The sequence below is a fragment of the Heteronotia binoei genome, chromosome 16 (assembly GCF_032191835.1).
Source record: "Heteronotia binoei isolate CCM8104 ecotype False Entrance Well chromosome 16, APGP_CSIRO_Hbin_v1, whole genome shotgun sequence".
Lineage (NCBI taxonomy): Eukaryota > Metazoa > Chordata > Lepidosauria > Squamata > Gekkonidae > Heteronotia > Heteronotia binoei.
The window spans coordinates 54,373,992-54,517,291 of record NC_083238.1 but is presented as its reverse complement, the minus strand read 5'-3'; the positions used below and the strand labels follow the sequence as shown (position 1 = coordinate 54,517,291).

At 49.2% G+C, this 143,300-nt stretch overlaps 1 protein-coding gene across 1 annotated transcript; it reads left to right on the top strand.

Annotated features, from left to right (window-relative positions):
- The first annotated feature begins 26,014 nt into the window (after positions 1 to 26,014).
- Positions 26,015 to 125,615, top strand: HIBCH (3-hydroxyisobutyryl-CoA hydrolase). The gene is made up of 14 exons (XM_060257286.1): positions 26,015 to 26,127; positions 30,283 to 30,325; positions 31,314 to 31,454; positions 36,487 to 36,571; positions 37,455 to 37,535; positions 39,191 to 39,243; positions 91,689 to 91,767; positions 97,389 to 97,534; positions 98,159 to 98,245; positions 107,311 to 107,369; positions 107,762 to 107,843; positions 113,046 to 113,165; positions 114,353 to 114,386; positions 124,956 to 125,615. The coding sequence occupies exons 1-14, from the start codon at positions 26,084 to 26,086 to the stop codon at positions 125,072 to 125,074; spliced, it is 1,173 nt and encodes a 390-aa protein (XP_060113269.1). The 5' UTR covers positions 26,015 to 26,083; the 3' UTR covers positions 125,075 to 125,615.
- The last annotated feature ends 17,685 nt before the right edge of the window (positions 125,616 to 143,300 follow it).

Sequence of the window (143,300 nt, the reverse complement as noted above, 5' to 3'; positions counted from 1 at the left end):
CAGCAGAGCTACTTGAGCCAAGCCTCTCTTCCTTCTATTGGCTGAGGCTCCTCCCCCACCAGTCCCCTGCGGAAGGCAGGAAACAGCCAGAGCTTCCTTTGCCCAGTTCCCTGGATCCCACAGGAGAAATACAAAGAAAGCACCTTTAAGAGCGAGTGCTAATGTTTTAATTTATATATATATGTTTATCTGTGTCCTTTATTAAGTTTCTATCTCTGCTACGTAATCTTAAATAGGCACACGCATGGCCTGGCCTGATATAGCCTGAACCAACCCGACCTGGCCCCGCCCAACAAGGTCTCCTTTATTCCAAATCCATCCCCCATAACAAATGATTTCTGCACCCCTGCGATAGATGGAGGGCAGGGAGGAGGGAGAGGCAGCTGGAAAGAAAGCAACTTTAACTTTAAATGTGTTCTCTAAGCCACCGGCTGGCTTGGCTTGGAGAAACGATTTAAAGAGAGAAGTGCCTTCTCCAAGCTGGCCAATGGGGGCCTTGAGAGCCACGTAATATGGATGAAATGCAAAATGGTGCAAATTTAAGATCCAGTGACAGAATAATAAAATTAATGAATGGAGCAAACTTTTGATCAGGGTAGCATGAGCGTGAGAAACCTATAAAACAGCAGCATGTCAAAATGTGAGAATGTCTGTTAATCACTTTATTGGCCCAGGTTTGCTTATAACAAAGTGATTAACAAGACATTCTCACATTTTGACATGCTACTGTTTTACTGGTTTCTCACGCTCATGTTACCCAGATCGAAGGTTTCCTCCATTTGTTAATTTTACTATGCTGTCATTGGATCTTAAATCTGTACCATTTTGCATTCCAAACCACTGCCTACCAGCTCTGTGTAGCTCTGCACACTGTACCTCATTCCTCGTCTGATGAAGTGTGCTTGGAGCACACGAAAGCCGACATTCTGAATAAAACTTCGCTGGCCTTAAAGGTGCTGCCTCCCTTCTAGCGATGTCAGGGGTGCGTGGCTTAGGCAAATGAGTAGTGCTAATGCACCTGGGCACCTCTTTTCCTACAAAACGACCCTGGGTCTCCACCATCATAACAGATAGGTCCATAATTTCCCTTTCGAGTGAGGCTGCTGGCTGAAGCGCACAAAGCGGGTCTCATTGAACGCCGACTCCGGCATAAACAAGCTAATTGTCCTTCCGGTTCCCGCGAGACCTCCCCTGAAATTGGTCTGCCTAATTGGGTCAAGAAAAGCACACAGCTCAGCTGTAAATATCAGCGACGCCGCACTCCTGCCGGCTCCATTAGGAGGGCGAATTGCAAACGATGCAGGCTGCCTTTTTATTATTCGTATTTTATTAAGCATATAACCGTGTGGGGTTGATAAGGATGCGTTCTGATTTGTTTGCTTTGTGGGTTGGTGGCGGCTGGAAGTCGAAGCAGCTGGTGGACTTGGGGTTAGATGTGTTTGTCAAGAAGATCCGTTTGTGGGGACTGGTGTCCCTGGGCGTACAGGGGCTTTCTGCTTGGCTTCTAAATTTCTGGGCCTGTGTTTCAGAAGAGTTGGAATTGGTTTGGGCACAGCTGCCACTCCTCTGAATTTTCAGTCGTGGGTCAGTTTATTTTCTTCCACATGTGCCTTAAATAATCAGGATTTTTTTGGGGGGGGGCTGTCATAAGAGAGAGACCAAGAGAGAGATCTTGGGGTCGTGGTAGATAACTCGCTGAAAATGTCCAGACGGTGTGTGACTGCAATAGAAAAAGGCCAACACCATGCTGGGAATGATTAGGAAGGGAAGTGAAAACAAATCGGCCAGTATCATAATGCCTCTGTATAAATCGATGGTGCAGCCTCATTTGGATAACTGTGTGTACGATTCTGGTCACCGCACCTCGAAAAGGATATAGGATTGGGAAAAGTGCAGAAAAGGGCAACTAGAATGATTCAAGGGTTGGAACACTTTCGCTATGAAGAAAGGTTAAAATGCTTGGAGCTCTTTAGCTTGCAGAAACGCCAACTGAGGGGCGTGACATGATAGAGGTTTACAAGATTATGCATGGGATAGAGAAGGTAGAGAAAGAAGTACTTCTCTTATGTTCTTAGAAGCCATGTTGGATCAGGCCAATGGCCCATCTAGATCAACACTCTGTGTCACACAGTGGCCAAAAAACCCAGGTGCCATCAGTGGGGCCAGGACACCAGAAGCCCTCCCACTGTGCCCCCTCAAAGCACCAAGAATACAGAGCATCACTACCCCAGATGGAGAGTTCCAGCAATACGGTGTGGCTAATAGCCCCTGGGATAAAGAGTCTGGGACTTTTCAGTTTGGAAAAGAGAACACTGAGGGAGGGACGTGACAGAGGATTACAAAATTACGCCCCGGGGTAGAGAGAGCGGACAGAGAGAACTTCTTCTCCCTCCTTCTCCAAAATACTAGAACTTTAGGGAATCCGATGAAGATGATGGGCACTAGGTTCAGGACGGACAAAAGGAAATACTTCTTTACACAGTGAGGGATTAAAACGTAAAACTAACTGCCAGAAGATGTAGTGATGACCACAGGCAGAGGCAGCTTTGAAAGAGGATTATTCCTGGAGAACTGGTCTATCAGTGGCTAGTAGCCATAGTGACTAAAGGGAACCTCCACATTCAGAGGTAGCAAACCTCTGAATCGCAAAGCTAGGAGGAAACATCAGGGGAAGGCCTCGGCCTCTCTGCCGTTGTTGGCCCTCCAGAAGAACTGCTTGGCCACTGCGTGAAACGAGTGGCTGGGCTAGATGGACCACTGGTCTGATCCAGCAGGGCTTTTCTGATGTTCTTAGGAAGGCCTCAGCTTCCCTGCCCTGTTGTTGGCCACTGTGTGAGACAGGATGCTGGACTGGATGGACCACTGGTCTGAGCCAGCAGGGTTCTGCTGACGTTCTTAGGAAGGCCTGGGCCTCTCTGCCCTGTTGTTGGCCCTCCAGAGGGGTTGTATGGCCACTGTGCAAGAGAGGATGCTGGACTAGATGGACTACTGGCGCAGGGTTCTTCTGATGTTCTTACCTCAGTCTGTATTTCTTCAAGCTATCCTCATCTGAAATGAATGCTTTCCCAACCTACTGCTATGACATACACGTAGTCCTCTATTATTACCTCAGAGCCCAATCGCCTCTGCATAGTAGGAACTGAAAAACCTGTAGGCGAGCAGACCAATCGCCAGATTATTAACAACGCCAGCCAATTAAACCATGTCCTTAGCTTCAGAGAAGAGCCCCGTGGCGCAGAGCGTTAAAGCTGCAGTACTGCAGTCCTAAGTTCTGCTCTCGAGCTGAGTTCGATCCCAGCGGAAGCTGGTTCAGGTAGCCGGCCCAATGTTGACTCAGCCTTCCATTCTTCTGAGGTTGGTAAAATGAGTCCCCAGCTTGCTGGGTGGGAAGTGTAGATGACTGGGGAAGGCAATGGCAAACCACCCCGTGAAAAGTCTGCCGTGAAAATGTCGTGAGAGCAACGTCACCCCAGTCGGAAACGACTGGTGCTTGCACAGGGGACCTTGCCTTTTCCCTTAGCTTCAGAAACACCAGAGCATCTGTAAATCTAGAGGGTGCTGATGCAACCACACAACCAGTTTGCCACATTTTTTAAAAAAAATGAACTGAAATAGCCTGCTAAAATTGATATGAATGAGGCACAGCGAAGGAAATTCTGTACTATCAAGTTTGACCACAAATGCCTGAATGACCTCATGGAAAAACACGCAACCAACAAACAGACATTTGGCGGTCTCTGTGACACAGTGACATGATATAGTACAGCCAACATTTCAGCTACTGCCATTTTCTTATTTCATGGCCTAGTCCTACTCAGCAGCATTCGACACTCAACATCTAGGAAGAACTGAAGGCTAATGACAACTATTTTTTGTTTTCAGATATATACGAGCATGAATTGCACCTCACGTTGCAAGAAGGCAGAAAGTTCCGTAAGGCAATAGTTACCTTCCTTCGGCCTAAAAGAGACTTCCATTGGAGGAAGGGTCACTCAGCCTGGAAGAAAGTTCAGGACTTTGGTCGATGAAGTGATAGGGTACATCCTGTTGCCTCTTTACACCAAGACAACTTCACATGAACACGTATGAACTGCCTTATACTGAATCAGACCCTGGGTCCATCTACGTCAGTCTTGTCTGCTCAGAATGGCAGCGGCTCTCCAGGGTTTCAGACAGAGGTCTTTCCCATTACCTCCTCCCTGGTCCTTTGAACTGGAGATGCAGGGGATTGAACCTGGGACCTTCTACATGCCAAGCAGGTGCTCTACCCCTCAGCCCCCAGCAGCTGCCTGAGTAAAACAGTCTTATACTGAATCAACCATCTGTCCATCAAGGGCTGTGTTGTCTACTCAGACTGGCAGCAGCTTCCAGGGTCTCAGGCAGAAGTCTTCCCCATCACTTCCTACCCAGTCCTTTTAACTGGAGATGCCAGTATGAGCGGTGGCCAAAGAGGCTAAAAACAAAAAAAAAGGATCCCGTGAATTTAGTGGCAGGTATCTGTGAGATAAGAGCCCCGTGGCGCAGAGTGGTAAAGCTGCAGTACTGCAGTCTGAACTCTCTGCTCACGACCTGAGTTCGATCCCGGTGGAAGCTGGGTTCAGGTAGCTGGCTCCAGGTTGACTCAGCCTTCCATCCTTCTGAGGTCGGTCAAATGAGTACCCAGCTTGCTGGGGGCGGGATGTAGACGACTGGGGAAGGCAATGGCAAGGAAAAGAAAGGTCCCCTTTGGAAGCACCAGTCATTTCCGACTCGGGTGATGTTGCTTTCACGTTTTCATGGCAAACTTTTTACGAGGTGGTATGCCATTGCCTTCCCCAGTCATCTACACTTTCCCCCCAGCAAGCTGGGGACTCATTTTACCGACCTTAGAAGGATGGAAGGCTGAGTCAACCTCAAGCCGACTACCTGAAAACCCAGCTTCCACCGGGGATCGAACTCAGGTCATGATCAGAGCTTAGGACTGCAGTACTGCAGCTTTAACACTCTGTGCCATGGGGCAATGGCAAACCACCCCATAAAAAGTCTGCCGCGAAAACGTTGTGATGCGGCGTCACCCCAGAGTTGAAAACGACTGGTGCTTGCACAGGGGACTACCTTTACCTTTATTTGTGAGTTTCCTGTATTGTGCAGGGGGTTGGAGGGTAGGGAACGTTGGCTCTCCAGATGTTTTTTGCCTACAACTCCCATCAGTCCCAGCCATTGGCCATGTTGGCTAGGACTGATGGGAGTTGTAGGCAAAAGCATCTGAAGAGCCAACGTTCCCTACCACTGGGTCCCTTCCAACTCTATGATTCTATGCGGAGAGTGATGAAAATGTGAATTTCGCTGCCAGGGGACACAATGAGGGCCACTGGAATAACAGCTTTAAAGGGGGAATTTGTTAGATTCATGGAGAAGTCTATCAGTGCCTGCAAGCCATGGTGGCTGAGGGGAACCTCCACGTTCAGTAAACCTCTGAATCCCAGAACCAGGAGGCAACATCAGGGGAAGGCCTCAGCCTCTGTGCCCTGTTGTTGGCCCTCCAGAGGAACTGGCTGGCCCCTGCGTGAGACAAGATGCTGGACTAGATGGACCGCTGGCCTGATCCTGCAGGGCTTTTCTGATGTTCTTAGGAAGGCCTCGGCCTCTGTGCCCTGTTGTTGGCCCTCCAGAGGAACTGGCTGGCCCCTGCGTGAGACAAGATGCTGGACTCGATGGACCGCTAGCCTGATCCTGCAGGGCTCTTCTGATGTTCTTAGGAAGGCCTCGGCCTCTGTGCCCTGTTGTTGGCCCTCCAGAGGAACTGGCTGGCCCCTGCGTGAGACAGGATGCTGGACTAGATGGACCACTGGCCTGATCCAATAAGGCCGCCGGGACACATGTTTGACACCAGTGAGCCAGAGGAACTGGTAAGCCGCTGTGCCAGACAGGTTGCTAAACTAGATGAACCACTGGTTTGAATCAGCAGAGCTCTTCTTATGTTCTTATGAAGGCCTCGGCCTCTCTGCCCTTTCAGTGGCCATCCAGAAGAACTGGTCGGGCTGCTGTGTGAGACAGGATGCTGGACTAAATGGACCACTGGTCTGATCCAGCAGGGCTCTTCTTTTTATGGAGTTCTGGCCCTGCTGGTGGACCTCCTGACGGCACCTGGGTTTCGGCCACGGTGTGACACAGAGTGCTGAACTGGATGAGCCAATGGTCTGATCCAACATGGCTTCTCTTCCGTCTGAGAGGAACAAGTTTTTAAACTAGCAAAAACTTCCACGACACATTGGGTCAGACCCAACAGGATTCCAATTCAACCACCGCATCCAATCAGGTGGGTTCTAGTCCACTAAAACGCCTTTAGGGTTCGCCTTTAGGGTTCCTACAAGACCCTGGGCACCTTCATCTTTGTTGGCAGGTTTTTTTTTTTATTATAAACGGGCCTACCAAACTGATGTGCATCTTATGAAGTGAGCTCGGACTCAGAAAAGCAGATGCTGGCCGGAATCCATTTTTTGTTAGTCCTAAAGTGCCCTCAGACGTCTACGCTTTGGGTTTGGAACATGCTAAAATGGGAAAGCGTTTAGGTTATTTTTTTTTAAATAGATTTGGCCATTTTGTTGTTGTTCTTTTTAACGTCAGGGCTGCGCACTACCCCTATGCGTCTGAAGTAGAGCCAAGGCTGCATACCTGTTATGCGAGATGGGTATATTTTAGGCCAATAATGAACATTCTGGGGAAACAAAAGGGCGTTCGTTGTGGCCACCTTGGGCTGGCACCTCCAAGTTGGGAAATTACGGGAGATTCGGGGCCAGAATCCAGGAAGGGTAGAGTTTGGGGAAAGGAAGAGGCCTCAGCAGGTTATAACGCCATAGAGCCCGCCCTCCAAAGCAGCCATTTTCTCCAGGGGGACGGATCTCTGTCGGCTGGAGAGCTGTTGTAATTCCGGGAGATCTCCAGCCCCCAGCTGGAGACTGTGTAACCAACAAAGAGCAACGTGGATAACGGAGCAGGGAAAAAAGTTATCAGAACCTCCGCAAAAACCAGCCTCCAAAAGTATACAAAATATTTTTACAAGGTTCTGATAACCTTTTTTCCTGCCCCAGCTGGAGACTGGCAACCAGCTCTGGGCTTGCCACCCTTCCTTCCCGAGCCACCAGTGGCAGAGGCTTTGGCAGGGCTTTCCTTTCCTTCCCTTTCCCGCTTGCGGAAGTGGCCGCCCGGCTCTGCGCATCACCAGCAAAACGCCCGCCGGGGCTGCCTCTTTTCCCGGGAGCAAGCCCCATTCGTGGCCGCAGGACCTACTTCCGAGTAGACCCGCTCCCTCCACCCACTTCCTTGGCCCCAACCCTCCCCAAAATGCTGGTTTAGGAGGCGGCGTTGTGGAAGGTGCACAATTCCTGCCCAACCAGGATTGCCAAGTCCAATTCAAGAAATATCTGGGGACTTTGGGGGTGCAGCCAGGAGACTTTGGGGGTGGAGCCAGGGTGTGACAAGCATCATTGAACTCCAAAGGGAGTGCTGGCCATCACAGTTCAAGGACCGCACACCAAATGCCTTCCCTCCACTGGAAATAATGAAGGCTAGGGGCAGCTTCTTTGGGGGTTCACAGAATTCACAGAATTGGACCCCTAGTCCAACCTTTTTAAAACTTGGAAGGTGTTTTGAGGAGAGGCAACGGATGCTATGCTGCAAATTTGGTGCCTCCACCTGAAATAACAGCAAACCCCGCCCCCCCCCCCGAAGTGCCAGATACCCGCAGATCAATTCTCCGTTATCTCCTATAGGAATCGGTCCCCACAGGGGATAATGGAGTGCCCAGCAGACATTTCCCCCCCCCCCTCACTTTCTGATGCCCCTATAGCGGGGAGGGGAGGGCCTCCAAGCCGGGGGATCCCCTGCCCCCACCTGGGGATTGGCAACCCTAGGCTCAACAGCCAAGGAGAGGGGCCGCGCAGGCAAAACCCCCCGCCCCGTTTTGGCACCGGCGCGGGGGGGGGGGAGCTCCCCAAAGGCTTGCATTTCGCCCCATCCTTCCCCGGCCTTCGAGGGAGGGAGGAAGGGAAGCGAGCGAGGCTCCTCCTGCTGTCTCCGTCGCCGCCTCCTCCGCGGCCAGGCCGCCTTCCTCTCCAGGGGGCCCCTTTCCTTTCCATTCCCGGCTGCGCCCGGGCCCCTGGAGAGGCGGAGAGGGGCCTGCGTCCCGCCTCTCTCTCTCTCTCTCTCTCTCTCTCTCTCCCCGCCGCCCTTCGGGTCGGCGCTTCTCCTCCGCCCCGGAGCGGCCAAGACTCACCTCGCCGGCGGCCGGCAAAGGGGCGAAGGGCAGCGCGGCGCCCGCAGGTGGCTGCAGCGCTCCGGATGCTGCTGGGCGGCAAGCGCCGGGCGGCGCGCACCATCTCCAAAAGCGCACCACCAGGGCGCAGCGCTCGGTGCCAAAGAGGGGCCTCCGCGCCCGGCTTGGCTGCCTCGGGGCCCCCCCAAGCCAAGCCTCGGAAGGGAGGACAGAAGGTGCCGCCGCCTCCGCCAGGTGAAGCCGAGCGCTCCGCCTCCTCCCCGGCGCGCCTGGCCTCGCCTCGCCGGGCCGCTCCCCTTCCCCTTCCCCTCCCAGCCGAGCAGCGACTCCTGCTGGGCGCCGCCGAGCAAAGGGAGAACTCGGGCCCGCCTCCCGCGGAGAGGAGCGCCGGGTGGCTGGCCGCGTTGCCAACCTCCCGCGGGCGGGGGGCAGAGAAATCTAAAGCGCAAGGCTTTCCGTGGGAACCAGCCTCCGTGCAACCAATAGGCTCGCCAAACAATTCAACAAATACAAACGCATATATTAGTTCATGATAGACTCTGCAATGCGTCCTTAGCAAAATAGGGAATGTGCCTTTCAATGTTGTAATGGAATGGCGGGGTTCTTTGCTGTATGTTGTAAAAAGGATTACTGCAGCTCGAAGAAGCCTGCGCGAAACAAGGGTTCCAGTACGACCTTGTTCTTTTCAGCCTTTTGGATTGCTGGCTGCATCTATTGAGAGACATGGATCAATTGCGCAACTGTTTCACCAGGATTCCTTGGATTGAAGGGAGCATTGATTGCTATAAAGACTGGATTGATTCTTGGTGAACGCGTTCCCTATTTTGCTAAGGACTAATGGTGTGGTCTATCATGAACTAATATATGCTTTTGTGTTTGTTGAATTGTTTGGTGAGTTTATTGGTTGTACGGAGGCTGGTTTTCACGGAAAGCCTTGTGCTTTGGATTTCTCTACCTATAATTGCCGTGATTCTCTTTGTGGATTGCACAACCTCCCGTGGGCGGCTGGAGAGGATCAAACATCAAGCCCCGGGGGGCTGAATGAGGCCCCTCGAAGGGCTCCCATCGGGCCCCTGAGCAACTGGTTGTCATTTGCTTCCTTCTCCCTCTCTCTGGCTTCCTTCTGCATCACCGCTCAGCTTTGCCAGCCTTGCTCAATCCCATGGGAGCTACAGAGCAAAACCTCTGCTTTCTCCATTGGCTGAGGCTCCTCTCTTGGCGAGGAAGGGGAGGAGGGAGAGTTTGCTCTGCCAGGCGCTCTCAGTTGCGCAGCAGAGCTACCGAGCCAAGCCTCGCTTCCTGCTATTAAAGTCCAGCAGCAGCTGCACAGTTAGAGAATGGGACAAAAATCAACTGTGCCAAAAAAGAACAAAAACCAAGTCTTAGGAAATTTACAGATTTATCAAAAGTTCTCAATACATGCAATAAAAATCATTACAAAGGAAATCCCATACAGTCCACAAAACTCCATTCTAATATGTCGACTCCTGAAGAAATTCGCAATTCCCACCGGGTCAAAAACCCTCCTCCTTCCTTACAACACACAAGGAGTCCAACCAACGACGTCAGCTTCTAAGGTAAAAATCACCTCACGTGATCGCTAGCTTGAACCACGTTCTACTATAGATAGCTTTTTCGAAAGCCAAATGATAAACCTTAACGTATCATTCTATCACACTCTTATCAACGCCCATTCTTAACGTCTTAAAGACGCCCCCCCCTGAGCAGCTGACTGTCATTTGCTTCCTTCTCCCTCTCTCTTGCTTCCTTCTGCATCACTGCTCGCTTTGTCAGCCTTTCTCAATCCCACAGGAGCTACAGAGCAAAACCTCCATTTTCTCCATTGGCTGAGGCTCCTCCCTTGGCAAGGAAGGGAGGAGGGAGAGTTTGCTCTGCCAGGCCCTCTCAATTGCACAGCAGAGCTACTGAGCCAAGCCTCTCTTCCTTCTGTTGACTGAGGCTCCTCCCCCTCCTGGTCCCCTGGGGAAGGCAGGAAAGATCCAGAGCTTCCTTAGCCCAGTTCCCTGGATCCCATGGGAGAGATACAAAGCAAGCACCTTTAAGACCAATGAGTGCTTATGTTTTAAGCATGTTTTAAGTTTTTTTAAAAAAATTGTGGTTTTGTCCTTTATAAAGTTTATATCTCTGCTACTTAATCTTGACTAAGCACACACGTGGCCAGGCCCGACAAGGTCTCATTTATGTCAGATCTGGCCCTCGCAAAATATGAATTTGACACTGCTGAGCTAGAGAGGCCAGCTTCCTGGCGGGGCCTGGAGATCCCCCCGGAATCGGAATTGCAGCTCATCTCTGGACTACAGATCCCTTCCCCTGGAGAAAAAGGATGTTTTGCAGGTGGGGGGCTCGGGCATTGTGGCCCGCCTGCTGAAGTTGGGACTCCATCCCCAAATTGGGCCACCTCCCGCAGAGGTGTGCTGCTAGCCAGGTTGCCAACCTCCCGATGGCACATAAGAACATCAGAGAAGCCATGTTGGATCAGGCCAATGGCCTCTCCAGTCCAACACTCTGTGTCGCATAAGAACACAAGAGAAGCCATGTTGGATCAGGCCAATGGCCCATCCAGTCCAACACTCTGTGTCACATAAGAACATAAGAGAAGCCATGTTGGATCAGGCCAGTGGCCTCTCCAGTCCAACACTCTGTGTCGCATAAGAACATCAGAGAAGCCATGTTGGATCAGGCCAGTGGCCTCTCCAGTCCAACACTCTGTGTCACTTAAGAACATCAGAGAAGCCATGTTGGATCAGGCCAATGGCCTCTCCAGTCCAACACTCTGTGTCGCATAAGAACAGAAGAGAAGCCATGTTGGATCAGGCCAATGGCCCATCTAGGCCAACACTCTGTGTCACATAAGAACATAAAGAGAAGCAATGTTGGATCAGGCCAATGGCCCCTCCAGTCCAACACTCTGTGTCACACAGTGGCCAATATATGTGTGTGTGTATATATGTACACACATACACACACATATACATACATACATATACACACACACATATATACTGTGGCTAATAGCCACTGATGGACCTCTAACTCCATATTTTTATCCAATCCCCTCATAAAGCTGGCTATGCTTGTAGCCGCCGCCACCTCATGTGGCAGTGAATTCCACATGTTAATCACCCTTTGGGTGAAGAAGTACCTCCTTTTATCCGTTCTAAACCGACTGCTCAGCAATTTCATCGAATGCCCACGAGTTCTTGTATTGTGAGAAAGGGAGAAAAGGACTTCTTTCTCTACTTTCTCCATCCCATGCATAATTTTGTAAACCTCTATCATGTCACCCCGCAGTCGACGTTCCTCCAAGCTAAAGAGCCCCAAGCGTTTTAACCTTTCTCCATAGGGAAAGTGTTCCAAACCTTGAATCATTCTAGTTGCCCTTTCCTGCACTTTTTCCAATGCTATAATATCCTTTTTGAGGTGCGGTGACCAGAATTGTGCACAGTATTCCAAGTGAGGCCGCGCCATCGATTTATACAGGGGCATTGTGATACTGGCTGATTTGTTTTCAATTCCCTTCCTAATAATTCCCACAGGACAAATTGGTCAGAACCTCCGCGAAGACCAAGCCTCCTATCACGTACAAAATATGAATTTACTTACAAGTAGGCCTCATTAAATCATACATAATAAATACCAATCTTGAACGCAAACAAAGGGACATCGACGACCCCGCCCACAGTAATTTAAGATGCAAATCCATGTCCAGAATTTCTTAACTGCAAGGTGCGGGTCACGATTCCAACGATGCAGTTCTCCACGGAGACCGAGGCTCCTATCGGCGCTTTGGTCTCCGTGGAGCTGACAGCTCTCACTGATCTTGTGGGGACAGAGGTCAGAATGACAGGAGCATCAGTCTCCGTGGAGAACTGCATTGTAGGAATCGTGACCCACACCTTGCTGTTATTATGGGCGTGGACTTAATCTTAAATGACTGTGGGCGGAGTCATCGATGTTCCTTTGTTTGCGTTAAAAAATTGTATTTATTATGTATGATTTAATGAGGCCTACTTGTAAGTAAAAGAGCCCCATGGCTCAGAGGGGTAAAAGCTGCCGTACTACAGTCGGAGCCCTCTGCTCATGACCTGAGTTTGATCCCAGCGGAAGCTGGTTCAGGTGGCCGGCTCCAGGTTGACTCAGCCTCCCATCCTTCCGAGGTCGGTAAAATGAGTCCCCAGCTTGCTGGGGGGGAAGCGTAGACGAATGGGGAAGGCAATGGCAAACCACCCTGTAAAAAGTCTGCCATGAAAACATTGTGAAAGCAGCGTCACCCCAGAGTCAGAAACGACTGGTGGTTGGACAGGGGACTCCCTTGACCTTTTACTTGTAAGTAAATTCATATTTTGTACATGATAGGAGGCTGGTCTTTGCGGAGGTTCTTACCACATTTTCCTGCTCTACTGTCCGTGTTGCTCTTTGTGGGTTGTTGCACCAGGGCTGGCGCTGGGCTTTCGGGCACCCTAGGTGAATCACCCACTAGCACACACACCCCCTTATTAAAAATATAGGGGAAATGAAGAGCGCCAAACTTGAAACTTTTCACATTTTTAATTTACTGATTTTTAATTTTATTTTCTTTTTAAATGTGATACGTTATTAAAAATGAAATGGTGAGAATAAGTGCTTGCTGGCTGCACCAGGAAAGAGGGTGGCGGGGTAGGGTGAGGTGGGAGAGGGGGAGTGGCTTGGCTTTGCTGAGGGCAGCTTGGTGATGGGAGAAGACAAGGTGACAGTGGTCAGGAGCAGAGTCATGCAGGGGGGGGGGGGGCACCCAGTGGTGCCCCTAGGCCAATTGGTGCCCTAGGCGATTCCCTACTTTGCCTACTTCCCATGCACTGGCCCTGTGTTGCACAACCTATCTGCTAATGGACAGACGGCCCACCGCCGCCCCGGGGAACCTGGACCGGGCTTTACAGGCTGTTGCAATGTGGCTTAGGCTGAGTGGGCTGAAGTTGAACCCGGCGAAGACAGAGGTTCTCTGTGTGGGTCGTGGCGCTCTGGGGAAGGAAATATCTCTCCCGGCCTTCGACGTTGCGCCGCTGAGGGCGACGCAACAGGTAAAGATCTTGGGTGTTTTACTGGAGCCTTCATTATCAATGGAGGCCCAGATAACAGCCACTGCCAAGTCAGCATTTTTCCATCTGAGGTGAGCGAGGCAGTTTCCTAAAGCGTCAGGACCTAGCAACGGTGATCCGTGCGACGGTCACCTCAAGACTGGACTACTGTAACGCCCTCTACATGGGGCTGCCTCTGTGCCGGACCCGGAGGTTGCAGCTAGTGCAGAATACGGCGGCCAGGCTGTTGCTAGGTCTCCCAAGATGGGAGCATATACGGCCGGGGCTACGCGAACTGCACTGGCTGCCGATTGTATACTGGGTCCAGTACAAAGTGCTGGTCATCACCTTTAAAGCCCTATATGGCCGAGGACCGACCTACCTGAGGGACCGTCTCTCCCGTATGAGCCCCAGAGAGCACTGAGGTCAGTAGGGAAAAACAAATTGACCATCCCTGGGCCAAAAGAAGTTAAACTTCAGAATACCCGCGCACAGGCCTTTTCTACCGCGGCCCCATACCTTTGGAATCAGCTCCCAGAGGAGGTGCGGGCCCTGCGGAGCCTTGATCAGTTCCGCAGGGCCTGCAAGACCACCCTCTTCAAGCTGGCGTTTATGAATTGCTGAATTATAAGTGTGTAACAAAGGAAAACGCCAAAACGGTCCGGTTCAGGATCTTGCTATTATGATGTCAGCTGACAGGGATAGCGTCAAACAACAATGTTACTGTCAGATTTAGTAATTTAGTAATGTTTTAATTAAGTAGTGATTGGTTTTAATATGTTAATTTAATGTTTTTATTTACTGTATTGTTTATTTACGAATGCTGTTAGCCGCCCTGAGCCTGCTTTGGCGGGGGAGGGCGGGATACAAATAAAATTTTACTTACTTACTTACTTACTTACAACCTCCCACACACAGCTCGGGGTCACAGCTCGTCTCCAGACTGCAGAGATTGGTTCCCCTGGAGAAAAGGGATGCTTTGGGAGGGTGAGCTCTGTGGCGCTGTACCCCACGGGGGTCCGTGCCTTCACCAGGCTCCGCCCCCAAATCTCCAGGAGTTTTCCAGCCTGGAGCTGAGAGCCCTCACTGATCTCCTGGCGACAGAGGTCAGTTTCTCCGGAGAACATGGCCGCTTTGGAAGGCGGACTCTATCTATGGAAGTTAAGTCGAACAATGTAATTAAGAGCGGGCTAAGGAGATTGTATGAGTTTTTATTTGCCTAAAAATAAACCAGTGTGGGAAATGAGGTAACTATTGTGTAGTAACTTGTGTTTTTCAGAGCACTATAAAAACAGGATTTACAGTCTCCAAGTTTTTTAAAGAATTCTCAATGTTTAAAGTTGATTTAAAAAGTCAATTTGGGTAAATTTGTAATAAGACAGGCAATGCAAATGTTTTGTAATCTTAAGGATCTGCTCCTGATATTTCTGACAAGAGAAACGTACCGTTTTCGCACACAGCTAACCTCGCAGTCACAATCCTGTTCCCTCCGCAGCGTCTGGTCGGATTTCACACCATCTGCACAGGAGTTACAGGAATTGCCGCGGCTTTTGCGTAGGAAACATAAACCGCTAAAACCCAGTTTACGTTTGCTACGCAGAAGCTGCGGCACTTCCTGTAACTCCGGCGCAGATGGTGGGAAATCCAACCGGACGCTGCGGAGGGAACAGGATTGTGACTGTGAGGTAAGCTGTGTGCGAAAACGGTAACTGTCTATAACGAAACAGATAAACGACTGTGTTTTCTGTTTTTGCTTCCTCTCTCTGCTAAAGATAAGTAAATTAACATTAAGAATAAAGGAACTATATATACCTTTTATGCTTATGTTAACTGACAGCACTTGAAATGTTTACATATCGTTGCTTGCCTCATCTAGTAATTTAAATTTGTATTGTTTTTGCAGTGCTGACACGATTTCCAAGCAATCGTATACATTTAGCTAAGCACTGGCATTCCGGCTGCCCTCTGATCAGAGACGACACCCCCCCCCAATTGAAACGCTTAAATGTAAAAGGAAAATAATTAAAGAGGAACAGTGGCAGACTCTAAAACTGTGGGTCAAACTGAATGTAAAAATACCCTTAGAGTCTTTAAATCGCCTGCCACTGTTCCACTTTAATTATTTTCCTTTTACATTTAAGCACTTCAATTGGGGGGGGGGGTTTCTCTGATCAGAGGACAGACAAAATACCAGTGCTTAGTTAAATGTATACGATTGCTTGGAAATGGTGTCAGCACTGCAAAAATAATCCAATTTTAAATTACAAGATGAGGCAAGCAATGATATGTAAACATCAAGTGCTGTCAGTTCTCATGCAAATTACTGCACCTCGTGGTGGCTTTTGGAGGAGTCTTTTAAAATGCATGAAAACTTCTACAACACAAGTTTATTTATTTATTTATTTATTTATTTATATTGGGATTTATACCCCGCCCTTCGCACCGAAGTTTGAAACGCCTGTAGAGAAATGACTGGATCAAAACTAGTTTCAAGAAAAACATTGCAGCAGCAGCTCCGGAACCCATCTCACCAAAACAAATGTAGATGCTTCGAGCAGCAACGATGCAAAACAGTTGTGAGAATGTTAGGTAATGTAAATACAGTTGCCAAGTCCAATTCAAGAAATATCTGTGGACTTTGGGGGTGGAGCCAGGAGACTTTGGGGGTGGAGCCAGAAGACTTTGAGGGTGGAGCCAAGATCAAGGCTGTGACAAGAATAATTGAACTCCAAAAGGAGTTCTGGCCCTCAAATTTAAAGCGATGGCACATCTTTTCAATTCCTTCCATAGGAAATAATGAAGGATAGGGTCACCTTCTTTTGAGGCTCATAGACTTGGACCCCCTGGTCCAACCTTTTTGAAACATGGGGGGTATTTTGGGGAGAGGCACTAGATGCTATACTGACAATGTGGTGCCTCTACCCCAAAAAACAGCCCCCCCCCCAGACCCACAGATACCCACAGTTCAATTCTCCATGATTTTCTATGGGAATAAATCTCCATAGGGAATAATAGAGTTCCCAGCAGACATTTCCCTCCCCTCCCCCTGCTTTCTGATGACCCTGAAGTGGGGGGAAGGCCTCCAAACTGGGGAATCCCCTGCCCCCACCTGGGGATTGGCAACCCCAAAAGTAAAAGGTGAGTTTCCAATGTGGTGATAGAGAGTCACAAACTGCCAGTGTAAAAACACCCATCGTGGCCTTGTCCAGGGGGACAGATCTCTGTTGGGTGGCAGACCACCAAGGAAGTCCAGGGTCAGTCTGCAGAGACAGGCGAAGGGGTCACAATAAATCAGCTGTCACTTGATGGCAAAACACACATACACACACAACAAACTGCGGGTTTTTGTGTGACCAACAGTTGCAGACATGCTGGCTTAACCCCACCCCCATCTTGTTTCCAACATAAGAACACGAGAGAAGCCATGTTGGATCAGGCCAATGGCCCATCCAGTCCAACACTCTAGGTCACACAGTGGCCAAAAAAGCCAGGTGCCATCAGGAGGTCCATCCATGGAGCCGGGACATTAGAAGCCCTCCCACTGTGCCCCCCTTCCAAGCACCAAGAATACAGAGCATCACTTGCCCAGACAGAAAGTTTCATCAATATCCTGTGGCTAATAGCCACTGATGGATTCCTACTCAATACGTTCATCCAATCCCCTCTTGAAACCATCTATGCTTGCAGCCGCCACCACCTCCTGTGGCAGTGAATTCCACATGTTAATCACCCTTCAGGTGAAGAAGGACTCCTTTTCTCCGTTCTAACCCAACTACTCAGCAATTTTGTTGAATGGCCACGAGTTTTCGTATGGTGCGAAAGGGAGAAAAGGACTTCTCGTGTGCCCCTGTGGCCACAGCGAAGGAGAAGAAACCAGCATTCTTGGAAATGAGGCAAGATTCAAACAGCCATCTGCCAGACGAATCCTAGTTTTGCAAACTGCATGCTGCGTCTGAACTGGGGGGATCGTATAAATCAGGGGTGGCCAAAGTTGCTTAACGTAAGAGCCACATAGAATAAATGTCAGATGTTTGAGAGCCACAAGACATAACTATCAGACGTTTGAGACCCACAAGGAAGGAAGGAAGGAAGGCAAATAGATGGGGAGGGGGGAGAGATGAAAAGAAAGCAACTTTAAATGTATTCTCCAAGCTGTTGGCTGGCTTGGCTTGGAGAAACGATTTAAAGAGAGAAGTGCCTTCTCCAAACTACCTGACAGGACGGTGGGGCCTTCGAGAGCCGCACAATGTGTATGAAAGAGCCACATGTGGCCACCCCTGATATAAATAATAATGCCTTTGTCTTATATTTGCTTTCACAACGGTCCTGTAAGGTCAACAGCCCATATTGGGTTCTAACACCAGAAAATCTGTTCTCTAGCTAAGACGTTTTATTCAATGTTTCCGGAAGCTTCCTAGCTGCCCGTGTTACAGAGTTGGGTTGATGGTGCAAAGGACGGAGGCCAGAACTTGGACTCTGAGTTCGAGTCTCCGCTCGGTGCCCCGCAAGGTCCCTGCTTCACAGATCTGCTGCTCTTGGACTTCCCGCCTCTCCTCGTCTGGAATTTGACTCTACAGAAGGGAAGAGAATCACCCAGCAGCTCTGCTCACGCTGTTTGTGGAAGGAGGGAGAGAAAGAGAGAGAGAGAGGGGGCCACCTCCCTTGCAGAATAAACTTTGGAGACAGACATCTTGGGGAAGCGGAGAAAGGGAGCCTGTTAGTTCATGCAGAGAGTTTGCTCAAGGAAGGAACAGAAAGCAGACCTCCGCCTTCTCCAGAGGAAGTGGCTTTGCTGTCGCGGTTATGTCAGATGACAGTTGAGAGACTCTACAGCAGGGGTGGCCAAACTTGCTTCACAGAAGAAGACGACGATATTGGATTTATATCCCGCCCTCCACTCAAGAGTCTCAGAGCGGCTCACAAGCTCCTTTACCTTCCTCCCCCACAACAGACACCCTGTGAGGTGGGTGGGGCTGAGAGGGCTCTCACAGCAGCTGCCCTTTCAAGGACAACTCCTACGAGAGCTCTGGCTGACCCAAGGCCATTCCAGCAGGGGCAAGTGGAGGAGTGGGGAATCGAACCCGGTTCTCCCAGATAAGAGTCCACACACTTAACCACTACACCAAACTGGTTCTCAAGGAGACAAATGCCTTCTCCAAGCTGGCCAACGGGGTGATGGGGGCTTTGAGAGCCACACAATATGCGTGAAAGAGCCCCATGTGGGAGTGGGGGGGGGGAGGTAAAGGAGATTGTGACCGTTCTGAGACTCTGAGATTCACAGTATAGGACAGGATATAAATCCAATTTCTTCTTCTCCTCCTCCTTCTCCAGTGAGTGCTCCCTTCTCATTTGGTGGCCAAAGGATTTGAGCTTCAGCTTCATCATCTGACCTTCCAGGGAACAGTCAGTCAGACTAGACTAGACTAAAACTGAAACAAATAGAGCCTACAGCGATGCCCTCGGAATGCAAGCTTTTCACCGTCAAATACAGCGGAGCCCTTTGGATGAAGGCAGATTCGATCTCACTGCCCCAGATGCTTCAATTTATAACCAAGGTGCCGCAAACACTGGATTAAGACATCAGCGAAGTGACTCAGCTGTTTGGAGTGGCTGGCAACAGCTATAAATAGAGACGGCAGAGAGATCGGTGAAAAAACGAACTGTTACCACTTTCAGGAGAGCTTCCTTCTTGTCGTATAAAGAGACAGATGGGCTTGTGGGTGGTGTTGCCAATCTCCAGGGGATTCCTGGAGCTCTTCTGGAATTACAGTTGATCTCCAGATTACACAAATCAGCTCCCCTGGAGGAAATGAGAGTTTGGGAGACTGGAAGCTATACACCCTACTGAGGTCTGCCTTCCCCAGGGTCCAGCCCCCAAATCTCCAGGAATTCCCCAACCCAGAGCTGTGGGGTCACCAAGTCCCTCTGCCGCTGTGGCTGGGGGCTTGTTTCTCATGTGCATTTTGTACGCAGGGTGAGATGACATCACCCAGAAGTGACATCATTGCGCTGAAGGACGTCGCTCTAGCGGACGCTCTAGGACTCACAATAAAACTCTATGGTACCATAGAGTTCTACTGCTGTTCCTAGAGCGTCACCCTGGAAATGCTGTAGGATTCACGGGCAGGAGATTTCACACACACACACACACACAGAGAGTTGCAGCCCTACAGAGTTGCTACCCCTATTTAGGGATGTTGAGGTCACCCTCGTCATGGCTTCTAGCCTAGGGTTGCCAGTTCTGGGTGGGAAAATACCTGGAGATGTTGAAGAAGGAGAAGATACCCCACCCTTCACTCTGAATCTCAGAGTCTCAGAGCAGCTGACAATCTCCTTTCCCTTTCTCCCCAACAATAGACACCCTGTGAGGTGGGTGGGGCTGAGAGAGCTCTCCCAGAAGCTGCCCTTTCAAACTCCTATGAGAGCGATGGCTGACCCAAGGCCATTCCAGCAACCAACGCCCTGCCGAGAAAGAAAAAAAGAGGAAGAAGCTATGATAAATATTTATAGTACATGCACAGATGCATTTATTTTTTTTTAAAAAAAGGCAACCCAGTCAACTGCTTATTAGACAGCTTTTTGAAACCAAACACAGCCTGCTCACGTTCAGGTTAAAGAAGCCACATCTAGAATCATAGAACCATAGAGTTGGAAGGGACCTCCAAGGTCATCTAGAGCAACCCTTTGCAGAGTGCAGGAAAATCACATCCTGCCTCCTGCATTTCTTCTCATGATCTGCCTAAGTTCACAGGATCAGCATTGCTGTCAGAAGGCCATCTAAAGGTAAAGGTAGTCCCCTGTGCAAGCACCAGTCGTTTCGCATCACAACGTTTTCATGGCGGACATTTTTACAGGGTGAATCTAGCCTCTGTTTAAAAACATCCAAGGAAGGAGAGCCCACCACCTCCCGAGAGATTGGATTGGATTTGTATCCTGCCCTATACTCTGAATCTCAGAGTCTCAGAGCAGTCACAATCTCCTTTACCTTCTTCCCCTACAACGGACACCCTGTGAGGTGAGTGGGGCTGGAGAGGGCTCTCAAAGCAGCTGCCCTTTCAAGGACAACTCCTACGAGAACTATGGCTGACCCAAGGCCATTCCAGCAGCTGTAAGTGGAGGAGTGGGAATCAAACCCGGTTCTCCCAGATAAGAGTCTGCCCACTTAACCACTGCACCAAACTGGCTCTCAAACCGGGGGTGGAGTCTGGGAGAGGAGGAACTTCAGCTTTATGAGGGGATTGGATAAACATCTGGAACATCTGGATAAACATCTATTAGCCACCGTGTATAAATTGAGTGCTCTGTGGGGAAGCGATGCTCTGTCTTCTCACTGTTTTTTTTGGGGGGGTGGGACAGAAAGAGGGCTTCTGGAGTTCTGGCCCCACTGATGGACCTCCTGATGCGCCCTGGGTTTTGGCCCCTGTGTGACACAGTGTTGGAGTGGATGGGCCAATGGTCTGATCCAACATGGCTACTCTTATGTTCTTAGAGCTGAGGCAGTGCTGTTCTGTATTCTTGATACTTGGGTGGGGGGACACAGTGGGAAGGCTTCTGGAGTTCTGGCCCTGCCAGTGGACCTCCTGATAGCCTCTGGGTTTTGGTCACTGTGAGACGGAGTATTGGACTGGATGGGGGATTGGCCTGACCCAACATGGCTTCTCTTATGTTCTTAGGTCCAGGGCAGTGATGCTCTGCATTCTTGGTGCTTGTGGGGGCAACAGTGGGAGGGCTTCCAGAGTTCTGGCCCTGCTGGTGGACCTCCTGATGGCACCTGGGTTTTGGCTACTGTACGACACAGAGGGTTGGACTGGATGGACCATTGGCCTGATCCAACATGGCTTCTCTTATGTTCTTAGGTCCGGGGCAGTGATGCTTTGTATTCTTGGTGCTTGGGGGGCAACAGTGGGAGGGGTTCCAGAGTTTTGGCCCCACTGGTGGACCTCCTGATGACACCTGGGTTTTGGTTACTGTACGACATAGAGGGTTGGACTGGATGGACCATTGGCCTTATCCAACATGGCTTCTCTTATGTGAGCAAGAGACCCCTAATTTCAGTTATATATGGACATCGTAATCACCCATTTGGTTGCCAGGGTGCCTGGAGATTCAACTCACACACATCTGCTGTGAAACAAGGGTTTTATCTGCCATTTTATAAGAGACATGTGAATACTAACAGCCTCAGAGTTATAACAGCACTCTATATCTCTGGAGGAGTGCTAGCCAGGAGTACAGATGGGTTTCCAGCCGCTCCGTGCGTGCACCTTCTCAGCCGTTGCAGTGGAAGAAGTCGCGTCGCCAGGAACTGTCCGGGCAAGCGGTTTCCAGCCTTGACCATGAAAGCCGTGTTGGTAGGCTAACATCATCAGCGACCATCTTCCTGCATTGCCAGACCCCGTGACAGAGAAGAGAGAGGCTCACGTACTCAACAGCCGTTACATCTACATAAGGCAATCAAGCTCAGCTTAGGCGTGGACCTTGACAGACCGCCCAAGTCCTTGTCAAACGGAACTTTCGATAATGGACGGTGCTAGCCGGAAGAGCAGAAGAGGAAGACCAGCTTCACCTAGAGCCAGAGTTCTTTGTATAAATCGGGTGGCACCTTAGGTACCAATTTGGCCCTCTATTGTCACCTTTAGATAAGTTTGGATAGCTTGTTTAATCACCTCCACCCTTACCTCCCACCCAGACCTTCACCCATACCATGCCCTAACTGTCATTCTGGAGCCTCCCCTTTTCCTGAGGTAACGCACCATGTGACACCTCCTCATGCCCCATCTCACCCAGCGTCATAATCCTTTTGCCCTCCTACCCCCTAAGGGCTTAAGGAAGACCTTATAAGCTCTGACCCTACATCCCACAGGTGCGCATCTGACAGTACCACATACTCCACTGTTAGATATTCCCCCAATACCTGATCAGTTGAGGGTGCATCCCCCATCTCCTTTTTCATCGCCATTAGAGCCTTCCTCGAAGACTACGATAGGTAATTATTACCCTGTTTGTCAGTCCTTGTGTTTACCCCTGTCTATTTCAACCCTATCTTTATTAGGACTGTATGTGTCTTGTGTGACTTTATACCCTTGTATGTTTGCCTTTATTCTATAATAAAACCCCTTGATTACTATATTACATTGCCTCATTATTGGGTAACTTCCAAAGCAGACGCCTTCTGTATAAATAGGTTTCAGATCTCGCTGAAAGGCTGATTGCCCTCCACTCTAAATTCCCCCAAACCCTATTTTTAGGGCAATTTGCCTAACACTTGTTCTTAAGTCCGGGGCAGTGATGCTCTGTATTCTGTAGGAGAGCCAGTTTGGTGTAGTGGTGAAGTGTGCGGACTCTTATCTGAGAGAACCGGGTTTGATTCCCCACTCCTCCACTTGCACCTGCTGGAATGGCCTTGGGTCAGCCATAGCTCTGGCAGAGGTTGTCCTTGAAAGGGCAGCTGCTGTGAGAGCCCTCTCAGCCCCACCCACCTCACAGGGTGTCTGTTGTGGGGGAGGAAGGGAAAGGAGATTGTGAGCTGCTCTGAGTCTCTGTCCTTGAAAGGGCAGCTGCTGTGCGAGCCCTCTCAGCCCCACCCACCTCACAGGGTGTCTGTTGTGGGGGAGGAAGGTAAAGATTGTGAGCCGCTCTGAGACTCTTCAGAGTGGGGGGCGGGATATAAATCTAATATCTTCTTCTTCTTCTTGGTGCTTGGGGGGCAACAGTGGGAGGGCTTCTAGTGTCCTGGCCTCACTGATGGACCTCCTGATGGTACCTGGGTTTTGGCAACTATGTGACACAGAGCGATGGACTGGATGGATCATTGGCCTGATCCAGCATGGCTTCTCTTAGGCTCTTATGTTCAGAACTGGCGGTTTCAAGTCGGAGAGCTCTAGATGGTTCTTGCTTTCTACAAAATACTATCAAAGCAATTGTTGTGTAGGTGGACTTATGTGTATGTTCCTCACCGGTGTTCCCGCCTGGCTCATTGGAGCCTCGAGGACTGAGTCTGGGGACTCAGGAACAATGGCCAGTAGAATGCAGCATGGCCAATGGCTGGGGCTGATGGGAGTTGTAGGCAAAAAAACGCCTGGAGAGCTACCGTTGGCTACCCCTGCGTGACTATATTATAGCAATAATAAATTTTTAATATCCAGTTATTATTTCTTGCTGGCCTATATTTCAGACCCAGTCAGTTACGTTTGCTCAAACCATCTGCGAGGGATTATTTTTGCATGAGGGAAGTGACCCTTTGCAGAGGACACACAATTATTGATTTGCTGTTTACATAACGCAGCGCGGCTCGCGCGATAAAAGCCCTTTTACAGGAGTATTTTTAGATGACCGGCATTTACTGGCAACACGCAGGTTACCTGCAGATGAAAAGGGCTCGCCAATTAAATTAGCAAAGGGATCAAATGGCTAAAGAGGGGGAAACAAATAAAACAGCCTGCTTGCCGGTTGGCTTGCAATTAAAGCCAATTTAATCCAGCGGTCGATAACTGATTCTGCAGCTGATGGTGAAAACGTTTCTTTCAGAGAGGGGGAGAAATTGCGACAGAAGCCAACCGTGCTTTCACAAGAACTATATGCGCCCCCTTCCCCGGATTGCCAGAGGTTTGGGGCTGGGTTGTCACCAGTATGCAGATGACACCCAGCTCTATCTGCTGATGGACGGCCACCCAGACTCTGCCCCAAATCATCCAACCAGGGCGCTGGAAGCAGTGGCCGATTGGCTGCAATTGAGCCGGCTGAATCTTAATCCAACTAAGACGGAGGTCCTGTACCTGGGTGGGGATGGGGGGTGGACCAGGATCGGAGATCTTAAGAGCCCCATAAGAAGGTGCCCTTCATTATTCCCAATGCAGGGAAGGCATTTAAAAGGCTTGCAGTCCCTTTAAATGTGGTGGCCAGAACTCCCTTTGGAGTTCAATCCTCCTTGTCACATCCTTGCTCCTGGCCCCACCCCCAAAGTCTCCTGGCCCCACCCCCAAAGTCCCCAGATATTTCTTGAATTGGCCTTGGCAACCCTAGCAGGAACACTCACTTCTTGGCGACACGTTATCTGGTGTTTGTGAACACAAAGCCACTTCGGTTTTATTACCTGTTCACCTCCTACATCCTACACCTGATTCCTCCTCCAAGTCAAACAGAACGTATTGTTCATTTTGAACTTTCAAAAGCCTCTCGTGTGCCATTTCAGAAGCAGAATATTAGAAGGGGAACAAAGCAGGAGTCAAGTAGCAAAGTTTAAGACCAGCAAACTTTTATTCAGAACGTCAGCTTTCGCGTGCTCCAAGCACACTTCTTCAGACGAGGAATGAGGTACAGTGAGCAGAGCTACACAGAGCTGGTGGGGTTTAGAACGCCAAGTGGTACAAAGTTAAAATCCAATAGCAGAACAGTAAAATTAACAAATTCAGAAACCCTTTGATCTGGGTTGCAGGAGCGTGGGAAACCAATAAAGCAGTAACATGTCAGAATGTGAGAATGTCTGTTGATTATTCTATTGCTAATAAGCCTGGGTCAAAACGAGGGCATTTCTTTCCCAGAAGTTTTTCCTGTCCCACTAATTTACCTTTTAACGTGTAACATAAATATATACATCATTCTAGTTTGCCATTAGATAAAAAATACATTAAAATGTAGTGGAAGATGGGTTTAATATATGTAATGAGATAAACAGCTAATATCCCTTGTTTGAGTATGTCAATACAAAAACAAGGTAATAAAAAAGTAAAGGTAGTCCCCTGTGCAAGCACCAGTCGTTTCTGACTCTGGGGTGACGTCGCCTCATGATGTTTTCACGGCAGACTTTTTACAGGGTGGTTTGCCATTGCCTTCCTCAGTCATCTACACTTCCCCCCCCCCTCCCCCAGCAAGCTGGGGACTCATTTTATCGACCTCGGAAGGATGGAAGGCTGAGTCAACCTTGAGCCAGCTACCTGAAAACTCAGCTTCTGCCAGGATCAAACTCAGGTTGTAAGCAGAGGGCTCGGAAAGCACCAAAAGAAGGTGCCCCTATCCTTCATTATTTCCAATGTAGTGAAGGCATTTAAAAGGTGTGAGTTCCTTTTAGATGGGATGACTGGCCAGCACTCCCTTTGGAGTTCAATTAGGCTTGTCACACCCTTGCTCCTGGCTCCACCCCCAAAGTCTTCTGACTCCACCCTAAAGTCTCCTGGCTCCACCCAGTTTCTGGGCTCCTCCCCCCAGTCTCCTAGCCCCACCCCCAAAGTCTCCTGGCTCCACCCAAAGTCTCCTGGCTCCAGTCAAAGTCTCCTAGCCCCACCCCAAAGTCTCCTGGCCTCACCCCCAACGTCTCCTGGCTCCGCCCCCAAAGTCCCCAGATATTTCTTGAATTGGACTTGGCAACCCTAGAATGCACCTATCTCCAAAGTATTTCACAATGTCTATGTGGTGCATGAAGTCTTAACCCCCCGCCCCAGCCCACCTCCCAGGCAGGGTTCCTGCGCTCAGAGCGGCAGCCTCCGACCGTGCCCAGGCAGAAATCCAACCGGTGCTGCTTTGCCCCGCTTGGGCTCTGAGGAAGGCGGGGTGGGGAGAGAAGTAGGAGCGCGCAGCTCCCTCCTCCGCCTGTAGGTGTCGCCCGTGCGGACGATAGAGCGCGAGGCGAAAGAGCAGGCAGAGACGCGCCCGGCTCTCCCCCCACTTCCCCCTTTGTGCCGCTAACTTCCGGTTGCGCGGCCGAGTGACGCCACTCTCCGGCGCCGCGTGGTGTCCGGGGGTGACGGCGGAGAGCGTTATGGGGCCGCTGGTGGTGCCGGCGCTGGGGCAGCGGATGCCCAGGTAGGCCCCCCTCGTTGACGTCACTCACGAGTTTGACGGCGCTGGCTGACGTCACGTGGGCGGCGCCGTTTGCCACGTCACGAGCGCGGGACAATCCTTGGTTCTTCAGAGTTGGATAGATTAGCAGGGGGGCTGGGTGGACCGGGGTTGCCAACCTCCAGGTGGGGGCGGGAGATCTCCCGGGATTGCATTCCTCTCCTGACCCCGTAGATCGGGGTGTTAAACAAGCGACCTGAGGGCTCCTGTCAGGCCCCTGAGCAGCTGGCTGTCACCTGCTTCCTTCTCCCTCTCTCTTTTTTGCCTTCTGCATTACAGCTTGCTTTGCCAGGCTCTCACAATCGCACAGGAGCTACAGAGCAAATCCTCTCTTCCTTCTATTGGCTGAGGCTCCTCCCTTGAGGAGGAAGGGGGGAATAGCTTGCTTTGCCAGGCTCGCTCAATCACACAGCAGAGCTACTGAGCCAAGCCTCCCTTCCTTCTATTGGTTGAGGTTTCACCCCCTCCCGGTCCCCTGGGGAAGGAAGGAAAGAGCCAGAGCTTCCTTTGCCCAGTTCCCTGGGTCCCATGGGAGAGATGCAAGGAAAGCACCTTTAAGACCAACAAGTACTGATGTTTTAAACATGTTTTATTTTAACGGGTTTTAAAAAAAATCTTTAGTCATGTTTGTCTGTGTCCTTTAAAAATTTTATATCTCTGCAACCTAATCTTAAATAGGTACACACATAGCTTGGCCCATCATGGCCCACCCAGCCTAGCATGACCCGGCTCAGCCAGGTTTCATTTATGTCAGATCCGGCCCTCATAACAAATGAGTTTGACTCCCCTGGTTTAATTGTTTTGTATGGTGGTGGGTTGAACTAGGGTTGGCAGCCTCCAGGTGGGGGTCAAGCAATATATAAAGTGCACCACCAGTGGAAAGGGCACATCATGCAAGGTAGGGGAATAGTTCTAGGCCCAGATTAAATGATGGCAGTACCAGTAAAAAAGCACTGCAGTAGGGCACAATGTCATCGCAAGGGAGGCCAACTGATGGAATAATGGGGCGCCCGCTGCCTCAGCCATAAGTCCGGCGGAACAGCTCCCTCTTCCAGGCCCACGGAATGCCAGTAGCTCAGGTAGGGCCTGGATCTCCACAGGGAGCTGATTCCACCAGGTGTCTTTGCTGGACTCAAACTTTGTTCTCTTGTTTCAGACCAACCCAACTACCCACCTTGATCTAGCAACAGAACAAAGTTTGAATCCAGGGGCGCTTTGAAAACCAGCAGAGTTTAATTCTGGGTAGAAACTTCTGTGTGCCTGTGCACTTCCTCAGATGCATGTGTGCATGCGCACAAAAGCTTATACCTTGGCAAACTTTGTTGGTCTTCAAGGTGCCACTGGCCTCTAACTTGGTTCTATTGCAGGGGTGGCCAAACGTGCTTAATGTGTTTCCCATATGTTCCCCGGAGAGCACTGAGATCCAGCTCCCAAAGTCTCCTAAAAATCCCAGGACCAAAGAAGGCCAAACTGAAAGTAATGAGGGAGCAGGCCTTCTCAATAATGGCTCCCCGCTGGTGGAATCAGCTCCCGGAGGAAGTGCGAGCCCTGCGAGACTTTAACCAGTTCCGCAGGGCTTGCAAAACTACCCTCTTTCAACAAGCCTATAAGGTGGAACCCTGAAAGCGACATCTGGCCATCTGGATATATACCTCACTGAAATGTAGCACCCCTAATTTATTGTGGTTTTTAAAAGTTTTATGTAACTGTTTTCACTGTATTTATTAATTGTATTATAATCATGAATTGTATTATAATCATGGTACACACCCTGTCTTGTTAGCCGCCCTGAGCCTGCTTCAGCAGGGAGGGCGGGATATAAATAAGACTTATTATTATTATTAATATAAGAGCCACATAGAATAGGCATCAGATGTCTGAGAGCCACAAGATATGAATGTCAGATGCTTGAGAGCCGCAAGAAAGGGAGGGAGGGGAAATAGATGGAGGATGGAGGGAGAGGTGGAAAGAAAACAACTTTAACTTTAAAGGCATTCTCCAAGCTGCTGGCTGGCTGGCTTGGCTTGGAGACGTGACTTAAAGAACAACTGCCTTCTCTATACAGTGGTGGGGGCTTCAAGAGCCACACGATATGTGTGAAAGAGCCACATATTGTGCTCTTTCCCTGCTCTATTGCTTCAGACCAACCTGGCTGCCCCAATAGAAGTTCGCACTTGATTGTCCCAGAGGGTGTGGCCTAATATGCTAATATTAGGGGATGCGGTCTGATATGCTATTGAGTTCCTGCTGGGCTTTTTCTACAAAAAAGCCCTGGACCTCTGCATTTGCCTAGGGCAGAGGGTCGTGTGTGTGTGTGTGCCATATGAGGCTCTCCCCACATGACTTCAAATAGAAAAACAATTATTTGCATTAATTTTGCTGGCCTGAATCGTTCTCCCTTGGCGGAGCACTGTTTTTTTTAAGTCGATATTTTTTTATGGCCCGCGAATGATGTTATAAATATCCATATGGCCCTTGGCAGAAAAAAGGTCCCCCACCCCTGCTTTGGAGGGTGGACTCTGGGGCATTAGACCCTGCTGAGGCCGCTTTCTTCCCTAGGCTCCGCCCCCAAATCTGGCAACCCTACACCCTCACCTGGCAACCTCTTTTATCCATCTATCTTAGGAATGCCAGTCTTCAGGTGGGACCTGGGGATTCCCCTGGAATTACAGCTAATCTCCAGGCGACAGAGATCGGTTCCCCTGCAGAACTTGGCTGCTCTATGGCCTTGTACCCCGCTGAGGTCCCTCCCCTCCCTAAGCTCCACTCCCAAATCTCAAGGAGTATCCCAATGAGTCCGCGTTGGGAACTCTATCCCACCATCCCCTGCCAGTGACCCCGGGGGGACCTGGCACCTTTAAGACCAACAAAGTTCCATTCCAACCATATGTTTCCATGTGCACGCCCACTCCAGAGAGCCACTTTGGTGTAGTGGTTAAGAGCGATGGACTCTAATCTGAAGAATTCCTCACTCCTCCACACTCGAAGCCAGCTGGGTGGCCTTGGGTCAGTCACAGTTCTCTCAGCCTAAAAAATAAACCTAGCTTGCCACAAAAAAATAAACCAGATTGACCACACAATCTTCTGGTCTGCTGGCTCTACTACACCCACTGCCATACAATAAAAAAAAGGTCAAGGTAGCCCCCCTGTGCAAGCACCAGTCGATTCCGACTCTGGGGTGATGTTGCATCACAACGTTTTTAAGGCAGACTTTTTACGGGGTGGCTTGCCATTGCCTTCCCCAGTCATCTACGCTCCCCCCCTCAGCAAGCTGGGGGCTCATTTGACCGACCTCGGAAGGATGGAAGGCTGAGTCAGCCTGGAGCTGGCTACCTGAACCCAGCTTCCACCGGGATCGAACTCAGGTTGTAAGCAGAGGGCTCCCGACTGCAGCACTGCAGCGTTACCACTCTGCGATAATAATGATGATTAATTATTTGCATGCACACGTCACCAAACTGAGAGCCAGTTTGGTGTAGTGGTTAAGTGTGCAGGCTCTTATCTGGGAGAACCGGGTTTGATTCCCCACTCCTCCACTTGCAGCTGCTGGGATGGCCTTGGGTCAGCCATATCTCTGACAGAGTTGTGCTTGAAAGGGCAGTTGCTGTGATAGCCCTCTCAGTCCCACCCACCTCACAGGGTGTCTGTTGTGGGGGAAGGAGATAAAAGAGATTGTAAGCTGCTCTGAGTCTCTGATTCAGAGAGAAGGGCGGATATAAATCTGCAATCCTTCTTCTTCTTCGGATACCCACCTGAATCCATCTGTGTGGTATTATATCCTACCCAGCTCACCCCCCTCCCAGCCTCTGCCTTCAAATCGTCAGGGATTTCTGGAGCTGGCAGCTTTAATTTGAACCAAAGTTTTCAGTGCACAGTGTATAGGATTTTTCTATAATAAACATTTGCATGGCTATATGCGGACTGTACTGTTCTGCATGGTAAATGGTACCTGTTACTTGCGTTTGTGTGCAGGAAAAGATTTAATAGACATAAGAATGGATTTTTAAAAAATCGTTGCAACTGCTGTTTCTAGAGAGAGGTCTAACAGGAATGCGTGGATATATGCCATTGATGTTAGCTGTGGCAGAGACACGGCTGATCCTGGTTTTCTTCTTTCAGGCTGAAAGCATTCAACAGATTACAGGTCATACTGCAACACTTGGTGAGTATGGAGGTCTTTTTCGAATTGGGTGAGTTAGCAAGGGTTTGATGCTTAATGCCCAGGATACAGTGAGCTCTCTGTGTAGGGTTGCCAATCTCCAGGTGGGTGTATAAACAACCTCACCTGGTGTCTTGTGTTCAGTTTGGGGCACCACATTTTAAGAAGGCTATAGACAAGCTGGAATGGGTCCAGAGGAGGGCGATGAAGATGGTGAGGGGTCTGGAGACCAAGTCCTATGAGGAAAGGTTGAAGGAGCTGGGGATGTTTAGCCTGGAGAGGAGGCGGCTGAGTGGTGATAGGATCACCATCTTCAAGTACTTGAAGGGCTGTCCTATAGAGGATGGTGTGAAATTGTTTTCTTTGGCCCCGGAAGGTAGGAACAGGACCAAGGGGTGGAAAATAAAAGGTTCTGGCTCAACATTAGGAAGAACTTCCTGACAGAGTGATTCCTCAGTGGAACAGGCTTTCTCGGGAGGTGGTGGGCTCTCCTTCCTTGGAGGTTTTTAAACAGAGGCTAGAGGGCCATCTGTCACCAATGAAGATCCTGTGAATTTAGGGGGAGGTGTTTGTGAGTTTCCTGCATTGTGCAGGGGGTTGGACTAGATGACCCTGGAGGTCCCTTGCAACTCTATGATTCTGTGATTCTATGAAATGGTTCTAATGACCAGATAACTAACCCCCAAAGCAGTGACCAGCATTTCCCTGGGCATGTAAGAAATGCAAGGCTTTTTTTTGAGTAACAGGAACTCCTTTGCATATTAGGCCACACACCTCTGATACAGCCAATCTTCCTGGAGCTTACAGTAGGCCCTGTAAGAAGAGCCCTGTAAGCTCCAAGAAGATTGGCTACATCAGGGGCGTGTGGACTAATATGCAAAGGAGCTCCTGCTACCAAAAAAAAAAAAAAAAGGCCCTGAAGAAATGTATTTATGTATTTATTTCCAACTCAACTTCTCATGTATGTATTTACTTTTGTCTTTCTTGGCAGAATATGTCCAAGTCTGCTGATTCTTCGGCCGAGGTCCTGCTGGAAAAAAAAGGCTGTGCCGGAGTTATCACCTTGAACAGGCCGAAGGTTCTGAACGCGTTTAACATTTCCATGATTCGACAGATCTATCCCCAGATAAAGGTTGGTGCCTTCTTTCCAGTTTGGCGCAGTGGTTAAGTGTGCCAGTTCGGCAGCCGATACAGCTCCTGCAGCCCTGGCTGTATGTGCTCCCGCATGGAGAGCCCCAAGAGTAGCCTAATCACATGGGTCACGTAGAACCTCGGTCTGATCCAGAAGAACTCTTTTTTTATGTTGTTGGGTTTTGCTGACAAATCATTGCTGCCTTCTGGTGACCGGGCAGGGTTTTCGAGGCAAGAGACGTTCAGAGGTGGTTTGCCATTGCCTGCCTCCGCGTCGCAGCCCTGGGCTTCCTTAGAGGTCTCCCAAGGCCGACCCTACGTAGCTTCTGGGATCTGACAAAATTGGGTTAGCCTGGGAAATCCAGGTCAGGGTTGTCGCTCCCTTACACTTGCTTCCGCTGACCACACAGGGCTGGATCCACGAATGCTCCTGTTAATTTGATCCTTTGCGGGGGGCGGGTCCAGCCACATCAAAGACAATTTGGGCACTGTCATAAGAACATAAGAAGCCCTGTTGGATCAGGCCAATGGCCCATCCAGTCCAACACCCTGTGTCACACAGTGGCCAAAAAACCCAGAGGCCGTTGGGAGATCCATCAGTGGGGCCAAGACACTAGAAGCCCTCCCACTGTCCCCCCCATGGACCAAGAATACAGAGCATCACTGCCCCAGACATAATAACACAAGAGAAGCCATGTTGGATCAGGCCAATGGCCCATCCAGTCCTACACTCTTTGTCACACAGTGGCCAAAAAACCCCAGGCGCCATCAGGAGGTCCACCAGTGGGGCCAGGACACCAGAAATCCTCTCACTGTCCCCCCCCAAAGGATCAAGAATACAGAGCATCACTGCCCCAGACATAAGAACACAAGAGAAGCCATGTTGGATCAGGCCAGTGGCCCATGCAGTCCAACACTCTGTGTCACACAGTGGCCCAAAAAACCCAGGCGCCATCAGGAGGTCCATCAGTGAGGCCAGGACACTGGAAATCCTCACACCGTTGCCTCCCCCACCCCACCCCACCCCACCCCAAAGCACCAAGAATACAGAGCATCACTTGTCCCAGACAGAGTTCCAACGATAAGCTGTGGCTAATAGCCACTGATGGACCTCTGCTCCAGATGTTTATCCAATCCCCTCTTGAAGTTGTCTATGCTTGTAGCCACCACGCCTCCTGTGGCAGTGAATTCCACGTGTTCATCACCCTTTGGGTGAAGAAGGACTTCCTTTTATCCCTTCTAATCTGACTGCTCAGCAATTTCATGGAGTGCCCGTGAGTTCTTGTGTTGTGAGAAAGGGAGAAAAGGACTTCTTTCTCCACCTTCTCTATCCCATGCGGAATCTTGTAAACCACTATCATGTCACCTCTCAGTCGACGTTACTCGAAGCCAAAGAGCCCAAGTGTTTTAACCCAAGCGTTCTCAACCTTCACGTGAACCACCTTCCGACAGTGCCTCCATCTTGCCTGGACTTGAGTTGGAATTTATTAGCCCACATACAGAGCTCCCTCTGAGCTGAGTTAGCATGAGCGAGCTCACAGATTCTGAGCCTCCAGCTCACACATTTTTGTCTTCGCTCAGGAAGGATGAAGGCAAAAAGAGAACCAGAGTTGGGGTTCTTTGGTGTATCTCGTGACAGCTCATTCCAGATCCCTTGACTTTTCCTAATATTGTTGATATGTTAAAGAGCCCCACAGCCTAAATTGTCCTAAAGCGCCACCTTCTGGAGAATTCATGTTGGACAAGAAGGGAATTGCAAGAGTATATCGTTTCCAGTTCCTTCTTTTGATAAATGGTCCAGAAGAGTGGTAAAGCAGCAAAGGAGAGCCAGTTTGGTGTAGTGGTTAAGTGTGTGGACTCTTATCTGGGAGAACCGGGGTTGATTCCCCACTCCTCCACTTGCACCTGCTAGCATGGCCTTGGGTCAGCCATAGCTCTGGCAGAGGTTGTCCTTGAAAGGGCAGCTGCTGTGAGAGCCCTCTCCAGCCCCACCCACCTCACAGGGTGTCTGTTGTGGGGGAGGAAGGGAAAGGAGATTGTGAGCCGCTCTGAGACTCTTCGGAGTGGAGGGTGGGATATAAATCCAATATCTTCATCTACCTCACAAGGTGTCTGTTGTAGGGGAGGAAGGGAAAGGAGATTGTGAGCCGCTCTGAGACTCTTCGGAGTGGAGGGCGGGATATAAATCCAATATCATCTTCTTCTACTGTGGTCTGAACTCTGCTCACGACCTAAGTTCGATTCCGGTGGAAGCCGGATTCAGGTAGCCGGCCCAAGTTTGACTCAGTCTTCCCTCCTTCCGAGGTCGGTAAAATGAGTACTCAGCTTTCTGGGGGGAAAGTGTAGATGACCGGGGAAGGCAATGGCAAACCACCCCGTAAAAAGTCTGCCGTGAAAACGTTGTGAAAGCAACGTCACCCCACAGTCGGAAACGACTGGTGTTTGCACAGGGGACCTTTCCTTTCCCAGAAAGATACCACCGCCAATATTGACCATAGCTACAGAGAGGTCCGAAAGAATTAACGCAGATACAGTTGCCTATTATAATTCAGCATCTTGACAGTCTGTGTGAAAAGGATCTAGTGGTCTTAGTGGACCATACGCAGAACATGAGTCAGTGGTGTGATGCGGCTAAAAAGGCCAATGCAATTTTGTCCAGATCATGTGAAGTGATGGTTTCACTTTACTCCTCTCTGGTTAGACCTCACCTAGAGTATTGTGTTCTGTTTGGGGGCACCACAATTTAAGAAGGATATCAACAAGCTGGAATGGGTCCAGAGGAGGGCGAAGAAGATGGTGAGGGGTCTGGAGAACAGGTCCTATGAAGAAAGGTTGAAGGAGCTGGGGATGTTTAGCCTGGAGAGGAGGCGGCTAAGAGGTGATAGGATCACCATCTTCAAGTACTTGAAGGGCTGTCATACAGAGGATGGTGCAGAATTGTTTTCTGTTGCTCCAGAAGGTCGGACCAGAACAAACAGGTTGGAATTAAATCAGAAGAGTTTCCGTCTCAATGTTAGGAAGAACTTCCTGACCGTTAGAGCAGTTCCTCAGTAGAAGAGGCTTCCTCAGGAGGTGGTGGGCTCTCCTTCCTTGGAGGTTTTTCAACAGAGGCTAGATGGCCATCTGACAGCAATGAAGATCCTGTGAATTTAGGGGGAGGTGTTTGTGAGTTTAGAGCGGTTCCTCAGTGGAACAGGCTTCCTTGGGAGGTGGTGGGCTCTCCTTCCTTGGAGGTTTTCAAACAGAGGCTAGATGGCCCTCTGACAGCAATGCTGATCCTGTGAATGTAGGCAAATCATGAGATAGTGGGCAGGAAGGGCTGCATCAGTGCTTAGTTCTCATGGCCCTTTCTTACATACCTGATGCTGATTGCCGTTTTTGGGTCGGTCAGCAATTTTTCTCCACTTTGGCCAAAGATCCTGGAGGTTTTTGCCATCTTTTGGGCATGGATGTGTGTGTGGGGGTGGGAGGGGATTTGTGAGTTTCCTGCACTGTGCAGGGGGTTGGACTAGATGACCCTGGAGGTCCCTTCCTACTCTAGGATTCTATCTGAAATCACTCCACTCTCCAAAATATAAGAACAGATGGAATCACATTGTGGAACAGTGATTCACGAAAGTTCCTCCCCTGCCACAGATTTTGTTAGTCTTTATGGTGCTGCTGGACTCCGGCTCTTTTCTGTTGGTCAGTATTAGTTACCTAATTTCATCTTCTGGATACAGACAAGCCAAACAAAGTCTTATTCATTTACTTTTCTCCCTTTCTCACTATATGAGAGCTTGTGGACATTCAATGACATTGCTGAGCAATCAGGTTTAAATGGATAAAAGAAAGTCCTTCTTCACCCAAAGGGTGATTAACACATGGAATTCACGGCCACAGGAGGTGGTGGCAGCTACAGGCATAGACATCTTCAAGAGGGGATTGGATAAAGATATGGAGTAGAAGTCCATCAGTGGCTATTAGCCACCGTGTATTGTTGGAACTCTCTGTCTGGGGCAGTGCTGCTCTGTATTCTGGGTGCTTGGGGGGGCCACAGTGGGAGGGCTTCTAGTGTCCTGGCCCCACTGGTGGACCTCCTGATGGTGCATGGTTTTTTTGGCCACTGTGTGACACAGAGTGTTGGATTGGATGGGCCATTGGCCTGATCCAACATGGCTTATCTTATGTTCTTATGTGACACAGAGTGTTGGCCTGGATGGGCCATTGGCCTGATCCAACATGGCTTCTCTTATGTTCTTATGTGACACAGAGTGTTGGAGTGGATGGGCCATTGGCCTGATCCAACATGGCTTCTCTTATGTTCTTATGTGACGCAGAGTGTTGGACTGGATGGGCCATTGGCCTGATCCAACATGGCTTATCTTATGTTCTTATATGACACAGAGTGTTGGAGTGGATGGGCCATTGGCCTGATCCAACATGGCTTCTCTTATGTTCTTATGACACAGAGTGTTGGACTGGATGGGCCATTGGCATGATCCAACATGGCGTCTCTTATGTTCTTATGTCTGGGGCAGAGATGCTCTGTATTCTGGGTGCTTGCGGGGGGCACAGTGGGAGGGCTTCTAGTGTCCTGGCCCCGCTGGTGGACCCCCTGATGGTGCCTGGTTTTTTGTTTTTGTTTTGGCCACTGTGTGACAGAGTGCTGGACAGGATGGGCCATTGGCCTGATCCAGCATGGCTTCTCTTATGTTCTTATGCTTTTACCTTTCTGTAGATAACTTCATTTAATTAAGAAATATGTTTCCTTCATTTTCTCCATCCATTCCTTATATTTGGAGACATTTCCTTTTTCCAGCGTCTGGCTAACAATAGTAATCACGGGTAATGTAATGTCCTGGGATATTTTTTGGTGCAGTGGGGGGTGAGTTCATGTCATTATTTCGCAGCAACCCTTCCGGAACAAGAGAAACGTAAGACTTCAACGTGCGACAGCGACCTTTCGGCGACGGATCTCCGATAACTAAGAGGACACAGGCAAAATCCGGATGCAGATTTTTCTGACGTGGCTTTTTTCTTTTCTTCGCTAGAGATGGGAGGAGGATCCCGAAACCTTTCTGATCATAATAAAGGGGACCGGAGGCAAGGCGTTCTGTGCTGGGGGTGATATCAGAGGTGAGAAAGGTTCATAGGTTTCATTGAATGCTTTTTTCTTGGTAGCCGGCAGAAGCAATCTTGTGCGACATCCTGTTACAGCACTTCCGCCATTGCAACCCCTTGGCCTGCGGGCTTTCTCCTGTGCTCCCTTCTGCCAATTCCTTCGGTTCCCCAGGCTGCGATGGTAGTGGGAAGGTTGCCGGACCCTCTCCCACTTCCATGCCCCCCAGCCGCTGATCTGTTGGCCGGTGAGGGGACTTAAGTGGAGAAAGAGAAAGGCCCAGGCCTTGTCGTCAACGTCACGCAGGAAGTGACATCATCACACCAGTGATATCCAGGTGACACTCTAGTCTTTGAGTAAAAGCTCTGTGGTAGAAGCTGGTTTTACCATAGAGTTTTTGCCCCAATACCAGAGCTTCAGCTGAACATCCCTATTGTGATGATGTCACTTCCTGGGTGATGCCAGCAACAAGGCCTGGTCCTTTCTTAGAGAGCCAGTTTGGTGTTATAGTGAAGTGTGCGAACTCTTATCTGGGAGAACCGGGTTTGATTCCCCACTCCTCCACTTGCAGCTGCTGGAATGGCTTTGGGTCAGCCATAGCTCTTGCAGGAGTTGTCTCTGCAAGGGTAGCTTCTGGGAGAGCTCTCTCAGCCCCACCCACCTCACAGTGTGCCTGTTGTGGGGGGAGAAGATATAGGAGATTGTAAGCCACTCTCTGATTCAGGGAGAAGAGCAGGGTATAAATGTGCAGTCTTCTTCTTAATCCACACTCTGTGGTCCAGTTTGGAATTAGCTATTACGATGTCTGGTTATTATAAAAGGTCTGTTACAGATTCGTTTCTTGGCAGTTCTAAGCTGGGAAATGTTTTGGTGCCTGACTTGTGTCATTCTCTTTGCTAGCTATCACAGAAGCCGGAAGAGTGGGAGGCAGGCTGGCCCAAGATTTCTTCCGAGAAGAATACACCTTGAACAATGCCATCGGTGCGTATGCCAAAAAGCCAGAGCGTTGACCCAAACAGCCGTATCTTAAAAGGGTGCTTGCAGTCTTAAAGCGATGGTGATAATACCATGTAGTTCTGGGGTGTCGAACTCATTTGTTATGAGGGCCGGATCTGACATAAAAGAGATCTTGCTGGGCCGGGCCATGGGTGGACCTATTTAAGATTTGGTAGCAGAGATATAAATTTTATAAGGAACATAGACAAACACAAATATATATATATTAATATATATATTTAATATATATATATTTTATATATATATATTTTATATATATATATATATATATATATATTAAAAAAACATGTTTAAACTGTTAGCACTCATTGGTCTTAAAAGATGCTTTCTTTGTATTTCTTCCATGGGATCCAGGTAACTGGGCAAAGGAAGCTCTGGCTCTTTCCTGCCTTCCTCAGAGGACTGGTGGGGGAGGAGCCTCAGTCAATAGAAGGAAGAGAGGCTTGGCTCAGTAGCTCTGCTGTGCGATTGAGAGCCTGGCAAAGCAAGCTATCCCTCCCCCCCTTCCTCCCCAAGGGAGGTGCCTCAGCCAATGGAGAAAATAGAGGCTTTGCTCTGCAGCTTCTGTGCAGTTGAGCAAGCCTTGCAAAGCAAGCTGTGATGCAGAAGGAAGCGAGAGAGGGAAGCAGAGGACAGTCAGTTGCTTGGGGACCTGATAGGAACCCTCCGGGGGCCTGATTCGGCCCCCGAACTGCATGTTTGACACCCCTGAATAGATCCAAGCGGGCAGCCATATTCGTCTGAAGCAGTGGAACAAAGCAGGAGTCAAGTGGCACCTTTAAGACCAAGATATTTTTATTCCGAATGTAAGCTTCCGTGTGCTCTAAGCACACTTCTTCAGACGAGAAATGAGAAGAGCCCTGTAAGCTCTTGGAGGATTAGCTACGTGGCTGCATCAGGGGTGTGTGGCCTAATATGCAAAGTGTGGTCACCGCACCACAAAAAAGATATTATAGCATTGGAAAAAGTGCAGAAAAGGGCAACTAGAAAGATTAAAGGGTTGGAACACTTTCCCTATGAAGAAAGGTTAAACCGCTTGGGGCTCTTTAGCTTGGAGAAACGTCGACTGCGGGGTGACATGATAGAGGTTTACAAGATTATGCATGGGATAGAGAAAGTAGAGAAAGAAGTACTTTTCTCCCTTTCTCACAATACAAGAACTCGTGGGCATTCAATGAAATTGCTGAGCAGTCGGGTTAGAACTTCACCCAAAGGTTGATTGACACATGGAATTCACTGCCACAGGCAGTGGCGGCAGCTGCAAGCATAGATAGCTCCAAGCGGGGAATGGATAAGCATATGGAGCAGAGGTCCATCAGTGGCTATTAGCCACAGCTTATCGTTGGAACTCTCTGGGGCAGTGATGCTCTGTATTCTTGTGCTTGGGGTGTGGGGTGCAGTGGAAGGGCTTCTAGCCCCACTTGTGAACCTCCTGATGGCACCTGGGGTTTTTTGGCCACTGTGTGACACAGAGTGTTGGACTGGATGGGCCACTGGCCTGATTCAACATGGCTTCTCTTATGTTCTTATGTTCAAAGGAGCTCCTGCTACAAAGTGAGCCCTGCTATAAAGCGTGCAGTGTGCTATTTCAGACATTTAACTTGTATTTTTTGCAACAGGTACCTGCCGGAAGCCTTATGTGGCCCTGATTGATGGAATTACGATGGGGGGCGTGAGTAGAAACGTTTTTCCCAACTTATGTGAAGTGGTTTGTCATGTGCATTTTGCTAGTTTTAAAACTTAATGGCGGATGCAGCTACTTCAAAGAGAGCATGAGGCTTTGAAAAGCCTTTTTTTGGGATTAAAATGTTAAGTGGCTTTGTTTCTTGGCACTTTCCTGTTTAGAAGTCAAATCGAGAGTCCCTAATCTTGTTAAAAGAGCTCCGTGGTGCAGAGTTGTAAAGCTGCAGTACTACAGCCTTAAGCTCTGCTCACAACCTGAGTTCGATCCTGGCGGAAGCTGGGTTTTCAGGTAGCCGGCTCAAGGTTGACTCAGCCTTCCATCCTTCCGAGGTCGGTAAAAGGAGTCCCCAGCTTGCTGGGGGGAAAGTGGAGATGACTGGGGAAGGCAGTGGCAAACCACCCTGTAAAAAGTCTGCCATGAAAAGGTTGTGATGCAATGTCACCCCAGAGTCAGAAACAACTGGTGCTTGCACTGGGGACTACCTTGACCTTAATCTTGTTAAGCCTGTGGGCCCCTTTGGAATTCTGAGCTGGTGTGCTCAGCTGCAAAATGGCTGCCCTGTCTACCTTGATTATGAAGAAGAAGAAGACTACAGATTTATACCCCGCCCATCTCTCTGAATTAGAGACTCGGAACAGCTTACAATCTCCTATATCTTCTTCCCCCACAACAGTCACCCTGTGAGGTGGGTGGGGCTGAGAGGGCTCTCACAGCAGCTGCCCTTTCAAGGACAACTCTGTCAGAGCTATGGCTGACCCAAGGCCATGCTAGCAGCTGCAAGTGGAGGAGTGGGGAATCAAACCCGGTTCTCCCAGATAAGAGTCCACACACTTAACCACTACACCAAACTGGCTCTCAGTGAAGATCCCTTGTGCTGTGGTGGTAATTTCTGCCAAAGCATTTTAACCTGATCAGCCAATCAGAATTCTTGCTAGGGAAAAGCTCTACTAAGCCTCATGCACTTTCTAAAACCAGGAAATGTATCAGCGAGCACCATGGCACCTACGGACATCATGTTGGGGATCCCTGAGTTAAAACACACCTAGAAATCTTGCACTGGGGAATGGGGCCAATTTGGTGTAGCGGTTAAGCGTGCAGACTCTTATCCGGGAGAACTGGGTTTGATTCCCCACTCCTCCGCTTCCAGCTGCTGGAATGGCCTTGGGTCAGCCATAGCTCTTGCAGGGTTGTCCTTGATTTATACAGGGGCATTATGATGCTGGCTGATTTTTTTCAGTTCCCATCCTAATAATTCCCAGCATGGCGTTGGCCTTTTTTATTGCAATCGCACACTGTCTTGACATTTTCAGTGAATTATCTACCACGACCCCAAGATCTCTCTCTTGGTCAGTCTCTGCCAGTTCACACCCCATCAACTTGTATTTATAGCTGGGATTCTTGGCCCCAATGTGCATTACTTTGCACTTGGCCACTTTGAACCTGCGATGCCTTCTCCAAGCTGGCTGATGGGGTGGGGGGCTTGGAGAGCAATATGTGCAAAAGAGCCACACGCAGCTCCTGAGCCACAGTTTGGCTACCCCTGCTCTATAGTTCTCTGACTTACAAACTATAGAGCTTGCCCAAAGCTAAAGCATCCCCCCTCCTGATGGCAGCAACGCGGTGATGTCACTTCCGGGTAAGGTCATTGTGTTGTGGGCACTGCATGGTGAGAGACCCTGGAGAGCTACTGCCAGTCCGTGTGGAAAAATACCGACCTTGATGGGCCAGTGGTCTGATTCAGGATCAATCAAGCGGGGACGGCCAGACCGTGGCTCTTTCCTACGAATTGTGTGGCTCCTGGAGGTCAAGGAGGAACTTAATGCGGGCTTCCTCTCAAGTTAGCTTCTGAGCGCTGAGCCATAGGTAAGTGACGATTTCTGCTGTGTGTGAAGGGGGGGAAGGAGGGGGAAATAGGTCGGTTTACAAGATCTCCTCCTCCACCACAGGGGTCTCCAGGATTCCTAGAGCAGGGAAAGAGGAGTGCAAGAGCCAAGGGAGAAAAGGGAGTGTGTAGGGCAGGGGTCCTCAACCCCTGGACCGTGGACTGCTACTGGTCCGTGGCCTGTTAGCAACTGAGCCATGAGTTGTATAATTATTTCGTATGGCTGTGAGAGCTGGACCATAAGGAAGGCCGAGTGCAGAAGAATAGATGCTTTTGCGCGGTGGTGCTGGAGAAGACTCTTGAGAGTCCCTTGGACTGCAAGAAGATCCAGTCAGTCAGTCCTAAGGGAAATCAACCCTGACTGTTCCCTGGAAGGCCAGATGCTGAAGCTGAAGCTCAAATCCTTTGGCCACTAAATGAGAAGGGAGCACTTGCTGGAGAAGATCCTGATGCTGGGAAAGACAGAAGGCAAAAGAAGAAGGGGACGGCAAAAGAGGAGATGGCTGGACAGCGTTACTGATTTAACTAACACGAATTTGAGCTGACTTTGAAAGATGGTGGAAGACAGGAGGGCCTGGCGTGACTTGGTCCAGGGGGTTGCAAAGAGTTGGACTCGACTGTGCGACTGAACAACAACAACTAAATAATAATAATAATATGACACTGGATTTATATCCTGCCCTACACTCTGAATCTCAGAGTCTCAGAGCGGTCACAATCTCCATTACCTTCTACGCCTACAACAGACACCCTGTGAGGTGGGTGGGGCCTGCAAGAGCTATGGCTGACTCAAGGCCATTCCAGCAGCTGCAAGTGGAGGAGTGGGGAATCAAACCTGCTTCTCCCAAATAAGAGTCTGCACACTTAACCACTACACCAAAATAATAGAAATAAAGTGCACAACTGTATCATCCCAAAACTATCCCCCCCCCATCCCTGTCCGTGGAAAAATTGTCTTCCACAAAACCAGTCCCTGATGCCAAAAAGGTTGGAGCCACTGGTGTAGGGTACAGAAGCTGCAGGCTGTGCTGCCGAGTCCAGATGGGCATGCACTTGGGATTCCTATTCTTCCCTGCTCCAGTTTGGTGAAGTGGTGAAGTGTGCGGACTCTTATCTGGGAGAACCGGGTTTGATTCCCCCCTCCTCCACTTGCACCTGCTGAAATGGCCTTGGGTCAGTCATAGCTCTCGTGGGAGTTGTCCTTGAAAGGGCAGCTTCTGTCAGCGCTCTCTCAGCCCCACCCACCTCACAGGGTGTCTGTTGTTGGGGAGGAAGGGAAAGGAGATTGTGAGCTGCTCTGAGACTCTTCAGAGTGGAGGGCGGGATATAAATCCAATATCTTCATCTACCTCACAGGGTGTCTGTTGTGGGGGAGAAAGAGGGCTCTCCCAGCAGCTGCCCTTTCAAGGCCAGAGCCTCAGAGCGGCTTACAATCTCATATCTTCTCCCCCCACAACAGACACCCTGTGAGGTGGGTGGGGCTGAGAGGGCTCTTGCAGCAGCTGCCCTTTCAAGGACAGAGACTCAGAGTGGCTTAAAATCTCCTATATCTTCTCCCCCCGCAACAGACACCCTGGGAGGTGGATGGGGCTGAGAGGGTTCTCGCAGCAGCTGCCCTTGCAAGGACAGAGACTCAGAGTGGCTTAAAATCTCCTATATCTTCTCCCCCCGCAACAGACACCCTGGGAGGTGGATGGGGCTGAGAGGGTTCTCGCAGCAGCTGCCCTTGCAAGGACAGAGACTCAAAGTGGCTTACAATCTCCTATATCTTCTCCCCCCACAGCAGACACCCCGGGAAGTGGATGGGGCTGAGAGGGCTCTCACAGCAGCTGCCCTTGCAAGGACAGAGACTCAGAGTGGCTTACATCTCCTATATCTTCTCCCCCCACAATAGACACCCTGGGAGGTGGGTGGGGCTGAGAGGGCTCTCCCAGAAGCTGCCCTTTCAAGGACAGAGACTCAGAGTGGCTTACATCTCCTATATCTTCTCCCCCCACAACAGACACCCTGTGAGGTGGGTGGGGCTGAGAGGGCTCTCACAGCAGCTGCCCTTTCAAGGACAGAGACTCAGAGTGGCTTACAATCTCCTATATCTTCTCCCCCCACAGCAGACACCCTGGGAGGTGGGTGGGGCTGAGAGGGTTCTCTCAGCAGCTGCCCTTTCAAGGACAGAGACTCAGAGTGGCTTACATCTCCTATATCTTCTCCCCCCACAACAGACACCCTGTGAGGTGGGTGGGGCTGAGAGGGCTCTCACAGCAGCTGCCCTTTCAAAGACAGAGAATCAGAGTGGTTTACAATCTCTTGTATCTTCTCCCCCCCCCCACAACAGACACCCTGTAAGGTGGGTGGGGCTGAGAGGGCTCTCACAGCAGCTGCCCTTTCAAGGACAGAGGGACTTACAATCTCCTATATCTTCTCCCCCCACAACAGACACCCTGTGAGGTGGGTGGGGCCGAGAGAACTCTTAAAGCAGCTGTGCTTTCAAGGATAACTCTGCGAGAGTTATGGCTGACCCAAGGCCATTCCAGCAGCTGCAAGCAGAGGAGTGGGGAATCAAACCCAGTTCTCCCCGATAAGAGTCCGCACACTTCACCACTACACCAAACTGGCTCTCTTTATTGGTTGTTAGCCACCTTGAACTCGTTAAGGGGAGTGCAGGATATAAATCTAATAAAATAAAAATAAAAAATAATGGGAGAAAAGGCCAGGCAGCTGGATGAGTGTCTCTGAGGGTAGTGGGAAGGGGCTGCTCTGTCCTTGTAGCTGTTTCCCCCAGGGGCTGGATCCTAACCCGGGCCATTTATCAACCGCATCGCGTGTTCAGGCTGCTAATGCAGCAGCGCCCGCGTTATCTAAAGCACATCACGGAACATGAGATGACCGAATCTTCGTTTTCCTCCACGATTGAATCAGGCCTGCAGATGTTTCCTCGTTTAAGCGATCTGTCTTTGGATGACACTCGCCAGATGGGGACCCAGGCGGAAAGAGGCAGGCATCTGTCGCACTGAAACACTGCCGGATAGGGGAGGACGGGAAACAGACCGTGGGAGCTTTTAGGAGAATTTCGCTTGCTGTTTTATCGGCGTTTTCCATGCCTGCGGACGGAATCGAGGTTTTAAACGCGCTCCCTTGTGTTTGCCTAATACAGCCCTTGGCAGGGAAACCAAGCGTGTGTTTATAAAGCGAAGGACTCTGGCTCGTGCGACAGGTCTGTAAGCAAAGAAGAGACCATTCAGGGAAGCGAGCTTCCGCCAAGGAGTTGGGTTTTTCCCCCCTTTTAGCCATCAAGCCATGGATTCACATATGTCAACACTGTGTGGTTTTCAATGCAAGCAGGGCATTTTTTTTTTGCAGCTGGAAATCCTTTGCATATTAGGCCCCACCCCCTGACGCAGCCAATCCTCTGAGAGCTTGCAGCTCTCAAACACATACATTGGCCACTGTGACACAGAGTGTGGGACTGGATGGGCCATTGGCCTGATTCAACATGGCTTCTCTTATGTTCTTATCTGACACAGAGTGTGGGACTGGAAGGGCCATTGGCCTGATACAACATGGCTTCTCTTATGTTCTTTTGTGACACAGAGTGTTGGACTGGATGGGCCATTGGCCTGATCCAACATGGCTTCTCTTATGTTCTTATGTGACACAGAGTGTTGGACTGGATGGGCCATTGGCCTGATCCAACATGGCTTCTCTTATGTTCTTTTGTGACACAGAGTGTTGGACTGGATGGGCCATTGGCCTAATTCAACATGGCTTCTCTTATGCTCTTATGTGACTCAGAGTGTTGGACTGCATGGGCCATTGGCCTGATCCAACATGGCTTCTCTTATGCTCTTATGTGACTCAGAGTGTTGGACTGGATGGGCCATTGGCCTGATCCAACATGGCTTCTCTTATGCTCTTATGTGACACAGAGTGTTGGAGTGGATGGGCCATTGGCCTGATCCAACATGGCTTCTCTTATGCTTTTATGTGACACAGAGTGTTGGACTGGATGGCTCACTGGCCTGATCCAACATGACTTCTCTTATGTTCTTATGTGACACAGAGTGTTGGACTGGAATGGCCATTGGCCTGATCCAACATGGCTTCTCTTATGCTCTTATGTGACTCAGTGTCGGACTGAATGGGCCATTGGCCTGATCCAACATGGCTTCTCTTATGCTCTTATGTGACTCAGAGTGTCGGACTGGATGGGCCATTGGCCTGATCCAACAGGGCTTCTCTTATGCTCTTATGTGACACAGAGTGTTGGACAGGATGGGCCATTGGCCTGATCCAACATGGCTTCTCTTATGTGACACAGAGTGTTGGAGTGGATGGGCCATTGGCCTGATTCAACATGGCTTCTCTTATGCTCTTATGTGACACAGAGTGTTGGACTGGATGGGCCATTGGCCTGATCCAACATGGCTTCTTTTATGCTCTTACAGGGCTCTTCTTACAGGGACTACTGTAAGCTCTCGGAGGATTGGCTGCGTCAGGGGGTTGCGGCCTAATATGCGAAGGAGTTCCGGCTGCGAAAAAAGCTTCTGAATGCAAGAGATGTTCAGAGGTGGCTTGCCGTTGCCTGCCTCTGCGTAGCAACCCTGGAATTCCTTCGAAGTCTCCTATCCAAATACAAGCCAGGTCTGGCCTCACGTAACTTCTGAGACCTGACAACATCGGGCTGAGGGGTCTTAGGGAACGTTTTCTTCCAAGGGCAGTGGTTCTGGCTGTTTAGAAATGAGAACTTTTGAGTTGCACAGGTCGGTCCCTTCGGGCCACGGCTGAAATACACCGCTATTGCCATTCTCGTGAAGGGATGCGTTCAATAGAAGCTTATTTTTCCCCCTCCCTTAATGCAAACCAGTGGAATCATCCTAATGTGGACGGCCTAGTCCAGCGGTGGCCAAACGGTGGCTCTTTCACGCATATCGCGTGGCTCTTCAAGCGCCCGTCGCCCCATCAGCTGGTTCGGAGAAAGCATTTCTCTCTTTAAATCGCTCCTCCGAGCCAGGCCAGCCAGTGGCTTGAGAATGCATTTAAAGTTAAAGTTGCTTTCTTTCCACATCTCCCTCCCCCGTTTTCCTGCCTGCCTGCCTACTCTCGAGCATCTGACGTTCGTGTCATGCAGCTCTCAAACATCCAACGTTTATTCTATGTGGCTCTTAGGTTAAGCAAGCTTGGCCACCCCTGGCCCAGTCAAAGCACTGTTTCACCACTGGAGAACAATTGTTGGATACAACCCCAGGGGCGTCCCTGCCCCTAGGCAAACTAGGTGATTGCCTAGGGCGCCAGTCTTCTGGGGGCTCCGAATTGGCCGCCCTCCGTGTGACTCGTTGATGTCACGGGGGGTACCAGATGTTAGCCTTGTATAGAATGCCTGACAATCTAGGGCTGTCCCTGACAACCCAGAGCCAATTTGGTGTAGTGATGAAGTGTGTGGACTCTTATCCAGGAGACCCGGGTTTAATTCCCCACTCCTCCACTTGCAGCTGCTGGGATGGCCTTGGGTCAGCCATAGCTCTCGTAGAGGTTGTTCTTGAAAGGGCGGCTGCTGGGAGAGCCCTCTTTGTCAGCTTGTGTTCAATTGCATCCTATTGATCCTAACCACATTGCCTATACTGTTTATTTGCTTAGAACTAACCCTAGGGCCCTTTGATAGAATGCTAGGTATGCCAACCAGGGGGAGGGAAGAGCAGGGCGCCAGAAGCCATAAACGGCGGGAAGACCAGAGGGAGGCGCCGCCGCTTCCCAGCCGCAGCAAGGACATCGGCCGAAAGGGGGAGGGTGGATGGCCCAGGGAAGGAGATAGCCAGCGTGTGAATCAAACACCTTCGAGAGGGAAAGTAACTTTGTTTTGAGAATGATTTAAAGGCCCCTGTCTTTGATGTGCCCCCATAAATGCTAGTGCCTGTTCCATGTATGTTATCACTCTCAAAGACCTTCTGCAGCAGTAACATTGTATATTCAATAAAAGAAACTTATTTCAAAAGAAAGAGTTTTATTATTTTGAAGTCAATGAACCCTGCGCTGACACTCTCAACCCCACCCACCTCACAGGGTGTCTGCTGTGGGGGGAGAAGCTATAGGAGATTGTAAGCTGCTCTGAGTCTCTGATTCAGAGAGAAGGGCGGGGTATAAATCTGCAGTCTTCTTCTAAAACAACATCAAAATATAAAACTTAAAAGAATACTATGCAATAGAGCAGTCAAAATCACAATATTTACATCCATAATGTTGAAGGTAAAATGCAGATAATACTCCGGACAGGGAAGGAAGAAACCCATGATGGTGTGAAGACAGAAATTTATTAAACAGTATTAAACATTAGCAACATACTGCCTACCCCTCAACCCCGTAAGAGCCCCTTAGTTCCATTCCTCATTACCCAGGAGTTGTCCTTGAAAGGGCAGCTGCTGTGAGAGCTCTCTCAACCCCACCCACCTCACAAGATGTTTTTGTGGGGGAAGAAGATATAGGAGATTGTAAGCAGCTCTGATTCAGAGAAGGGCAGGGGGGGGGCGGGAAGGTAAAGGAGACTGTGACCGCTCTGAGACTCTGAGATTCAGTGTACAGGGCAGGATATAAATCCACTGTATCTTCTTCTTATGTATGTACATAATGCATTTCATTAATAACCAAGTTTTATCCCCAATAAGGACTCAGTGTATCTTGCAGCAGCCTTCTCCGTTTTATCCTCGCAACAATCCTTTGAGGTAGGTTAGGCTGAGAACTTGTGACTGACCCAAAGTTATCCCGCAAGCTTCCACGGCAGATTTGGGACTTGAACGGGTGTCTCCGGGATCCTAGCCCATCACTCAGACTTCTACACCACACCAGCTGTTCTCGTGAACTCTCGTCCTCGCCTTCCTGGCTTCTCCCCCGCTCCCCGCCCGAGCAGTGTTTTGCTCACGCGGATTTCTTCTCCCAGCCTTCTCAATGCAAATGGAACGAATTATGAACGCGATAATAACGAGACAGCTCTGGAGACGTTTGCCACCTTGGAAGTGTTAGATAACTGTTAGGGTGGCTATTAGAGCACTCGGAAGAGAAATAGAAGACGGCGCCCAGTTAGCGCCTTTTGCCTTTGCTCAAGGTCATGGAATGCCTTTTATCCTTCCCTGCGCTTACAGGTGTGGTGTAAGCGTAGCAGGCAATTGCTGTGCTAGCAACGTGCAGGTAAATGCCGATTAACGTCCTTCAAGGAGCACTTAGGCAAGCATTCCCCACTAACATTATTGGCAGTGAAGAGTTCTAATGGTAACCTTTCGGTTGTCACCTGGGTGTTTTAGGAAGCGGCAACTATCGCAAATTGTGCCATTTGTAGCTCCTGTGCAATTTCACAGTTATTAGCAATCACCTCTTCGTAGGCTTAGTAAAATCCTTCTCTGAGGATCTCGGCTGTTGATGCTTGAACGCCTTGTGAGGATTCAGGGATAAATACAGCATGAACATAGATCCAAAGAGGCAGCCGTGTTGGTCTGAAGTAGTAGAGCAAAATAGGAGTCGATTGCACCTTTAGGACCAACGTAGTTTTATTCAGAACGTCAGCTTTTGTGTGCATGCACACTTCTTCAGACGAGGAATGAGGTACAGTAAGCAGAACCACATGTAGCTGGTGGGGTTTGGAACGCCAAGCGGTACAAAGTTAAAAACCAATAGCAGAATAGTAAAATTAACAAATTCAGAAAACCTTTGATCTGGGTTGCGTTAGAGTGGGAAACCGTAAAACAGTAACATGTCAGAATGTGAGAATGCCTGTTAATTGCTAATAAACCTGGGTCAAAAAGAAGGCATTTCTTTCCCAGGAGTTTTTCCTGTCCAATTAACTTACCTTTTAACATGTAACATAAATATATACATCATTCTAGTTTGCCATTAGAAAAAAAATACATTAAAATATAGTAGAAGATGGGTTTAATATATGTAATGAGATAAACAGCCAATATCCCTAGTTTGAGTATGTAAATAGAAAAGCATTATTCTGATACACTATCCTAAAAAAGAAATACATTGGAATACTGTGGATATATCGCCCTACTTGGTGAAAGTGGGTTTAGCATATGTAATGAGATAAAAAAAAACAAACGACATCTCTGTTCAGTCCTGGGGAGTTGTTTGTTCCAAGTTTCATAATAGTTTGCAATTCAGCAATTCCCCTCTCCATTCTGTTCTCGAAGTTCCAAGAGTGGGTTTAGCATCTGTAATGAGATAAAAAACCAATATCCCTGTTCAGTCCTGGGGAGGTGTTTGTTCCAAGTTTCCTAATAATTTGTAATTCAGCAATTTCTCTCTCCATTCTGTTCTTGAAGTTCCTTTGCAGTAAAACAGCTGCTTTGAGGGTGGCTTGGAGAAGGCATCTCTCTCTTTAAACGACTTCACAAGCCAAGCCAGACAGTGGAAAATGCATTTAAATTCTTTCCAACTCTCCATCCCTCCCCCATCTATTTTCCTTCCTCCCTCCCTCCCTTCCTGTTGCCACGTGGATAGTTAGGTTGGGGGACTGTTAAGACTTCTAGTGAAGCTCCCAGGGCTTTTTTTATAGCAGGAACTCCTTTGCATATTAGGCCACACACCCCTGCTGTAGCCAGTCCTCATGGAGCTTACAGTAGGCCCTGCATTAAGAGCCCTGTAAGCTCCTGGAAGATTGGCTACATCAGCAGGGTGTGGCCTAATATGTAAAGGAGTTCCTGCTACAAAAAAAGCTTTGGCTACATCAGGAGGGTGTGGCCTAATATGTAAAGGAGTTCCTGCTACCAAAATAAAAGCCCCGGAAGCCCCTGCTTGGTGTGCCCCAATTTTCAGAGCAAAGTCACAACCAACTACCTTTTCCCTTGCGGTGCTTTGCGTGTCTGACTTTCTCCTCGTATCTGGCAGGGTACGATAATAGGAAACGATCTCCACAAATGTCGACTTGTGCTTCGTCTTACAGCTGGCACCTTTAAATAATACACGCAGTCAACGAAAATAAAATTAGTCCTCGTCTAAAAAACAGGGCCGCTTCCTCTTTGCAAAGAAGAGTGGAACTCTTCCACTCTTGGAGTGGAGGGACGGTGGCTCAGTGGTAGAGCATCTGCTTGGGAAGCAGAAGGTCCCAGGTTCAATCCCCGGCATCTCCAAAAAAGGGTCCAGGCAAAGAGGTGTGAAAAAACCTCAGCTTGAGACCCTGGAGAGCCGCTGCCAGTCTGAGTAGACAATACTGACTTTGATGGACTGAAGATCTGATTCAGTATAAGGCAGCTTCATATGTCCATATATGTCCAACTAGCCAGGCTTTGTCACAGACGGGCTGACAGGGCCACTGAACTTCATCTCTTGAGTGGTTCGTCGCTCAATGCAATTTTCCGGGCAACCAGTAGATGGGGCGGCAGAGCTTCCCGCATGCATCCTTTAGGAGTGCCGTTCTTTTTCGGTGGCCTGCAGCGGCTTATTTGCATACCATTCGGTACGTGCAATGGCTTCTGAACAAGTCCTGCAGTTCCCCAGGAGAGGAAAGCGAACGGTTCCATGCGCTTTTATCCGAGAAGTCGGTAGTACAGATAAGGGTGACCCCGTTCTGCATTCGAGTGTATGCTGAATGCAGTGCTGTTGATTCTCCATGGCTGGATTTGGTGGGGGGTGGGGGGGGTGGGGTGGAACTCTGCAGTCCTGAACACAAGTTTCTTTTCTGTGCGCTGAACAGAAGTGAATTGTCAGCGCTTTGGTACTTGGGAAAGCTATTCTTCCTCTAATCCACACATGCAGTTTCTTGTTGTAATAGGGAAAGGGGTGGCATTAGTGGCCTGCTGTCTCCCCACCCCCAGCTCCCAGATATCCACAGAACCACTTCCAAAAAGTAGCTTTCCGTCTGCAGACGCTGATCTGGGCCTAGGCTCGATGGGGTGCGAGCAACGCTCCCGCTAAGCTGAGGAGTCTTGTGAGTGAAAATTCTACTGGGTGAGCTCTGGCATTCAAGTTGTGATGGGGTGTGAACTGGCAGAGACTGACCAAGAGAGAGATCTTGGGGTCGTGGTAGATAACTCACTGAAAATGTCCAGACAGTGTGCGATTGCAATAAAAAAGGCCAACGCCATGCTGGGAATTATTAGGAAGGGAATTGAAAACAAATCAGCCAGTATCATAATGCCCCTGTATAAATCGAGGGTGCGGTCTCATTTGGAGTACTGTGTGCAGTTCTGGTCACTGCACCACAAAAAGGATATTATAGCGTTGGAAAAAGTCCAGAAAAGGGCAACTGGAATGATTAAAGGGTTGGAACACTTTCCCTATGAAGAAAGGTTAAAACACTTGGGGCTCTTTAGCTTGGAGAAATGTCGACTGCGGGGTGACACGATAGAGGTTTACAAGATTATGCATGGGATGGAGAAAGTAGAGAAAGAAGGACTTTTCTCCCTTTTTCACAATACAGAACTTGTGGGCATTCAATGAAATTGCTGAGCAGTCAGGTTAAAACAGATAAAAGGAAGTACTTCTTCACCCAAAGGGTGATTAACACATGGAATTCACTGCCACAGGAGGTGGTGGCGACTACAAGCATAGCCAGCTTTAAGAGGGGATTGGATAAAAAGATGGAGCCACAGTATGTGTGTGTGTATGTATATACACACACACATATATTGGCCACTGTGTGACACAGAGCGTTGGACTGGATGGGCCATTGGCCTGATCCAGCATGGCTTCTCTTATGTTCTTATGAGCTGCTGCATAAATCAGTTTGCTCTGGGGCCGTTTTCCCTGAGCGAAGACAAAAATGTGTGAGCCGGTTAAAAAAACTGTGAGCCAGCTCACACAAACTCAGCTTAGAGGGAATGTCGGGCACAAGACGGATGCCAACAGAACCACAAAAAACAAGTTTCAAGAAGACTTCCACCCCTCCCTTCTACCCCCGCTTTTTTGCACGTAGCAGAACAGGAGGCAGCAGTGAAGCTGTTGGCAGGGCCAGCGCCAGCGCCAGGGTACCTGGAGGTGGGGCATTTGCCAAGCTCCACTGTTGTTGACCGCCCCCCCCTCACTTATTCACTAGCTCTCCATGCTGCTTCCAGCAACACTCGCTGCCCGGTGCCACTGAGGAAAGGGCTGCAGGCTTTGGTCAGCAGATATTGGGAAGACCTCTGCCTCAAACCCTGGAGAGCTGCTGCCGGTCAAAGTAGGCAATACTGATTCTTGATGGAGCTAATAGCAAGGAGGGGCTGTGGCTCAGTGGTAGAGCCCCTGCTTGGCATGCAGAAGGTCCCCGGTTGAGTCCCTAGCACAGGAGTGGCCAAACTGTGGCTCGGGAGCCACGTGTGGCTCTTTCATACATATTATGTGGCTCTAGAAGCCCCTACCACACCGTTGGCTACCTTGGAGAAGGCAAATGTCTCTAAATCACTTCCCCAAGTCAAGCCAGCTGGTGGCTTGGAGAATACATTTAAAGTTATTTTCTTTCCACCTCCACCTCCCCATCTCTTTCCTCCCTCTCTTCCTGTCTTGAGGCTCTCCAGCATCTGATGTTCATGTCTTGCGGCTCTCAAACATCTGTCGTCCCTGTCTTGCGGCTTTCAAACATCTGGCGTTTATTCTATGTGGCTCTTACATTAAGCAAGTTCGGCCACCGCCTGCCCCTACATCTCCAGTTGAAAAGGACCAGGCAGGATGTGATGGGAAAGATCTCGGCCTGAGACCCTGGAGCGCGGCTGCCGGTCAGAGTAGACAAGACTGCCCTCCATGGGCTGATGGTTGATTCAGTATAAGGCTGCTTTATTCAGGAGACTGCTGTGGGCTGAGGGGTAGAGTCTCTGCTTGGCATGCAGAAGGTCCCAGGTTGAATCCCCGGCATTTCCATATAAAAGAGCCAGACAACAGGTAATGGGAAAGTGTCAGAACTTAAGAACTCCAGGCAGATCCCATACTTAGTTTCCAAGCTAGGATTTTATTAGAGAGAACTAAGAACTGTTAGATACAAGGTACAAGATAACAGTGATGGCGAGAGCCAGCACTGGCCCAGTTTTATATAGTAAAACAAACAACCCACAAAGCTTTAATTCACACCGTTACAGGCACATCTGTCTTCCCACCAGTGCTATCAGCAAAGACGTTGCCTCCTTACTCTGAAGGCCACACGATTCTGCTTCAAAGGGTGTCAGTGTGAGAAAGTACAGAGATACAACATTATTCAGTCTACAGCCCCCAAATACTTTGGATACCATCGGGGCAGGGTTAACTACTACTCAGGCACTTCAGGTTAAGAAAGGTTACAATATGGGGTCGGTCTGGTTCAACGCTCAGGTCCCCTCTACGCATACTTGCCAACCATCAATTATACTGGTTCTACATTAAGCTCGCAATAATAAAGTTACAAGTTCTGACATACTGCCCCCCCTAAGCGCCCTCCCCCGGGGGGTGGCGGCTTGGGCTTGTGCGGGTACAGCAGGTGAAACTTTTTTAACAATTGCGGCGCAGCTACGTTCTGAGATTCGACCCATTCATCACAGCTCGGGGGGAAGTGCTTCCACCTGATTAAGTAATACAGTTTCCCCCGTTTGACTTTGGAGTCCAGGATTTCGTGGACTTCATGGTGACTCTGACCCCTCACTGTCGTCGGAGGGGGCGGCGGAGCCCTGGGATGGAAGGACGTGGCACCAGGGTCTTTCCGGAGTAAGCTGCAATGAAAAACAGGATGGATTTTGCTTAGAGACTTGGGCAGCTCGAGTTCTGCAGTCACCTTATTGATTACTCGTTTGATCCTAAAAGGCCCAAGAAACTTCAACGCAAGTTTGCGGCAGGGCTGAGGAAGGGGGAGGTTTTTTGTGGACAAAAAGACAGTGTCTCCCACTCTCAATTCCCATTCAGGAGAGTGTTTTTTATCAAACTGTTTTTTGTAAGCCTTTTTCGCTTCCTCCAGGTTCTCCTGAATTCCCTTCCAGCTCTCCCGAAGGCCTTCCCACCATTGTTGGCACGATGTGGGTTCTGAGGGGGTGGCAGGGAGGGGAAGCGTTGGGAAAGGCTTGCCCTCATAGCCATTTATGATTTGGAAAGGAGAGGTTTTCGTAGAGCTGTGAAGGCTGTTGTTGTAGCCGTATTCAGCGAATGGGAGTAGGTCCACCCAGTTGGACTGTTGGAAGTTAATGAAACAGCGGAGGTACTGTTCTAGAAGGCTATTAACCCTCTCCGTCTGTCCGTCCGACTGGGGGTGGTAGGCTGAGCTGAGGCCCTGCTCAATACCCGCAAGTTTGCAAAACTCCCGCCAGAAGTTGGCAACGAACTGCGTCCCGCGGTCGCTAATGACCTTGTCTGGGAACGAGTGTAGGCGTACAATGTGTGTAAAGAAAAGTTGGGCAAGTTTTTTAGCCGTGGGGAGCTGCTTGCAGGGGATGAAGTGGGCTTGTTTGGAGAATGTATCGACCACTACCAAAACAACAGTTTTGCCCTGCGACGGCGGGAGCTCCACAATGAAATCCATAGACACTACCGACCAAGGCCGGGTGGCTGTTGGGAGGGGCACTAGGTGGCCGGGAGGTTTACCCCCTCTTCGTTTAGCCATCAGACAGGTGGGACATGAGAGGACGAATTCGGAGACGTCTCTTTTGAGCCTAGGCCACCAAAACTGTCGGGTAATGAGGTTGAGGGTTTTGACATAGCCGAAATGGCCCGCCAGGCGGCTGGAATGACAATGCTCTAAAATCTGCTTGCCGAGGGAGGAGGGCACATAGATCTTTTCGTTGTGCAACAGGAGGCCGTCCTCGCTTTTACGGAGGTTCGGTGGTTGGTCTGCTTCCCGAGCAGTCTCCGCAACTAACTGAGACAAGAGGTCCGGCTCCGGGGGGCCGATCCTCTTCCCGGAGCGGGTGGTGACCCCCCCCGCGATGGCCGAAGGGGGGATAAGGGAGTCCACCACCTCCTCGCGGAGGCTCTCGTGCTGTGGCAGGCGGGAGAGGGCGTCCGCCAAGAAATTCTTGGTACCTGGGATGTGTTTTAGTACAAAGTCGAATTTGGCGAAAAACCCAGCCCACCGGATTTGTTTTGCAGTCATTTTGCGGCGCCCGGTCAATGCCTCGAGGTTTTTGTGGTCAGTCCAGATTTCAAATGGGACTCTGGCCCCTTCAAGCCAGGAGCGCCAGGTTTTCAAGGCAAACATGACTGCAAAAGCCTCCTTGTCCCACACTGACCAATTTTTCTGCTCGTTCGAGAACTTTCGTGAAATGTAGGCGCAGGGGCGCAGAACCCCGTTGTCCCCCCTTTGCATTAATATGGCTCCGACGGCGGCGTCGGAAGCATCACATTGAACCACGAAAGGTTTTAACTCGTCAGGGTGGGCCAACACGGGCTCCGAGGTGAAGAGGCGTTTCAATTCTGTAAAGGCTTTTTGACACTCGGGCGTCCACGTTAGGCGCGCGCCCGGCTTTTTTGCCTCTGCCCCCTTCCCCTTTGTTTTAAGGAGCTCCGTAAGGGGTAACATGATGGTGGCGAACCCCTTTATGAAGTCGCGGTAAAAATTTGCGAACCCGAGAAAACTTTGGAGCTGTTTGCGGGTTCGTGGGGGCTCCCAGTCTAGCACCGCTTGAACCTTTGCTGGGTCCATTGACAACCCTTCCCCCGATACTCGGAAGCCTAGATAGTCTAGTTCAGTCTTGTGAAATTCACATTTTGATAGTTTGGCATACAACTTGTGCTTGCACAGGGTGCTCAACACTTTTCTGACTAGTGGTACATGTGACTTGAGATCTGGCGAATAGATAATGATGTCATCAAGGTACACCACCACCCCCTTAAACAGGAACTCTCGCAGAACCTCGTTGATAAAGTTCATGAATACCCCAGGGGCCCCCTGTAGCCCGAAAGGCATAACCAAGTACTCAAATTGTCCTAGCGGGGTATTGAACGCGGTCTTCCACTCGTCCCCCTCCCTGATGCGGACTCGGAAGTACGCGTCTCGGAGGTCGAGTTTTGTGAATATTTTCCCTGTGGCCACAGTATTCAATAGGTCCTTAATCAATGGGATCGGGTAGGCATTAGACATCGAAATCCCGTTTATCGAGCGAAAATCTGTGCAAAGTCTAAGCGACCCATCCTTTTTCTTTCTGAAGAGGACGGGGGCGGCGTGGGGGGCTGTTGCCGGTCGTATGAACCCCCGCTTCAGGTTTTTGTCCAAAAATTTGCGGAGTTCCGCTTTCTCCGCCCAACCCATGGAGTACAGTTTCGCTTTTGGCAGTTGTTGCCCCGGGATCAGTTCGATTGCACAGTCCGTGGGGCGGTGAGGTGGTAACTCATCCGCCTCCTTCTCACTAAAGGCCAGTTTTAAGTCCCGGTATTCTTTGGGGATCGAGGCGACCTCCTCGAGGGTGAGGCAGGCTCGCTCATTCCGGGGAGGCGGATGCGGCCCCCATTCGGGGCGCCAATGGTGGTGTTCGCACCTCCAGTCCGGGAATCGGACGATCTGCTCCTCCCACCTTATGTCTGGCTGGTGGCGGGCGAGCCAACCCGAGCCCATCACCACATCAAACGAGCAAGAGGGGGCAATTACAAAAGTTTCGATCCCCCAATGCTCTTCGGTCCCAACGGGGACCGCCTGCGTTTCTAGCTTACATGGCTCTCCCCTCATGGGCCCCCCGTCCATCTGCTGGAAAAGCATGGGTAGCGGGAGGGGGGACGTGGCTAATCCTAGCGCCTCTACTAGGCGGGGGGTGATTAAGTCCCGGTTGCACCCCGAGTCGATTAGTGCTCGGGCATGCATGAACCGTTTTAGGTTCGGGTTGAGAAGGGTTACGGCCATAAACAATAAACCCCCAGTGGCTCTCACCGTGAGGAGTGCCGGCTGTTGCTGGACCTGCTTCGCGGCACCCATTAAAGCAGGTCGTTGTCGTTTCCCGCCGACTCGGTGTCGTCCGACTCCCCGGTCGATTCTTCCACGGTTTCTGGTTCGGCGGTAAAATCCTCGTCAGTCGCCAAGGTGGTGGCGACGGAGCCCCGTCCGGGCTCTTTCGGCCGATTACTCTTTTTCTTCTTGGGCCCCGATGCGGTTGGCCTGGCTGTCGGCGGGGTGGACCCCGCTTTGGCTGGGCAGTTGGAGGCGAGGTGGTCCGGGTCGCCGCACCGGTAACACTTTCGGGCAGTGGTGGGGGTCGAGGTTGTCGGGGCCCGTCGCCCCTCCGCCTTGGTGGGTGTGGATTTCAACCCCTTCTTCGCCAGTTGCTGTCGGCGAAGCCCCACGTGCTGGATGTTGGTCTCGACCTCTCCGGCTAGCTGGATCCACCCGACCAAGGTGTCGGGTCGCCCGTGGCTGTAGCAGCGGTCGAGGACGTTCGGGTTCAGCCCGTTACAAAAAGCAGTATATTTCATAATCTCGTTCCACCCTCTCACTGCCGCGCAGTAGCCCAGGAACTCCGTGGCATACTCGCGAATGGATCGGTTGCCTTGTTCGATGCGCTGGAGGGCTGCGATGGCTTTCTCCTCGCGGAGCGGGTCGCCGTACTGGCGGAGCATGGCGTGCAGGAACCCCGCTACGGTTGCTAGCTCGGGCTTCCTCGCGGTGAACAGCCCGACGTACCATTTGCGGGCTGGACCTCTCAGTCGGGACGCAATGTGGTACACTCGGCTGGCTTCGGTCGGGTAGTCCGCACCCCAGTGGGTAAAGAACGTGTCGCACTGTATGGTGAAGTACTCCACGTCCTCTGGGCTCCCGTCGAATGTAATTTTCAGCTCTCTCCCCCCCCCTGCGGCCGGGGGTGCCGCGGGTTGGGGCACCGGGGCCGGCAGGGCCGGTAGGGCTGGTGCAGCTGGGGCCGGCGGCGCCGGCGGTGCGGGCACGGGGACCGCCGGGGGCGCCGGAACTGGCGGCGCCGGAGGTGCTGGGACCGGCGGCGCGGGGGCCCCCGGGGCCGGAGGCGCCACTGGTTGTGGGGCCGGTGGGGCTGGAGCGGGCACCACCGGCGGCGCGGGAGCCAGCGGGGCCGGTGGGGCCACGGGCGGTTGCCCCAGCGGCAGCCCTCCCACGGGGATCCCCAGGACCGCCGTCTGCAAGGTGCGGAGCTGGTCGTAGATCGCGCCTAGGTTCTGTTGCATCTCCTCGGCCATCATAACTCGGGAGGCGTGTACGTCGTTGTGAATTTCCCGTACATAGTCGAACAGGTCGTTGCGGAGGCTCCGGACCGGGTCGTCCCCGCCTCGCGGTTCTGGACCTTCGCCCTGGTCGTCGTCTCCGTCTCCGCTTGCCCCGTCGCCCAGCATACTTCTGTACCGCTGCTCCGCCGCGTCGATCGCCGCCGTGGACTTCCGCGGGCTCCAGGATCGGGGTGCGGCGAACGCGTCCACCGAGAAAGGTGCGGGCACCTTAATCTTGCGCCTCACCCCCGTCACCTTCGGGTCGAGCGGCGGGTCCTCCGTTGGAGTGGTGGGCTCTCCGTTGTCTGGAACCTTTGCAGCCATCGGGCCGGGTTTCCAGTTCAGATAAGCTCCGAAACAATGGGATCACTGTTATAATGTCAGAACTTAAGAACTCCAGGCAGATCCCATACTTAGTTTCCAAGCTAGGATTTTATTAGAGAGAACTAAGAACTGTTAGATACAAGGTACAAGATAACAGTGATGGCGAGAGCCAGCACTGGCCCAGTTTTATATAGTAAAACAAACAACCCACAAAGCTTTAATTCACACCGTTACAGGCACATCTGTCTTCCCACCAGTGCTATCAGCAAAGACGTTGCCTCCTTACTCTGAAGGCCACACGATTCTGCTTCAAAGGGTGTCAGTGTGAGAAAGTACAGAGATACAACATTATTCAGTCTACAGCCCCCAAATACTTTGGATACCATCGGGGCAGGGTTAACTACTACTCAGGCACTTCAGGTTAAGAAAGGTTACAATATGGGGTCGGTCTGGTTCAACGCTCAGGTCCCCTCTACGCATACTTGCCAACCATCAATTATACTGGTTCTACATTAAGCTCGCAATAATAAAGTTACAAGTTCTGACAGAAAGACCTCAGCCTGAGACCCTGGAGGGCCAGGAAGTGGGACTGTAGCTTAGTGGCACAGCATTTGCTTGGCATGCATAAGGTCTCAGGTTCAATCTTCAGCATCTCCATTTAAAAGGACCAGGTAGGAGGTGACGGAAAGACCTCAGCCTGAGACCCTGGAGAGCGGCTGCCAGTCTAGACCTTCGATGGACCAAAAGTTCTGGTTCAGTATAAAGCAGTTTCATGTGTATTCATAGGTGAAGGGGCCCTACCTATATTTTAAAATAAGAGCATTCAGGGAATTGGGAAGAATATTTGTGTTTTTTCTTTCTTTAACAATGTTTTTATTTTTAACCGATTGCGATTACCTTAATACTTTTTTTGATGACTTCTTTGAATCTGCTTGTGAAGTTCACGCAAGTTGCAAATGTCTTCTTCCATCATCATCTTCCACCAGCCGGTGAAGATCTTTTCCAATTGGTTTGGTGTTCTCTCACTTAACTGTATACAGGGCTTTTTTTTTTGTAGCAGGAACTCCTTTGCATGTTAGGTCACACCCCTCTGATGAAGCCAATCCTCCAAGAGCTTACAGGGCTCTTGGTACAAGGCCTACTGGAAGCTCCAGGAGGATTGGCTACATCTGGGGTGTGTGGCCTAATATGCAAAGGAGCTCCTGCTACAAAAAAAAGCCCTCTCTGTGTTCATTATTTTTTAAAACGGAAAGATTTTATAGATATAATTATATTTTAAACACTGTTTTAATGTTTCAAGCTTCGAAATGTTTTGACATTTTATGGAATTCACTGCCACAGGAGGTGGCGGCAGCTGCAAGCATAGATAGTTTCAAGTGGGGATTGGATAAACATCTGGAGCAGAGGTCCATCAGTGGCTATTAGCCACAACGTATTGCTGGAACTCTCTGTCTGGGGCAGTGATGCTCTGTATTCTTGGTGCTTTGGGGGGGGGGGGCAACAGTGGGAGGGCTTCTAGTGTCCTGGCCCCACTGATGGACCTCCTGATGGTACTTGGGTTTTTTGCCCACTGTGTGACACAGAGTGTTGGACTAGATGGGCCATTGGCTTGATTCAACATGCCTTCTCTTATGTTCTTACGTCTGGGGCAGTGATGTTCCGTATTCTTGGTGTTTGTGGGGGGAGCACAGTGGGAGGGCTTCTAGTGTCCTGGCTCCTCTGATGGACCTCCTGATGGCACCTGGGTTTTTTGGCCACTGTGTGACACAAGAGTGTTGGACTGGATGGACCATTGGCCTGATCCAACAGGGCTTCTCTTATGTTCTTAGGTCTGAGGCAGTGATGCTCCATATTCTTGGTGCTTGGGGGGCACAGTGGGAGGACTTCTAGTGTCCTGGCCCCACTGATGGACCTCCTGATGGCACCTGGGTTTTTTTGGCCACTGTGTGACACAGAGTGTTGAACTGGATGGGCCATTGGCCCGATACAACATGGCCTCTCTTATGTTCTTATGTGACACAGAGTGTTGGACTGGATGGGCCACTGGCCTGATCCAACATGGCCTCTCTTATGTTCTTATGTGACACAGGGTGCTGGACTGGATGGGCCACTGGCCTGATCCAACATGGCTTCTCTTATGTTCTTTTGTGACACAGAGTGTTGGACTGGTTGGGCCATTGGCCTGATCCAACATGGCTTCTCTTGTGTTCTTATGTGACACAGAGTGTTGGACTGGATGGGCCACTGGCCTGAACCAACATGCCTTCTCTTATGTTCTTATGTGACACAGAGTGCTGGACTGGAAGGGCCATTGGCCTGATCCAATAGGGCTTCTCTTATGTTCTTATGTGACACAGAGTGTTGGACTGGAGGGGCCACTGGCCTGATCCAGCATGGCCTCTCTTATGTTCTTATGTGACACAGAGTGTTGGACTGGATGGGCCACTGGCCTGATCCAACATGGCTTCTCTTATGTTCTTATGTGACACAGGGTGCTGGACTGGATGGGCCACTGGCCTGATCCAACATGGCTTCTCTTATGTTCTTAACATTTTCGACGTTCACCGGTTTGTGGGGGGCGGGGACACACCATTTGGGTGGTGTAGATGTGTAATAAACCATAAATAAAGTTAAAAGCTGGCGAGGAAGCAGCCCCTCTTTGACTTCTGAGCAGGGAGAAGCCCTTCGCTATGCTTAACAGGGCAGAATCACGTTTGTCAGACAAACGAACAAAGAGTTCTGATAACGTATTACCCAAGCGAAACGAATGCCTGAAATCAGCACTGTGTTCGGTTGACCGATTTCCACTGAATTCGGGGAGACGGATCAGAAGCTTCTTTTGTCACAAGACGGCCACCCGCACGAAGAACTCCACGCACAAGCGTTGCGATGCAAGAACCAGGCTGATGTTGCCTTGGCCCTATGATCCTCTTAAGGCGATGTCTTGCCAATCCATAAGGAAGATGTAAATAGCCTGCTAGGGCACAGGAAAAACGCGACACGGCTTTTTTGAGTTTGCCATAAACTACAAGGCGCAGCTGGGATTTCGAACCACAGGTTGGAAAATTCCTGGAGGTTTGGGGGTGGAGCCTAAAAAGCGCAGGGTCAGAGGAGGGGAGGGTAAAATGCCAATAGAGTCCACTTTCCAAAGCAGCCATTTTCTCCTGGGCAGGGATGGCCAAACTTGCTTAATATAAGAGCCACATAGAATAATTGTCAGATGTTTGAGAGCTGCAAGACAAGAAAGAGAGAGGGAGGGAGGGAAGGGAGTGAGGGAGAGAAGGAAGGGAGGGAGAGAGGGAAGGGAGGGAGGGAGAGAGGAAGGGAGGGAGAGAGGGAGGAAGGGAAAGGAGGGAGAGAAGGGAGGGAGGGAGAGAGGGAAGGGAGGGAGAGAAGGGAGGGAGGGAGAGAAGGAGGGAGAGAGGGAAGGGAGGGAGAGAGGGAGGAAGGGAAGGGAGGGAGAGAAGGAAGGGAGAGAGAGAAGGAGGGAAGGGAGGAAGGAGAATAGAGTGGGCAGGGAAGAGGGAGGGAGAGGTTGAAAGAAAGCAACTTAGAACATTTTCACGGCCCCTAAAAGTATTGTTGGCCTTAGGCACTGTGCCTACTTGGCCTAAAGGAAGTCAGCCTTGTATCTGCCCGTTTTAAGGTTGTTGCTGTTCCAGTTTCAAGGAGTGGGAGGCACCTCCGATCCCTTTTTCTGCGGCTCCGCAGGCCTCGACTGTAGCTGGAATGCCTCGTTTATTAGCTAGAGAAGCAAACAAACTGTGGCACTTTGGCTCTTGGCAAGGCTGCGGTTGAGACACCAAGAGTTGTAAAATCTTGTTCCTTTAAGTGCCAAATATGAATAATCACTCCTGAAAGGTTTATTACTGGGAAATACTTTTCGCCAAAGCATGAGCTGTTGTGGTGGTTGAAAAAATATCCTCATTGGAGACAACTTTTGCGAGCTGGCCAACCCCTCATGCAGATTCTAGGCTGGTATAAAGGGGTGTTTGGGGAAAACGTAGCTACGCAGTACTCTTCGCTGAATGTGCATTTTGTGTATGATGCTCTTGGCTAAGCCCTGTTATCCACTGTAGGTTATGGCTTGGCTGGAAAAAAGAGAGGAGAACTGGGTTGAGAGGGCTGGGCTTAAAAGAACCTCAGAAGAGCCCTGCTGGATCAGACCAGGGAGGGTCCATCTAGTTCAGCCTCCTGTCTCACACAGTGGCTAACCAGTTCCTCTGGAGGGCCAACAACAGGGCAGAGAGACCAAGGCCTTCCTAAGAACACCAGAAGAGCCCTGCTGGATCAGACCAGTGGTCCACCAAGTCCAGCACCCTGTCTCACACAGTGGCCAACCAGTTCCTCTGGAGGGCCAACAACAGGGCAGGGAGGCTGAGGCCTTCCTAAGAACATCAGAAGAGCCCTGCTGGATCAGACCAGTGGTCCATCTAGTCCAGCATCCTGTCTCACACAGTGGCCAACCAGCTCTTCTGGAAGGCAAAATAAACATGGTAGAGAGGCCGAGGCCTTCCTAAGAACATCAGAAGAGCCCTGCTGGATCAGAGCAGTGGTCCATCTAGTCCAGCATCCTGTCTCATGCAGCAGCCACAAGACATGAACAGTAGGAGTTTAGTGGGAGGGAGGGAGGGAGGAAGGAAGGAAAATAGATTGGGAGAGGGGTGAAAAGAAAGCAACTTTAAATGCATTCTCCAAGCTGCCAGCTGGCTTGGCTTGGAGAAGTGATTTAAAAAGAGAAATGCCTTCTCCAAGCCAACTGACAGGGTGGCGGGGTCTTCGAGAGCCACACAATATGTGTGAAAGAGCCACAGTTCGGCTACCTCCGTTCTAGGTGATTGTGGTTCTTGCAAGGCAATGACGAGCAGAATGTTAAAAGACTGGAAGGTTTTTTTTTCCATTTCACACTTACTGCTTTTTGTACAGAACAATTGATTATCTGGTGAAAGCCACTTAACTGTTTCAGCCTGCTCCCTCCCCCTCCCCCCCTCTCTCTCACACACACACTTTTTGTATGTGTTATGATTGAGGCTTTAAAAGCGAAGGACGGGGAAGCATCTATCGAAGGTTCTTCATTTACACCCTAGTCTCTTGCGAAATGATTATATAAGCAATTGGGTGTGCCAAACTTGGTGGAGCCGGCTATTTGTTTCATACAAATTGTGCAGCAGTCTGTAGATAAGAGCATACACTGAGCAACAAAACGTGTGGCCAAAACCCACACCCTATCCCACCTCTGCGTAATAACGGCTGAATTCAGAAGAGCAGATCCCCAAACGTGCAACTTCTGAAACGGCCTTGAATACTCGGGGGATTAAGTAATCCAGCGAAGTGCAAATGCTTTTAGCTTCCATCAGTTCTCCAAATGCAAAGACTACTGTACAGAGAAGTCATTTAATGTTGGGCTGGTGGGGGATTTTGGGCTGCCTTTGCAGAGTATTAACATGGTTTTAATAGGGTTTGTGGCTTTGAATGTTAGGGAAGCAAGTGCAGGCAGATTAACGGCATACTTGTGGCAGTTCTCTCTGAAGCATATAGGCCTTCGTCTAGAAGTAGTTGCGGCAGCACGTTATTGCATGCTGCTTGTAGCAGCATGGTGGGAAAGGCCATGTGCAATAGCCCGGAGGAGACGTGATAACTATGCATTTTCATCCCTGTCAACGATGGACTGCGCATTTCCGTGCCCCTTTGCGCAAGGACAAAGAGGAGCTTACGAGCCCACCTACCTGTGCGGTGTGACCCTGCTGAATTTGCAGCGGCAGTCAAAGGAGAGGGGGTGGGGGTGTCCTGCACCATGCAAGGGGTTAGACTAGATGGCCTTTCGGGTCGCTTCCAGCTCTGTGTTTCTAAAAATCAGGAAAGGAACAGTAGGCAAAATCAATAAGTGTCACGATCTGAGGGTGCAGGCAGGCAGGAGTCCAAAGCCAGTCCAAGGTCAAAGTCCAGGAAGTCAAGCAGGAGCCGAGTCACCAATGCAGAATCACAAACCGGAATCAGAAGTCAGTGTCCAAAAGCCAAAAGGTCAGGCTGCCAACGAAATCAAGCAGGTCAGGATCAGGGATCAGGAGGGAGCGTGGATGCAAGCCAGAGAATAGACTTGTTAACAATGTTACCTCCGGTGTTTCTCCTTTTTTGACTGGCGGGAGAGAAGTGGGGTCTGGCCATGCGAGGCCCCCCCGCCCCCACCTGGCATCCCGGCATCTAGTGTGAATCTTTGTCCGGAAGGAAGATCCTTGTGAGCCAAACTAGGCAGATGCCGGAGGAGCTGGGGGTCCAGCCTGTGGCCGCTGATGCCAGTTTAGAGAAGAATTTAGCCGCCCTGAGCCCATCAGGGGAGGGCGGGATATAAATATGATAAAATAAATAAATACATTTCTCCATTTAAAAAGTGCCAAGAGGGGCCCATGACATGGAGGGAAGGAGGATTTCCCCCCACACACACACACCTCTTTTCAAGTGCCAAAACAGCCCCAGATCCCTTCTATCTACCGAGTCTGATCCTAAGAAGATATTGGATTTATACCCCGCCCTACACTCTGAATCTCAGAGTCTCAGAGTGATCGCAGTCTCCTCTACTTTCCCCCAACACACACACACAACAGACACCCTGTGAGGTAGGTGGGGCTGAGAGTGCTTTTACTGCCCTTGCAAGAACAACTTCTATGAAAGCTATGGCTGACCCAAGACCACCTGCTGAGGAGTGGGGGAATCAAGTGGAGGAGTAGGGGAATTAAACCCGGTTCTCCCAGATAAGACTCTGAGCACTTAACCACTACACCAAACTGGCTCTCTATGAGGTAGGTGGGACTGAGACACCCTGTGAGGTGGGTGGGGCTGAGAGAGCTCTCCCAGCAGCTGCCGTTTCAAGGACAACTCCTGCCAGAGCTATGGCTGACCAAGGCCATTCCAGCAGGTGCAAGTGGAGGAGTGGGGAATCAAACCCGGTTCTCCCAGATAAGAGTCCGCAAACTTAACCACTACACCAAACTGGCTCTCTATGTGGGACTGAGACACCCTGTGAGGTAGGTGGGGCTGAGAGGCTCTCACAGCAGCTGCTCTTTCATGGACAACCTCGGCCAGAGCGATGACTGACCCAAGGCCATTCCAGCAGGTGCAAAGGGAGGAGTGGGGAATCAAACCCAGTTCTCCCAGATAAGAGTCCGCGCACTTAACCACTACACCAAACTGGCTCCTAAATAACATAGGAGGCCAAACTGCCACTCGGGAGCCACGTGTGGCTCTTTCACACATGTTGTGTGGCTCTCGAAGCCCCCACCGCCCCGTCAACCGGCTTGGAGAAGGCATTTGTCTCTTTAAATCATTTTGCAGCTTGGGGAATAACTTAAAGTTGCTTTCTTTCCACCTCTCTCTCCTTCATCTTCCTTCCTTCCTCCCTCCCTCCAACATCTGACGTTCACATCTCGCGGTTCTCAAACATCTGAGGTTTATTCTATGCAGCTCTTAACGTTAAGCAAGTTTGGACACTGCTGCTAAATAATAACATCCAGTATACGTTTTCACAAAATAGTATCTCTGCATATGCCAACCATCTTCAGTGTGGGCTAACTGCTGAAATTAGAAACGTTCGCTTGTGTGTTCTTCCTCTAGTAGATGGCTAGTTCATTGCATTAACTGGACTATGAGATCTGCTGTTTAATGCATATAGTAATAAGCAAGGCTTTTTTGTAGCAGGAACTCCTTTGCATATTAGGCCACACACCCCTGAGGTAGCCAATCCTCCTGGAGCTGACAGTAGGCCCAGTAAGAGCCCTGTAAGCTCCAGGAGGATTAGCTACATCCTTTGCCTTATATGCAAAGGAGTTCCTGCTACAAAAACAGCCCTGGCAATAAGAAAAATTAACACAAGTATTTTCCCCTAATGAGCAGATTACATTTTAAAATTGAATCATTGCTGCTGCATTTTAAAAGGGGAAGCCCTGGTCCAGATTTTAGACAGCGGCGGAGGTTTTCTCCACATTTGTTCGAAATCAGACGCTGCACTAATGTCCAGCTGACCCAGACTGTCTCGAGTTCAGGCACCCGTTGAGCTTTACTTGCGTCGGGAAGACGTCATTCTGGGGTTATGTGAACTCCGTCCTGAATTGTAAAACTTTTAGAATGGGTTGGCTGAGTGTGCGAAAGTAATAGTTTGTTGTGCTGGTCGTCTCACGTTGTTAGGAACAATAAAGCCTTCACAAAGCACTGATATGATGTCGGTCATCGTGTGCTCTTGCCCATTTTTGCTTGTTTCGTCATTGAAGGATATTTTATATGTTTATTAGTATTTTTTGTCTGTCGTGATAACCTAGCTCTATAAAATAGCATATTTTCAGTCCCCCAGGTCAGGGTACGCTCCCGAAATTTCAGAGACACAGGTGTGAAAGGCCTGGTTATTAAAAGGACTTATGTCGGAGCAAACGGGTGGTAACGTTCCATTCTAGGAACGGAAGGATCTGTTCCAGAAGAATGATGAAGAGTCTGAAGCAATGTAGCTTCTTGAAAACTGGGACCGTCCTCCGAATAGCTGTTAAAAGGCAGCTTTTCTGAGGGGAACACAAAATTTAAATTAACAAAGGAAGTTTTTATAGCTCCGTTATTTACTGTTTAAATAACTCTTTATTGACCCAAAGTAAGGGGGATAAAAGTACTGTTGACGGGCATCCTATAAATTATGGAACTCTCTCCATCATGGGTTCCCAGCCTTTTTGACCCTGTGGAATCCGGACACAGTGTGGTGGGTGGAATCACAAAATGGCTGACATAGGAGGCAGAACTGGGGCTACCCTCTGAATAACTTTTAAAAAGCGGCTTTTCTGAGGGGAACACAAGACTTAAATCAACCAACAAAGGAAATTTTTATAGCTTCATTATTTACCGTTTAAATAACTCTTTATTGACCCAAAGTAAAGGGGATAAAAGTAATGTTGGTGGGCATCTTATAAATTATGGAACTCTGTACATCAGGGGTTCCCAGCCTTTTTGACCTTGCGGGCACATTTTAAATCCTGACATAGTGTGCTGGGCACAATCACAAAATGGCTGACATACAAGGCAGAGCTGGGGCTGCCAAGCCCCCGGTCTGGGCAGAGGTTCCCCCACCTGGGAGGCTCCCAACCCGCCGGCCCACATTGGGCCAGCGGGGGGAACCTTCCCCTACGTCGCCGGCGCAATTACGTCACCCAGAAGTGACGTCATCATGCTGGCGATGTTGTGTGGCAGCCGCTCTAGATGTTTCCGGGAAAACTCTGTGGTACAATCGGTACCGTAGAGTTTTTACCTCCCAAATGGCTAGAGCATCTGGGAAAACCATAGAGTTTTCCCAGAAACGCCTAGAGCAGCTGTGCGCAATGTCAGCAATGTCACGGGCGACATCATTGCACGCGCAAAAGTCCCCCACTCCAGAACGCAGGTGGAGCCATCCATCCCCAGAGAAAATTCAGGCGCAGGGAGGAAGAGGGGTAATTTAAACATACTGGGAAAGAGCAGTGAGAGGCAGAATAATACAACAACACTCTACTGGCAGCTGCCACCCCCAAGGCAACCAGAACCTGTGCTGGGCAAGAGCCCTGCCTTGACCCCTCCCACCTTCTGAAAACACCTGGGCATCAGGTAAGGTGTCAGTGGTCAAGATGGCACCCACAGGTACCATGTTGGGGAACCATCTGTGGTAGGCTTCCCAACCCTCCCGCCCTGGCGGGGGACCCCAGGATTTCCAGCCTCTTCCCCTGCTCCCCAAAAAAACGGAAGCAGGGGGGAGGGGGGGAAACGGCGCCAAGGAGCGTGGCCTGGTGAGTGGCAGGGGCGGCGGGACTGCGGCGTTTGTCCCGGGCTGACCGCCCTCTGGCCGCTTTTGGCCTTGCTCCCTCGGGCGTCGGCCAACAGAATTGCAGCGCCTGCCTCGGACACGGGACTTCGACTCGCGCATATTAGCAACAGGGCAGAGTAGGCATGCGCAGAACCCAGCGCGAGAGAAAAAAAACCTTCCGCATGCGCGAAGGAGAACGAGTTGTCTCCTAGAAGGGCTGTTGTTTTCTTTCGGGTCCTCTTTCCGGCTAACGGTCCGTTGGTGTTTCTGGCCCGGCCTGCTACAGCCTGGGGATGTCGCGGCGGGCCTTGAGGTGGTTGCGGGGGGAGCTGCGCGGGCAGGCGCTGCCGGAGGCCGAGGAGGAGGAAGAAGAAGAGGAGCAGCAGCAGCTCCCGGCGCGGTCTGGGCAGGATGGAGCGAGCGGCAGGCGGAGGAAGCCCCGGCAAGAGGCGGCAGGGTGCGTCGCCAACCTCTTCGAGTTGGTGAGAGGCCCGGGATGGCTCGGCATCCCCCGCAAACATTTGTGTGGATATCGCTTGCGCTGCTTCCTCAGAAACGTCCTTGGGGCAGCTTGCGATGTGACAGAATAGAACAGAGGTGGCCAAACTTGCTTAACGTGGCTATTAGCCACAATATATGTGTGTGTGTATGCGTGTATATGTATGTTTGTATGTGTGTGTGTGCGTGTATATGTTTGTATATGTGTGTGTGTGTGTATATATATATATATATATGCACACACGCACACATATAATGGCCACTGTGTGACACAGAGTGTTGGACTGGATGGGCCATTGGCCTGATCCAACATGGCTTCTCTTATGCTCTTATGTTCTTATGTTCCCCCCCCTTCGGCGGCTCCCGCGGGGAGGAGGGGGCGTCTGGGCCGTGCTGGGCTCCGAGCCCCCTTTGGCCAGAACTCCCTTCGGAGTTCAGTTATGCTTGTCACACCCTTGCTCCTGGCTCCGCCCCTAATGTCTCCTGGCTCCACCCCCAAAGTCCCCAGATATTTCTTGAATTGGATTTGGCAACCCTAATCTGTGGCCTTGGAAGTTACATAAGGCCCTGTGAGTTTTGTGGAGCTTTTCCACTTGGGTTTGGTTTGGGCATTGAAAGCTCCTCTTGTGTTGAGTGGAAGGGGGGAATATTTTAATTACCTCTTGTGTTATATTGTAAATTTTGTATTGTAAATGGGAAACTTGGGAAATGTCGATGTTTCCCAGTAGCTTTTTAAGTTTTTTTTTTTGAGGACAGCAGAAAATGTGAGGAAGTTCAACAGGGCTTGCGATCACACACACTAAATCATGTGCCTTCAACCCGCTTTCAAAGCACTTTCCAACTGGATTTTACTGTTTCGACTGGCAAAATCCTCTTGGGAAGTGGATTAAAAGTGCATTATTTAGTGTGTGTTTATGTGGGATCATAGCCATTTTGAACTTTCTCACATTTTCTGTTGGCCTCAGGATGTACTGGAGTAAACAGGTGTGTTTAATAATAATGTCCATCATATATCGATAAAACACTCTGTTAGAATGTCAAACGGCATTTTCTTCTGAGGGGGATATGGTTGAACGGAGTTCCAGAACCTCTTTGTGGAAACAAAATTCTCAAAAAAAAGAAATGTTTTAAAGTTCTTTAGGGGCGCCCATGTGTTTCTCCTTCATTTCCCTCTTGAGAGTTCTGGCACCTCTTTTTTCGGGAAAAAAGCCCCCAAAACCATCGTTGTAAGGCAGAGATATGAAAGCAGAGAAAGAAGTCCTTTTCTCACAATACAAGAACTTGTGGGCACTCGATGAAATCAAGGAGTAGTCGGCTTAGAACCGATCAAAGGAAGTCCTTCTTCACCCAAAGAGTAATTAACTCGAGGAATTCACTGCCTGAGGAAGTGGCGGCAGCTACGAGCCTGGATAGCTTCAAGAAGGGATTTGATCAACAAGTGGAGTAGTGGTCCATCAGTGGCTATTGGCCACAAGAAATAGATGGAACCTTCTGTCTGGGACAGTGATGCTCTGTAATCTTGGTGCTTGAGAGGTAACAGTGGGAGAGCTTCTGGAATTTTGGCCCCACTGCTGGACCTCCTGATGGCCCCTGGGTTTTGGCCACTGTGTGTCACAAAGTGTTGGACTGGATGGGCCATTGGCCTGATCCAACATGGCTTCTCTTATGTTCTTATGTCCGGGGCAGTGATGCTCTGTATTCTTGGCTCTTGGGGGGCAACAGTGGGAGGACTTCTGGAATTTTGGCCCCGCTGGTGGACCTCCTGATGGCCCCTGGGTTTTGGCCACTGTGTGTCACAAAGTGTTGGACTGGGTGGGCCATTGGCCTGATCCAACATGGCTTCTCTTATGTTCTTATGTCTGGGGCAGTGATCTCTGTATTCTTGGCTTTTGGGGGGCAACAGTGGGAGAGCTTCTGGAATTTTGGCCCCGCTGGTGGACCTCCTGATGGCCCCTGGGTTTTGGCCACTGTGTGTCACAAAGTGTTGGACTGGGTGGGCCATTGGCCTGATCCAACATGGCTTCTCTTATGTTCTTATGTCTGGAGCAGTGATGCTCTGTATTCTTAGCTCTTGGGGGGGCAACAGTGGGAGGGCTTCTGGAATTTTGGCCCTGCTGGTGGACCTCCTGATGGCCCCTGGGTTTTGGCCACTGTGTGGGACAGAATGTTCGACTGGGTGGGCCATTGGCCTGTTTGAACATCTCTTATGTTCTTACGACTTCTTTCATTCACTGGAATAAAATCTAATAAAATAAAAATAAATAGTTTAAATCTCGGTAAATGATTAGTTTCAATGAATAACCCAGTTTCTCTCCCGTTTCTTTTATTTACTGGTAAAAATCTGCCTTTATCAGGACAGACGTGTTCTTGCATGTATTTTGTAGTTAGCTTGCCAAAACCCTCTGTTGTTTTGAAGAATGCTTCAAGTTCAAATGGAGATTTTTTTTTAATTTGGAAAGATCTCCTTTCACGTGAGCCTCTTCTTATCCCCACCCCTAAACCCCCACTTTTGCTCTTTTTGCCATCGAGTCGCAGCTAATTTATGAGAGAAGTGAGCTGACGAAACAGCTGATTTAGGAGGGAAGTGCTCTTGAGAGAACAGCTCTGAGAGAGCTGTGACTGACCCAAGGTCCCCCAGCTGGCTGCGCGTGGAGGAGGAGTGGGGAATCAAACCCAGTTCTCCAGATAAACCACTACACCACAGCTGACTCTCCGTAGCGTTTCCGGCGATTCCTAGATCTACCCCATGACATTTCTGGGTTGTCCCCGGAAGTGATGTATCTGCACAGAGGATGCCAACTTTTGTTTTTTTAAATTATCCCACTACCATTCAGAGCGATGGTGGGCAAGAGCAACCGCTGGAAGGAGACAACCGTATTGTCAGAGACCAACTCCCCACTAGCCTTATGCTTCTCTCACTCTTCTCTTCTCCGTGGGGCTTCCGTCTTCTGCACAGCAAAGAAGATCCTCTAAAAACCAGTTTCTGTTTGCCACGTGAAAAAGGCTAAGCGAGTGGCAGCCCCACGGCAGATAGTGTGAAACCCGATGGAAGCATCGCAGAGAAGAGGAGCTTGAGAGCGGCATACGGCAAGTGGGAAATCAGTCAGAGTAAGTGTGCAATCTGTATGCCCTAACCTCAGGACCAGGGGTTTTTTTGCAGCAGGAGCTTCTTTGCATATCAGGCCACACACCCCTGATGTAGCCAATCCTCTTGGAGCTTACAGTAGGCCCTGCACTAAGAGCCCTGTAAGCTCTTGGAGGATTGGCTACATCAGGGGTGTGTGGCCAAATATGCAGTGGAGCAGAGGTGAAATTCTTGCAGGAGCTCCTTTGCATATTAGGCCACACACCCTGATGTAGCCAGTCCTCCTGGAGCTTACAGTAGGCCCTGTAAGAAGAGCCCTGTAAGCTCTTGGAGGATTGGCTACATCAGGGGTGTGTGGCCTAATATGCAAAGGAGTTCCTGCTGCTAAAAAAAGAGCCCTGCTCGGAACAAATCCGGGTCATTGATGGAAAAATTCTGTGACCAGCCCCGCTGTTGTGTGTTTCGGGGGCTGGGTTTTCAGCGTGCTTGAGTAAAGGGCAGTGGTGGCATTGCCTCTCTCTTATCCAGTTTCCGTGCCACGTCGGGTAGCAAATATTGAATCAGTCCCTTCCAGCCTTGAAAAACTTAGTTGTAGAGCAGCGTGTGGAAAGTGGGAGGGGAAATGGGAGGGTTGCCGGATCCGGATTGGGAAATTCCTGGAAATTGGAGGGGGGGTGGGTGGGAGTAGATTCTGGGGTGGGTGAGGTTTAGGGAGAAGTAGGACCTCATCCGGGGATAATGCCATAGACCCCACCTTTTGAAACATCTGTACTCTCCAGGGGAGGGGCCCTGTGGTGCAGAGCTGTAAAGCTGCAGTACTGCAGTCGGAGCCCTCTGCTCATGACCTGAGTTCGATCTCGGTGGAAGCTGGGTGCAGGTTCGCCGGCTCGAGGTTGACTCAGCCTTCCATCCTTCCGACGTCAGTCAAATGAGTACCCAACTTGCTGGGGGGAAAGTGTAGCTCAGGGGTCCCCAACCCCCGGGCCGTGGACCAGGACCGGTCTGTGGCCTGTTAGCAACTGGACCATGAGTTGTATAATTATTTCATTATATATTATAATGTAGGAGTAGTAATGATAAGAGGAAGACGTTCAATTTATATCCTGCCTTCCACTCTGAATTTTAGAGTCTCAAAGCAGCTCACAATCTCCTTTCCCTTCCTCCTCCACAACAGACACCCTGTGAGGTGGGTGGGGCTGGAGAGAGCTCTCACAGCAGCTGCCCTTTCAAGGACAGAGTCTCAGAGTAGCCTACAATCTTCTTTCCCTTCCTCCCCCACAACACACACCCTGTGAGGTGGGTAGGGCTGAGAGAGCTCCCCCAGAAGCTGCCCTTTCAAGGACAACTCTGCCAGAGCTATGGCTGACCCAAGGCCATTCCAGCAGGTGCAAGTGGAGGAGTGGGGAATCAAACCCAGTTCTCCCAGATAAGAGTCTATACACTTAACCATGACACCAAACTAACTGAAATAAAGTGCACAATTGTAATATCCTTAAACCCTCCCTGCCCGCCAGTCCGTAGAAAAATTGTCTTCTACAAAATCGGTCCCTGGTGCCAAAAAGGTTGGGGACTGCTGATGTAGATGACCGGGGAAGGCAATGGCAAACACCCTGTAAAAAAGTCTGCCGTGAAAACGCTGTGAAAGCAACGTCACCCCAGAGTCGGAAACGACTGGTGCTTGCACAAGGGACTACCTTTACCTTTTTTTACTCTCCAGGGGAACCTTCTACATCATCTGGAGATTAGTTGTAATTTCAGGAGATCCCCAGGCCCCACCTGGAGGCTTGGCAACTAAATAAGGGAAACACAGCCCAGGTTGATAAAAACCTAGGCGGCTGTGAAAAATTCCTGTGCAAAAAACAATTACAACTCATGTCACACAGCTTAATACAAGGACTACACACTCTCCGCCAACGTTAATCGCACTCTGCTATATATTGACTATTTATGTTAGCGGCGTTTAAAGGGAAAATGCGACAGTCAACTTTTTAACAACAATACTTCTAAGCAAAACATACACTGATGAAGTGGTGGTGAAGTGAAAAGGTATATTATCGATTGTGACGAGTGAAGCAATGTAGGGGTCTGAAATTCTAGCTTGGATAAAGCAATAATGCGAAACAGGAAGTTCAGACTGGTTATGCCTGTAAGATTGGTGGCATTTGGAAAATATATACGTATCACCGGAGCATACAGAGAGAGAATCCGGAACGCCTGCGAATGTTGTATGAATTTTGCGGTACCAGTAAAAGAAATTAATTTTTCTATTTTTGGAATTTGGTATCTTTATTGGGAATTTGGAAGCCTTCATCGGTGAATAAGAGGCATTTTGTACACGGAGCTTTTGCCTTTTTCAAACCCACCTGGGGACGGGCAACCCTCGAGAAAGGGAGAAAATTACTTCTTCCCCTAGCTTCTCTATCCCGTGCATAATTTTGTAAACCTCTATCGTGTCACCACTCAGTGGCAAACCACCTCCCAACATCTCTTGCGTTGAAAGCCCGATGGGGTCGTCACAGTTTGGCTGCCGCTTCGGGATGCCAGCCTCCAGGTGGGACCTGGAGAACCTTCGGAATTACAGCTCATCTCCAGACTACAGAGATCAGCTCCCCTGGGGAAAATGGCTCCTTTGGAAGGTGGAGTCTATGACGCCGTACCCCACTGAGGTCCCTGTACTTCCCGGATTCCATCCCCAGATCTCCAGGAGTTTCCCTACCTGGATCTGGCAACCATACCCCCTCATCCCCTACCTATGGCCTGGACGAACCTGGCCTCCCTACTTCAGAGAGCCAGTTTGGTGTAGTGGTGAAGTGCACAGACTCTTATCTGGGAGAACATAAGAACAGAAGAGAAGCCATGTTGGATCAGGCCAGTGGCCCATCCGGTCCAACTCTGTGTCACATAAGAACAGAACAGAAGAGAAGCCATGTTGGATCAGGCCAGTGGCCCATCCAGTCCAACACTCTGTGTCACATAAAAACAGAAGAGAAGCCATGTTGGATCAGGCCAATGGCCCATCTAGTCCAACACTCTGTGTCACATAAGAACAGAAGAGAAGCCATGTTGGATCAGGCCAATGGCCCATCCAGTCCAACACTCTGTGTCACATAAGAACATAAGAGAATCCATGTTGGATCAGGCCAGTGGCCCATCCAGTCCAACACTCTATGTCCCATAAGAACAGAAGAGAAGCCATGTTGGATCAGGCCAGTGGCCCATCTGATCCAACACTCTATGTCACATGAGAACAGAAGAGAAGCCTTGTTGGATCAGGCCAATAGCCCATCCAGTCCAACACTCTATGTCCCATAAGAACAGAAGAGAAGCCATGTTGGATCAGGCCAGTGGCCCATCCGATCCAACACTCTATGTCACATGAGAACAGAAGAGAAGCCATGTTGGATCAGGCCAATGGCCCATCCAGTCCAACACTCTGTGTCGCATAAGAACATAAGAGAAGCCATGTTGGATCAGGCCAGTGGCCCATCCAGTCCAACACTCTGTGTTGCATAAGAACATAAGAGAAGCCATGTTGGATCAGGCCAATGGCCCATCCAGTCCAGCACTCTGTGTCGCATAAGAACATAAGAGAAACCATGTTGGGTCAGGCCAATGGCCCACCCAGTCCAACACTCTGTGTCATACAGTGGCCAAGAAAAAAGGAGGTTCACAAGTGGGGCTAGAAGCCCTTCCACTTTGCCCCTCCCTCCAGGCACGAACTGGGTTTGATTCCCCACTCCACTCCTTGCAGCTGATGGAATGGCCTTGGGTCCGCCATAGTTCTCGCAGGGTTGTCCTTGAAAGGGCAACTTTCTATGACAGCTCTCTCAGCCCCACCCCACCCACCTCACAGGGTGTCTGTTGTGGGGGAAGAAGATATAGGAGATTGTAAGCCGATCTGAGTCTCTGATTCAGAGAGAAGGGCAGGGTATAAATTTCCAGCCTTCTTCTTCTTCTTCCCCTTGTCGATGACACTTTACCCCACCGTGGTTTCTTCAAAACTCAGCATTCTGTCCTTCTGACCAAGGCGCCTAGGGTACCTTTGATTTTCTTTTACCAGTAAATCTTAATGGCGCAAAGTGCGTCCACATAGATTTGGGCATGCCCAGGGAGATCAATTACTCTATCCGGGCATAGAGAGAGAGCCAGTTTGGTGTGGCGATTAAGTGTGTGGACTCTTATCTGGGAGAACGGGGTTTGATTCCCCACTCCTCCGCTTGCAGCTGCTTGAATGACCTTGGGTCAGCCATAGCTCTCTTATCTGGGAGAACCTGGTTTGATTCCCCACTCCTCCACTCGCAGCTGCTGGAATGGCCTTGGGTCAGCCATAGCTCACTTATCTGGGAGAACCGGGTTTGATTCCCCACTTCTCTGCTCGCAGTTGCTGGAATGGCCTTGGGTCAGCCATAGATCTCTTATCTGGGAGAACTAGGTTTGATTCCCCACTCCTCCACTCGCAGCTGCTGCAATGGCCTTGGGTCAGCCATAGCTCTCTTATCTGGGAGAACCGGGTCTGATTTCCCACTCCTCCACTCGCAGCTGCTGGAATGGCCTTGGGTCAGCCATAGCTCTCTTATCTGGGAGAACCGGGTTTGATTCCCCACTTCTCCGCTTGCAGCTGCTGGAGTGGCCTTGGGTCAGCCATAGCTCTCTTATCTGGGAGAACCGGGTTTGATTCCCCACTCCTCCACTCGCAGTTGCTGGAATGGCCTCGGGTCAGCCATAGCTCTCTTATCTGGGAGAACCGGGTTTGATTCCCCACTCCTCCACTCGCAGCTGCTGGAATGGCCTTGGGTCAGCCAGAGCTCTCTTATCTGGGAGAATCGGGTTTGATTCCCCACTCCTCCACTCGCAGCTGCTGGAATGGCCTTGGGTCAGCCAGAGCTCTCTTATCTGGGAGAACAGGGTTTGATTCCCCACTCCTCCACTCGCAGCTGCTGGAATGGCCTTGCGTCAGCCATAGTTCTCATAGGAGTTGTCCTCTAAAGGGCAGCTTCTGGGAGAGCTGTCTCAGCTCCACCCACCTCACAGGGTGTCTGTTGTGAGGGAGGAAGATAAAGGAGATTGTGAGCCACTCTGGGATTCAGAGTGGAGGGTGGGATATAAATCCAATATCATCATCATCTTCTTCATCATCTTCTTCTTCTTCTGCCACATCCAAGCCTTGAAGGCAGGTGGCCCTGGATTAGATTTCTCGTCATTTTCCAACCTTTATGCACACCTGGATCTGATCCACAGAGGAGAGCCCCTTTCCCCGCCTTCAGCCCCCTGCGCCACGCCTTTTGCTAATTACTTTCCTCGCATATCCTTTGGAATGCTGGGTCCCCTGCTAAATATAACCTTTCGCCACTTCAAACTGTTTAGCGCCTGAACACTGGAATGTGCTGTGTAAATTTAGAAACACGTAGCAGGGAGGTGGCGCTGTCATGCAACGGCTGGAAGAATGCGGATTAAAGGCATTCCGGTCTTCTGACAGGGGGTTGGAGGACTGGAGTTCAAAGGCTGTGTGACGCAGACAGACAAGGAGGTTTTTCCCCCCCCAACCTTTATCAAACAGAAATCCGAAATGTTAATTATTAGCCGGCTGCTTTTCTGCGTGTTATAAACGCCCTTATCAGCTCTTGTGGCGGTGCAGTTGTAGCGTTCAGCAGAGCTGATATAAAACATTGACGTGCACGGCCAAAGCTGTAAAATGCACCTTTCCACAGCTGGCTGTGGGACTCCTTGTGAGGGCATTGGAGGCTGTCTGGATGCTGCTACTGTTACACCAGGAGTGGCCAGACTTGCTTAACGTAAGAGCCACATAGAACAGGGGTAGCCAACGGTAGCTCTTCAGATGTTTTTTGCCTACAACTCCCATTAGCCCCAGCCATTGGCCATGCTGGCTGGGGCTGATGGGAGTTGCAGGCAAAAAAACATCTGGAGAGCTACCGTTGGCCACCCCTGGCATAGAATAAACCAGGGCTTTTTTTGTAGCAGGAACCCCTTTGCATATTAGGCCACGCCCCCTGATGTAGCCAATCCTCCTGGAGCTTACAGTAGGTCCTGTACTAAGAGCTCTGTAAGCTCTTGGAGGATTGTCTACATCAAGGGTGTGTGGCCTAATATGCAAAGGAGTTTCTGCTTCAAAGAAAAAAAACCCGGAATAAACATCAGGTTCTTGAGAGCTGCAAGACAGGCACATCAGATGTTTGAGAGCCGCAAGACAGGAAGGAAGGAAGGAAGATAGGCCGGAAGGGAAGAAGCAGAAGCTGAAGAAAAAGAAGAAGAAGCTAAAGAAGAAGAAGACGACGACATTGGATTATATTCTGCCCTCCACTCTGAATCTCAGAGTCTCAGAGCGGCTCACAATCTCCTTTATCTTCCTCCCCCACAACAGACAACCTGTGAGGTGGGTGGGGCTGAGAGGGCTCTCACAGCAGCTGCCCTTTCAAGGACAATTCCTACAAGAGCTATGGCTGACCCAAGGCCATTCCAGCAGCTGTAAGTGGATGAGTGAGGAAGGAAGGAAGGAAGGAAGGAAGGAAGGAAGGAAGGAAGGAAGGAAGGAAGGAAGGAAGGAAAATAGATGAGTCAGGGAGGGAGGGTGGAAAGAAAGCAACTTTAAATGCATTCTCCAAACTGCCGGCTGGCTTGGCTGGGAGAAGAAGAGACAAATGCCTTCTCCAAGCTAGTGAACAGGGTGTTGGGGGCTTTGAGAGCCACACAATATGTGTGAAAGAGCCACATGTGTCTCCCAAACTACAGTTTGGCCACCCTGTGTTAGACTCTTTTCTGCGGGAGGGCGGAAGTGCCATCGGAAGGGTCTGAGCGAGGCCCGCAGCGGCCTCACAGAGCCAAGGATAGGGTTGCCAGGTCCCGCCAAGACTTCTAAAGTTGGGAAGGGCTCCACAACACAGTGGCTTCGCACGGATTGGGAACATGGCATGGAGATGCTCTGGTTTTGGGGCAAAACTCCATGATAAAATTGCCCTCGAACCATAGTTTTGTCCCCAAACCAGAGCGTCACCACGTGACATCTCTAACACAATGACGTCACTTCTGGATTGGAAAGACATATGGAGCAGAGGTCCATCAGTGGCTCTTAGCCACAGGGTAATGTTAGAGCTCTCTGTCTGGGGCAAGTGATGCTCTGTATTCTTGGTGCTTGCGGAGGGGAACAATGGGAGGGCTTCTAGTGTCCTGGCCCCACTGATGGACCTCCTGATGGCACCTGGGTTTTTTGACCACTGTGTGAGACAGAGTGGAGGGGCCATTGGCCTGATTCAACATGGCTTCTCTTATGTTCTTCATAATAATGCATAGTGCTCTGTTAATTCTAGTAATGCATGACTTTTGATACCCTCTTGGGACTCTTATATCCAGTATTAAATTGCTGTTGGATCAGGCCAATGGCCCATCCAGTCCAGCACTCTGTGTCACATAAGAACATAAGAGAAGCCCTGCTGGATCAGGCCAACGGCCCATCCAGTCCAACACTCTGTGTCACATAAGAACATAAGAGAAGCCATGTTGGATCAGGCCAATGGCCCATCCAGTCCAACACTCTGTGTCACATAAGAACATAAGAGAAGCCATGTTGGATCAGGCCAATGGCCCATCCAGTCCAGCACTCTGTGTCACATAAGAACATAAGAGAAGCCCTGCTGGATCAGGCCAACGGCCCATCCAGTCCAACACTCTGTGTCACATAAGAACATAAGAGAAGCCATGTTGGATCAGGCCAATGGCCCATCCAGTCCAACACTCTGTGTCACATAAGAACATAAGAGAAGCCATGTTGGATCAGGCCAATGGCCCATCCAGTCCAGCACTCTGTGTCACATAAGAACATAAGAGAAGCCCTGCTGGATCAGGCCAACGGCCCATCCAGTCCAACACTCTGTGTCACACAGTGGCCAAAAATTTTATATATACACACACACTGTGGCTAATAGCCACTGATGGACCTCTGCTCCATATTTTTATCTAAACCCCTCTTGAAGGTGGCTATACTTGTGGCCGCCACCACCTCCTGTGGCAGTGAATTCCACATCTTAATCACCCTTTGGGTGAAGAAGTACTTCCTTTTATCCGTTTTAACCTGTCTGCTCAGAAATTTCATCGAATGCCCACGAGTTTTTGAATTGTGAGAAAGGGAGAAACGTACTTCTTTCTCTACCTTCTCCATCCCATGCATTATCTTGTAAACCTCTATCATGTCACCCCGCAGTCGACGTTTCTCCAAGCTAAAGAGTCCCAAGCGTTTCAACCTTTCTTCATAGGGAAAGTGCTCCAGCCCTTTAATCATTCTAGTTGCCCTTTTCTGGACTTTCTCCAATACTATAATATCCTTTTTGAGGTGCGGCAACCAGAATTGCACACAGTACTCCAAATGAGACCACACCATCGATTTATACAGGGGCATTATGATACTGGCTGATTTGTTTTCAATTCCCTTCCTAATAATTCCCAGCATGCTTCTACATTACTTCGAGAGAAAACCCAGAAGTAGCATAGGGTAGCTCTAGGAATAATTGGGAATGCTATGATAAAAACCATAAAATGGAAAAAAAACCCATAGAATTTCTGGCGGTTCCTAGAACTACCCTATGGCCTTTCTGGATTTTCCCCTGAAAATGACACAGCAACACCACTAATGCTGGGGATTTTTTTGTAAACTTCCCACCCCGGCAGTGGCCAACGAGGGCTACCAGTGGGAACGATTCCGCCTGAGCAGGAGAGCAGGTGGCCCTAGATGAAAGGTTGCCAGTTTCTAATACATTTTTCATGAACAGACACTTTCTCTTCCCACAGATTCATGTATGCTGCAATGTCCTCAAAGCACCCGGCATATTTTGGGATAAGAACTGCATTCGATTTTAAAAATGAAAATTCAGAAGAAGAGATTGAGATGCTTTTACCTCTAGAAGCCAGTTTGGTGTAGTGGTTAAATGTGCAGACTCTTATCTGGGAGAACCGGGTTTGATTCCCCACTCCTCTGCTTGCACCTGCTGGAATGGCATAGCAACACTAATGCTGGGGATTTTTTTGTAAACTTCCCACAATGGCAGCGGCCAATGAGGGGAACCAGTGGTCAGCCGTAGCTATTGCAGGAGTCGTCCTTGAAAGGGCAGCTTCTGGAGGAGCTCTCTCAGCTCCACCCACCTCACAGGGTGTCTGTTGTGGGGGAAGACGACATAGGAGATTGTAAGCTGCTCTGAGTCACTGATTCAGGGAGAAGGGCGGGGTATAAATCTGCAATTCTTCTTCTATCAACAGGAACAGGAAATGCTTGAGGGGGCAGATTTTCAACATTTTTCTATCCCTGAGTTAGGCAACTTAGTCCTGGTTCCAAGACTGTTCCATCAGTAATCTTGCAGGTATTTCCGTTTTCTCCATGTCTACTTTTGGTGTAGACCCCAAAGGGTAGTTCCAGGATCACATGCTGTTCTGATTTTTTCAGGTGTGCAGCCGCGTTGGTCTGAAGCAGTAGAACGAAGCAGGAGTCCAGTTGCACCTTTAAGACCAACCAAGTTTTTTTCAGAACGTCAGCTTTCGTGTGCTCTCTACGCACACCGCATCAGACAATAGTATGGAATGGCAAGCAGTCCTAAATATATAAAATAATAAATATATAATAATAATATACAAAATATAAAAAATAAATATATAAAAATAAGTGGACTACGACTAGGAAATACACGTCCTTTTGTGATTCACCTAGATTTACAGAAACACCCATTGGCAGAGGACTTTGTTACCTTTTATGGCTGTCCAGACCAAATGGCCAAGCCACACCGGTTTACCATGTGACCAGTCTGCAGACTTAATCAACAAACTGCTTGTATTTCAGCCCACAATGCCTGATCCCCTCGTCTGATGAAGTGTGCTTAGAGAGCACACGAAAGCTTATGTTCCGAATAAAACTTGGTAGGTCTTAAAGGTGCCACTTGAATCCTGCTTATTCCTAAATGTAGAGAAAGCGGGGTCTGGTGTTTGTTACTTTTTTATTACACGCAATACTTAATGGGTTTAGCACATAGACACCAGTCTGCTTTATATTACCCTTCATTATTGTTTCAGCCCAGTTAACGCTAACTGACAAACACCAGACCCCCAACTTGTGAATTTTTTAATCTGCTAAAAAATATTACCGTGACTCTGCAGACTAACTCCCTGCCCACTTTCTCTATATTTAGGGCTGCTTGCCATTCCATCCTGCTGTCTGATGAAGGGTGCTTTGAGCACACGAAAGCTAACATCCTGAATAAAACTTGGCTGGTCTTAAAGGTGCGACTGGACTCTTGCTTTATTCTAATTTGTGTCATTTCTTTTGCGGTTTTACATATCGTATACCTTTGGCTGTTGAACAAATACCAAAAAGGATCCCCTCATTTGATAGGTTGATAGCAAAACTTAAGATATTTATATATAACTTTAAAGCCCGTTCTTCTACACCCCTGTGCTTGCTGATGATTTCATAATGTGTGTCTGAAGACTGACCCGTGCTTTTTCTGAAATGTCTACCAAGAGGTCACTTTAACTACGGAAAATGTCTGTGTGCATGCTGTCAGGTTGCTTGTATCAGCTTAGCAAGTGGCTTTCAAGGCCAGTGAGAAGCGGACGTGGTTGGCCATTGCCTTCCTCTGCAGAACCTTCCTTGGTGGTCTCCCAGCAAGGGGCTTTCAAGGAAAGCGAGAAGCAGAGGGGGTTGGCCATTGCCTTCCTCTGCAGAGCCTTCCTTGGTGGTCTCCCAGCAAGGGGTGTTCAAGGCAAGTGAGAAGCAGAGAGGGTTGGTCATTGCCTTCCTCTGAAGAGCCATCCTTGGTGGTCTCCCAGCAAGTGGCTTTCAAGGCGTGAGAAGCAGAAGTGGTTGGCCATTGCCTTCCAATGCAGAGCCTTCCTTGGTGGTCTCTCAGCAAGGGACTTTCAAGGCAAGTGAGAAGCAGAGGGGGTTGGCCATTGCCTTCCCCTGCAGAGCCTTCCTTGGTGGTCTCCCAGCAAGGGGTGTTCAAGGCAAGTGAGAAGCAGAGAGGGTTGGTCATTGCCTTCCTCTGAAGAGCCATCCTTGGTGGTCTCCCAGCAAGTGGCTTTCAAGGCGTGAGAAGCAGAAGTGGTTGGCCATTGCCTTCCAATGCAGAGCCTTCCTTGGTGGTCTCTCAGCAAGGGGCTTTCAAGGCAAGGGAAAAGTAGAGGGGGTTGGCCATTGCCTTCCTCTGCAGAGCCTTCTTTGGTGGTCTCCCAGCAAGGGGCTCTCAAGGCAAGTGAGAAATAGAGGTGGTTGGCCATTGCCTTCCTCTGCAGAGCCTTCTTTGGTGGTCTCCCAGCAAGGGGCTCTCAAGGCAAGTGAGAAATAGAGGTGGTTGGCCATTGCCTTCCTCTGCAGAGCCTTCCTTGGTGGTCTCTCTTCCAAGCACCGTACCTGCTTGGCTTCTGAGATCTGACAAAATCGGGCTATAACATGCCGCCTTCCCTCCTGCTCCAATGGTTGTTATGATCTTTAAATAATATTTGCTTTGAAGATCGCTTAGGCAAAAGCGACCAGATAAGCTGCACGTTGTCGTTTCCTGTTCCTGTGTATAGAGGTAAAACACGTCCCGCTTTTGGAATCAAATGCCATTCTTATCCTAAAATACGCCGGGTGCTTTGAGGACATGAATCTTCTGTTCCACGACAGAGTCGGCTGGAGGTTGACCCATGTACTATTTAGCGATAACGACAGAGAATATTTAAAGCAGCACTGATCCACGTAAAACCGCTGCAGATTGGACCTCAGCAGATGCCACTGCGTGTTTGCCATCTGGCCTCAGCTGGCTGCTAAGTCCCTGGACGTTATCCTGGAGGCAGACGCTGCAGTTAACTCTCTTGCTCTGGGGTGGCCAAACTTGCTTAACATAAGCAATGGGGGGATTCCTTTTAGTGGTTCACTTAGAGTATTTTTCTTGTTTGATTGACCCCGCATATTCAAAGGGCTCTTATGTTAGTCTGTTTTAATGTGCTTCCTTCAGCCGTGCTATACGAGAGGTTTAAAAAAATACCATTCCTTGATAGGCTCTGTCCCTGTGGGCTGAAGGAAACTGAAGGAACAGACCATGTACTTTTATCCTGTCGATTCTACTGCGATTTACGTGCATCTTATCTGGATCCTGTATTGCAATCCCCGGAGGGTAAATCTGATGAAAGCAAGATAGTAAGCTTACTAGCCTCAAATAAGGCTGAAACCATCAAAGTGGTGGCAAAATTCCTTTACTGTGCTTATAGGAGGAGAAGTCTGTTTAATTAACCACCTTTTCCCCTGCTTCTTTGATTTGAGACTGTTGTTGTTACGCCGGTAAAGATTCTGTGACTGAATGGACCCAGGCCTATCAAATACATGTTGGAAATGTGAAAACCATATAGGTGCTTCTTTTCACATATGGTGGTCTTGCAAAAAGGTTAATGGTCGTCCGATAAAAGTGCATGAGTTATTGCAAAAACATGTAAAGTGGTCATCCCTTTCAAGCCAGAGTTGTTTTGTTAAATTTGTTACCTCATAAGATGGGGAAACAACGCTGCTGCACGAATTATATTTGTAAAAAACTAGGGAGGAAAGGGACTTAGCGACAATGGATGAACTTTTAGTTAAGGTATTGGATGTAGCAGAAAAGGACACTCTGACAGATACGCTGAAGGAAGAATTAAAGCAACAAGGAGCCGGAAATTGGACTGTATTTTATGGCTGGTTGTGTAAAAAGTAGGTCTGGATGGATTAGATCAAAATGTTAAATTTGGCGTCTTTACTGTAAGGGATTAGAGATTTGAGGGATCAAAATAAGCCTAAAGAGATATCATTGGTTAGCTATTTGTTAAAATCGCTCTCTCCAGCCTAAATTTTTCTTTCTTTCTATTTCTTTTTTTTTGTATGCTCTATTTTTCTTTTTCTCTCTTTTTCTGATGTGAAAACAATAAAAATCAATGTTAGAAAAAAAATTAAAGGTGCCACTGGACACATACACACACACAAAAACATAAGAGCCGCATAGAATAAACGGCAGACATTTGAGAACTGCAAGGCATGAATTTCATATGTTTGAGAGCAGGAAGGAAGGAAGGAGAAGAAGGAAAGAAAGGAAGGAGTGGAAGGAAAGAAGAAGGAAGGAGAGAAAGAGGAAGGGAGGAAGGAAGGAAGGAGAGGAAGGAAGGAAGGAAGGAAGGAAGGAAGGAAGGAAGGAAGGAAGGAAGGAAGGAAGATAGATGGTGGAGGGAGAAGTGGAAAGAAAGGAACTTCACATGAATTCTCCAAGCTGCCAACTGGCTTGGCTTAGATATATGATTTAAATAGAAAGATGCTTTCTCCAACTCATGGGGCAGTGGGGGCTTCAAGAGCCACACAATATGTGTGAAAGAGCCACGTGTGGCTCCCGAGCCGCAGTTTGGCCACCCGTACCCCAGACTGAACCTGTTGCTTGTGTTGTTCTGCTCCTGTGTCCTGCTCTCCTGTTTCCTGATCAGACGGGCAGTTGCACAGCAAGGCAATGCTTTGGGGTGAGAGCGTGAAACAGTTGCTTCTCAGTTTTGAACTAGTTTAAATCCCAGACATCTGTCATTTCTTGGCACAGTAACCACCGTGTCCCGGGCTTTACCCCTGACATTTGGCAAAAAATGTTTGCAAATGACTGGTTCCCGGTAATCCATTGCAGCGTGAGTGGAATGACTTGTGTCTCTTTTTCCCCCTAAAATCTTGGAGGTTGCAGTGATCACCTGACACTTGATGGCTAGCCTCTGTGAGGCGTGTCTGTCGGCATCTTTTCTCCGCCACAATTCAACAGAAATGCAAAGCCTCCTTCTGTCTTGAAAGCTCAAAGGAGCCCGCGGTTAAACAAGGAGCCTGAATCAGCAACTGAAACAAAAGAGCCTTCATCAAGCATAAAAAAAAAAAATCACTCTGTGAATCCGTAAGATACATGAATAGTGAAGTAATAATACATTCAGGAGGGAAGGTAGCGTGATGTAGCCCAGGGGTGGCCAAACTTGCTTAATGTAAGAGCCACATAGAAGAAATGTCAGATGTTTGAGAGCCACGAGGAAGGAAGAAAATAGATTGGGGGAGGAGGAAGAGGTGGAAAGAAAGCAATTTTAGCTTTAAATGTATTCTCCAAGCTGCTGGCTGGCTTGGAGAAGGGATTTAAAGAGAGAAATGCCTTCTCCAATTCAGGGTGGGGGCTCCAAGAGCTGCACAGCATGTGTGAAAGATCCTGAGCCTCAATTTGGCCACCCCAGCCCAATCCTGTCAGATCTCAGAAACTAAGCAAGGTCTATACTCAGATGGGAGACCACCAAGGAAGGCTCTGCAGAGGAAGGCAACGGCCAGCCCCCTCTGCTTCTCAGATCTCGGAAGCTAAGCAGGGTAGGTAATTGGATGGGAGACCACCAAGGAAGACTCCGCGGAGGAAGGCAACGGCCAGCCCCCTCTGCTTCTCAGGTCTCGGAAGGGAAGCCAGTGTGGTGTAGTGGTTAAGTGTGCGGACTCTAATCTGGGAGAACCGGGTTTGATTCCCCACTCCTCCACTTGCACCTGCTAGCATAGCCTTGGGTCAGCCATAGCTCTGGCAGAGGTTGTCCTTGAAAGGGCAGCTGCTGTGAGAGCCCTCTCAGCCCCACCCACCTCACAGGGTGTCTGTTGTGGGGGGAGGAAGGTAAAGGAGATTGTGAGCCGCTCTGAGACTCTTCGGAGTGGAGGGCGGGATATAAATCCAATATCTTCTTTTTCCTCCTCCGATCTATTTTCCTTCCTTCCTTCCTTCCTGCCTGCCTGCCTGCCTTGCAGCTCTCAAACATCAAACATTCATGTCTTGTGGCTCTCAAACATATGATATTTATTCTATCTGGCTCTTAAGTTAAGCACATTTGGCCGCCCCTTGTTATAACTAAATCGTTTCTATGTGAGGTCACAATAGAGAAGCCAGTGGCTCAGGGGAAGAGCCTCTGCTTGGCATGCAGAAGGTTCCAGGGTTCAATCCTCAGCATCTCCCTTTAAAGTAGGGGTGTCAAACATGTGGCCCTGGGCCAAATTAGGCCCCTGGAAGGCTCCTATCAGGCCCCTGAGCAACTGGCTATCATTTGCTTCCTTCTCCCTCTCTCTTGCTTCCTTCTGCACCACAGCTTGCTCTGTCAGGCTTGCTCAATTGCACAGGAGCTACAGAGCAGAGCCTGTATTTTCTCCATTGGCTGAGGCTCCTCCCTTGGGGAGGAGGGAGAGCTTGCTTTGCCAGGCTCTCTCAGTCACACAACAGAGCTACTGAGCCAAGCTTCTCTTCCTTCTATTGGCTGAGGCTCCTCCGCCTTCTGGTCCCCTGGAGAAGACAGGAAAGAGCCAGGTTCCCTGGATCTCACAGGAGAGATATAAAGAAAGCACCTTTAAGATCAATGAGTGCTAATGTTTTAAGCATGCTTTCTTCTTAAGTTTTTCAAAATCTATAACTGTGTTTCTCTGTGTCCTTTATAAAGTTTACATCTCTGCTACCTGGCATTCTATTTTACGACACATAAAATATGGCCCAGCCTAACAAGGGCTGGATCCGGCCCTCATAACAAATGTGTTTGACACCCCTTCTTTAAAGGGTTCAGTTGGTTAAAAAAAATGGTAAAGGTAGTCCCCTGTGCAAGCACCAGTCGTTTTTGACTCTGGGGTGATGTTGCTTTCACAACGTTTTCACGGCAGACTTTTTTACGGGATGGTTTGCCATTGCCTTCCCCAGTCGTCTACACTTTCCCCGCAGCAAGCCGGGGACTCCTTTGACCAGCCTTGGAAGGATGGAAGGCTGAGTCAACCTGGAGCCAGCTACCTGAACCCAGCTTCCTCTGGGATCGAACTCAGGTTGTGAGCAGAGGGCTCCGACTGCAGTACTGCAGCTTTACCACCCTGCGCCACGGGGCTCTTGTTAGTTGGTAAGGTGGTAGGAAAGACCTCTAACTGAGATTTCTGAGAGCTTATGCCAGTCTGAGTGGGCAAGACTGACACCCCGGGCTTTTCTTGAGCAGGGACGCAATTCTGACTAGCTTGGTGTCAGGGGTGTGTGGCCTAATATGCAAATGGGTTCCTGCTGGGCTTTTTCTCCCAAAAAAGTCCTACTGACACCGAAGGACTGAGGGTCTCTTCGATGTGTTCACGGAACGCTTTTCTTCCTGCTCTGCAGTATTCTTAATAATCGCCGCATCGATCGGGCTTTGTGGCTCACCTCTCGATCCCCAGGGGGGACTCAGGTCAGGAACACAAAACTTGCTATTGATTGCCGAGCCGAGGGAGGCAAGACTGAAAACCACTCGAGAAGGAGCCTTCTCGGTCGCGGCCCCTCATTGGTGGAACCAACTGCCTGAAGAGGTCAGAGCCTTGCAGGACCTTGCCGAGTTCCGCAGGGTCTGCAAGACGGTATTATTTTGGTTCGCTTTTGACTGAACGACGACCACCGCCGAGGTATTAGATCTAAATGGATGTTTAAGAACACTGGGGGCCGTTCTGAAGCTGTACTGAAATGAGCACCAAATTGTTTTTAATTGTTTCATTTAAGAGCCCCGCGGCGCAGAGTGGGAATGCTGCAGTACTGCAGTCCAAGCCCTCTGCTCACAACCTGAGTTCGATCCCCGGTGGAAGCTGGGTTTTCAGGTAGCCAGCTCAAGGTTGACTCAGCCTTCCATCCTTCTGAGGTCAGTCAAAAGAGTCCCCAGCTTGCTGGGGGGAAAGTGTAGATGACTGGGGAAGGCAATGGCAAACCACCCCGTAAAAAGTCTGCCGTGAAAACGTTGTGAAAGCAGCGTCACCCCAGAGTCGGAAACGACTGGTGCTTGCACAGGGGACTACCTTTACCTTTTTGGATTTAAACAATTTTATTAATAACATATGGTAACAATATCTGTCTATATCATTACTATCCCTAACCCATATGATATTTTCAAATCCCCCCTCCCTCCGTTACTAGACTCCCGCCGAAGTTATATACTTGAGTTCACTTATAAAGGTACCCTTAACCAATCAAAGTTCAGTTTCTGCCTTTTCTCATACTCATTATTAAAAAATTGTCCAATGTCTTTTTACATTCCACTCTTTATATATCCTCTAAATTTCTTCCACTCCCTTTTAAACACTTGCAAATCATAATCTCTTAAAGTTCTTGTTAGTTTGTCCATCTCACTCCATGATAAAACTTTCACGATCCAATCCCATTTCTCTGGTATTTTTTCTTGCTTCCACAACTGCACATACAGTGTTCTAGCAGCTGAGAGCAAGTACCAAATTAGAGTTCTGTCTTCTTTTGGAAATGTTTCCGTTTGTAATCCCAACAACTACCTTTACCTTTTTAATGTTCAATTTAACTGTGTTTATTGTTACTATATTATGTATTGTGAGCCGCTTCGGCAGGGATGGTTGGATTTAAATAAACTAAACAAAAATACGAAGTGACGGTTGATGTGTCTGGATCAGAAACACCCTCATTTGTCAGCAGCGTGTTTCTCTTTCAAGTTGCGAAACATGGATATCGCAAAGGCCTCTCGCATTGCACCTCCTCACGAGGAGGCGTTTAGCTAACGGCTTCGAAAGAAGGGAAGCCGTATCCTGGAACGATCCGGCTTCCCCGCGGAGAAGCTCTGCCGGGGAGCAGCCTAAGAGAATTAATTAAGCCTTTTCTTGTGTCTTTGAACGTCATGGCCTGGCACCCCTACCGGGAGAGACAGTCCGGGGCAGGGGGGGGCGGCATTTTACCGTCTCCAGATTACAGTCTCTGAGACAGTTTCTTGACAGCGTCTTTGCAAACGACCTGTCAGAAATGGATGAAGAGGAAATGACAGCCCAGGTCATACTTCCATAAATAAAAATGGATGCAGTGCGCAAAACATCCAAAGTGGGGAAGAGGTGGACATTGGCTCAGCGGTTGGCACTCAGACTCACCCTTGGGCAAGAGAAAGGGCCCGAGGAGAAGCGAGTTAGGAGAAGAGGGGATGGGCTTGTGTGCGTAACCCCTTCGTAGAATCACAGAACCATAGAGTTGGCAGGGACCTCCAGAGGCAACTAGTCCAACCCCTGGACCATGCAGGAAACTCACAAATACCTCCCGCTAAATTCACAGGATCTTCATTGCTGTCAGATGGCCCTCTAGCCTCTGTTTTAAAACCTCCAAGGAAGGAGAGCCCACCACCTCCTGAGGAAGCCTGTTCCACTGAGGAACCGTTCTTAATGGTCAGGAAACATTAATGACAACGTTAATATTCACAAGTTAAAACCAACATAAAACATAAGTACAATTTAAGATTTTAAAAGCATTTCGTGGTGCTGTATCACTACAATATAATGATGTCGGGTGGCGGTTCTCTCCCAGTTAGATATCAAAGGCCTGTCAGACCAATTCGGTCTTACAGTCCCTGCGGAAAGTAGAAAGATCCCGCAGGTCCCTTAATCATACCACCTCTCAGCCACCTCCTCTCCAGGCTAAACATGCCCAGCTCCTTCAACCTTTCCTCATAGGACTTTGTCTCCAGACCCCTCACCATCTTCGTCGCCCTCCTCTGGACCCGTTCCAGCTTGTCTATATGCTTCTTAAAATCTGGTGCCCAGAACTGAACGCAATACTCCAGGTGTGGTCTTACCAGAGCAGAGTCGAGTGACAACATCACTTCATGTGATCTGGACACTAGACTTCACGTCGATACATCCCAAATTTGCATTTGCCTTTTTCGCCACCCTTCCGTTTATCACTCTTGAGTTCCCTAGGGGTGTGTGAGGTATGGGATGAAGAGATGGATGGTTTAGATCAGGGTGGGGAGGGAGCTCAGTAGAGCAGAATGTGATAGAGGCCCCCCCCCAGAGTAGCTATTTTCTCCAGGGAACCTCAACTGTCGAATCAGCTGTAATGCCGGGAGATCTCCAGGCCACACCTGGAGGTTGGCAATATGAGAGTGATCATTCCAGTTGCAACTGCTGATCTCGCCAGTATGTAAAGGCAAAAGGCAAATGCGATTTTTTGGGGGCTGTATCAACAGAAGTATCGTGTCCAGATCACAGGAAGTGATGGTATCGCTTTGCTCTGCTATGGTTAGACCTCGCCTGGAGTCTTGTGTTCAGTTTGGAGCACCACAATTTAAGAAGGTTATAGACAAGCTGGAACGGGTCCAGAAGAGGTTGACGAAGATGGTGAGGGGTCTGGAGACCAAGTCCTATGAGGAAAGGTTGAAGGAGCTGGGGATGTTTAGCCTGGACAGGAGGCGGCTGAGAGGTGGTGTGATCACCATCTTCAAGGACAAAGGGCTGTCCTATAGAGGAAGGTGCAGAATTGTTTTCTGTGGCCCCAAAAGGTCAGACCAGAATCAGTGGGTTGAAATTAAATCAAAAGAGTTTCCGGCTCAACATTAGGAAGAACTTCCTGGCCGTTAGAGCAGTTCCTTAGTGGAACAGGCTTCCTCGGGAGGTGGTGGGCTCTCCTGCCTTGGAGGTTTTTCAACAGAGGCTAGATGGCCATCTGACAGCAATGCTGATCCTGTGAACTTACGCAGATCATGAGAAAAAGGCAGGTACAGATGATTTTCCTGCATTGTGCAGTGGGTTGTCCTAGATGACCCTGGAGGTCCCTTCCAACTCCATGGTTCTACGATTCTAGATGTGGCTTCTTTAATCTGAACGTGAGCAGGCTGTGTTTGGTTTCAAAAAGCTGTCTAATAAGCAGTTGTTTGGTTTGCCTTTTTAGAAATGCATCTGTGCACATACTCGAAATATTTATCATAGCTTCTTTCTTTCCCTTTTTTCCCCTCCTCGGCAGGGTGTCGGTTTGTCCGTCCATGGGCATTTCCGAGTTGCCACGGAGAAGACCCTTTTTGCGATGCCCGAAACAGCAATAGGTAAAGGCCCGCTGTGCAATTCCTGACATTCAGAAGGGCAGTGGGAGGGCAGAAAAAAACAGGGGTTGCACTTACTTGTCCCTGTTGTTCCCAGAGTGGTCTTCTGTGTCCCTCCCTCCTTTCCCCACTGTGGGCTGCTTGCTTGGAGGTATCTCTTCTCCGTAGCAGCAAAGGGAGGACTGAAAAAGCCAACCTCCACAGGTGGGGGCTGGAAATATCCCCAGACTTGTAAGTGATTTCCAGACAGCAGAGATCAGTTCCCCGGGAGAAAAGCGCTGCTGTGCATGGTAAGCTCTGCTACGGCCAGGGTTTTTTTGTGTCGAAGAAGCCCTACAGGAACTCACCTACATGTTAGGCCACATGCCCTGGTATCACCATTGTTCACAAAGGCTTTTTTGTGGGAAAAGCTCAAGAACTCATTTGCATATTAGGCCACACACCCCTGACATCACCGTTGTCTCACACGGGCTGTTTTTATAGAGAAAGCGTGGCAGGGACTCATTTGCATATTAGGCCACACCCCTGATGTCACCATTCTTTCGCGTGGGGTGTTTTTATAGAGAAAGCGCGGCAGGAACTAATTTACATATTAGGCCACATCCCCCGATGGCACCATTGTTTCACACGGCGTTTTTTGTAGAGGAGGCCCAGCTGGAACTCATTTGCATATTAGGCCACACCCTCTAATATCACCATTGTTTGTGCGCAAGGTGTTTTGTAGAGGAAGGCCAGCGGGAACTCATTTGCATATTAGGCCACACACCCCTGACATCACCATTGTTCCACACAGGGCGTTTTTGTAGAGAAAGCCCAGCGGGGACTCATTTGAATATTACAGGGGTGGCCAACGGTAGCTCTACAGATTTTTTTTGTCTACAGCTCCCATCAGCTCCAGGCATTGGCCATGCTGGCTGGGGCTGATGGGAGTTGTAGGCAAAAAACATCTGGAGAGCTACCGTTGGCCACCCCGACATATTAGGCCACACCCCCTGGCGCCAAGCCAGCCGGAACTACATTCCTGTGCGTTCCTGCTCAGAGAAAGAAGATAGTGAAGATATTGGATTTATATCCCGCCCTCCACTCTGAAGAGTCTCAGAGCGGCTCACAATTTCCTTTATCTTCCTCCCCCACAACAGACACCCTGTGAGGTGGGTGGGGCTGAGAGGGCTCTCACAGCAGCTGCCCTTTCAAGGACAACCTCTGCCAGAGCTATGGCTGACCCAAGGCCATTCCAGCAAGTGCAAGTGGAGGAGTGGGGAATCAAACCCGGTTCTCCCAGATAAGAGTCCACACACTTAACCACTACACCAAACTGGCTCTCAAGAAAAAGCCTTGACTGCAGCATTATTCCCCACTGAGGTCTCTCCCTTCCCCAAACGCTCCCCAAGCGCTGCGTGTGAAATGTCTCACAGTTTCCTAAGCACTACCTCCCTCCTCCAAAGTTGCATCCCAGGAAAATGCTGGCTCGCGATGGGCTGGGGGAAAATTCCACACACTGTGGTCAGCACTGGAAATCTACTCCTCATCTTTGTGGCTGGCCTGCGCATGCGCATTCTAGGGTTGCGGGGTCCCCTCATCGCTCCAGCGGGGGTTGGGAGGGGTGTCTTCTCTGCCTCCTTGTGGTTGTGCCAGCGTAGCTCTAGGGCCTGTCAAAGCGTCGCACCCCTCAAGGAGCACTTTGATGGGTATTAAATAATGTGGTTTCAATCCACTTCCGGTGTACTTTTTAAACTGGATTTCACTGTGTGAAACGGCCAAATCCACCTGCAAATGATTGCTGTGGTGCAGGGGTGGCCAAACTGTGACTCGGGAGCCACATGTGGCTCTTTCACACATAGAGTCAGTTTGGTGTAGTGGTGAAGTGTGCGGACTCTTATCTGGGAGAACCGGGTTTGATTCCCCACTCCTCCACTTACACCTGCTGGAATGGCCTTGGGTCAGCCCTAGCTCTGGCAGAGCTGTCCTTGAAAGAGTCGTTTCTGTCAGAGCTCTCTCAGCCCCACCCATCTCACAGGGTGTCTGTTGTGGGGGAGGAAGATAAAGAAGATTGTGAGCCGCTCTGAGACTCTTCGGAGTGGAGGGCGGGATAAAAATCCAATATCTTCTTCTTCTACTGCGTGGCTCTCCAAGCCCCCACTACCCCATAAGCCGGCCTGGAGAAGGCATTTCTCTCTTTAAATCACTTCACGAAGCCAAGCTAAGATGGTGGCTTGGAGAATGCATTCAAAGTTAAAGTTGCTTTCTTTCTACCTCTCCCTTCCCCCGCCTATTTCCTGCTTTCCTGTCTTGCAGCTCTCAAAACATCTGACGTTTGTTTTGTGTGGCTCTTAACGTTAAGCAAGTTTGGCCACCCCTCCTGTAGTGCGTTGGAAGTGGATAGAAAGTGTGTTATGGATTGTGTGCGAAAGCAGCGCTCACCTCAAATTCTGGTGAAACCGTTCTGGGGGGGGGGGGATATGAGGAGGCAGCTGGAGCTCTCCCCAGGCCTGTCTGTTTGATTCAGCTGTGGCAGATGACATTCCAATTTGCAGCTTTCAAAACCTGACACTCTGTCTGCTCCAGTACAGCCTTCAAGCAGTCAGTTTCCAGGAGCTTCGATATGGTTTATTTTCAAGAAGCTTCCTTCTTCAAGTTGAGGGGGGGGATAATTTCAGCCAGGGTTGCTTTTTTTTTTTGGTAGAAAAAGCCCAGCAGGAACTCATTTGCATATTAGGCCGCACCCTCAGATGCCACGCCAGCCGGAGCTGGATTCCTGTGCATTCCTGTGTAAGCCAAAATGCCCTCAAAAGAGGTTGGGGAATTGACCGGTGGGCAACTTTGGCTCAAAAGGATCTAGAATCTATGTATACAGGATTCAACTTCCAGAAATTCTTGCTAAATTTACAGAGGACACTAATTAAGTAAAACAAGGATGCTTTTATTACAGAAAACTATAGAACACACATACAAGGTAATAGATACATATAACATACATACCGACCTAATAAAAATAGAGAGAGATATACAGAGGTAACACAAGGATGGACAAACAGGGTGATAATTACCGATCGTAGTCTTCGCGGAAGGCTCCAATGGCGACAAATGAGGGAGGTATGATCAGGTATCGGGGGCGTATCTAAACAGCAGGATTAGGGGGAGGGACAGTGGCTCAGTGCTAGAGCATCTGCTTGGGAAGCAGAAGGTCCCAGGTTCAATCCCTGGCATCTCCAAAAAAGGGTCCAGGCAAAGAGGTGTGAAAAACCTCTGCTTGAGACCCTGGAGAGCCGCTGCCAGTCTGAGAAGACAATACTGACTTTGATGGACCAAGGGTCTGATTCAGTATAAGGCAGCTTCATATGTCCAAGATGCACACGGGCAGAATGTTGGGTCAGAGGTTATAAAGTCTACCTTGACCCCTTGACTACCTTAAGGGGGCAGGAGGTTCAGGGGCGGACGACAAGTGGTCAGATGGTACATGATGCTAACCCAGATGGTACATTACCTCAGAAAAGGGGAGTGACCATAGGGGCTGTACTTGTGTGGTGGGCAGTGGCCGGTCTATTCTGGGTACCTGATTGGATGCGCATATCCAGCCAATGAGTAGACCTGGCCCTGGTTACCCAATTGGGTTTCCAGGTAACAATGGGCAGGGGGAAGCTCCAGTGTGACAGTTTGGGCAAGGAATGGGTGAGTCCTGTGTGGAGTGGATTAAAATAATCTACTCAAATTTATCTAAAAAGGGACAATAGAGAGTCAAATGAAAACCTAAGGTGACACCCGATTTATACAGTGGCTCTGGTCTTGGAATACAGCGTCTCTTCCTCTTCTTTCTCCACTGGATGGTACCTTTCTGTGTCAAGAGTTCCGTTTGACAAAGACTTGGGCGATCTGACAGGATGCATGCCCAAGATAAGCTTGATTGCCTTATGCAGGTGTTTGAAACAGCTGTGGTGTACGTGGGCCTCTCGCTTCGCTGCAATGGAGTCAGGAAAACAAGAAGGATTCTGGTGGTGTTAGCCTTTGGTTCATGGAAACAGGCCGGAAACTGTTTGCCTGTACAGTTCATGGTGGTGTGGCTTCTTCCACTGCAACGGCCAAGACTGTGCACTCAAGGAGCGGCTGGAAGCTCGTCTGTAGTTCTGGCTAACACCCATCCAGAGATGTAGAATGCTGCTGCAAAGCTGAGGCTTATAGTATCCTCATAAGCCTTAGAAACCGTGGGCAAAGTGTGAGTCAAAACTCCAGGCACCCTGGAAACCATACTGGTGATCACGATGTCCATGTGTATGAAAAGTAGGGGGCTTTTTCTTACACCTGCTCAAAAGAAGCCCCGATTGCAGCTATAATATCGCCAAACCAATTGACTTATTTTTTAAAAAATTGCATTGAATGTAAAATTACAGGAAAGTGCTTTTCGACTTTTAGCATGCAGTGTATAATGTTTTGCACGGCCTCTGTTTATGCTTGCGCTCTTCCAACAACGTGGATGGGTTGCATCACATGCTCCGTATGGCAGAAGGGGGCCTTATGGCCACGGAGACCAGCAGGAAGGAAGCATCAGAGTCCCTAAGACAGGCACCCCCAACCTGGCGCCCGCAGGCTTCATTGGACTGACCAACATGGTTGCTTTCCGACACCCGCCAAGTATATAAGAAAGTGGGTGGGGCCAAGTGAGGCTTCTGCCCAGCAGGGCTTCTGATTGGCCATTGGAGATCTGGTTGGCTGTGCAAATTACAATAATGTTTTGGTGGCAGCAACCACTGCATCGTTGTTTTTATTCTCTCACACTGCTCTTTTCTGTGTGTTTAAAAAAATGACTCCTGTTGTTCCCTGCACTTGGGCCACCTTTGTGTCGCTCCAGCTCCCATGGTGGTCATTTTGTGGTTGGCTTCAGCACCCATGGCAGCCATTTTGTGGTTGACTCCATCACCTATGGCAGCCATTTTGTGACTGGCTCCAACTCCCATGGTGGCCAATTTGTGGTTGGCTCCACCTCCCATGGTGGCCATTTTGTGTGTCACTCCTGCTCCCATGATGACCATTTTGTGGTTGGCTTCAACTCCTATGGTGGCCATTTTATGGTTGGCTCCATCTCCCACAGCGGCCATTTTGTGGTTGGTTTCAACTCCCATGTCTGCCATTTTGTGGTTGGCTCCAACTCCCATGGTAGCCATTTTGTGGTTGGCTCCAACTCCCATGTCTGCCATTTTGTGGTTGGCTCCAACTCCCATGGTGGCCATTTTGTGATTGGCTCCAACTCCCATGGTGGCCATTTTGTGAGTAGTTCCAACTCCCACGGTGGCCATTTTGTAGTTGGCTCCAACTCCCACAGTGGCCATTTTGTGGTTGGCTCCAACTCCCATGGTGGCCATTTTGTGGTTGTGCCTTCTAGTCTATGCCAGAATTCCAAAGGTGCCCACAGGCTCAAAAAGGTTGGGGATCCCTGCCCTAAGCAAAACAAAGGAGCATGAATGTGCCTCAGAGGGAAGACTAGAAAAGAAGGTGACTTGGTCCATTTGGACCAAAAGAGCCTGCTGGCAGGCACAGAAATGATACCACATAAAACTTTGATGGGCAGAAAGTGTTGTTCACTAATATCGCTACCTGCCTTTGTCAACTCTGTCGTCTTCTTAAATTCACAGGCCTTTTCCCGGACGTAGGAGGAGGCTATTTCTTGCCCAGGCTGTCGGGGAAGATTGGATATTTTCTCGCCCTGACAGGATTCAGGTTGAGAGGAAGAGACGTTCACCGCGCAGGAATTGCCACTCATTTTATAGAAGCGGAGAAGGTAAATTTATCTGAGCGGGCTGTTGCAGGGTATCGAATAGAACACAGACGCCTAACGTGGGGGTTGGTAACAGGGATGGTTTTTGAGCCACCTACTTAACACTTTCCAAGCACCATCTGGGAAGAAAGGACTCTCCCCTTCTCTCCTCCCCGTCCGGCACATGAACACGCACGAAGCTGCCTTCGACTGAATCAGATCCTGGGTCCATCAAAGTCAGTCTTGTCTACTCAGACTGGCAGCCGCTCTCCAGGGTCTCAGGCTGAGGTCTTTCCCATCGCCTCCTGCCTGGTCCTTTCAACTGAAGATGCAGTGGATTGAACCTGAGACCTTCTGCCTGCCGAGTAGAGGCTCTGCCACTGAGCCACAGCCCCTCCCAAAGTATCCTGGTATATTTCCAGACCGGTACCCCAAAATTAGGCATGCATAAGTTCATCGACATCATGAGCAGACATTTCGAACCTGGGTCTCCCAGATCCTTTGTGGTACCTGTGTGTGGGATCGTGGCCTCAGGCGTCTGCAGCCTCGCTAAAGCTCCTTGCAGAAGAAAACAGTTGACTTTGTAGGATTATCCTGTGCAGCGGTTTGGGAAACTGGTTTTTACAGCTTTTTGATGCTTACCCGCAGGTGGTGGCCCTAGAGAAAGACTTAACAGAGCTGAAATCACCCTCTAAGGAAAACATTGCCGATCTCCTGGATTCCTATCATACAAAGGTACGTGGCTAAACACCTGTTGTGCTGGCTTTGGGCTTTTCTGCCTTCTCATATTCCTCACTTGCAGGGGTGGAATTCTAGCAGGAACTCCTTTGCGTATTAAGGCACCCCCCCCTCCAATGTTGCCAATCCTCCCAAGAGTTTACAAAAAGGAGCCTTGTAAGCTCTTGGAGGATTGGCTGCATCAGGGAGGTGTGGCCTAATATGCAAATGGGCTCCTGCTAGAATTCCACCCCTGCTCACTTGTACGTTCCTGTTTCTTCGAGACGGGGGAGGGGTTGTTCTGTTTCGCATGTATTTTCTCCCTCTAGTGGTCGATTCGATATTACATCTGGGGATGTCAGGCATATTTCCCCGCAGATTTAAATTGCAGGTTTTTAATGCCAGCCGTAAATTGGTGTAATATTGAATCAACTGCTAGAGGGAGCAAAACAAGTGCAGAACTAGGGTTTCCAGGTCTGAGTTGGAAATTACCTAGAGACTTTGGGGAGTTGATTGGGGAAAGGGCAGGGTTTGGGGAGGGGAGGGGCCTCAGTATGGTACAGTGCTACAGAGTCCCCCCTTACCTTAGGGACCACATTTCCCCACGTTTCCCTGGAGAGCACTTCAGTCAGGATCACAGTCCCTGGCCTCTTTAAGGCTCATGACAACTAGAGCCAGGGCCTTTTCTGTTGTAGCCCCATGCTGGTGGAACCCCTGAGGAGGTTAAGGCTGTGCAAGAGCTCGCACAGTTCCACAGGGCCTGTAAGACGGCGCTTTTTCACCAGGCATTTGTAAATTAAGATCACAGGCCTACAGCAGACTCCCGAAACAACTGGACCACCTCTTGCATGAACCTAAGATCGGTTTTTCTACAGAACACTCAGCTGGAGCAACAGAATAGAAAAATTCAAAGATCATTATAGCACTTGAAATGTTTTGATTGTTATGTTTTTATGCCTTAATGTAACTTTATATTCCTATGTAGATGAACATGTACGCCGCCCTGAGCCTGCTTTCTTGGGGAGGGTGGGATCTAAAGCGAACAAAATAAATAAATAAATAAACCAACATGGGCTAAGTGTTCTGGTTGGATAGCATGCCTGTCAGTTACATACCTGTCGAGGCACTCGCTGAAGAGACACGTAAGCTGAAAGCAAAGTTCCTCTGTAGACTTTGCAGCATTGCAAAAAAAAAATGGCAGCTCCAACCTCTTCGGTTCAAAGCCAAAAGCTGGAGGAAATTTCATGCGGGTCAAGTTACCCTTCTAGGCACTGACATTGGGTTTTAATTAGCTGCTTTCCGAACGCGCACCTCCGCCATGCACTTCAGCACACCTGCTCTGTTATTGTGTAGAGTTTTGACAAAGGTAGTCTTGGCTGGGTTCCCATGTCAGCACGCTCGGAGCCGTTGAGCGAGTCCTGCAGTTATAGAAAAGCACCTCATCCGGTAATTTGGTGAGGTGAAGTTATCAATTTAGGAGCCAATTCAGAGCTGGTGGGGATGGGGTGGTGTAGGGGGAAGTCCGGTGTGTCTCCTCAAGACCCTCAGAGGTAGGATGGAGGAAACAGGGGAAAAAAGCAAGAGATAGCTGCTGAGGCGGGGTGTACAGGAAGTCCACCAGTGGGGCCGGAACTCCAGAAGCCCCCCCACCGTTGTCCCCCAAGCACCAAAAAGATGGGGGGCTTCTGTTCTAACCAATACGTTGCGCTAACTCTCTACTGACGGCACTGTATATAAGATTAGCTCAGGTTTTTAAATTTTTTCTTGAAAATGTAGCTATAATGTATGAGATAATTCTTTGAAAATTGAAGTAGCTCTGCTGATTACATAAGAACATAAGAGAAGCCATGTTGGATCAGGCCAGTGGCCCATCCAGTCCAACACTCTGTGTCACATAAGAACATAAGAGAAGCCATGTTGGATCAGGCCAGTGGCCCATCCAGTCCAACACTCTGTGTCACATAAGAACATAAGAGAAGCCATGTTGGATCAGGCCAGTGGCCCATCCAGTGCAACACTCTGTGTCACATAAGAACATAAGAGAAGCCATGTTGGATCAGGCCAGTGGCCCATCCAGTGCAACACTCTGTGTCACATAAGAACATAAGAGAAGCCATGTTGGATCAGGCCAATGGCCCATCCAGTGCAACACTCTGTGTCACATAAGAACATAAGAGAAGCCATGTTGGATCAGGCCAATGGCCCATCCAGTGCAACACTCTGTGTCACATAAGAACATAAGAGAAGCCATGTTGGATCAGGCCAGTGGCCCATCCAGTGCAACACTCTGTGTCACATAAGAACATAAGAGAAGCCATGTTGGATCAGGCCAGTGGCCCATCCAGTCCAACACTCTGTGTCACATAAGAACATAAGAGAAGCCATGTTGGATCAGGCCAATGGTCCACCCAGTCCAATACTCCTGTGTCACATAAGAACATAAGAGAAGCCCTGTTGGATCAGGCCAACGGCCCATCCAGTCCAACACTCTGTGTCACATAAGAACATAAGAGAAGCCATGTTGGATCAGGCCAATGGTCCACCCAGTCCAATACTCCTGTGTCACATAAGAACATAAGAGAAGCCATGTTGGATCAGGCCAACGGCCCATCCAGTCCAACACTCTGTGTCACACAGTGGCAAAAAATTTTATATACACACACACACTGTGGCTAATAGCCACCGATGGACCTGTGCTCCATATTTCTATCTAAACCCCTCTTGAAGGTGGCCATACTTGTGGCCGCCACCACCTCCTGTGGCAGTGAATTCCACATGTTAATCACCCTTTGGGTGAAGAAGTACTTCCTTTTATCCGTTCTAACCCGACTGCTCAGCAATTTCATGGAATGCCCACGAGTTCTTGTATTGTGAGAAAGGGAGAAAAGTACTTCTTTCTTTACTTTCTCCATCCCATGCATTATCTTGTAAACCTCTATCATGTCATGTTATTAATTGCCTTACAAAGAAGGAAGTAGCAACATGAGCGTCTGTGTTTTAGCAATGCATTTGAATTGTGTGTGTGCTGAAAAACCACCTTATTTACTTGCAAGGAAGATGATTCATGTTTAGATAGATAGATAGATAGATAGATAGATAGATAGATAGATAGATAGATAGATAGATAGATAGATAGATAGATAGATAGATAGATAGATAGGTAGGTAGGTAGGTAGGTAGGTAGGTGGGTGGGTGGATGGATGGATGGATGGATGGATGGATGGATGGATGGATGGATGGATGGATGGATGGATGGATGGATGGATGGATGGATGGATGAGATAAGATAAGATGGGTAAGATTGGACAAGAGGGGATTGGGTAAACATCTGGAGCAGAGGTCCATCAGTGGCTATTAGCCACAGCATATTGTTGGAACTCTCTGTCTGGGGCAGTGATGCTTCGTATTCTTGGTGCTGGGGGGGGGGGCGCAGTGGGAGGGTTTCTAGTGACCTGGCCCCACTGATGGACCTCCTGATGGCACCTGGGGGTTTTGGCCACTCTGTGTCTCAGAGTGTTGGACTGGATGGGCCATTGGCCTGATCCAACAGGGCTTCTCTTATGTTCTTAGATAGATGGATGGGGAGAGAGAGACAGAGAGACAGCCAGAGAGATGGTAGATAGACAGACAGCTGATGATAGGTAGACAAACAGGCTGATGATTGATAGACAGACAATGACAAACACACAAATAGATAGAAACTACTTTGCATGGAAATGTAAGATACCTCCTCTTTTATGGTATTCCCTGGGGGGTGGGGTGGAACCTAGTCTTGCATATGTTCATATCAGGCCTACTCAGCTAGTCCTGTATCATGGGTCTGCTAGGGATTTGACACCACACATGGATGTTTTTGCAGTTCCAGGCAAGCAGCTGGCTGAGGAGCTTAGCAGAGCAGCTGTTGGGGTCATTTATCAGCATCCATTTTGGTCAGTCACAGACTGTGGCGGCCTGCCAAACATGCGGGTAGCTGACCATTCCGTGAGTCCAGAGGGCTGGGTCGAGTCGCCAAGATCATCCCTGGCAAGTGGGAAATGGGGGACACAACATCCTGCCCACTGTGATGTAACTTCCCGGTTTCCCCCGGAAGTGACATAGGGGTGCAGACACCACCGTCTTTAAAAAAAAAAAAAAACTCTCCCACTGCCACTCTGAGTAGTGGTGGGCAATGGGATCCAGAGGAAGAGAAGTCCCCTACCGGGGAAGTGGCAAGGCTAAGAGGGTTGAAAGCAGAACTCAGCTTGCAGTTCGGAAGGGGCTGCGGCTCAGTGGTAGAGCATCTGCTGTACATGCAGAAGGTCTCGGGTTCAATCCCCGGCATCTCCAGTTCAAAAGGACCAGGCAGCAGGTGATGTGAAAAGACCTCCGGCTGAAACCCTGGAGAGCAGCTGCCAGTCAAGAGTAGACAAGACGGACCTTGGTGGACTGACAGTCTGATTAAATATAAGGCAGCCGATAGCATTGTTCTAGGGCTTTTTGTTGTTGCAGGAACTCCTTTGCATATTAGGCCACACACCCCATAATGTAGCCTATCTTCCTGGAGCTTGCAGTAGGCCCTGTACGAAGAGCCCTGTACGCTCGTGGAGGATTGGCTACATCAGAGGGGTGTGTGTGGCCTAATACGCAAAGGAGCTCCTGCTACAAAAAAAGCCTTGCGTTTTTCCATTTCCTCCACCTTCTGCCTAATTCTGCGTCTTCGAGGGGGGGTGGATAGGACGGACACTTAGGAGTGGTCTGCAATGGAAGACGACCTTGAATCCGACCCTATCTGAATATCCAAGGGGCTTCTGTCAGCAAACTTGTTAGTTTCAAATATGAAATACACAATCCTATCCCTTTAAAAAAAGAAGAAGAAGAAATCCAGTCATAACGGCAGACATATGGGCTGTTTACCTAATGTGTTACAGTAGACGCAATCCCAAATTGATATTCCAAAGAAAATAGAAAATAATAAATATTATGACATCGCAAACAGCCAAAACAGATGGTATTAAAATAATTCTTCATCAGGCACCCGACAGGGAACGGAATGATTTATTTGTACCATATAGTTTGCTGCGGCGCTCAGGCTTACAAACGCTTGGGGCCCTTACGAGCAACTTGCTTCAGGATTTCAATCAGTGTCTTTGGGTTTAACGATCTGAGGTGATTTTCTTCACAAAATAGGCCGTTGTTTTCAGCTCTCCCGATATGCCTTGCAGCAGCAGTCCCCAACCTTTTTGGCATCAGGGACCGGTTTTGTGGAAGACAATTTTCCCACGAACTGGGGCGGGGTAGCGGCATGGTTTCGGGATGGTATAATTGTGGCTAAGTGTGCAGTCTCTTATCTGGGAGAAGCGGGTTTGATTCCCCACTCCATAAAAGAAGCCATGTTGGATCACGCCAATGGCCCATCCAGTCCAACACTCTGTGTCACACAGTGGCCAATATATGTGTGTGTGTGTGTGTGTGTGTGTATATATATACACACACACTTGCAGCTGCTGGAATGGCCTTGGGTCAGCCATAGCTCTAGCAGAGTTTGTCCTTGAAAGGGCAGCTGCTGTGAGAGCCCTCTCAGCCCCACCCTCCTCACAGGGTGTCTGTTGTGGGGGGAGAAGATATAGGAGATTGTGAGCCACTGTGAGACTCTGAGATTCAGAGTAGAGGGCAGGATATAAATCCAATGTCGTTATCTTATTATTATTACTACATTGTAATATATAATGAAATAATAATACAACTCATAGCTTGGTTGCTAACAGGCCATGGAGTATACTTTCAAGGCAAAAATAAAAGACTGGTGCCAAAGATTATCTGCTTTTTTATTTTAACGTCTATGGCATATTCCCACATGGGACCCTGTTTCCCGTTTATGGGACTGCTAGATTCGCTTATGACCAATTAAAGATTTTCAGACGCTGTCTCGTGTCCCTTTCACTTTAAATATGCATGCTTTTCAGTTCTACGGGCTGCTTCTTTTGGCAGAAAAGGAAGACGGATATGAGGAAAGAGAGCTGGATTCGAGTCCTGTGGCACCTTCTAGACCAATAAGTTTTTCAGAGCTTTTGAGAGTCATAGAATCATAGAGTTGGAAGGGACCTCCGGGGTCATCTGGTCCAACCCCCTGCACAATGCAGGAAACTCACAAACACCTCCCCCTAAATTCACAGGATCTTCATCGCTGTCAGATGGCCATCTAGCCTCTGTTGAAAAAACTCCAAGGAAGGAGCGCCCACCACCTCCTGAGGAAGCCTGTTCCACTGAGGAACTGCTCTAACGGCCAGGAAGTTCTTCCTAATGTTGAGCCGGAAACTCTTTTGAGAGTCGAAGCTCTCTGCATCAGATACATAGATAATTAACATTTTATTGGAGTTTGCCAATACAAAAAAACATTGCAGTGCAGTAAACGATATTGACTATAGCTCAGTAAGAATGATGTATAAAATAGCTGTAAACCGTATTGGACAAGAACAGAAGAGCCACATTATGTATAAAAAAGAAATTAAAAGATAGGAAGCCTAGCTAGTAGATTAACGTCAAGTTATATAAGATGCCATCATCAATCAATTATGGAATTTAAAACCTAAAGCCTGAACCTAATTTAAAGAACGTCGGTGCAAAGAGTAACGTGCGCTATTGCTATACTATAAACTATTACTATGACTATGACTATGCCTTCTGCAACAGTCGCATGCACCTTGTGCAAGATGTAGACCACGAGTAGCACAGACAGAGGAGGAAAGATATTTCAAAGGGGGGGGGAATTAGAGATAGAGTAAATTGAGATATTCTGAAGTGTATGGTTGGAGATCATGAATTGCTACATAATCTACAAATGAAGACCATTTTCCCATGAAATGTTAGTTTTTAGGGCAAACTTCAGAGTGTTGTATGTGAGCAGTGATTTTTTTTCCCATGATAAGGATGTCCCAGATACAACAGATACCGCATCAGATACATGACCAAGGGAGTTTTGGCTCTCAGAAGCCCCTACCCCTCCCAAAATCTTGTTGGTCACAAAGGTGCCACGGGACTCGAATCCGGCTCTTCTGTAGACCAGCATGGCTACCTTCCCAGAACCGTCTTCGAAGAAGGAGAGCTAACTCTCCGTATTGCCCAGCTTGAAACCTTGCGTGCCTGCAGAAACGGGTCCTATTCAAGACGTGTGCCTCTTTCACGCTGCTCTGGAATTTTCAGCAGAGAGGAAAGCAAAGGGGTCTCGTTAGGCACACGCTGAGAGTTAATGAGCTAGAAGCTGCGAACAGGAAGGCGGGGGCCTGCAAATGCTGGGCGTTTGTCTCTCTGATCTGCCCCGGCACAATTGTCAGGGAGACGCATCCTCGCCTGAGCCCTTGTTGTGCCTGGGAGGGGTTGTCACAAGCGACGGTTCAAACGCTTCGCATGACGCTGCCTTCTCGGCAGAATACTCGTCACCCGTTGTATCCGTGCATCGTCCTGGGATGATTATAAATAGCCAGGGAGGTTCATTGGTTAAGGGACTAGAGGCTAGCGTCCTCTCGTCTGTCAAACTGTGAAAGGGAGAACGGCCCGCCCCCCTTGACATCTGGCCACCCTGTATTTGTGTGACCGTTCTTTCCTCCAAAGATGTCAGGGTGGCATTTATGGGACTCCCTTCCTCATTTCATCCACACAAACAACCCTGTGAACGGGGTTGCCAGTGCCCCCCACCCCCGCTTGGACGGGTGCTCCCCCACTTTTACGGACTTCTCCCTACCGGAAGATGCCCCGGAACCTGGCACAGTGATGTCACCTGGAAGCGATGCTCTAGTTTTGAGGCAAGATTCTATGGTAAATTTGGGCACAAACCATAGAGTTTCGCCTCAAAACTCATCACTGCACGACGTCAGCAGAGTGATGACATCACTTCTGGGTTACGTCATTGTGTCCAAAGATCCCACTGTCAAGAAAAAGGTAGGACCTGAAGACCCTGCTTGTGGTTAGGCTGATGTGACTGGCCCAGAGATGCCCACAGTGCTTCCTGAAGTAGAGTTACACGCTGCTAAATCCACCGAGATTATGCTTTTTGTCTTTCTTCGAAGAAGAAGAAGAAGACTGCAGATTTATACCCCACCCTTCTCTCTGTATCAGAGACTCAGAGCGGCTTACAATCTCCTATATCTTCTCCCCCCACAAGAGACACCCTGTGAGGTGGGTGGGGCTGAGAGAGCTCTCACAGCAGCTGCCCTTTCAAGGACAATTCCTACAGGAGCTCTGGCTGACCCAAGGCCATTCCAGCAGCTGCAGGTGGAGGAGTAGGGAATCCCGGTTCTCCCAGATAAGAGTCCACACACTTAACCGCTATATACCAAACTGGCTGTACAGAGGATGGCTACATGAGTGAGCATGACAGTGGGACAAAGATTGGAAGCCAGGTCTCCCCGGTCTCAGGGTGTGTCACTCAGCCCAGGGGTCCCCAAAGTGGCACCCGCCAAGCATTTTAAGAAAGTGGGCAGAGCCAGGTGGGACTTTTGCCCAGCGAGACTTCTGATTGGCCACTGGAAATTTTACTGGCTGTGTAGAATTTTTTTTAAAAAAACATCGCTTTGGCAGCAGCTGCCGACATATAAATAGAATCTTCAGTGTATGATTGAAAGTAAGCTGCGGCAGCCATTTTGTGGCTGTCTCCGCCTCCTGCCGCAGCCATTTTGTGGCAGCTGTGTTGTGTATGTGCCCCCCACGCTGTGTCAGAATTCCTTAGGGCTCAAAAAAATGTTGAGGGACCTTGTTCTAACCAAGACACCACACTGGCTCTCTAGTGAAAACGCAGTTTATAAGATGAGCTCAGGGTTTTAAAAAAAAAGATTCTTGAAAATGTAGCTATAGTATATGAGAGAAGTCTTGGAAAACTGAAGTGACTGCTGATAATTGATTGCCTTATAAAGAAGGAAGTTGCAACATGAGCTGCTGCGTTTTAGCAATGCCTTTGAGTTATTTTAGCATAACGTGTCTTAACTAGTTTATAAGTCCATTGTCACATATTTTCTTAAGGGACATTAGCAAACGGCTGCTTTTATTTACATTTTCAGAATCTGAGTGATGAAAGTTAAGGGCTTTTTTCTTTTTCTCTTGTTGATCAACAGTGCAAACTTGATCAAGAAAAAGAGTTCATACTAAATGAACATTTGGACAAGATTAACAGGTATTTTCTATTGCTGTTGATTCTCCTTCCTTCCTTCCTTCCTTCCTTCCTTCCTTCCTTCCTTCCTTCCTTCCTTCCTTCCTTCCTTCCTTCCTTCCTTCCTTCCTTCCTTCCTTCCTTCCTTCCTTCCTTCCCCATTCTTCCCTCCCTCCCTTGTGGCTCTCAAACATCTGACATTCATGTCTTGCAGCTCTCAAACATCTGACGTTTATTCTGTGTGGCTCTTACATTAGGCAAGTTTGGCCACCCCTGACTTATACTGTACCACGTATCTGCTATGCTGCAATAAATATGTAAAAGTATATAATATGCTGCTGAAGCTTAAGAGTTCGGTATTTTTCTGATTCCCAAACATTTTAACCCTTGATTGATTCGTGACGTTTTCCGTTTAGCCTGTTTTCAGCCAGCAGCATGGAAGGAATTGTCCAAAACTTAAAGCGAGATGGTTCTCCTTTTGCACTCAAGCAGCTTGAGGTAATATTATGATACATTTCACATGATTTGCTGGGGTGCATACTGACCCGTCTGAGGGCTGTCATGTGGTAAAGGGTAACTGTGTGCTGGAACGGAGCCTTTGGCCAAATGCTGGGGTCTCTGTCTTGTTTCATCCACGTCTGCTGATCAACAAGCATCGAACTAGTTGTGTGGCCCCGAGGTGGGTCCGACTTGCATTTCCCAGCCTCCCACCTTGCATCCCAAACCATTCTTCTTTGGGCTAACCCTGGTTTCAGGACCTTCCCACCCACGCCCAGTTTGAAACAAACCATGGTTTGGGCTAACATTTGTGGAGACTGGTTAGCGCTGAGAAAAGAATCAGGAACTCGCATGATTTGTGCATTTATTTGTTTCTCTGTTTATTTCATTTGTATTTTACCTTACTCCCTGGTGGAGTTAGGCATTCTCCTCTCCTCCGTTTTATCCCCACAACAATCCCATGACGGACCCTGACTTGGATGGCCCAGCGTAGCCCAGTCTTGTCAGATCTCAGAAGACGACGACTACAGATTTATACTCTGTCCTTCTCTCTGAATCAGAGACTCAGAGTGGCTTACAATCTCCTATATCTTCCTCCCCACAACAGACACCCTGTGAGGTGGGTGGGCCTGAGAGAGCTCTCACAGCAGCTGCCCTTCCAAGGACAACTCTGCGAGAGCTATGGCTAACCCAAGGCCATTCCAGCAGCTGTAAGTGGAGGAGTGGGGAATCAAACCCAGTTCTCCCTGATAAGAGTCTGCGCACTTCACCACTACACCAAACTGGTACCCTGGGAAGAGGCAGATGGTGTGATTTACCCCTCACCCTCGCTTTCAGCTGGTCCGCTCACCCGCAGGGTGGAATGGCAGCCATCCAGCTCCCGGTGGCTGCGGCTTTTCTGGTTCCCGATCGCTCAGTTCCCCCCCCCCCCGCCCTTCACAGACACCGGCTGATAAAGCAGTGACCCATTTTGCCTGTCGTCCTCACATCTGCTAACCCCCAGCTGCTGGGCAGCTCCGAGAGCACGGGAGGACACAAAGGGCTTTGCTTCTGGCTCTCTGTATGTGAATCGTTACCAGCCGGCTTAATGGCAGCCGCGGGGGAAAGGACGAAAGTGGCTCGGGTTTAAAACCCGAGTAAACGGCCATCGGCCTTCAACGGCTCCTTAATGTTCTGGCTCCTTTATCCAGGGTTGCGAGCCGAGGCGAGGGTGCCGTGAGTCTTTCTGACTAGAGGAATGCCTCAAAGTCTCCTTTGCGTTCTTCATCGATTTGGCCCGAACGGCCCAGCTGGCATGGCCTTGGGTCAGCCATAGCTCTCTTCTCTGGGAGAACCGGGTTTGATTCCTGACTCCTCCACTTGCAGCTGCTGGAATGGCCTTGGGTTAGCCAGAGCTCTCTTATCTGGGAGAACCGGGTTTGATTCCCCACACCTCCACTTGCACCTGCTGGCATGGCCTTGGGTCAGCCATAGCTCTGGCAGAGGTTGTCCTTGAAAGCGCAGCTGCTGTGAGAGCCCTCTCCAGCCCCACCCACCTCACAGGGTGTCTGTTATGGGGGGAGGGTAAAGGAGATTGTGAGCTGCTCTGAGACTCCTCAGAGTGGAGGGCGGGATATAAATCCAATATAATCTTCTTCACTAAGACGTCTCTTGTAATGCTAAGCAGTGCGGTTCGGCTCCCGATTTGTCAAGCTTATCTTTAAGTTCGGGTTTGTTGGGTTGACATGCGGCTCTGAGCATTGGCAGAGGGACCTTTGGGGAGGGGCTGCGGCTCAGTCTGGTGTAGCGGTGAAGTGTGCGGGCTCTTATCTGGGAGAACCGGGTTGGATCCCCCACTCCTCCACTTGCAGCTGCTGGGATGGCCTTGCGTCAGCCATAGCTCTCGCAGGAGTTGTCCTTGAAAGGGCAGCTTCGGTCAGAGCTCTCTCAGCCCCACCCACCTCACAGAGTGTCTGTTGTGGGGGGAGAAGATATAGGCGATTGTGAGCCGCTCTGAGGCAAAAGAAGAAGGGGGAGAGCAAAAGAAGAGATGGCTGGACAGCGTTGCTGATGTAACTAACACAAATTTGAGCAGACTTCGGAGGATGGTGGAAGACAGGACAGCCTGGTGTGATTTTATCCATGGGGTTGCAAAGAGTCGGACTCGACTGTGCGACTGAACAACAACAACAAAGTCGCTCTGAGACTCTGATTCAGAGAAAAGGGCGGCGTATAAATCTTCAGTCATCTTCTTCAGTTGGTAGAGCATCTCTTTGGCATGCAGAAAGTCCCCAGTTCAATCTCTGGCATCTCCGGGTAAAAAAAAAGGACCAGGCAGTAGGTGATGTGAAAGATCTCTGTGTCTGGGATCCTGGAGAGCTGCTGCTGGTCTGAGTAGACAATACTGGCTTTGAAAGATCCAAGTTTCTGATTCAGTGTTAGGCGAGGGTGTCAAACTCATTTGTTACGAGGGCCAGATCTTCACCTTGTCAGACCGGGGCACGTGTGTCATAAAATGTAGTGCCAGGTAGGGGGGATAAAAACTTTATAAAGGACACAGACAAACACACACACTCAGCCTAATTCACCTCACAGGCTTGCTGAGCTTCAGCCAACAGAAGGAAGAGAGGCTTGGCTCAGTAGCTCTGCTGTGCAATTGAGAGAGCCTGGAAAGCAAGCTCTCCCTCCCCTCTTCCTCCCCAAGGGAGGAGCCTCAGCCAACAGAAGGAAGAGAGGCTTGGCTCAGTAGCTCTGCTGTGCAATTGAGAGAGCCTGGCAAAGCTAGCTCTCTCTCCCCTGTTTCTCTCCAAGGGAGGAGCCTCAGCCAACAGAAGGAAGAGTGGCTTGGCTCAGTAGCTCTGCTGTGCAATTGAGAGAGCCTGGCAAAGCAAGCTCTCCCTCCCCAAGGGAGGAGCCTCAGCCAACAGAAGGAAGAGAGGCTTGGCTCAGTAGCTCTGCTGTGCAATTGAGAGAGCCTGGCAAAGCAAGCTCTCCCTCCCCAAGGGAGGAGCCTCAGCCAACAGAAGGAAGAGTGGCTTGGCTCAGTAGCTCTGCTGTGCAATTGAGAGAGCCTGGAAAGCAAGCTCTCCCTCCCCTCTTCCTCCCCAAGGGAGGAGCCTCAGCCAACAGAAGGAAGAGAGGCTTGGCTCAGTAGCTCTGCTGTGCAATTGAGTGAGCCTGGCAAAGCTAGCTCTCTCTCCCCTGTTTCTCTCCAAGGGAGGAGCCTCAGCCAACAGAAGGAAGAGTGGCTTGGCTCAGTAGCTCTGCTGTGCAATTGAGAGAGCCTGGCAAAGCAAGCTCTCCCTCCCCTCTTCCTCCCCAAGGGAGGAGCCTCAGCCAACAGAAGGAAGAGAGGCTTGGCTCAGTAGCTCTGCTGTGCAATTGAGAGAGCCTGGCAAAGCTAGCTCTCTCTCCCCTGTTTCTCTCCAAGGGAGGAGCCTCAGCCAACAGAAGGAAGAGTGGCTTGGCTCAGTAGCTCTGCTGTGCAATTGAGAGAGCCTGGCAAAGCAAGTTCTCCCTCCCCTCTTCTTCCCCAAGGGAGGAGCCTCAGCCAACAGAAGGAAGAGAGGCTTGGCTCAGTAGCTCTGCTGTGCAATTGAGAGCCTGGCAAAGCAAGCTCTCCCTCCCCTCTTCCTCCCCAAGGGAGGAGCCTCAGCCAACAGAAGGAAGAGAGGCTTGGCTCAGTAGCTCTGCTGTGCAATTGAGTGAGCCTGGCAAAGCTAGCTCTCTCTCCCCTGTTTCTCTCCAAGGGAGGAGCCTCAGCCAACAGAAGGAAGAGTGGCTTGGCTCAGTAGCTCCGCTGTGCAGTTGAGAGAGCCTGGAAAAGCAACTTCTCCCACTTCCTTCCCAAGGGAGGAGCTTTGCTCTGTAGCTCTGCTCACGACTCGAGTTCGATCCTGGCGGAAGCTGGGTTCAGGTAGCCGGCTTGAGGTTGACTCAGCCTTCCATTCTTCCGAGGTCAGTAAAATGAGGACCCAGCGTGCTGGGGGGGAAGTGTAGATGACTGGGGAAGACAATGGCAAACCACCCCACAAAAAGTCTGCCGTGAAAATGCTGTGAAAGCAACGTCACCCCATGGTCGGAAATGACTGGTGCTTGCGCAGGGGACGACCTTTACCTTTTAATGAACTTTCAGAGGACAGAACTCCCTTTGTTGTGTCTCGGAGCCATTTGCTTCTCTTTCTCCAGGGAGGTTCTCTTCCTAAGTACCACAGACTGGGAGAACCAGGTTTGATTCCTCATTCCTCCTCCACAGGAGGCCTGCTGGGTGACCTTGGGCAGACCCAGTTCTCTCAGGACTCTCTCAGCCCCACCTGTCTCACAAGGTGCCTGTTGCGGGGAGAGGAAGGGGAGGCAATGGTCAGCCATTTTGAGACACTTGAGGCCTGCTGGGTGACCTTGGGCCGGTCCCAGTTCTCTCAGAGCTGTTCTCTCAGAGCTCTCTCAGCTCCACCCGCCTCACAGGGTGCCTGTTGTGGAGAGGAAGGGAAGGTGGTTGTCGGCTGCTTTGAAACTCATGAGGCCTGCTGGCTGACCTCGAAGCAGTCACATTCCTCTCAGGATTCCCTCAGTCCCACCTGCCTCACAAGGGGCCTCTGTGGGGAGAGGAAAGGAAGGTTATTGTCAGCCACTTTGAGACACATGAGGACTGTTGGGTGACGTTGGGCCAGTCACACTTCTCTCAGGACTCTCTCAGCCCCACCTGCCTCACAAGGGGCCTCTAAGAGGAGAGAAAGGGAAGGTGATTGGCAGTCACTTTGAGACACATGCGGCCTGCTGGGTGGCCTTGGGCTAGTCACGGTTCTCTCAGGACTCTCTCAGCCCCACCTGTCTCACAAGGGGCCTCTGTGGGGAGAGGAAGGGAAGGTTATTGTCAGCCACTTTGAGACACATGAGGACTGTTGGGTGACGTTGGGCCAGTCACGGTTCTCTCAGGGCTCTCTCAGCCCCACCTGCTTCACAGGGGGCCTCTATGAGGAGAGAAAGGGAAGGTGATTGTTAGCCACATTAAGACGCAGGAGGCCTGCTGGGGGCTCTTGGGCCAGTCCCGGTTCTCTCAGGACTCTCTCAGCCCCACCTGCCTCACAGGGGGCCCGTTGCGGGGAGAGGAAGGGGAGGCGTTTGTCAGTTGCTTTGAGATACAGGAGGCCTGCTGGGGGACCTTGGACGGGGTATAACTCTACAGTCGTCTTCTTATGGAACAATCTTTGATTTGCTTCACAGACCCTTGCTAAAATGTCGCCAGCCTCTCTGAAGATGACCCTCCGGCAACTCAGAGAAGGAGCATCCTTGTCCCTGCAGGAGGTTCTCTCCATGGAGTACAGGCTGACCCAAGCGTGCATGGTAAGTCATCAAGGTGACCGATGCTTTCTGGGCCAGGTGCAATAGATTTACTATGCTGGCAGCGAATACACGACTGTGAACCTTGCCGATTCAGAACGATGTCTGGAGGATCTCTGTTTTACGTTGTCAAAGGCTTTCCTGGCCAGAGTTCATTAGTTGTTGTAGATTTTCTGGGCTGTACGGCCATGGTCTTGGCATTGTAGAACCCGACGTTTCGCCAGCAGCTGTGACCGGCATCCTCAGAGGTCTAACGCAGAAGGCTCTGAGGGTGTCGAGTTCATTAGTTGTTGTAGATTTTCCAGGCTGTATGGCTTTGGTCTTGGCATTATAGAACCTGACATTTCGCCAGCAGCTGTGACCGGCATCCTCAGAGGTCTAACGCAGAAGGCTCTGAGGGTGTCAGAGTTCATTAGTTGTAGATTTTCCAGGCTGTACGGCCTTGGTCTTGACATTATAGAACCTGACGTTTCGCCAGCAGCTGTGACTGGCATCCTCAGAGGTCTAACGCAGAAGGCTCTGTGTTATACCAGGAGTGGCCAGTGGTAGCTCTCCAGATGTTTTTTGCCTACAACTCCCATAAGTCCCAGCCAGCATGGCCAATGGCTGGGGCTGATGGGAGTTGTAGGCAAAAAACATCTGGAGAGCTACCATTGGCCACCCTTGTGTTATACCTCTGAAGATGTCGGTCACAGTTGCTGACGAAACTTCGGGTTCTACAATGCCAAGACCACGGCCATACAGTGGCAAGTGGAGGAGTGAGGAATCAAACCCGGTTCTCCCAGAGAAGAGTCTGCACACTTAACCACTACATCAAACTAGGAAGGGGAGCTCACTACCTTCCTATGCAGCTGATTCCACCTGTGAACTACCCTAACCCGTAAACATTTTTTCCTAATATCCAGTTGATATTTTTCTGCTTGTAATTTGAGCCCGTTGCTTCGAGTCCTGTCCTCAGCTGCCAAATTGAAGAGCTCCTTGCCCTCCTCTAAACGACAGCCTTTGAAATACTTAAAAGAGAGCAATCATGTCACCGCTCAAATCCCCTTTTCTCCAGATTGAACATTCCTGAGGCCCTCAGCCTTTCCTCATAGGATTCTTTCTCTTTAGGAAGAGAAAGAGCTCTCAGCCCGGCGGGACCTGGGAGATTGTGGCATTTTAACATCTGTTTTTGTTTTTTCATTTTCCAGAGAGGCCACGACTTCTATGAAGGGGTGCGAGCAGGTAAAGTTCAGGCTGGAGAGGCCACGTCAAGTTAGGAGCAGAATTGCTGTCGTCGGCGTCAGGCTCGCTGTTGGTGTGTTAGTGGGGTGTCAGCGGGCCGCTGGATATAGATTTGTAACACCGCCAGTCATTCCAGCAGGGATACACTATAAGAACATAAGAGAAGCCATGTTGGATCAGGCCAATGGGCCATCCAGTCCGTGTCACATAAGAACATAAGAGAAGCCATGTTGGATCAGGCCAATGCCCCATCCAGTCCAACACTCTGTGTCACATAAGAACATAAGGGAAGCCATGTTGGATCAGGCCAATGGCCCATCCAGTCCATGTCACATAAGAACATAAGAGAAGCCATGTTGGATCAGGCCAATGCCCCATCCAGTCCAACACTCTGTGTCACACAGTGGCCAAAAAAATTAAAAAGTGCCATCAGGAGGTCCATCAGTGGTGCCAGGGCACGAGAACCCCCCCCCACTGTGCCCCCCCAAGCACCAAGAATACAGAGCATCACTGCCCCAGACAGAGAGTTCTATCTATACCTTGTGACTAATAGCCACTGATGGACCTTTGTTCCTTAAATGTATCTAGTCTCCTCTTGATTGTCTTTGCTTGCAGCCGCCCCCACCTCCTGAGGCAGTGAATTCCATGTGTTAATCACCCTTTGGGTGAAGGAGGCCTTCCTTTCATCCATTCAATGCAAGGTGCTATGCTAGATCTGGGAGTGAGATAGAAGGTGACACCCCCTTCTTGGCTCCTGCATCAAGTCACCAAGCACTTCGGTGCAACCTGGGTTTTTCTTTCCTGGAATTTTATCTAAAAAGAGCAAGAATCCAGCTGCACCTTAAAGACTAACAAAATCCGGGGCAGGGCGTGAACTTCCATGAGCCCCTGATCACTTCTTCAGATACAGCTCGAATGGGAGTTCATCTGTCATTCAGTCTTGGAGAGGGGAGGGATGTCATTATTTGGCATCCGAAATCCCTCTGCTCTCCACGATACGGAGCACCCTCCTTAGGAGGGAAGGCTGAAGAGTCCGGGACTTTTCAGTTTAGAAAAGAGACGACTAGGGGGGGGGGGGGGGGGGCGCGTGGGGTGGAGAGAGCTGACAAAGGGGATTTCCCCCCCCCCCCCCGTTCCCAAAATGATAGAACAAGGGTGTCGAACTCATTTTGTTATGAGAGCTGGATCTGACATAAATGAGACCTTGCTGGGCCGGTTTGGGCTAGGCCTTATGTGTACCTATTTAAGATTAAGTAGCAGAGATATAAACTTTATAAAGGACACAGACAAACACCATTAAAGATTTTTTTAAAAAACTTAAAACATGCTTAAAACTTTAGCACTCATTGGTGTTAAAGGTGCTCTCTTTATATTTCTCCCATGGGATCCAGGGAAATGGACTAAAGAAGCTCGGGCTCTTTCCGTCCTTCCCTAGGGACCAGGAGGTGGAGGAGCCTCAGCCAATAGGAGGAGAGGCTTGGCTCAGTAGCTCTATGATGGAGAGAGCCTAGCAAAAGCAAGCTCTGCCTCCCTCCTCTTCGTCCCCAATAGAGGAGCCTCAGCCAATCATAGAGAACATAGAGGCTTTGTTTTGTAGCTCCTGTGCGATTGAGCAAGCCTGGCAAAGCAAGCTGTGACGCAGAAGGAAGCAAGAGAAAGGGAGATGCTGGACTCGATGGACCACTGGTCTGATCCAGCAGGGCACTTCTAATGTTCTTAGGAAGGCCTCGGCCTCTCTGCCCTGTTGCTGGCCTTCCAGAGGTTGGCCACTGTGTGAGACAGGATGCTGGACTAGATGGACCTTCACTGGTCTGATCCAGCAAGGCTCTTCTGGCGTTCTCAACAATATTAATCAAAGCATCTTTATCAGCTGAAATGTTACTAGCAGGGCAAAAAAAAGAGCCAGGTTAGCTCTTTTCTTTCTGACTTTCTGGCTTTCTTTGGCCAAAAGATCTTCCTACCTTAGAATGCGCCATTCCCCACCTGCATTTGGAAGTGTAGGATCCTAGAGGTAGGCCCAGTGTGTGGGGTGCTGCCGCCTGAGGCAGCACCCCAACACGCGCCCTCTGTGACGTCATCACGCGACATCATCACGCAGGGCACTCGGCGCATCCCCCGCACAGCACTCGCCAACTTCGGCAGGCGCTGTGGAGTCTAAGCACCATTCCTTCTTGGCTTTAAGGGGTCAGGGGAGCTCTCCCCGACCCCTTAAAGCCAAGAAAAACACTCCCAGCCGGCGTTTTTACTCCGCAGCGCTTACCGAGTTTGGTGGGTGCCGCGGAGTGTAAGCACCGTTCTTTCTTGGCTTTAAGGGGTCGAGGGAGCTCCCCCCGACCCCTTAAAGCCGAGAAAGAACACTCTCAGCACTTCGTCTCCCCAGCGCTCGCTGAATTCAGAGGGCGCTGCAGACGGGAAGCCAGTCCGAGGCTTGGGGACGGCGTGAGCGGGGAGGAGGTGCCCGCCCCTTCTGGGAGTTGACGCCCAAGGCAGTTGTCTAGTTTGCCGACTCCCACGCATCGGCCCTGCCTAGAGGAGGTGCACTCTGCGGGTTTTTTTATGAATGGTGAGGCGGGTTCCCTTTGGGCCTACTTGTGAAATTCACTGTCCGTGACGAAGAGAGTACCTACTGTTAAGAGTTACCTTCTGAAAAGGATGCTCTAAATCAGTAGGGAGACAAGCAGAGCTAAGCAAAATCCTTAAGAGCACGGGAGCTGTCTGTCAGAGCCGAGACGAACACCGATAATTGCAATTTTCATTAGGAACGAGCACGGTTATTAACATGCCCCGGGAGTCCAAGAGCACGACCAGATGATTCGTCGTGCCGGTCGATCCAGCTGCGCGAAGTGCTGATTGAGAAATAAATCTCTCGCAATGGCAGCGGTTATCGATAATCCATTTCCTATTTAAGGACCTTTATTCTTTTCGAGCGAAAGGCTGAATAAGACAAAACCAGGGCCGAAAGTGCTGTTGACAGCAGTGCCTTGCCTTCTAGGATGGTATCACTTCCAGCCTGGCTTTGCCCATTGTATTCCAAGGGAATGCCAGTAACCAAGGCTTTTTTTTGTAGCAGGAACTCCTTTGCCTATTAGGACACACACCCCTGATGTAGCCAATCCTCCTGGAGCTTATAATAGGCTCTGTACTAAGAGCCCTGTAAGCCCTTGGAGGATTGGCTACATCAGGGGAACGTGGCCTAATATGCAAAGGAGTTCCTGCTACAAAAAAGCCCTGCTAGTAACTCTTCTCACCTCTCCTCACGTTCTTGTGTCGCCATGGTGGTACGCTGGTCTGTACTGCGATTGGCTCCTTGTTGGCTTGCCCTGGGCTTCCGTATTTATCCATCTCTTGAGACTGAGTAGCGGAGCTATTGACATAAATGTGAAAGGCCTATCTCTGAACGAACCCGGTGTTAACATTTGTGGCCAGGGCCTCCATAATTGTTGAGGTAGACCGGGCTTCCCAGCCTTTTTCAGTCTATGGGCACCTTTGGAATTCTGACACAGCTGGGTGAGTGCAGGCCCAAAACGGCCATCATGAAATGGCTGTTACAGAAGGCGGAGCCAGCCGCAAAATGGTTGCCGCAGCTAACCTTCAGTCATCCAGTGAAGATCCTTGTGCCTGGGCAGCAATTTTTAAAATCTACTCAGCCAACTGGATTTTCAGTGGCCAATCAGAAGCCTTGTTGTGCAAAAACCTCTGCCTGGCCACGCCTACTTTCTAAAAACGCTTTGTGGGAGCCAGAAAAGGTCTTAGCATGCAACATGTTGGGGACCCTTGAGGTAGACAAAGGCAACATACTATTGGAGTTATCTGCATTTTTCATTTTTAATTATTTTATTTTTATTTAAATCATTTATTGTCCACCTTTATCAAACGGGACTCAAGGCGGAGTACACAGAGTTATTAATCAACAGGACGGGACATTTAGTAAGCGGGGACACAGAATTTGGGTTGTAGAACCAACCAGAGACCTAAAACAAGGGAACTGAAGTAAAGCGTAAGTGTTCACAGGACATGTTAAATGATGCAGTTACACAATAGGATCCAATCCACAGTAGCACAGACTGTAGTCCCGGGTTTCCGGGTAACTTTTCTGAATCATTTAGTACAGTGCAATTCTGTTGCCTGAGTAGAAAAGCCCTCTTTGTGCCAGTTTGGTGTAGTGGTTAAGAGCGGCAGACTCTAATCTGAAAGAATCAGGTTTGATTCCCCACTCCTCCACATGCAGCTGCTGCGTGACCTTGGGTCGGTCACAGTTCTCTCAGAGCTGTTCTCTCAAGAGCAGTTCTCTCAAGAGCTCTCTCAGCCCCACCTACCTCAAGGGGTGTCTGTTGTGGTGAGAGAAAGGGAAGGAGATTGTAAGCTGCCCTTCACTCAGAGTTTCAGGGCAGTATATAAATCTGCAGTCTTCTTCTTCTGTTTTGCATATTGAGGAAAGCCAGGAGAATCAAAACATTCCTGACTCCCTCAGTCAGACTGTTCCAAAAGGTAGTTCCAAAAGGAACTCAAGGGGAGAAATTGTCTTTTTCTCCCTTGCCCCATCTTGCTGGCTGGCTGATTCCTCTTGTCCCGTGACCTTTCCTAGCAGCAGAGCATCAAGGGCGGGGGGGCTTTTCCAGAGACCCCCAAGTGATGACATTCTAGGGGAGAATGGTCATCACTGGAGCTTTTCTATAATCTGGTTTGATGGGAAATTGGGCGAGGGTCATAGAGCAGGGATGTCAAACATGTGGCCTGGGGGCCGGACCAGGCCCCCAGAGAGCTCCTGTCAGGTCCCCAAGCAGCTGGCTGATCTGCTTCCTTCTCCCTCTCTCTTGCTTCCTTCTGCATAACACCTTGTTTTGCAAGGTTTGCTTAATCACACAGGAGCTACAGGGCAAAACCTCTATTTTCTCCATTGGCTGAGGCTCCTCCCTTGGGAAGGAAGGAGGGAAGAATAGCTTGCTTTGCCAGGCTCTCTCAATTGCACAGCAGAGCAACTGAGCCAAGCCTCTCTTCCTTCTATTGGCTGAGGCTCCTCCCCCTTCTGGTCCCCTGGGGAAGGAAGGAAGCAAAGAGCCAGAGCTTCCTTTGCCCAGTTCCCTGAATCCCATGGGAGTAATATAAAGAAAGCACCTTTAAGACCAACGAGCGCTAATATTTTAAGCATGTTTTAAGGTTTTCTTTTAATTTAAATTAGTTGTATTTCTCTGCGTCCTTGATAAAGTTTATATCTCTGCTACCGGGCATTACATTTTATGACACGCATGGCTCAGCCCGACAAGGTCCCGTTTATGTCAGATCTGGCCCTCATTACAGTGGATGTCCGAGAGTCTTTAGAACGGACATCCACTAGGAACTTTGGGAGGACATTAATTCACAGGGTCGCGTCTTGCTATACGTCAGAAGTGACTTGACAGCATTTCACACACACGCAGGCTATGGGATAAAGAAAATTAGTGCTCCCAAGGTTATAGTAAGTTTCCGTAAGGCAAATATTAACTATGAATAGAAGGCTGAGATAAAGAGGAGGGGCTTTTGTGATAATCGGGGGGGGGGCACTCAGAACGGCTCTATTTCAGCAGCCGTGCCGTGCTAGGTATGTAAGCAGGTTCCACTTAAGAACATAAGAGAAGCCATGTTGGATCAGGGCAATGGCCCATCCAGTCCAATACTCTGTGTCACATAAGAACATAAGAGAAGCCCTGTTGGATCAGGCCAGTGGCCCATCCAGTCCAACACTCTGTGTCACATAAGAACATAAGAGAAGCCCTGTTGGATCAGGCCAGTGGCCCATCCAGTCCAACACTCTGTGACACATAAGAACATAAGAGAAACCATGTTGGATCAGAGCAATGGCCCATCCAGTCCAACACTCTGTGTCACATAAGAACATAAGAGAAGCCCTGTTGGATCAGGCCAGTGGCCCATCCAGTCCAACACTCTGTGTCACATAAGAACATAAGAGAAGCCATGTTGGATCAGGCCAGTGGCCCATCCAGTCCAACACTCTGTGTCACATAAGAACATAAGAGAAGCCATGTTGGATCAGGCCAATGGCCCATCCAGTCCAACACTCTGTGTCACATAAGAACATAAGAGAAGCCATGTTGGATCAGGCCAGTGGCCCATCCAGTCCAATACTCTGTGTCACATAAGAACATAAGAGAAGCCCTGTTGGATCAGGCCAGTGGCCCATCCAGTCCAACACTCTGTGTCACATAAGAAGCCATGTTGGATAAGGCCAATGGCCCATCCAGTCCAACACTCTGTGTCACATAAGAACATAAGAGAAGCCATGGTGAATCAGGCCAATGGCCCATCCAGTCCAACACTCTGTGTCACATAAGAAGCCATGTTGGATAAGGCCAATGGCCCATCCAGTCCAACACTCTGTGTCACATAAGAACATAAGAGAAGCCATGTTGGATCAGGCCAATGGCCCATCCAGTCCAACACTCTGTCACGTAAGAACATAAGAGAAGCCGTGTTGGATCAGGCCAATGGCCCATCCAGTCCAACACTCTGTGACACATAAGAACATAAGAGAAACCATGTTGGATCAGAGCAATGGCCCATCCAGTCCAACACTCTGTCTCACATAAGAACATAAAAGAAGCCATGTTGGATCAGGCCAATGACCCATCCAGTCCAACACTTTGTGACACATAAGAACATAAGAAAAACCATGTTGGATCAGGGCAATGGCCCATCCAGTCCAACACTCTGTGTCACATAAGAGAAGCCATGTTGGATCAGGCCAATGGCCCATCCAGTCCAACACTTTGTGACACATAAGAACATAAGAGAAACCATGTTGGATCAGGCCAATGGCCCATCCAGTCCAATACTCTGTGTCACATAAGAACATAAGAGAAGCCCTGTTGGATCAGGCCAGTGGCCCATCCAGTCCAACACTCTGTGTCACATAAGAACATAAGAGAAGCCCTGTTGGATCAGGCCAATGGCCCATCCAGTCCAACACTCTGTGTCACATAAGAACATAAGAGAAACCATGGTGAATCAGGCCAATGGCCCATCCAGTCCAACACTCTGTGTCACATAAGAAGCCATGTTGGATCAGGCCAATGGCCCATCCAGTCCAACACTCTGTGTCACATAAGAACATAAGAGAAGCCATGTTGGATCAGGCCAATGGCCCATCCAGTCCAACACTCTGTGTCACATAAGAACATAAGAGAAGCCCTGTTGGATCAGGCCAGTGGCCCATCCAGTCCAACACTCTGTGTCACATAAGAACATAAGAGAAGCCATGTTGGATCAGGCCAATGGCCCATCCAGTCCAACACTCTGTGTCACATAAGAACATAAGAGAAACCATGGTGAATCAGGCCAATGGCCCATCCAGTCCAACACTCTGTGTCACATAAGAAGCCATGTTGGATCAGGCCAATGGCCCATCCAGTCCAACACTCTGTGTCACATAAGAACATAAGAGAAGCCATGTTGGATCAGGCCAATGGCCCATCCAGTCCAACACTCTGTGTCACATAAGAACATAAGAGAAGCCATGTTGGATCAGGCCAATGGCCCATCCAGTCCAACACTCTGTGTCACATAAGAACATAAGAGAAGCCATGTTGGATCAGGCCAATGGCCCATCCAGTCCAACACTCTGTGTCACATAAGAACATAAGAGAAGCCATGTTGGATCAGGCCAGTGGCCCATCCAGTCCAACACTCTGTGTCACATAAGAACATAAGAGAAGCCATGGTGAATCAGGCCAATGGCCCATCCAGTCCAACACTCTGTGTCACATAAGAAGCCATGTTGGATCAGGCCAATGGCCCATCCAGTCCAACACTCTGTGTCACATAAGAACATAAGAGAAGCCATGTTGGATCAGGCCAATGGCCCATCCAGTCCAACACTCTGTCACGTAAGAACATAAGAGAAGCCGTGTTGGATCAGGCCAATGGCCCATCCAGTCCAACACTCTGTGACACATAAGAACATAAGAGAAACCATGTTGGATCAGAGCAATGGCCCATCCAGTCCAACACTCTGTCTCACATAAGAACATAAAAGAAGCCATGTTGGATCAGGCCAATGACCCATCCAGTCCAACACTTTGTGACACATAAGAACATAAGAAAAACCATGTTGGATCAGGGCAATGGCCCATCCAGTCCAACACTCTGTGTCACATAAGAGAAGCCATGTTGGATCAGGCCAATGGCCCATCCAGTCCAACACTTTGTGACACATAAGAACATAAGAGAAACCATGTTGGATCAGGCCAATGGCCCATCCAGTCCAATACTCTGTGTCACATAAGAACATAAGAGAAGCCCTGTTGGATCAGGCCAGTGGCCCATCCAGTCCAACACTCTGTGTCACATAAGAACATAAGAGAAGCCATGTTGGATCAGGCCAATGGCCCATCCAGTCCAACACTCTGTGTCACATAAGAACATAAGAGAAACCATGGTGAATCAGGCCAATGGCCCATCCAGTCCAACACTCTGTGTCACATAAGAAGCCATGTTGGATCAGGCCAATGGCCCATCCAGTCCAACACTCTGTGTCACATAAGAACATAAGAGAAGCCATGTTGGATCAGGCCAATGGCCCATCCAGTCCAACACTCTGTGTCACATAAGAACATAAGAGAAGCCATGTTGGATCAGGCCAGTGGCCCATCCAGTCCAACACTCTGTGTCACATAAGAACATAAGAGAAGCCATGTTTGATCAGGCCAATGGCCCATCCAGTCCAACACTCTGTGTCACATAAGAACATAAGAGAAACCATGGTGAATCAGGCCAATGGCCCATCCAGTCCAACACTCTGTGTCACATAAGAAGCCATGTTGGATCAGGCCAATGGCCCATCCAGTCCAACACTCTGTGTCACATAAGAACATAAGAGAAGCCCTGTTGGATCAGGCCAGTGGCCCATCCAGTCCAACACTCTGTGTCACATAAGAACATAAGAGAAGCCATGTTGGATCAGGCCAATGGCCCATCCAGTCCAACACTCTGTGTCACATAAGAACATAAGAGAAACCATGGTGAATCAGGCCAATGGCCCATCCAGTCCAACACTCTGTGTCACATAAGAAGCCATGTTGGATCAGGCCAATGGCCCATCCAGTCCAACACTCTGTGTCACATAAGAACATAAGAGAAGCCATGTTGGATCAGGCCAATGGCCCATCCAGTCCAACACTCTGTGTCACATAAGAACATAAGAGAAGCCATGTTGGATCAGGCCAATGGCCCATCCAGTCCAACACTCTGTGTCACATAAGAACATAAGAGAAGCCATGTTGGATCAGGCCAATGGCCCATCCAGTCCAACACTCTGTGTCACATAAGAACATAAGAGAAGCCATGTTGGATCAGGCCAATGGCCCATCCAGTCCAACACTCTGTGTCACATAAGAACATAAGAGAAGCCATGTTGGATCAGGCCAATGGCACATCCAGTCCAACACTCTGTGTCACATAAGAACATAAGAGAAGCCCTGTTGGATCAGGCCAGTGGCCCATCCAGTCCAACACTCTGTGTCACATAAGAACATAAGAGAAGACATGTTGGATCAGGGCAATGGCCCATCCAGTCCAACACTCTGTGTCACACAGTGGCAAAAAAAACCCCCCAAGTGCCATCAGGAGGTCCATCAACGGGGCCAGGACACTAGAAGCCCTCACACTGTTGCCCTGCCCCCAAACACCAAGAATACAGAACATCACTGCCCCAGACAGAAAAGCATAAGAGAAGCCATGTTGGATCAGGCCAATGGCCCATCCAGTCGAATACTCTGTGTCACACAGGGGCCAAAATATATATACACTGTGGCTAATAGCCACTGATGGACCTCTGCTCCATATTTTTATCCAATTCCCTCTTGATGCTGGCTATGCTTGTAGCTGCCACCACCTCCTGTGGCAGTGAATTCCACGTTAATCACCGTTTGGGTGAAAAAGTACTTCCTTTTATCCGTTTTAACCTGACTGCTCAGCAATTTCATGGAATGCGCACGAGTTCTTGTATTGTGAGAAAGGGAGAAAAGGACTTCTTTCTCTACTTTCTCCATCCCATTCATAATCTTGTAAACCTCTATCATGTCACCCCGCAGTCGACGTTTCTCCAAGCTAAAGAGCCCCAAACGTTTTAACCTTTCTTCATAGGGAAAGTGTTCTAAACCTTGAATCATTCTAGTTGCCCTTTTCTGGACTTTTTCCAAATGAGGCCGCACCATCGATTTATACAGGGGCATAATGATACTGGCTGATTTGTTCATTATACAATTCACGTGGCAGTTCATTATATGCAGCGCTGGCCGTTCAAATAAACATCCAGTACTTCACATTTAATTATGTGCCATTACGTCTCCGAAGCGGAGAGTGCAAATATTTATTTTTTCCTTTCGAGGTGTTAGCGGAATGTTTTTTCTCTTCTGTAAAAGCACAGACCGAACCAAGGGTGCTGTAAGCACTGCGATAAGAGTCTAGATTTGCTATACAATCAGCGGAGGGAATGGGTAAATCAGCTGCTCGTGATATTTTTATCGACCTCTCGGCTAAAAAAAATAATTATTGTTCTTTCTCTTACTTCGGCAGTGATCGTTGACAAAGACCAATCCCCTAAGTGGAAGCCGGCTACCTTAGAGGAAGTCACCGACGAATTTTTGGACTCGTGTTTCAAGTCTCTTGGAAGCAGCGACCTCAAGCTACAATAGATTTGGAGTAAGGCCAGGCTAAGTCTGTGTTAATTCCCATTCCCTTCAACGCAGCGAAGGGAGGTTCGCAAATTCTGCCTTGAAAGGAATAACCCGCCGTGAGCAAACGCTTATTGCTGTTACGTAAGGAAGAGGATTTGACGTTTTTGGAAACAAAGCTCGGACTACCAGAGAACTGGCACAGGGCTCTCATCGGCTGAGTTTACGCTCGAGTGCTTTCCAGAGAAAATTAAGATTGCCTATATAAAGATCCAGATATTCTTTCGCAGATCAAATTAAATGCTGTCGGCAGGGGAGGTCAACCACGGCACAGAGGAGAGCCAGAAGGCAGCCTTGGGGGTTAATAAGATATCTCGGTCACCCCTGACTTCTTTCTCTCCGAATCAGGATAGAGGTAGAAATGAGACCCATAAAAATATGGTTGCGGGGTTTTTTTCCCATAGGGGTGTCATTAACTTAAAGCAGAACTGATCGATTGTATGAATTACCTGATCCAACCTGCATATATCTACAAATTAATAAAAGCTAATCAAAGAAAAAATACGCTTTTGAAAAAGATAAGCTCTGCATGTGAAATAAGGAGGGAAGTGGGGGGGCTAGGTCCTGCCTAGCCCCCAGAGGGGGATGAGGGGCCAGGTTGCCAAATCCCCGGCTGGAGATTTGGGGATGGAGCCTGGGGAGGACAGGGACCTCAGTGGGGTACGATGCCATAGAGTCCACCCTCCAAAGCAGCCAATTTCTCCAGGAAAAGCGACCGCCGTAGTCCGGAAATGAGCTGTAATTCCAGGGGATCTCCAGGTCCCACAGCATCCCTAGCATCACGGTATAGTCTGATCTTATCAGATGTTGAAAGCTAAGCAGGGTCAGTACTTGGATGGGAGACCACCAAGGAGGGCTCTGCAGAGAAAGGCTATGACCAACCACCTCTGCTTCTCACTTGCCTTGAAAGCCGCAGGCTGAGACAGCCGTTAGTTGGTTGCAACTTTAATGGCAGTTATGGACATTTTCATATGAATGGGTGAGGAAAGGTGCCCAATCTTGTCAAATCTCAGAAGCTAGGCAAGGTCAGTAGTTGGAAGGGAGACCACCAAGGAAGTCTCTGCCGAGGAAGGCGATGGCCAACCACCTCTGCTTCTTGGACCTCAGAAGCTAGGCAGGGTCAGTAGCTCAAAAGGAGACCACCAAGGAAGTCTCTGCAGAGGAAAGCAATTCCCAACCACCCCTCCTTCTCAGACCTCAGAAGCTAGGCAGGGTCAGTAGTTGGAAGGGAGACCACCAAGGAAGTCTCTGCCGAGGAAGGCGATGGCCAACCACCTCTGCTTCTTGGACCTCAGAAGCTAGGCAGGGTCAGTAGCTCAAAAGGAGACCACCAAGGAAGTCTCTGCAGAGGAAAGCAATTCCCAACCACCCCTCCTTCTCAGACCTCAGAAGCTAGGCAGGGTCAGTAGTTGGAAGGGAGACCACCAAGGAAGTCTCTGCAGAGGAAGGCGATGGCCAACCACCTCTCCTTCTTGGACCTCAGAAGCAAGGCAGGGTCAGTAGCTCAAAAGGAGACCACCAAGGAAGTCTCTGCAGAGGAAGGCAATTCCCAACCACCTCTGCTTCTTGGACCTCAGAAGCAAGGCAGGGTCAGTAGCTCAAAAGGAGACCACCAAGGAAGTCTCTGCAGAGGAAGGCGATGGCCAACCACCTCTGCTTCTTGGACCTCAGAAGCTAGGCAGGGTCAGTAGCTCAAAAGGAGACCACCAAGGAAGTCTCTGCAGAGGAAAGCAATTCCCAACCACCCCTCCTTCTCAGACCTCAGAAGCTAGGCAGGGTCAGTAGTTGGAAGGGAGACCACCAAGGAAGTCTCTGCAGAGGAAGGCGATGGCCAACCACCTCTCCTTCTTGGACCTCAGAAGCAAGGCAGGGTCAGTAGCTCAAAAGGAGACCACCAAGGAAGTCTCTGCAGAGGAAGGCAATTCCCAACCACCCCTCCTTCTCAGACCTCAGAAGCTAGGCAGGGTCAGTAGTTGGAAGGGAGACTACCAAGGAAGACTCTGCAGAGGAAGGCCATGACCAACTACTACTGCTTCTCAGACCTCAGAAGCTGGACAGAGTCAGTAGTTGGCTATACCAGGGGGTGTGGCCTAATATACAAAGGGGTTCCTGCTACAAAAAAAAGCCCTGGGAAAAAACACTGTGGTTGGGATCATGGGATCTGCCTGGACAAAAGCCATATATGACAGGTTGTATTCAGGAGCAGCGACAGGTAAGACTGAGAGGAAATGCTGGCTAGATTCAGCCCATGCGGTTAGTATTTAATAGAACGGTTCGGTGGTTACGAATTTTCGAACCCTTCTGGTCCACATCTTGGGCTCTTCCAACTGCTACAGTTCCCTAGAACCAGATTCTATTGATTTAGTTATAAACGGCGATGATCAAATCATATCTCTGCATCTCCCAGGTGGCCGTAGATGTTTCCTTCTACGGGCTGAGCGCTCACACCGAACGTGCTTTTTATAGTCCGGCGGGTCAAACCACGGTTCCTGCTCGTTTCCATGGTGATAAGACAACCAATGCCAGAATTTAGGTTTCTCTGAGGGAGGAAGGCGAGTGGAAGGAAAGTGGAAGAAAGGGATTACTGCAAAAGAACCCGTTCAGCAACATTAACGAGAAACTGGCCAGAATGTCAAAGCAAAAAACAGAAGCGTGCACTCAGAAACACAACCATCAGTGGCCAGTATGGCAACCTTTTTATGAGATTTGAGATTAAATAGAGAGGGAGTGAAAAGGTAAAGGTAGTTCCCTGAACAAGCACCAGTCATTTCCCGCTCTGGAATGACATTGCTTTCACGTTTTCACAGCAGACTTTTTATGGGGTGGTTTGCCATTGCCTTCCCCAGTCGTCTAACATTCTCCCCAGCAAGCTGGGTACTCATTTGACCAACCTCGGAAGGATGGAAGGCTGCGTCAACCTTGAGCCGGCTACTTGAACCCAGCTTCTGCCGGGATCGAACTCAGGTCGTGAGCAGAGCTTTGGACTGCAGTACTGCAGCTTTACCACTCTGTGCCATATGGCTCTTAGAGAGGAAGTGGAAAGGAAAGGTCCCCTGTGCAAGCACCAGTCGTTTCTGACTCTGGGGTGATGTTGCTTTCACAAGGTTTTCATGGCAGACTTTTTACAGGGTGGTTTGCCATTGCCTTCCCCAGTCATCTACACTTCCCCCCCCCCCAGCAAGCTGGGGACTCATTTTACTGACCTCAGAAGGACGGAAGGCAGAGTCAACCTGGAGCCGGCTACCTGAACCCAGCTTCCGCTGGGATCGAACTCGGGTCGTGAGCAGAGCTTAGGACTGCAATAATGCAGCTTTACCACTCTGCACCATGGGGTTCTTAGAGAGGAAGTACACACAAGCAAATCTTACCCTAACCCAGGATCATCAGCTCCCCATGACAAGGAATGGGGCGCTAGGGTTGCCAGATTAGGTTGGAAAAGTCCTGGAGATTTGAGGGTAGGAATGATTTCAGTGGGGTACAATGCCACAGAGTCCACCCTCCAAAGCATCCATTTTCTCCAGGGAATCTGATCTCTGTAGCCTGGAGATGAGCTGTAATTCCAGGAGATACCAGGGTTCCACCTGGAGGCTGGTCAACCTGAACTGTTGGCAAACTCTCGGCATTTTCCTCCATTGCCATCTGGCAATGGGTGACAGATTGGGGGAGGGGTACTTGCTGGGAGCAGGCTCTGCCGATGTACAGCAGCATCCTTACGTCACTGTCCACATGACCTGGAAGTGACATCACATCAAAAACTCTATGATCTACTCAAATACCAGAGCGGCAGCCTAATGTGATGATGCCACTTCCAGGCCATGTGGGCAGTGATGTAGGCACGTCGCTGCAGGTCTGCAGAACCTCACCTCTTTTGGGGGGAAAGTTCCTCCTGCTGAACAGCTGATCAGTGGCTAGGCGGTGGGGTGTGGCAGCAGGAGACCTCGGCCTTGGGTCTGGCAACCATACTTTAAGGTAAAAGGTAAAGGGTAGTCCCCTGCGCAACCACCGAGTCGTTACTAACCCATGGGGTAACATCACATCATGACATTTTCTTGGCACACTTTTTACGGGGTGGTTTGCCATTGCCTTCCCCAGTCATCTACACTATATCCTGCAAGCTGGGTACTCATTTTACCGTCCTCGGAAGGATGGAAGGCTGAGTCAACCTCGAGCCGGCTACCTGAACCCAGCTTCTGCCGGGATCGAACTCAGGTCGCGAGCAGAGCTTGGACTGCAGTACTGCAGTTTACCATTCTACGCTATGGGGAATGACCGGTATTATTCTGTATACTAAAAGAATGTGAATTTATGATTTATAAACTTTTTGCAGTAGAATAAATGTTTTTTAATGAGTTTATAGTCTTGGAGTCGGCCATTATCTGGAAAAATAGACTCAATCGGTTTCAGTCTTGATCCAGAACAGTGGGAAAAAGATGCTGTTGTGCATCTTATTCACTTGTGAGCGATTATTACAAAGGTCAAGAAAATAAGCATAAAATCTTCTTTCTCGAATATACCAACGCCATCATGCCTTTGCCCCTTCACAGTTGGTTCAAGCATATTTAGCCAGCCATAGGGTGTTTTTACACCGGCAGTTTGCGACTCTATCTCCGCATTGTAAACTCACCTTTTACATTACATAACATTCTCATAACTGTTTCACATCGTTGCTTCCTGAGGCATTTATGTTTCAGTGAGATGAATTTTGATGCCGCCACAGAAACATTTTTCTTGAGAGTAGTTTTGGTCTGGTCTTTTCTCTACGGGCACTTCAAACTATTGTAAAAGTTTTCCTGCATTTTAAGAGACTCCTCCAAAAGCCACCACAAGGTGCAGTAATTTGCATGAGAACTGACAGCACTTGAAATTTTTACATATCATTGCTTGCCTCATCTAGTGATTTAAATATGTATTGTTTTTGCAGTGCTGACATGATTTCCAAGCAATTGTATACATTTAACTAAGCACTGGTATTCCGGCTGCCCTCTGGTCAGAGACACGCCCCCCCTCCAATTGAAACACTTAAATGTAAAAGGAAAATAATTAAAGCAGAACAGTGGCAGGCGATTTGAAGACTCTAAAACTCTGGATCAAACTGAATGTAAAAACACCCATAGAGTCCTCTAGACAAACACACAGAAGTATGAAATTTCTTTTTATTCAAACACGATTTCAAGTGGTTAATCACAACGTCATCTGGGTAAGAAAGAAAATGTAACAAATATTGTAAAAATATATTGTAATACGCTATAGTCGAGGATAGAGCTCCCTTTCCTTATAGATGAAATATCACATTTACAAAGATCTGCTGTAGCTTTAAAGCACAGTGGCCGTTATTTCCTTCTCGTTAAGTTTTTTTAAAAATTAAATGTGAGTCTTGTTAAGTCCTGTGCTACAGCATATCACACAAAAGCTTGACTTCCTGCGGTATATTTGTATAACACAGAATTCCTCTATAACTCTGACTGACTAATAGGGAGACCCATCAGGCATTCAGTCACTCGTCTCAATGGCATTAAATGGGGCGAAGAGACGAGTGTATTTAGAAGCGCTAAGAGCTTCATCTGGTGCTCCAGCCCAGAAGAAGTCAAGCTGCTTTCCAGCTGTGCCCGTATTTCCCGCTGCTTCTGCCACTTCCCAATCCGTTCTGTACCTATCAAACCCAACCGGAGCTAAGCTCTGCTAGAAGCAAATATTTGGCCCCCAGAGAAAGGATTTTCCCCCTTCACCTCTTAGGATTGTTATTTCACCTGCCAGAAGAAGATGCAGGGGTATCCAGCGATCCTTGCGGTATTCTGAATATTCGCATAGATAGCAATGCTTGGGAAATGGTAGCAGAAGAAATATCGGCCAGGGCTACTAACAGTCATCAGTTTAGGATTCCTTTGGACCAGTTATTTGAGTTGGCAGACTAATTGCAAGTGTATCTCTCCACCTTCTTCTGATCACACAGGTTCTATTACATTAGATGTATTTTAGCGAACCCCGTCAAGTGATAAACCAAGAGACTGCTTCAATGAGCAGCCATGTTAGTCTGCAGCTGAACGACTAGATTCAGGGCTGGAAGCACCTGAGAGACCAACAAGAAATACAGGTTGCTTACCTGTCTGTAACTGATGATCTACGAGTGGTTCTCTGTGCAGTCACACACTGGGTTCTGTACCTGCGCTGGACCTCGTCACGGAACTTCTAGAGCTCTTAAACAGCTCACTTTTGGACAGGCTCAAACTTTCATGAGTCCATGCTGCCTTTGTCAGATATGAAGGGAGCTTTGACTATCAAAGGGAACTTTGACTCTTGGAAACTCGTACCCAGAAAATCTTATTGGTCTCTATGATGCTCCTGGACTCAAATATAGCACTTCTAAGAAAACAATCTGCCTGCCATTTTTTTTAACTTCACCCATCAATCGTTGATCTAACTTTTCTATCTTTGGCTACTGGGTTTTCTTCCTTCTCGTACCAATTGTGCTTCAAACCTTATCCTTCTCTTTCCCAGTTTCTCTTGCCTCTGATCACCAGCTCTGCTCGTTTGTAGCATAAATGAGAACCTCCATCAACGAGACACTGTGGTCTCTTGAGGGGACTGTCAAGCCACCCCTTTGCCCTACGTTGCCGCTAACATTCTGGAAGCTGCAGCATCGTTTGACTAGCTTTGCTGTTTCCCTCTCTGTGTTTTGGCAAGTCTTTGGTTTTGCATGCCCAGCAGTAAACAACAGGTCTCAGAGTGATCTGATATGTTCAAGAAAGGAAGTCCTACCGGCAGTGGTAGGATAACGCATTATGGTGGTCCATCCTGAAATTAAGAAATTGCCCCATCTCTTACATTAGCTGCGGTTGGCTCCTACTTAACTGTCTTCCACTGAGACAAATGGGACTTAAGTGCTTAATTTAACCACGTTGCACCATGTGCTTCATTAAGCGAATTAGCAAATTTGCGTACCCTGCAGAAGTCAGGATCCTTAGCCCCTGCAGCTCATAAAGCGTTGGCCCTAATGCTGATACGTCTGACCTCGGTTAATGTGCTCAGCTCTATCCCCTGCAGCAGAACATGGGCTCCTGCTTTCATGTGCAGCTTTAGTGCTATTGTTGGGACCGAACGGAATCGATCAGTGCACGTAGTAGAACAGCCACCCCTAGAACCAAGAGATGCTACTATGGCTCTCCGAAAAGGGACTACGTTGCCTCGGTCAAACCTAGCTGCATCTGTAGAACGGGCACCTTAAAGACACAACATCTGTTGTGCAAACTTGGATTTATTTGTGCTAGCACCAGAACAGGAGGCGGCCGGTGGACGACTCAAACAGCCCAGCCCTTCAGGGCACATCGCTTTCAATGAAGGGGATGTCGCTATACTTGCTTTCTGTCACCGCCCACTGCTTCACGGCCTGATCCAGAATCTCTTGGGAGAGGCGGTGCGCAAAGTCCATGATGACGTTGCTTGTGGAAGAAGTCACCCCAGTCCCTTGGCTGAGAGGCAGTGCGTCTCCACCATGGCCCCCGTTGTATGCGCCAAGGGCCTTGCTTCCATCATCCAAAATTGTGTTTGGGGCCAATAAGGTGCCTTTGGATTTAATACATCCCATGGTCTAACTGTGCTTGAAAAAAAGCTCAGATTTCCTCTTGAAACAGTAGCCTTTCAAGAGAAGCCGAACACCGTTTGCATTTGAGCTGAAGAAAGAATAATCCGTCGCTCCTGGCTCGTAGTACCTGCAGAGAAAACATCGTACATTGCGGGGTTTAGCATGTTAACAGCTAACACTTCTGCACTTACAAAACCAAACAGTTTGCTAATGTTTGCTTGTAGAACTTATGAAAAAGAATCTTCTCATTTGTTTGCCATACGGCCTTCAAATAACTCAAGTCAATTCTCACAAATACTCGCATGGTAACCCTCTGTTAGGTCATTGTTAATTGCTATTTCCCATTTAATCAGCTGATACCCAACAGGCCGGGAGGCATCAAACAGATGTTCCAATTTTAGACACTAATTACAAACTGGGCGTTAGAAACAGTGCTTGTATACTCATCTTCCGAGATCTAGCAGCCGCTCCAGGATGTTCAACAAGAGGTGGAACGAGAGAACACATGGCAGTGTGAATGGACACTCTTGGTGTAGTGTTTAAGTGTGTTGTGGTTAAGTGTGCAGACTCTTATCTGGGAGAACTTGGTTTGATTCCCCACTCCTTCACTTGCAGCTACTGGAATGGCCTTGGGTCACAGCTCTCGCAGAGTTATCCTTGAAAGGGCAGCTTCTGTGAGAGCTCTCTCAGCCCCACCTACCTCACAGAGTGTCTGTTGTGGGGAAAGAAGATAAAGAAGAACCTTTCCCCTCACAGAATCCAGCTTCAAAAGTTTTGGATGCTAATTGTGAAAACTAATTTCCTTTTATATCCTGAAGATATCAAGGAGTGACATTTGCTTTTTAACACAAACAAGACATGACTTGGTTAGACATGCAGACTGGTGTATTTGGAAAAATCAGAATATCACAATATGCTCGTATATACCGCCTCTTGTTGAAAATTTAAAATAATTTTATGTTTGATGTCTGAAACATTGGAACGGGTATGTGTGTGTGTGTATAGTATTTTCATAGAGCCTCGTGGCAGAGAATGGTAAACCTGCAGTACTGCAGTGCGAGCTCTCTGCTCATGACCTGAGTTTGATCTTGGTGAAAGCTGGGTTCAGGTAGCCGGCTCAAGGTTGACTCAGCCTTCCATCCTTCTGAGGTCGATAAAATGAGTCCCCAGCTTGCTGGGGGGAAAGCGTAGATGACTGGGGAAGGCAATGGCAAACCACCCCGTAAAAAGTCTGCCTTGAAAACGTCGTGAAATCAAAGTCACCCCAGAGTCGGAGACGACTGGTGCTTCCACAGGGGACTACCTTGACCTTTATATAGTATTTTAGCCTATAAACATATATTTTAAGCTGTCAGCAGTCTGTTCCTTTAGACTGCGTTTTTAACTTTGGATTTTAATTAATATCTTTTCATGCTTCGTTTTTTAATTATTTTTAATCTATCAACTGCCTGAAGCTGGTTCCTGGAGGAGCGACACAAAAAAAATTCCACATATACCAAGGGACCCAATACTGCCTTTTCACACCTAAGGAACCAAAACACTGGTGGATTTTCCCCACCACCTCCTTTCTCCAGAAAATGCAAAAATATTAACCCAAATTCACAGGTTGTCCAAGATGTGGTCTCAGAAATTTAGGGGAGTTAGGCCCACGTGACATACCACAGCTGCTGCTTTTAGAACGGACTTAGCTCGTCAAAAGCTGCTCAAGGAAAGGCACTCAGCAACAGAGAGAAGAAAAATGAAGGGAATCTATCATCCTGGGTTCCTTCTTGGGGCCAGGTCGGTGTGGAGGGAAGGTGGGGTCGTACAGCAAACTTGGCAGGGATCATCCTCCCTTTGGTTCCATGGAGCTGAGTGCTATATTCATAACCGCTTTATTCAAACATCTCATATTCCGCAAAGATGGCGGGTAAGTTCCCTCACTTCCTGCATGGCCACTTGATACCCTTTCTTCATGTTCGCCTCCAAGTGCTTCACTTCATCACCCATCTTCTCTCCACGATTGGTCTCTGGACTCTCCCTAAGAGCTATGCCTGATCCGGTTGCCGGGGAGAAGAACATAAAAGAAGCCATGTTGAATCAGGCCAATGGCCCATCCAGTCCAACGCTCTGTCACACGGTAGCCAAAAAATCCAGGTGCCATCAGGAGGTCCATCAGTGGGGCCAGGACACTAGAAGCCCTTCCACTGTTGCCCCCTCCCCAGGCACCAAGAATACAGAACAACACTGTTCCATACATAAGAGAAGCCATGTTGGATCAGGCCAGTGGCCCATCCAGTCCAACACTCTGTGTCACACAGTGGCCAAAAAACCCAGGTGCCATCAGGAGGCCCACCAGGGGGGCCAGGAAACTAGAAGCCCTCCCACTGTGCCCCCCCCCAGCACCAAGACAGAATTCCATCAATACCCTGTGGTAACAGCCATTGATGGACTTCTGCTCTATGTGTTTATCCAATCCCCTTTTGAAGCTGGCTATACTTGCACCCACCACCACCTCCTGTGGCAGTGAATTCCATGTGTTAATCACCCTTTGAGTGAAGAAGGACTTCCTTTTATCCATTCTAACCTGACTACTCAACAATTTCATTGAGTGTCCATGAGTTCTCGTATTGTGAGAAAGGGAGAAAAGTACTTCTTTCTCTACCTTCCCTATCCCATGCATAATCTTGTAAACCTTTATCATGTCACCCCTCAGTCGACGTTTCTCCAAGCTAAAGAGCCCCAAGCGTTTTAACCTTTCTTCATAGGGAAAGTGTTCCAATCCTTTAATCATTCCGGTTGCCCTTTTCTGCGTTTTTTCCAGTGCTATAACATCTTTTTTGAGGTGCAGTGACCAGAATTGTACACAGTACTACAAATGAAGCCGCGCCATTTATACAGGGACATTATGATACTTCCTGATTTGTTTTCAAGTCCCTTCCTAATAATTCCCAGCATGGCGTTGGCCTTTTTTATTGCAGTCGCACACTGTCTTGACATTTTCACTGAGTTATCTACCATGACTCCAAGATCTCTCTCTCGGTCAGTCTCCACCAGTTCGGACCCCATCAACATGTATTTATAGTTAGGATTTTTTTACCCCAATGTGCATGACATTGCACTTGGCCACACTGAACTCAGCAGCCCAGCCTCAACAGATCCCTTTGGAGTGCCTCACAATCTTCCCTGGCTCTTCCACCCTGAACAATTTAGCATCATCCGCAAACTTCGCCACTTCGCTGCTTACTCCCAACTACAAATCATTAATAAACAAGTTAAAAAGCATGGATCCAGTACAGAGCCCTGCAGCAGCCCACTGCTTACCGCCCTCCATTGTGAAAATTGCCCATTTATACTCACTCTCTGCTTCCTATTAATTAGCCAGCTTTTGATCCACGAGAGGACTTGTCCTTTTACCCTATGACTCTTGAGCTTACTTAGGAGCCTTTGATGAGGAACTTTATCCAATTCGATACCTTTATTGGTATAACTAGGAACTTTATCAAAAGCTTTCTGGAAGTCAGGGTAAACAACATCTATTGGGTCCCCTTTGTCCACATGTTTGTTCACCCCCTCAAAGAACACTAGCAGGTTAGTGAGGCAAAATCTTCCCTTACGGAACCCATGCTGAGTTGTCCTCAATAGCTTTTGTTCATCAGTGTGCCTACTAATTCTCTCTTTAATAACAGTTTCCACCAACTTTCCCGGTATTGACGTCAGACTGACTGGCCTGTAATTTGCTGGATACAACATGGGAGAAAAGATCAACTGGTCACACTTTCCTCGGAACTTAAGTCCTGGGCAACCAGCTAGGAAGTATCTAGCTTGCACCAGCTTTCACTTGTACTAATGTCACCTAACTAGGGTTCCCAGGTCCTGAGAGCTAGTTTGGTATACTAGTTAACAGTATACCAAACTAGGGACTCTTATCTGGGAAAGCCAGGTTTGATTTCCCACTCCTACAGCTGTTGAGTGACCTTGGGCCGGCCACAGTTCTCTCAGAACTGTTCCTCTCAAGAGCATAGATCCAAGCGGGCAGCCGGGTGTGTCTGAAGCAGTTGAACAAAGCAGGAGTCAAGTTTCGCCTTTAAGACCAACCAAGTTTTATTCAGAACGTATTCAGAACGAGGGGATCAGGTATACTCACTGAGTATAGCTATACATCCACAGTATTCCAATGTATTTCCCTTTTATAATAATGTATCAGAATAATGTTTTATATTGACATACTCAAATAAGGGATATTGGCTATTTATCTCATTTAATATACTTAACCCATTTTCATTTTATGTATTCTTGTTTTCTAATGGCAGACTAGAATGTTTATAATGTATAGACTGATGTTGATAGTCGACTAGGTGGACTACAACTAGGAGATACACGTCCTTTTGTGATTCATCTAGATTTGCAGAAACACCATTTGGCAGAGGACTTTATTACCTTTTATGGCTATCCAGACCTACCATGTGACCAGTCTGCACTTTTAATCAACAAACAGCTTGTATTTCAGCCCACAATACCTGATCCCCTGAAGTGTGCTTAAGAGAGCACACGAAAGCTTACGTTCTGAATAAAACTGGGTTGGTCTTAAAGGTGAAACTTGATTCCTGCTTTGTTCAACCTCTCAAGAGCAGTTCTCTCAGGGCTCTCTCAGCTCCACCTACCTCACAGGGTGTCTGTTGCAGGGAGAGGAAAGGGAAGGAGATTGTAAACGGACTCCGAGTGAAGGGTATAAATCCAATCCCATCTCATCTCATCTCTTCTCTTCGTGGCAACTGGAGTGTTGGGGGGGGGGGCTTTTGAGGAGAAAAAGAAAGGCTAGGCCTAGTTGCCGGCATTGCACTGGAAGTGACATCACAACAATGATGCTTATTCTGGTATTTGAGCAAAACCACTACGGTAAAACTGACTTCTACACAGAGCTTTTGTCCAAATACTAGAGTGTCAATTGGTTGTTGCTAGTGCGATGACATCATTTCCTGTTTGGTGTAGTGCCAAACTACACCAGTGAGCCAGTTTGGTGTAGTGGTTAAGTGTGGGGACTCTTATCCGGGAGAACCGGGTTTGATTCCCCACTCCTCCACATGCACCTGCTGGAATGGCCTTGGGTCAGCCATAGCTCTCATAGGAGTTGTCCTTGAAAGGGCAGCTGTTGGGAGAGCTCTCTCAGCCCCATCCACCTCACAGGGTGTCTGAAGTGGGGGAGGAAGATAAAAGAGATTGTGACCACTCTGAGATTGGGAGTGGAGGGCAGGATATAAATCCAATATCTTCTGTGTGATGACATTTCCTGTTCAATGCCAGCCATGAGGCTTAGGCCTTCTTCTTGTTCCTGGTTTGCCCCCCCCCCCGGCCAGCGGATTGGCATCTGGGGGCAGGTCCTGGCTTTGGGGGCCCCCTGCCTCCATCAGGGGGTCTACATAATTTATACAGATACCCCAAATACACAGGAAGTCTATTTCATGAGGGGATGGATTCCACAATAATTATTCAAGAAGATTCCATGGAGAATGCAAAAGGTCCATTCAAAAGGCTTCCCCTGGAAATTCAATCACAGTCAATTCCACAAGATGTGGTTGATCCAGTCTCCTAAAAGGCTCCAAAGGTACAAAGTTCTTTCCTTGACCTGTTTGTCGACTTGATATACCACCAGGCCTCGGTTTCAGCAGGAGCTCTTGAGCCTTTCTGAGGGTTCCCCCTCCTCCTCCCCACTTTGACCATTGAATAGTAGGTGCAGCTGCACAACAATCCCTGGATGAGCTCCACCACCTATTTTTCTACAAAACGACCCCTGTATGCCACGTTTCCCAAACAAGCTTCATCCAAGAGCCATCCTGTAAACTCCCAATGACGTCAAACGAAGACATACTCAGTTTCCAGCTATGCCTTTTGGAAACTGAATATGTCTTCGTTTGACATCATTGTTGTGAGTTTACAGGATGGCCCTTGAATGAAGCTTGTTTGCAAAACATGGCATATCAAGTCGACAAACACGTAAAGGAAGGAACTTTGCATCTTTGGAGCCTTTATTTTGGGAGGCTGCATCAACCACATCTTGTGGAATTGACGGTGATTGAATTTCCAGGGGAAGCCTTTTGAATGGACCTTTTGCATTCTCCATGGAATCTTCTTGAATAATTATTGTGGAATCCATCCCCTCATGAATTGGACTTCCTGTGTATTTGGGGTATCTGTATAAATTATTTGGACACTTTATTCTATTCTTGTTGATTCATTTTGTGTTTGCACAGTGGTTTTGCTTTGATCTATTTCCTTTGTTTCCTGTCCACCAGGGGGTCTGGCAACCCTACGCCCAACATATGGGGAGAGCTGCCCCCTCCTGCAGACGGCAGAGGCCGAGTCTGCAAAGCAGTCAGAATGGGACAGACGTCTGGCAGTGCTTAACCCGGCTGTCCTCAATGTGGTTGGTGCCAACCAGGTGCTTCTAGAAAGTGAGTGGGGCCACTGTCCAGCAGGGCTTTGGGTTGGCCCCTGAAGATCTGATTGGCTATGCAGATTAAGATAGCGTTGTTTCAGTGGCAGCGGCCATGCCGATCATTGTTTTATCCTCTCGCCCTTCTTTGCCAGTGTGTGTGTTTTTTTTAATTACCCCTCTTCTCCCTGCTCTTGGGCTTCCTGCGTGTTTGGCTTCGCCTCCTGAACCAGCCATTTGTATGCACCCACCACCAACGTTTCCTCTAAGCTGCAGAGTCTTGTGAGCAAAAATTCTACTTTGTGAGCTACTGGTATTAAAGCGGTGAGCTACTGCATCCATTAGCTTGCTGTGGGGTCATCCTTCCTGAACTAAGACAAAAAGGTGTGAGCTGGAGCCTGGAGGCTAAAAATCGGTGAGCTAGCTCACGCTAACTCAACTTAGAGGGAACACTGCTTGCCACCCTAAGTCAGAAATACAAAGGTGCCCGCAAGACTCAAAAAGGTTGGGGACCCCTGGTCTACTCCATTCACTCGCGGGTTCTAAACACTTTCTCCAAAGAGCTGGCTCGGTTACTGACTGACTTCAGCTTTTCCATGCAGACCAAGTGCAAACACACCCCTTTCTCGTGGGATGTGCAATGTGCACGCACACACAAAAGCCCTGGATGCATAAGGAAGTTGTGCGTCAAGGAAGAGTTATGGACATATACACACGGCTTTTCAGCAAGAAATCATTCCCCTTTGTGGTTTGGGGGGAAAGGGGAGGTTAGGGGGGAAAGGTGTTGGGCTTTTATTACACACACACACACGTTTCAGTTCTGCTCTCCAAAGATGATGGAATTACTAGGAAAAAATATTGTTGCCAATGCAATCCCAAATGAATACACAAACAAAGCCCTTCTTCATACCGACGGCCACAAATTAAAGGCTAACAGCAGAGCTTATAAACATGCTCAGTGCTCAAAGCCAGAAAGTTCAGCGAGAAGATGGAAAAACTGCTAACAGCTATTACCCATGTGTATCTCAGAGTGAAAACTGCAGAGCACAGATGGTGATCTAATGAGTGACTATCACCTTACCTATCTCTAAAAGGTAAAGGTAGTCCCCTGTGCAAGCACCAGTCATTTCCGACTCTGGGGTGACGTTGCTTTCACAACGTTTTCACGGCAGACTTTTTACGGGGTGGCTTGCCATTGCCTAGCGGCCCCGTGGCACAGAGTGGTAAAGGAGCAGTACTGCAGTACTGTGATCTGAACTCTCTGCTCATGACCTGAGTTCGATTCTGGTGGAAGCTGGATTCAGGTGGCCAGCCCAAGGTTGACTCAGCTTTCCATCCTTCCGAGATTGGTCAAATGAGTACCCAGTTCACTGGGGGGGGGAAAGTGTAGAGGACTGGGGAAGGCAATGGCAAACCACCCCGTAAAAAGTCTGCCGTGAAAACGCTGTGAAAGCAACGTCACCCCAGAGTCGGAAACTACTGGTGCTTGCACAGGGGAGCTTTCCTTCCCGTTCCTTGCCATGGCCTTCCCCAGTCATCTACACTTTCCCCCCAGCAAGCTGGGGACTCATTTAGTTAAGTGTTAATGAACATTCCCTGTCACAGAAGTTATTGGAAGGCACCTCAATCTGTATCTTGCGAGCTGAAAGCAGACTTTCCCCAAGCACAAACTGCAGGAAGCCCCCAATTCATGCTAAAGCAGAGCTGCCAGGCACTGACATGGAGAACTGCCTGCTGCCATTTGGAGCTGTGCAAAGAGGATTTTTTAAAAATGCAGGGCTTTTTTTGTAGCAGGAGCTCCTTCGCATATTAGGCCACAGATACCCCGATGTAGCCAATCCTCCAAGAGCTTCCAGGGCTCTTCATACAGGGCCTACTGTAAGCTCCAGGAGGATTGGCTACATCAAGGGGTGTGGTCTAATATGCAAAGGAGGCTCCTGCTAGAATTCTACCCCTGTAGCCAATCCTCCTGGAGCTTCCAGGGCTCTTAGTACAGAGCCTACAGTAAGCTCCAGGAGGATTGGCTATATCAGGGGCGTGTGGCCTAATATGCAAAGGAGTACCTGCTAAAAAAAAATGCCCTGAATAAATGACTGGCACTGTGTGTGTCACTATGTGTGTCACTTCTGGGGAAAACCCAGAAGTTACATTGGTTAGTTCTAGGAACTGTACCAGAGGTTTCTGACAATTCCTAGAGCTACCCCATGTCACTTCCAGGGAAAATGCACAAGTTACAAAGGGCAGTTCTAGCAACTGTACTATAGAGATCCCAGAGATTCCTAGAGCTACCCCACATCACTTAAAAGGAACATGCAGAAGTTACAAAGGATAGTTCTAGGAATGGTACTATAGAGCTTCCAGAGATTCCTAGAGCTACCCCACATCACTCCCAGGGAAAATGCATACGTTATAAAGGGTAGTTCTAGGAATGGTACCATAGGGCTTCCTAGAGCTATCTCACATCACTTCCAGGAAAAACGCGAAAGTTACAAAGGGTAGTTCTAGGGGTTGTACCACAGAGCTTCCAGCAATTCCTAGATCTACCCCACATCACTTCCAGGAAAAACCCGGAAGTTACAGAGGGTATTTGTAGACTCTTTCGGGATCAAGTGCCGTGTTCTACTGGAGAAAGTTTTCCTTCCAAACGTTTCGTTCTCAGCTGCGGAGAACATCCTCAGTGGCGTTCTCCACAGCTGAGAACGAAACGTCTGGAAGGAAAACTTTCTCCAGTTGAACACGGCACTTGATCCCGAAAGAGTCTACAAACCCTAATGATGTTACCAGCCGTGAAAACCTGAAATCTTTGATTACAGAGGGTAGTTCAAGCAATTGTACCACAGAGCTTCTGACAATTCCTAGAGCTACCCTACGTCGCTTCTGGGTTTTCCCTAGAAGTGGCATACTTATGAAGCTGACATCACATGCCCTGTATGTTTCCGACTCCAAATTTCTCACCCGTTGCCAGGCAACCCCATCCTAATGCCACACGCAGCAAGTTTTATGTTTAAGAGTTCTGGATGACGTGCACAAATCCTAGGGCACGCAGAGTTCACATCCTACTGCTATCAATAAAAAAAAATTCATGGAGCTTTAAAGGATCACACATCTACAGCTGGCACACGTTTTACTGGGGCCTGTACTTTGTAATCCCATCTTCAGACAGGGAGCTGCAAACAGATTAACCAAGAGTCACCCATTTCCACTGTTGTTCCCCACAAAGAAGAATTGCAGATTTATACCCCGCCCTTCTCTCTGAATCAGAGACTCAGAGCGGCTTACAATCTCCTATATCTTCTTCCCCCACAACAGACACCCTGTGAGGTGGGTGGGGCTGAGAGGGCTCTCACGGAAGCTGCCCTTTCAAGGACAACTCCTGCGATACCTATGGCTGATCCAAGGCCATTCCAGCAGCTGTAAGTGGAGAAGTGGGGAATCAAACTTGGTTCTCCCAGATAAGAGTCCGCACACTTAACCACTACACCAGACTGGCTCTTGCCCTCAGAGCGGCTCACAATATCTTCCTCCCCCACAACGGGCACCCTGTGAGGTGGGAGGGGCTGTGAGAGTTCTCACAGCAGCTGCCCTTTCAAGGACAACTCTGCGAGAGCTATGGCTGACCCAAGGCCATTCCAGCAGGTGCAAGTGGAGGAGCGGGGAATCAAACTTGGTTCTCCCAGATAAGAGTCCGCGCACTTAACCACTACACACTTAACCACTACACCAAAGCATTCTGGGAATGCCAGTACCTCCATCATTCCCAGAGTGCTTTGGATAAATACAATAAAGACAACCACACATGATCTGAGCAGGGCCGGATCCAGAGGGGACACTTGCCCCGGGCACCGCCGGGGGCGGAGGTGCCAAATTGGGTATGGAGTCCATTCTATTCTGTGGGCCCATAAAATAAAATGGGCCCAAAAGGGGGCATCATTTTTTTTTATTTTGCCCCCCCCCCCCAGCTAACATGACCAAATAGTCTGATTTGCCACACACATACACACGCACAAAAAGCACTTTTGCAGCCGGGTTCAGAAAGCGTTGCAAGGACAGCATACAGGGCCGGATGAAACCCTGCGGAGGCCCCCGGGCAGTCGAAATCTCAGAGGGCCCCTCGCAAATTATCTCAAAGTTGGAGCAGCCACCCCACTGCCTGCGGGCCCCTCTGCAGCCTGCAGGCCCCTTCTCGAAAGCCCCTT

Coding starts and splice junctions, on each gene's coding strand:
- HIBCH (XM_060257286.1), top strand. CDS start 26,084: ATGGGGCCGCTGGTGGTGCCGGCGCTGGGGCAGCGGATGCCCAG. Junction 91,768..97,388: donor GATGCCCGAAACAGCAATAG/GTAAAGGCCCGC, acceptor TTAAATTCACAG/GCCTTTTCCCGGACGTAGGA. Junction 97,535..98,158: donor ATTTTATAGAAGCGGAGAAG/GTAAATTTATCT, acceptor GCTTACCCGCAG/GTGGTGGCCCTAGAGAAAGA.